General features: G+C 34.4%; 10 protein-coding genes, 2 long non-coding RNA genes and 3 pseudogenes across 20 annotated transcripts; 8 read left to right on the top strand and 7 right to left on the bottom strand.

Moving 5' to 3' along the window:
- The first annotated feature begins 1,442 nt into the window (after nucleotides 1-1,442).
- On the top strand, nucleotides 1,443-4,699 carry LOC148935381 (uncharacterized; annotated as a pseudogene).
- A 3,830-nt stretch (nucleotides 4,700-8,529) lies between these two features.
- Nucleotides 8,530-9,129, top strand: LOC148935380 (uncharacterized). The gene has a single exon (XM_089081656.1). It carries the CDS (start codon nucleotides 8,541-8,543, stop codon nucleotides 9,108-9,110), a length of 570 nt encoding a protein of 189 aa, XP_088937782.1. The 5' UTR covers nucleotides 8,530-8,540; the 3' UTR covers nucleotides 9,111-9,129.
- Nucleotides 9,130-17,210: 8,081 nt separating this feature from the next.
- LOC148935379 (uncharacterized) lies at nucleotides 17,211-19,908 on the top strand (annotated as a pseudogene).
- A 5,957-nt stretch (nucleotides 19,909-25,865) lies between these two features.
- LOC148935378 (uncharacterized) lies at nucleotides 25,866-27,593 on the bottom strand (annotated as a pseudogene).
- A 42,016-nt stretch (nucleotides 27,594-69,609) lies between these two features.
- On the bottom strand, nucleotides 69,610-70,440 carry LOC105423688 (uncharacterized). The gene is made up of 3 exons (XR_016140328.1): nucleotides 70,213-70,440; nucleotides 69,819-69,940; nucleotides 69,610-69,747 (listed from the first exon to the last, which is right to left on the bottom strand). It is a non-coding gene; the product is annotated as an uncharacterized LOC105423688 (long non-coding RNA).
- Nucleotides 70,441-70,618: 178 nt separating this feature from the next.
- Nucleotides 70,619-74,481, top strand: GlnRS (Glutaminyl-tRNA synthetase). The gene is made up of 10 exons (XM_011633541.3): nucleotides 70,619-70,893; nucleotides 71,190-71,494; nucleotides 71,607-71,815; nucleotides 72,001-72,250; nucleotides 72,310-72,607; nucleotides 72,694-73,073; nucleotides 73,140-73,458; nucleotides 73,538-73,758; nucleotides 73,836-74,028; nucleotides 74,088-74,481. The coding sequence occupies exons 1-10, from the start codon at nucleotides 70,771-70,773 to the stop codon at nucleotides 74,136-74,138; spliced, it is 2,349 nt and encodes a 782-aa protein (XP_011631843.2). The 5' UTR covers nucleotides 70,619-70,770; the 3' UTR covers nucleotides 74,139-74,481.
- LOC105423686 (parkin coregulated gene protein homolog) lies at nucleotides 74,055-75,473 on the bottom strand. Its single transcript, XM_011633540.3, has 4 exons — nucleotides 75,339-75,473; nucleotides 74,949-75,267; nucleotides 74,740-74,889; nucleotides 74,055-74,653 (listed from the first exon to the last, which is right to left on the bottom strand). The coding sequence occupies exons 1-4, from the start codon at nucleotides 75,441-75,443 to the stop codon at nucleotides 74,493-74,495; spliced, it is 735 nt and encodes a 244-aa protein (XP_011631842.1). The 5' UTR covers nucleotides 75,444-75,473; the 3' UTR covers nucleotides 74,055-74,492.
- Nucleotides 75,474-75,578: 105 nt separating this feature from the next.
- Nucleotides 75,579-84,561, bottom strand: LOC105423689 (RNA polymerase III subunit A). Of its 4 annotated transcripts, none has more exons than XM_011633543.3 (21): nucleotides 84,423-84,561; nucleotides 83,904-84,146; nucleotides 83,617-83,752; nucleotides 83,391-83,540; nucleotides 82,971-83,318; nucleotides 82,569-82,895; nucleotides 82,357-82,494; nucleotides 82,100-82,297; nucleotides 81,249-81,485; nucleotides 80,227-80,557; nucleotides 79,901-80,150; nucleotides 79,597-79,826; nucleotides 79,166-79,516; nucleotides 78,349-78,517; nucleotides 77,911-78,250; nucleotides 77,655-77,842; nucleotides 77,347-77,494; nucleotides 77,104-77,256; nucleotides 76,847-77,047; nucleotides 76,565-76,698; nucleotides 75,579-76,449 (listed from the first exon to the last, which is right to left on the bottom strand). In XM_011633543.3, the coding sequence occupies exons 2-21, from the start codon at nucleotides 83,945-83,947 to the stop codon at nucleotides 76,323-76,325; spliced, it is 4,200 nt and encodes a 1,399-aa protein (XP_011631845.2). In that variant the 5' UTR covers nucleotides 83,948-84,146; nucleotides 84,423-84,561; the 3' UTR covers nucleotides 75,579-76,322. The 4 variants fall into 4 exon arrangements, with proteins under 4 accessions (XP_011631845.2, XP_011631846.2, XP_011631847.2 ...); XM_011633544.3 differs by having other exon boundaries at nucleotides 84,285-84,423; XM_011633545.3 differs by lacking the exon at nucleotides 84,423-84,561 and having other exon boundaries at nucleotides 79,166-79,336; nucleotides 79,412-79,516; nucleotides 83,904-84,278.
- Nucleotides 84,562-89,883: 5,322 nt separating this feature from the next.
- Gnf1 (germ line transcription factor 1) lies at nucleotides 89,884-96,033 on the top strand. Of its 4 annotated transcripts, none has more exons than XM_089082145.1 (17): nucleotides 89,884-90,164; nucleotides 90,561-90,821; nucleotides 91,104-91,247; nucleotides 91,353-91,562; nucleotides 91,629-91,779; nucleotides 91,858-92,291; nucleotides 92,412-92,591; nucleotides 92,647-92,982; nucleotides 93,076-93,235; nucleotides 93,318-93,527; nucleotides 93,587-93,813; nucleotides 93,885-94,219; nucleotides 94,277-94,495; nucleotides 94,578-94,751; nucleotides 94,830-94,905; nucleotides 95,008-95,175; nucleotides 95,255-96,033. In XM_089082145.1, the coding sequence occupies exons 2-17, from the start codon at nucleotides 90,813-90,815 to the stop codon at nucleotides 95,357-95,359; spliced, it is 3,138 nt and encodes a 1,045-aa protein (XP_088938271.1). In that variant the 5' UTR covers nucleotides 89,884-90,164; nucleotides 90,561-90,812; the 3' UTR covers nucleotides 95,360-96,033. The 4 variants fall into 4 exon arrangements, with proteins under 4 accessions (XP_088938271.1, XP_088938270.1, XP_088938274.1 ...); XM_089082144.1 differs by having other exon boundaries at nucleotides 89,885-90,164; nucleotides 91,855-92,291; XM_089082148.1 differs by having other exon boundaries at nucleotides 89,886-90,164; nucleotides 92,659-92,982.
- LOC105423690 (angiotensin-converting enzyme-like) lies at nucleotides 95,369-100,308 on the bottom strand. The gene is made up of 8 exons (XM_011633547.3): nucleotides 100,148-100,308; nucleotides 98,782-99,151; nucleotides 98,225-98,543; nucleotides 97,047-97,271; nucleotides 96,412-96,937; nucleotides 96,025-96,279; nucleotides 95,791-95,966; nucleotides 95,369-95,657 (listed from the first exon to the last, which is right to left on the bottom strand). The coding sequence occupies exons 1-8, from the start codon at nucleotides 100,156-100,158 to the stop codon at nucleotides 95,605-95,607; spliced, it is 1,935 nt and encodes a 644-aa protein (XP_011631849.2). The 5' UTR covers nucleotides 100,159-100,308; the 3' UTR covers nucleotides 95,369-95,604.
- Nucleotides 100,309-105,041: 4,733 nt separating this feature from the next.
- Nucleotides 105,042-115,430, bottom strand: LOC105423693 (uncharacterized). Of its 2 annotated transcripts, XR_016140510.1 has the most exons (4): nucleotides 114,013-115,430; nucleotides 113,147-113,323; nucleotides 110,472-110,635; nucleotides 105,042-107,832 (listed from the first exon to the last, which is right to left on the bottom strand). XR_016140510.1 is itself a non-coding variant. In XM_089082151.1 (3 exons), exons 1-3 carry the CDS (start codon nucleotides 114,105-114,107, stop codon nucleotides 110,599-110,601), a joined length of 309 nt encoding a protein of 102 aa, XP_088938277.1. In that variant the 5' UTR covers nucleotides 114,108-115,430; the 3' UTR covers nucleotides 109,960-110,598. The 2 variants fall into 2 exon arrangements, 1 of the variants encoding a protein (XP_088938277.1); XM_089082151.1 differs by lacking the exon at nucleotides 105,042-107,832 and having other exon boundaries at nucleotides 109,960-110,635.
- LOC105423692 (actin-5, muscle-specific) lies at nucleotides 107,598-110,444 on the top strand. 2 transcript variants are annotated; one of them, XM_011633549.3, is made up of 2 exons: nucleotides 107,598-107,736; nucleotides 108,546-110,444. In XM_011633549.3, the coding sequence occupies exon 2, from the start codon at nucleotides 108,567-108,569 to the stop codon at nucleotides 109,695-109,697; it is 1,131 nt and encodes a 376-aa protein (XP_011631851.1). In that variant the 5' UTR covers nucleotides 107,598-107,736; nucleotides 108,546-108,566; the 3' UTR covers nucleotides 109,698-110,444. The 2 variants fall into 2 exon arrangements, with proteins under 2 accessions (XP_011631851.1, XP_088938275.1); XM_089082149.1 differs by lacking the exon at nucleotides 107,598-107,736 and adding an exon at nucleotides 107,760-107,855.
- Nucleotides 115,431-115,442: 12 nt separating the features above from the next.
- LOC105423694 (actin-5, muscle-specific) lies at nucleotides 115,443-116,823 on the top strand. The gene has a single exon (XM_011633550.2). It carries the CDS (start codon nucleotides 115,451-115,453, stop codon nucleotides 116,579-116,581), a length of 1,131 nt encoding a protein of 376 aa, XP_011631852.1. The 5' UTR covers nucleotides 115,443-115,450; the 3' UTR covers nucleotides 116,582-116,823.
- A 2,302-nt stretch (nucleotides 116,824-119,125) lies between these two features.
- LOC105423695 (actin, muscle) lies at nucleotides 119,126-121,842 on the top strand. Its single transcript, XM_011633551.2, has 3 exons — nucleotides 119,126-119,330; nucleotides 119,894-120,044; nucleotides 120,118-121,842. The coding sequence occupies exons 2-3, from the start codon at nucleotides 119,919-119,921 to the stop codon at nucleotides 121,120-121,122; spliced, it is 1,131 nt and encodes a 376-aa protein (XP_011631853.1). The 5' UTR covers nucleotides 119,126-119,330; nucleotides 119,894-119,918; the 3' UTR covers nucleotides 121,123-121,842.
- LOC148935377 (uncharacterized) lies at nucleotides 121,423-122,942 on the bottom strand. The gene is made up of 2 exons (XR_016140511.1): nucleotides 122,437-122,942; nucleotides 121,423-122,303 (listed from the first exon to the last, which is right to left on the bottom strand). It is a non-coding gene; the product is annotated as an uncharacterized LOC148935377 (long non-coding RNA).
- Nucleotides 122,943-144,179: the final 21,237 nt, after the last annotated feature.

The following is a 144,179-nucleotide window of genomic DNA, read 5'->3' as shown; positions in this document are numbered from 1 at the left end:
TTGTAAGTATTTGTAAATATGTGGATTATAAATTTGTAATATTTAAATTAATTTATTACTTGATGTACATATATATGTGTGTGTGTGTGTGTGTGTGTGTGTGTGTGTGTGTGTGTGTGTGTGTGTGTGTGTGTATGTAAAATTACTATATATATATATATATATATATATATATATATATATATATACTCAATCAGCAAAATGTTAGCAGAATGTTGGCAAACTGGCAACAGATTTAATCAGAAAATGTTAGCAGACTGATTTTTGATCTGAGGTTACATTCTGTTGACAAAACCTGTTAAGAAAAAAGAACGACATACAAAACTTGGCGCGCCTGGGTCGCATTAGTTAATATTAAAAAAGAAATAAGTTTAAAAATAAAAAATCTTAAAATATATTAAATTTTAATTCAAATTGTTTTCTATTTGTCTATACATAATTCATTATTATTAAAAGTAGTTTTAATGCGACCCGGGTGCGCCAAGTTTTGTATGTCGTTTTTTTTCTTACATATCAGATTTTCTTTTATATTTTATTTTTATATAAACACAAGTACAATAATTCAATAAAATTTTTTTGGCAACTACAAATTGACATTAATTTTGGATTAATAACATCTTTTTTCACCTTTGCAAGTTTCTTTTCTACTTCATATAATTAAAAGTTTGTGCCAATTTTTGATATCATGTTTTTTGTAGAAATAATGAAACGATTTTTCAAATAAAAATAAACTACAAAATAAAATGTATTTTAATATAAAGCTCTTTTTATTTTATTAAATTAGAAGTTGACGCCAATTTTCTTCATATCACATCTTTTGTACCAATATGAAATTTATTATTAAACAGATTTTTGTAGATGGAAATTTTTGTATAAAATTCTTTCTTTTACATAAATAAGAAAACGGGCGCGTGAACTTGGCGTTATTTTTTACCTTTTTTAAAAGATAATTTTATTAGGATATCACTCATTTTTTTTAGTAACAAATAGTATTTATTATTTAGCATATTTGAAACATTTTTTTACTTTATATAGACTATACTAGAAAAAACAATCAGTATTCAGTCATTATTTTTTAATAATCTTTTTAAAAAAAAAAGATTTTTAAACACATTTTTTGCTCCTCTTTCTTGGCTATTTTTTCTTGTTAATTTGCGTATCATCAATGTCTATCCATTCATTAGACATTTCATCTCTACATATACTTGTATAATGACCATCTTCAATAGATGATTCATGATGAAAAATGACATTTATTACTTTATAAAATTGTCCCCTTACTGATATTGTTGCTACTGCACGCAAATTAAATTGATCTATTTTTATTAATTTACCATTTTGTTCTGAAAATAATTGTAAATAAATGATAAGTATTTCTTAAGTGTTAATGTTAATTCTTTTTTAAATATTGTATCTTTCCCTGTACAATTTTTACATAAGTCATGAGAGTGATACCACCTCGAAAAAGTAATATTTAATAAATCATTAAGATTGTAACTGTCTTTCTTTAAATTAGTAATGGAAATTGAAATAAAAATATTAATAATCATTAGTAATAACAATTGTATCACAATTTTTGTATCATAGTGGTTTTGTACCGTATTTGATGTTTAACTAGATTTTTTTATATAATCATATTTTTCACAGATAGCTATGAGAAATTCAGAAGCATCTTGTTTTATACAACTAGAAAAATTATTTCCTAAATCTTATCGTACTGTAAATGTATTATTCAAATCAGATATTCCGTTTTCATATCGATTTATTAATATATCTAAAACTTTTAATTTATTATACTCAAAAATTTGTTTTTTAATAACATTTAAATGCAAAAGACATTGCAAAACTGCATTTGCGTAAGATGAAACTTTATCCTTATTTTGGAACCCATGTATTACCCAAACAGTATTTTTTTGAATCGTTTCATGTGACTTCTTGAACAGAAGAAATAACTTTTGGTAATGTCCATAAAGTATCTTTTATTTTAGTATATTTTTTTTTAAATAGTAATTAATTTCGCTTCTGATATGTTATGTTATATGTTATGTTATATGTTATTTATGTTGTTTTATGTTATATGTTATTAATTTATGTTTTATGTTATATATGTTATATATGTTTTTTTATGTTATTTATGTTTAATTAATTTATATTTAATGTAATTGTTAATAATTGTTAATAATTTGTTGTAAAAATCTAATACATTTGTTGTCAATAATCTAATAATATAATAAAAATCTAATAATTTAATTTGTTGTAAAAATCTAATGTAATTTGTTGTAAAAATCTAATTCTATTTCTATTTCTATTTCTATTTCTTATTCTATTTCTTCAATGTATTATATATTATTACAATATTACTTACTATTATATGTGACACGTAATATCTTCTTTTTATTAATCAATACGTACAATTTCACAGGAGGGACATCTGTCAAAGACATATCAAATAAAAAAAATGAGCGCTGCAAGAGCTGTCATTACAGAGACATTAGCGCCTCTTGCGACAGAAAAAGGAGAATCATGACGACAACCAGGACGTTTTTTAAATTTATCAATTTGAACTTTGCATCACGATTAAGTCGCGATATCTCAGTTTGTAGAACAGAGAAAAAAAATAAAAACACTTTTTTTATATAATTTGATACTCAGCTATCGATTAAACATAATTAAAACTTAATCAATGCAGTCATTGCTGAGATATGAAAATGTAAACCGAGTTCATCCCGGGGTCTCACGTGAATAGAGCCACGGGCGTCTCGCCGCCGTTCTACGCGAACTTCGCTGCGCGTGAACTTGGCGTCGAGATACCACCTGTGTCTCTTGATTATAAATGTATTTTATATATATATATATATATATATATATATATATATATAAAATAAAAACAACATATATTGTATATAATTACTATATATATATATATATATATATATATATATATATATATATACATATATATAGTAATTATATACTATATATATATATATATATATATATATAGTAATTATATACAATATATGTTGTTTTAGATTTCCCAAAAATATGAACAGACGCAAAAAATGACTTGAAGCTTTACAATTAAAAAATTATAAACTGACAAAATCGGCAGCGGCAATTTGTTCTGTTTATTTTAAAAATACAGATTATGAGTTCATGTAAATCATGTAAATCGCAAATTAAAAAAGGATGCTGTTCCATATATATATATATATTTACATTATATTCATATATATCTCACACACACACACACACACACACACACACGCGCGCGCGCGCGCGCGCGCGCGCGCGTGTGTGTGATATATATATGAATATAATGTAAATATATATACATATGGAACAGCATACACATGGACAACCGATTGGACATTTTTAAGTTTCCTATTGAAAACTATTGTATGCTCAACATTTTAGTATTAGAATTTTCGTCTCTAAATGACTTAAAAAATCTGCCATTAGCAGGTGGTGCGTTAGGTCTGGGACATCTTCGAGTAACTAAAAAAGAAATTTGTTAATTCACAATATGTTACAATTATTATATTCAATAAGAGGAAATTCAACCTGTAGTTCAAATTTAAATGAACAAAATACTTTTATAGAAAAAAACATTAATAATGAAACTAGTTAGTACAAATACATATATTTGTTCATAAAATAATACTACAATACATTTATATTATTACAGGCAAAAATAATGAAAATACAGAAATCACAGAACAATCACAGAAGATAACAGGTTTATCATACAATAATGGACTAGTGAATCGTTCCATCAGTATATCTCCTGACAGAATCAAATTCACCAATTAAAGTTAAAATTCGAAAAATATACACACATGAAATTAAAGCTGTGAAAAGAAAGTTATCTGTAATTATGAACACACAAAAACACAGAAGAAGGATGTGTTAAAGGATCTACAGAAGCGGAATTTAACAGTAGAGGAAAGTGACATATTACAACATTTAAACAAAGGTACAAGGGAATAAAGCGTGAAATAAGAAAGCGGAAAAATTTGCCTATATCTAGTGTGTATCAACTTAATTTACGGCAATTTGTTATCATTGCATTATTACTCACCAAAAGCATATAATTATGTTCGGCGTAAATTTTACAATATCACATCCAATAACATTATCAAAATGGTCGTTCATTAGATGGAGAGCCTAGTATTAACAATAAGGCTTTAGAAGCTATTAAATCACGCATACAATCTGTTTCATATAAATTGATAGATGCATTAATGTTTGATGAGATGGCAATATGGCAGCATATCGATTATTATAAAAACAAATTTGTAGGATATGTAGATTATGGTACTTATGTGGAATGCGATACAACAAAAATTGCAAAAGAAGCATTTAGTTTTTTGTTATGTGTATAAATCAAACCTGGAAATTAGCTATTGCTTACTACCTAATAAATGTAACTACAAACCAAAAGCAAAATTTGATAACACAATGTTTAATAGCACTGCATGAAACTGGAATGTTAGTAATATCATTGACATGTGATTATCAACTAATTTAAAAATGTTACAGAGTAACGTAATCTTGATTGCAAATTTAATACGCAATCAAATAATCTTGACATAGTTTAAACATCCGTCTGACGACAGCAAAATCAATGTATTTCTTGATCCATGTCATATGTTAAAATTGGTACGGAATGTTCTTGATACTATAAAGGAACTTTTAGATAGTGGAATAAAATTCAATGGAAATATTTGGAAGATTTACAAGAAACAGAAGGTCTGCATCTTGATAATAAATTGAGGATAACTAAGCATACAGATTTTTATCAGAATAAGATGAAAGTTAAACTAGCGACTCAATTATTAAGTAAATCAATTGCGAATGCATTAGAATGTTGCAGAGATACGTTACAATTATCACAATTTAAAAGATTAAAGATTTAAAGATTAAAGATTGTTCGGCCACTATTAAATTTATCTTTACTTTTAATGATTTATTTGATATTTTTACTTCTAAAAATATAAGACAATGTGGTTTTAAAAAACCGATAGGTACTAATAATTATCTAGAAATTGTTAAAAAAAACTCGAAGAATGTGCAGATTAAAAGTTACATTAGTACTTGTTAAAGAACGAAAAAAAGTGTTTGATTCAAAACTTAAAACAAGTTTTCTCGGGTTTCTAATAAATATTGAAAGTTTACTACTATGCACAAATCAACTTGCGTTGATAATGATCTATTAAAATATATTCCAATGTATAAGATTAGCCAGGATCATTTAGAATTATTATTTAGTAATATACGTTCACATAGTGGATATAATAACACTCTTACAGTCAAACAATTTAAGTCTATTTTAAAAAAATTAATAGTACATACGGAAATAAAAGAACGGAAACTGGTAACTGTATACCTTTAGAAAACATTCCTATATTGCATATCAACACATAATCCGATTAATATTATAAATAATACAACAAATCAAAATCAAAATTGGCTTAATGTTTTTCACACAACTGATCATGATTATATTTCATATACACAATATCCGTTTTTTGCTATAGAATATAAAAATGAAGTTATTACTTATATAGCTGAATATATACTAAGAAAACTTATAAAAACTTTATGTTGCTCTAAATGTATTGAAACATTAATGAAGTATATTAACAAAGTATAAGATATTATTTGTGTAACGGTGCACCTTTGCCGACGTCGCGGATTAGCTCGCCGGTACCAGGATTCGGGAGATCCGAATTTACGAACAAAACAGCGATTAACCAAAATATAAAATTTATTGAGTGATTAATTGTAAGCATAGATACAGGGAGTAAGCGAATAAGTGTGTGCGTGCGTGCGTCGTGCGTGTGTGTGCGTGTGCGTGTGTGTGTGTGTGTGTGTGTGTGTGTGTGTGTGTGTGTATGTGTGTGTGTGTGTGTGTGTGTGTGTGTGTGTGTGTGGGCGCGCGCGCGCGCGCGTGCATATTCAGGCGCAATGTGATGTTCCGCACGAGGATAATATTCACAATGATCGGCGGAGACGTACAAGCTTGTAGAAGTGGAGTAGCGGTTAGTAATTAAGATACAAAACTTGCTGAAGTGGAATAGCAGTATTTAACGAGATCGCAGGAGCGGAGTAGCGATATGTATAGAGATCGCAGAAGCAGAATAGCGATAACGAGAGATACAGAGCTCGCAGAAGCGGAGTAACGGTCGATATATGGCGCAAGAGACTTACAAGCTAGCTATTTACATTATGACAAGCCCAGAGCGAGGACGGTCGCGCGCGCACAAGCACACTACCGACCGGGAGCTCCCGGCTTCGGAGAGGGAGCACCCTTCCCCGCGTCAGGAAGTCGGGAAGACCAACGCCGGTAACCCCTAACTTCGGAGAGGTAACATCTTTCTCCGTGGTGAAGAAAGGCAGGAAGTCAGGAAGGCAAGGAAATCTTGATCGAGACTCGGAAACACCCGGAGTGGTCTCGCTCGAAACGGAAACTGGTTTGGTGCCGACTCGTCAATTAAGCCGGTTTTTATACCGCTTTGGCTTCCCCTCTCTACGAATCTCCGTGGTAAGAGTAAGTCCTCATGGTGGAGAATTACACGGATAATAGCGCTCAATGGGCGCCGAGCGGATGGCCGGCCCTAAACTGTGATGGCACTAGCGTGTGCCGTTACAATTGTAATTTAATAAATATTAAAAATAGAGAATTATTATATTCATCAAAGATTTTAAACATATGTAAGACTATAGAAAAAGCATTAACTAACTTATATACATATACATAAAACGTTAGATCAATTTAATATGAGTAAATTTACAAATAATATTATGGTACATTTTATAGATAATAATATTTTTTCCGAATTAAAAAAACATATAAATGACCAAGATTTTTTTTCAAATCATTTAAATAATTTGTTACGTGCAATTATACAATTATATACAAAAACAAGATTGATGCATTATATACAAGAAGTTAAAATAAGCGATAGACATAAATTTAATAAATTTAATAAATTAATATTATTTAAAACACAATAAAAGAAATAAACATATATATAAGTATTTATTTTATTCAATCTTTTTGTAAAAATTTATATTATCTCTCTATATTAGGAAGAGTGTTTAATAAAAATAACAGGCAATACATAAGATTATATATTTATAAAAATATAATATAAAAAATATCAAATGATATAAATATAAAATTTGTTAAATGTATCAATAATATATTCAATATGTAAATATTAAATGAATAATGTGTTTTTTTTAAATATTTCCAATGCGAAATTATATCAGTGATTTTGAATTTTCTTCGTGTTAATATAATAAAATCCTTTACATTGTATTTTTCTAAGTTACAAAACTATTTCTTAAGAAACAACAGAAAATATTTTATATAAAATAATGAAAACAGCATGTTTCTTTATTAATTAGTTTAAAATATTATGTATTTAATATATGTATTAAAATTTATTATGTTCATCATAGTTAGATTAAGAATCACTAATTACAATATGACAATCACATGAAAAGCCGAATATATTCGAGAACTTACGAAAATAATCGAAGTCAGACCAGTGCCCGCAAATACAGTTACCTCTCGTACTAAGGCTTGGTCTATATATTTCATATGTCTATGGCGAAATCCGTGCGCTTACGCGCGCTCGACCAAGTTCGGCACGTCGAGAAAGAGAATGTCGTCCCTCCTTCTCGCTCTGATCGCTCGACTCTATCGCGATCGAGAATGCTAAATGCTTTCTCGGCGTGAATTTGAGTCGCGGACGCGCAATTATAATTGATACGATTTTTAGGAAACATTACATCTGAAAAAAGATAAACATATGAAATAAATTTTAATAGAGAATTATTTTATTTATTTAACAATTTTACAATTATTTTACACTATCCTGTAGCGATATGTTTGCCACATCTGGTAAAGTCAAACGCGTATTTAGAACGACACACGTATACACACATAGCCGGATCACTCGGAATCATTAGATATTTGGAATCGAGCGACAAATATAACGATCGGACTTTTGTTTCTTCTCGAATCGGAGATGTCGTTTAATTGTTTTGAGCAATGCGAATAATTGCGTGCATCCGTATAATTGTCGTAGCATGTAAATTTAGAGAGGATAATCAATTACTTACAGTCGTGGAATTTAATCACTAGTCGTTATTAAAATGAAATATTCAAATTGTAACGGAAGCGAAAATAATGACAGGACGAAAAATATGTTGACAATAAAAGAAACATCTCGAACAAATATGTGATCCGGACAATCGATTTGACAAAAAAAAAGACGGGGATTCGATCTCAAGATTTTGCGGAGTCAAGACGTGTCGCGAGAACATTATAATCCGAGATTTTTAATAAAGAAACCGATAACGTAATACTTCGTCTCATACTGATCAATGCTCCTGCAATCACCAACTGCTATCACTAAAGTGGTGACTCCGATGTGATCGCGAGTGTGGTGTAATTATAAAGACAATCGAGCGTGACTTTCGTGTGTTTTTAAAAAAAAAAAAAGTATAGTTAACCGAGAAGCGAGATGGTGCTAACGCGTGATGAGCCGAGCCAGCAATCGACGGAACAGCAGCAACATTTTTTAGAACAACAACTGCAATTAGAGCAAGAAAGAAGAGCGCTCGAACAGCAACGACTCCAACTGACGCAGCAGCAGCATCTATTGCCTGTGCAACATCTAGCGGCGGAGCAACCGCAGGATTTCGTCGCGCCGGGAGCTGAAGTGAATCGAGTAGGAATGAGAATGCCCGAGTTCACTCCAATTGACCCTGAACTGTGGTTCAGTATTGTTGACCGCAGTTTTTCGACCGCCGGTATCACAAAAGACGCCACAAAATTCGATTACGCTGTCACCGCGTTAAGTCCGTGTTATACGGTGAAGGTGCGCGACATTATTATGGACCCGTCCGCGGAAAATGCGTATGAGACTTTAAAAACGGAACTTATTAAACGTCCTAGTTTGTCTCAAGAACATAAGACTCGCAGACTTCTAGAGCATGAGGAGATAGGTGATCGCAAACCGTCGCAATTTTTGCGTCACTTACGTGGTCTTGCCGGTAACGTAATCGGGGAGAAAGTATTGCGCACGGTGTAGTTGAGCCGTTTACTCGCGTTCTTACAGCCACATTTAGCGGCTCGAACGGAGAGCACATTGGATCAGTTAGCGGACGTCGCGGATGCGATCATGGATGCAACGCGTGGGCCAGTATTTCAGGTCGCGGAAGCCACGCGACTATCATTTCGAGCCGCAGAATAGCGTTGGATAACACTATGACGATCGAAGCGAAATTCAACTTGGATGGATGCAACTGGAACAGATGCGTCTGTCGTTGTAACAAGAGATGACAGAACAGCTGACAGCCATACGGAAATCGATAGAATCCATCGGAATATGCGACAGAAATCGCAGTAGAGATCGGCGGCGATCGCGTTCGCGGCCGCGTTCGCGAGGGCGAAGTCATTCAAAAAATGGCCTGTGCTGGTGGTATTGGAAATTCGGGCCAAATGCAAGACGTTGCGGATCACCTTGCTCGGCAAACCAGCAGCAGGCGGGAAATGCAGCGGCTCATCGCTAATGGCGACTAGTGAAGAGGACCCGATGACGCGTCGTCTTTTTATAACCGATCGTCGTACGAGAATAAGTTTCCTGATCGACACGGGAGCTGATTTGTGTGTCTATCCGCGAAGAATGTTACGCGGTCCGTTGAAGAGATCGACGATACGAGCTTTCAATCGCGAATGGAACAATTATTCGCACGTACGGCGTGAAGTCGCTGTCATTGGACTTCGGTTTGCGACGTGTGGCGCTTCGTGATCGCGGACGTTTCGAGATCGATAATCAGAGCGGATTTTTTAGCTTATTACGGGCTGCTTGTGAATTTGCGAGATCGTCGACTAATAGACGGAGTGACAAGCCTGACTATCCAGGAGCGCTGTTTGCTGTGCACCCAGCATCAAGACGGTGACGGGTACATCGCCGTACCACGAATTGTTAATAAGGTTTCCTGACGTGACGAGACCAGAAGGACGACCAAAAGAACTGAAACATGATACGCGACATTTTATTAAAACGATCCCAGGTCCGCCTGTAGTGTGTAAGCCACGGAGACTCGCTCCGGAGCGTTTGACGGCTGCGAAAAAAGAATTTCAGCGAATGATTGAGCTGGGAGTCGCTCGACCTTCTAAGAGTTGTTGGTCGTCGCCCTTACACCTGGTGCCGAAAAAGGGTGAGGAATGGCGACCCTGCGGCGACTACCAGGCGCTCAACGCGAGAACAGTCCCAGACTGTTATCCTGTGCGCCATATCCAAGATTTCGCACAGACGCTTGAAGGAAAGAAAATCTTCACAATCATTGACCTTGTAAGAGCGTACCACCAAATCCCGGTTGCTGACGAAGACATTCCGAAAACGGCGATTACCACAAGTCCACAAGCCATTCGGCATGTATGAATTTCCATACATGTCCTTTAACTTGCGCAACGCAGCGCAGACGTTCCAGCGATTCATTGACGAGGTTTTGCACGGACTGGAATTTTGTCACGCGTACATTGACGACATCTTGGTCGCGTCAGAATCGGATGAAGAACATCAAAGGCACCTCGAAATTTTATTTGGGCGACTGCAAAAATACGGGGTAGGCATTAACCCTGGAAAGTGTGTGTTTGGCCAGCCAGAAGTGGAGTTTCTAGGTTATCTGATGGGAGAAGGAACTCGACCATTGCCTTAGCGAGTAGTACAAGCAATTCAGAAGTTTCAGCAGCCGAAATCAGCAAAAGAATTGAGGCGATATTTAGGCATACTGAATTTATATAGGAGATTTCTGCCTAACGCAGCCGAAATGCAAGCACCGCTCAATGATCTATTTCATAACAATATAAAAGGCAAGCAACCGATTATATGGACATCACAAGCACAGCAAGCATTCCAAGAGAGGACCAGAGAAAGTTTAGCCAACGCCGCTTTGTTAGCACATTCGAAGGATAACGCGGAACTAGCGTTATTTACAGACGCGTCGGATCGTAGTGTCGGCGCCGCGTTACAACAAAGCGGCAGCAGCGTTGGGAACCGCTAGCGTTCTTTTCGAAGAAGCTGAGTCCGACCGAGTCGAAATATAGTGCGTTTGACAGGGAATTGTTAGTGGTGTATCTCACGATTAAACATTTTCGGTGTTGGAAGCACGGACTTTTGCGGTGTATACAGATCACAAGCCGCTGACTTTCGCGTTTCGTCAAAAACCAGATGTTCCCCACATCAGTTTAGACTATGGGGGTTTTGTGGTGCACCAATGTGGTGTGTGTATGTACACCAATGTGGTGGTTCGTTTATCCCCCCACCAATATGTTGTCGTTCTGCTGAGTCTCCGACGCTGGTAGTCCGCTGTTTGAGTACGAGGCGGAATGGGCGACGGGGAATGGAAGGTTGTCGTGCTGGTTCCCAGAAATGTATGAATCTCATGCGTACATTTTATGCATATTTAATAAAGGCAAGAAAACGTCGTGTACATTAACGGCGTGGCGCGGGCGTTTGAGTTCCCCGCGTATAAGAGGAGTCGCTGGTGTTGGCCGGGGAGCGTGGTTCCTCCAGGAAACGTTGCGTGCGTCGCTCACCGGCTCCGCCGTGATGAGGCGTCCGGGCTCGTGTGGCCAGAGCGGCTTCGATAGGTGTCGAGGCCTCTGTTTGCGAGGCGGCGTGTAACGTAGGCTGCCGGTGGTCTCGGCGGGGCGTTCCCCGCGTGATGCTCCCCAAGTCGAGGGGCAGAAGGCGCCACGGAGTGATGGTGGGCTCCGGTCGCAGCCCTGTGAAGCTCGGGACGGATGGACGGCGATGTGCCGCGATCTGCGGCGAAAACCTCGCCCGTTGCGGGGTGACTGGTTCGCCACGTGCGTCCCTGCGGGCCGGAAAATGGAGGTTGCGGCCCGGCGTAGGCGGACAAGTCCGCGGAGCTGCTGCGTGCGGCCGCGGTGGCGTCCGCGACGTTGGGCCGGATGTGTGGCTGTCGGCCGACGAGGAGGAAGTCGAGAGGGCGCCAAATAGGTCGACCAGACGGTCTCGCTCGGAGGCCGTGGGGCGATGTTCGCTCCTCCGCGCTGGCGGCGCGGGCTCTGGTCGACGTGGTGTTCCCCGTGTCGGTGTCTGGCCGTTTCGTCGTCCTCCCAGCCGCGTGGTCCGCTCTGCGCTGGCGACGGGGGTAGTCCTCCCCGTTGAGATGGCGGCAGGCCGCTGGGGCACGGGCGGATGCGGCTGCGAGGTCGGCGGCTGTGTAGTGGTGGCTGCGACGTGGTGGCGGAATCTGGAGTCGTCTCTGCGGCGTGGTCCTCCTCCTCCGATGTCTGCGATGGTGGCTCGTTCCGGTGCCTCTCGGCAGGAGTGCCTAAAGTCCACTCAACGGCGTGAACGGCCGCTGAGAAGAAGTCGGCGAGAGGAGGCACGGAGTGAACGGCCGCGTCGAAAGGTGAGGAGCCCCTGGCGTGAACGGCCACCGAGGGGGGAGTACGACCTGTGTAGGGTCGGTAACGCCGGCAAAAAAGAGCTGTACAGCTGACCGCAAGCGGTCGGACCTCAGTGTCTCCTTAGCCGTGTACGGGCCCCAGAGCGCACTGAGGGGTAGTGTCGGTTGCTGGTGCTGGCCGCTCTTATATAGCGGCCGTGTGGTCTTCCGCGCACGAGTTGCTGATTGTCCGTGTGGCCATCTCGCGGCGAGCGCGCGGATCACTCTCGTGCGCGGGCGGGCCTTACGGCTTTTCACGCACGAGCGGACGGTCGGACGTCTGGCCATCTCGTGGCGAGCGTGTATCACTCCCGTGCGCGGGCCCACGGTGTCGGCGCGTGGCAGCGCGGCGGCGCGCGCCGGCGCGCTCGGTGCAGGGTCGGAGTGGCGGTGACCGCCACAAGACATTTGGATTTTATCGGCCAGTTCACAACGGATATTCGTTATATACCTGGATCAGATAACGTCGTGGCTGACACACTTTCAAGAATTGACGAACTGAAATTACCTTTGGACTACGCCGTATTGGCTGCATTTCAGAAATCTGACGAGGAATTAAAGAAACTGTTAGACCAAGAATCAAGCTTGGTAATGAGAGAGATGGAAATTCATTCGGGAACAGGAATAGCGGTGTATTGCGACACGTCAACGAAAACGTCGTGTCCATTCCTGACGAAACCGTTTCGTCGATTTGCGTTTGACAGTGTCCATAATTTGGCATCCGGGAGTGAGGGCGACGGGCAAGCTCATGGCTCAACGCTATGTCTGGCTGTTGATGAAGACTCTCGGGATTGGACTCGTGCATGCATACCGTGCCAACGAGCCAAGGTATTACGTCATGTCGCGACGCCCGTGAGATCATTTGCTGTGCTATCCAGGAGGTTTGAGCACATTCACCTGAATCATAATAATGCCAATTTCAGAGGGAAAGAGATACTGCCTCACCTGCGTCGATCGCTTTACGCGATGGCCAGAAGCATTCCCTCTAGAAGACCAAAAGGCGGGATCAGTGGCGAGAGCTTTCTATGACGGATGGATCTGCCGATTTGGTGCGCCTCTGCGAATTACCACCGATCAGGGACATCAGTTCGAGTCTCATCTTTTCCGTCAGCTGAGTGAGTTGACGGGAACGTCGCATCTGAGAACTGCAGCATATTATCCGCAAGTGAATGATATGGTGGAGCGGTTCCATCAAAGCGGCTATTAAATGTCATGAGAGCAGTAATTGGACCCGGGCTGTCGACGGTGCTACTGGGAGTTCGGATGGCTTGGCGAGAAGAAAAAGTTGCCCTTTTGCGGGCAACAGCGGCCGAATTCGTACACGGAGAAACACTTCGATTACCGGGGCGGTTTCTACAGCGGCAAATAACAGAGGACTCGGGGAATATAACTTGACTACGTCAAGGAGCTGTTTCGTCGTTTCGATGATTTGCGCCCGATCGCGGGCACTCGCCACGGAGGACAGCATCCGTTTGTTTTCGAGAGATTTGGCGACCGAGCGATCGAGAGATTTGGCGACCACGGACTATGTATTCATCCGTCACGATGGACCGAAAGAGATGCTGCGGCCACTTTACGATGACTCTTTCGCAGTAACAAGCCGCGGCGACAAAAATTTTACCGTGCGCGTGCACGGTAAAAATATTATGGTATCAATAGACCGATTAAAACAAGCGTATATGATTTCAGATCTTATCACAGATGATAGATCACAGCTACCAGGGTCAATGGAACATGGCAAATCCGATGTAAATGCGGGCTTGAGAGAGTCGGAAAACACGCCGTACCAGGACGACCGGATATCGTGACGAAGTCAGGAAGGAGAATGTGATTCCCAGACCATTTCCAGGCTGGATCGACATAAATCTAAATTTTAAATAACATGTAAGTAGGTATACTAGGCCGGTTCTAACTCAGGTCCTCCGAGGGGGGTGCGGGTGTGCGGGGGGAACGGAAGGCGCGGGGAAGAGGGGAGGGGGAAGTCCGAGGCGGCGATCCTTTGAACTGAGCCGCGGGGGGGGGGATAGATAAGATAGTAGGTGAAGGGGATATAAACAAATAGATAAACAAATAGATAAACAAGAAGATAAATATATAGATAAATAAATTGTGACTCGAAGGACATGACGTCACGAGGGGGGGGGGTAGTGAAGAAAGACGAGGTGAGATAAACAAATAGGATAAGATAGCAAGACGATATAAACAAAATGGGCGGCGAAGATGATATAAAAAATTGACATGACGTCAGAGGGGGAGGGGGCCGCCGCCGCCGCCGCCGCCGCCGCCGCCGAGTAAAAAATAAATATCTCTCTCTCTCGTATTATCTCTTCCGTTGCGGCTCCCTCTCTCTTATGGCGAATGTTATTTTTTCTAATTATTTTATGGTGGGGGAGAAAGAAATGAAAGAAATATATGTTTTTTGCATATTATATATGTTTATATTTTTAAACAAATTGAATACATTTTTAAGTGTGAAATTTTTTTATTCACATGTTTTTTTCTTATACACTAAAAACTAAAGCTAACAGCTCGCAATCGACGAGTTGACGTCTATCGAATGTATCGCAATCGCGTATCGCGTTCGGCACTTCCTCGGGATCTGTTACAACAGACGCGATGTTGGAGAATCGCGTATACTTGGTATCGATCGTATCGACGAATCTAACGAGTCGATCGAACGTCACATCGATACATTCGTCCAGAGCAAACATTCGACGTAACGTCGATTCGATCATCGTTACGCGTACGTTCAAAGATTCAAGACGTACGAGTGTAACGTCGTTCATCAGACAAATTCTGACGGTTAACGGTCCGACGCTTATAAAATTGTCTTTGTAATCATTTCGCAGCAATTTATAGATATTCCATCGCTGCTCGTAGAGTCCCTTCCACGTTTCGAGAGACAGTATCAATTCCTGTCCCCGATGATCTCCCAGAGCGATCTCCACGTAGCTCGGTGGACCAACGTTGATTCCAGTTTCCAGAAATTTGTAACCCCTGGCCGTCAGAGTGTAACGTCTGCTCAGTAAGCGCACCGCGCGACGCTCCACCGAAATACTGTGGAAATTAAATATATAATATTGCACAATATTGGAAAAAAGAGAAAAAAATAAAAAAAATGCAGGTGAAACTTACGCGTTACATTCTTTCTTTTGTTTTTCGCCATTGTACGGTGCGCTGCTTCCTTTGGCGGAATACATTGCGTCTTGTTCGAACGATGGAGGAGCGGAGTACCTTTTTTGTCAGATCGTTCGATGGAGGAGGACTGATCGCGTAAATTTTTTTGACATGGCAAACCGTTAATCCCCCCCCCTCCTTTTTTTTTCTAAGAATTTCATTGTTGCAATCAAACATGTAGCGACATGTTCGCAAAGGAGCGCGATGGCGTTCAAATTTTGTTTTCTAGGAAGAGCCCGTGAAAAGATAGCTCTTCGTAGAAATCGACGTACGTGTCGCGGCGTGTCAAGAGAGAAGCGCCGATACTCCGGTTACTATAAACAAATCGGGGAGACTTATGATGGTTGTTTTTCGCCGAAGTCGGCGTACGTGTCGCGGCGTGTCAAGAGAAGCGCCGATAGTCCGGCTGCTATAAACAAATTAGAGAGAGACCTATGATGATGCTCCGACAAGGGACAAAGAAATTGTCGATGATATATAATGGGTCATGCGGTGTGCAGAATCACAGTAGATGGAAGTCTAATGTGAAAAAAAAAAATAGTTGACGGTGAAAATGGATAATGTGTTAAATATAGAAAATGTGTTTAATATGGATGAGGAAGACTTTGTGGATATAGTGGACGAAGTGTTTGAAAATGAAGAAGAAATAGAGATTGACAATATTGACAATATTGACATTGATATTGAAGACGAAGAGCACGCATTGTCTGACGATAGCAATTACGTAAGTGATCAAAGTGATGACCTTACGGATTATGCAGAAAAAATTGTTACCCGTTCGGAACTCCTTGCGTTGAATAATAATAAAAAGTATTGTTCAATACAATTTTATTATTCAACGGGTGGTGCACTAACTCTGTGTGCCGAATGCATGGTTCGTCTGGCGGACACTGACATTGGAGTATTGTATGCCGTTAGGAAGCACGAGATAGATACTCTCAATGCGCTAAACAGCCGATTTTGCTCCAATTGCCAACAGTCCGTCTGTGTGATAATGCCATGCAACATGTGCCCAATTTGCACAAATTGAAAAAAGACAACATTGTGAACGAGGCATATGCAAGTGGAAGAGTGTGATGTGATATAAAAACAATATGGAAAGGTCATTGGAAGAATTAACAAGTTCTTCGTTATGGGATTCAATCTCTCATCTATCAGTGAACGTGGCGGTGTATTTTATAAAGAGACATTATACCTCAACTCCCCATTTCCCAATTTCTCGTCCAAGAGTTAAGGGACGCTACAATTCGACTCTCTGCTTCTCCGCTCCTTCTGAGAGAGCGGAAATAATTCTGGAAGCGTGCACATATTATCATTATAGAGGACACGCATACAATATATTACTACCTCTCTCGCGGCAAAAAGTAGCAGAGATAATTCCAAGAAGCGAGGATAATCATATATGGTTGTTCTATTCCCATCAATCTCCGGACATGGCGGAAATACAACGCTTTGTATACTGGCTTCGAGTTAAAGCAGCTATAGAAAAAAGAAAAAAAGAAAGTAAAAAAATGTAAAATTGTTTTTTGATGAGACAGTACAACAATTTAAAAGAATCACGATTTTGCAATATGGAACACCTAGAGCGAGTGGAACGCGAGCTGCTGGAGCAATGCAGCAAATCGCTACCTTGGTGGAATGTTTCGCGTAGTTGCAACGATGTGACGAGTGCGTTGAACAACTCGAGGAATTTAGCTGTGTTAAACGTCCTCGACTCACCGTTGCAAATAGACAATCTGCGGTGGCGAGGATCGCGCGACTCGCGGATGCAAAGGTACAACTAGAAAGACGTTTCGTGCACGTTGGTGGTGAGTACGCGAGCACCAGTAGAGACAATATACGGCTTTCAAATGCCGTATCGATCTCTCGTTTGGCGAGAAATCGATACGGCATTTGAAAGCCGTATATTGACTGGTGCGGTGATCAATGTGGACTATATCGAGCCGCGACAATTTTTAGAAGACGCTGGTGGTGTAGTGCTCGAGCGAGTGCGAGACATTATAGAAAGACACGATAGTGTGAAAGTGAACACTGCATTTAACGGCGAGTTTGTGACGGGCGATAAACGCGCGAACAAAAGTATAAACACTAAAAATAGTGAACTCTTTCGAGTGTCAAATTTGGACGAGTGGTACGAGCAGCACGTCATCGAACCCACGTTGGCGTCGCTCGAAGAATTCCAAGAACGCGACAGTGGATGGGCGTTGTCGCGAATTCTAAATTTGACTATAAACGTGAACAAATATAATCCAATGCACGCGGGATGTTACATCGAATTACCGCGGGAAATTATGTTAAAGCGAGCGGTGATCAATGTACGATCCAATGACAATGCGTGTTTCGCGTGGTCGGTGGTCGCGGCTCTGCATCCGGTCGAAAGGCATACAAATCGGGAATCATCGTATCCATATTATACGACGGTGTTAAATCTCCAAGACATTACGTTTCCGATGACGTTGAATCAAATTAAGAAGTTCGAACATCTCAACGACATCTCAATCAACGTCTACGGTATCAAGGAAAAGGAGATTCTCCCAATACATCTGACAACAAAGAAAATGGAGAAACATGCAAATTTGTTGTACGTGCAGGATCCGCGCGACGACAACGCGGGGCACTTTGCGTACATCAAAAACTTATCCCGTCTTGTGAGCTCGCAACTAAGTAAAAAAGAACACAAAAAATACTTTTGTGATCGGATGACGTATGCACATTTTTTAACAAAATATGTAAAATATTTTATAATTGTTAATTTAAATGCTAAAAATACTAAAAAATTATGTTTTCCGTTTGCAGATGTTTACATTATTTTAAGTCATCCGAGAAATTGGAATCGCATACGGTGGATTGCGAACGGATGAACGATTGCGCCATCCGACTGCCGAATGAGGACGACAAGTGGCTCGACTTCAAGAACTACTGCAACAAAGAACGACTTTCATTCTTCGTCTACGCAGATCTTGAGTGCATACTGCGAAGGATGGAGCCGCAAAGAGAAAACACGTGGTACACATATCAACAGCAACACAAGGTATTTAGCGTAGGATATTATATGCGATGCTCGTACGACAATTGTCGGCGTATCAATTTCGTCGCGGCGAAGACTGCGTTGCATGGTTCGTTCAACAACTCGAAAATTTGGCGCATCAAATAAAAATTTTGTTATCCGCGAATGTCCCCATGGAAACATTATCGAGAGATCAGTGGGAGACATATCGTAGCGCAACGCGTTGTCACATTTGCGAGAAATCATTTGCGTCAGACGACACGCGGGTACGCGATCATTGCCATCTTACCGGTCGTTACCGTGGTCCCGCGCACTTAAATTGTAATCTAAATTATAAAGATTCGTATTGCATTCCCATAGTATTTCACAACTTATCCGGTTATGACGCGCACTTTATCATCACGGAAATAGCTACGGCGTTCGAAGGCAGGATCGACGTGCTGCCGATAACAAAAGAAAAATATATTTCGTTTACAAAACACGTTCAAGATACCACCGAGAGATCAGATTCGCGAAATTGCGTACGCTTGCGGTTCATAGATTCGTACAAGTTTTTAAATACCAGCCTTGATAAATTAGCATCTTTTCTAACGAAAGAAAAATTAAAAATTTTACGTTCCGAATTTTTCACGGTCTCAAACGAAGATTTTGATTTGTTGACGCGCAAAGGTGTCTTTCCGTACGAATACGTGGATCGCGCGGACAAGCTGCAGGACACGCACCTACCACCGCGCGAATCGTTCTATAGCTCGTTGACCGGTGACACGGTGTCAGAGAACGACTACGCGCACGCCGCGAACGTCTGGCAGCGGTTCTCCATCCGAACGCTCGGCGAATACAGCGATCTATATCTCAAGACCGATGTCTTGTTATTGGCCGACGTTTTCGAAAATTTCCGCGAAAGTTGCGTCGCGAGTTATGGACTCGATCCCGCGCATTACTACACATTGCCAGGTTTCACGTGGGACGCCATGTTGAAACATACGCGCGTAAAATTTGAGTTGCTCACCGACATCGATATGGTTATGTTTATCGAACGCGGTATACGCGGCGGTCTCAGTCAATGTTCCGGCAGATACGCGCAGGCCAATAACAAGTACATGCGTTCGTACGACCCGTCGAAACCGTCATCATACCTTATGTACTTTGACGTAAATAATCTGTACGGATGGGCGATGTGTCAACCGCTGCCCTATGCCGAATTTCGATGAATGGAAGACGTTGAGAACTTTGACGCGAGCGCGATCGCTCCGGATTCGTCTACGGGGTATATTCTCGAGGTCGATCTCGAGTATCCGCATCATTTACACGATCGACACACTGACCTACCTTTCTGTCCGGCGCGCGATAAACCACCCGGCACGCGGCAGGATAAACTTCTCGCGACGTTATACGATAAGAAGCGGTACGTCATCCATTATCGCAACCTGCAGCAATGTACGCGCCATGGTCTTCGTATCGCAAAGATACATCGCGTACTACAATTTGCTCAATCCGCCTGGCTCCGCGATTACATCGAACTCAATACACACTTTAGAACGTACGCGAAAAACGATTTTGAGAAAAATTTGTACAAATTAATGAACAACGCGGTATTCGGTAAAACAATGGAAAATGTGCGCAATCACGTCGACGTTAAACTTTTGACCAAATGGGACGGACGGTATGGCGCGGAGGCAATGATCGCGAAACCACATTTCCACAGCCGCAGCGTCTTTGCGGAAAACTTAATCGCCGTCGAAATGCGTAAACTCGAGGTAAAATTCAACAAGCCGATTTACGTGGGTATGTGTATACTCGACATATCGAAAATCTGCTTGTACGAATTTCACCACGAATACATGTCACCGCTGTATCGCGAGAAATGTAAGATCATGTACACCGACACGGACAGTCTCGTATACCACATCGAGTGCGATGATGTGTACGAGGCGATGAAACGCGATATCGCTAGATTCGATACGAGCGATTATCCGACGGACAACGCGTACGGGATGCCTCTCGCGAATAAAAAAGTACCCGGTCTAATGAAGGATGAGAATAACGGTGCGATAATGACGGAATTCGTCGGACTCAGAGCGAAGATGTACGCGGTGAGGGTGGGCGGCAGAAAAGACATTAAAAAGGCGAAAGGTGTAAAGAATAACGTCGTAACGCGAACAATAACGTTCGACGATTATACGCGGTGCTTGAACGAAGAGATCGAAATGACTCGTCGCCAGTCGTGTATAAGATCCAAGCTACACCAAGTATACACGGTGTCCGAGTCGAAAATCGCTCTGAGTCCGTACGACGACAAACGATACATCGTACCGGATTCGACGGAGACGTTACCGTGGGGACATTGGCGGATTCCATTGTAATATATATACATGTTTATACAATGTACATATATTTTTATATTTTTTATATAGTTTATATGTATGCATATATGCACGTATGTATGTATGTATGTACATACCTATGTATCATATCTATGTATGTATGTATGAACGTATGTATTCTTGTAATTTTATACGATACTGTTTTATATGTAGTATAGATATATGTATTTTTTGTAGTTTTTATATGTAGTTTTTATAATAAAATTTAGTTGTTCAAATTTATTTTATATATACTTTATAATAGCAACCGAGATCCTGCTTGCTGAGGAATTAGCTTTAATTCTCTCTTCGATTTATTTAATGTATACTTGGCTTAATACATATAGTTTTACATATGTTCTCGTAAGTTACATACATGTATAGTTTAAAAAAAAATGTAATGGAAGAAAAAAATAATAAAAACTCTTTGTATACATGTATACAGTGTATATTTATTTTTTTTAATACATTATAAAAATGAATTAAATCACACTGCTTTTGTTTATCCATGAGTTATGCGATCTATCGAATCCCAGCCACTTGACGTAAACCTTGTCTCCCTTCCTGCGTCAACCATCAAACAGAGTCTGCAAACGCAACAAGGTCGAGAAGCGTTGCATAATCAGCTGGGACCATTAGGGCAAAAGTATGTAAGCCCTCTTCTCGATGATAATGGAAAAAACGATACATTTGATCGCGTATACGGTGTTTATTTCGATAAAGACAGTGGTGCGATGCTTGGTGACAAGAAATTTGACGTTGACAAAAATGACTCCATAATCATAGACAATGTGAGATACAATGGTACACCAGGATTGTACGAATTGATCTTCAAGAGACTTCCCGATGACGCGATTTTTACCGAGGATGATAAACAAACGTATAAAAGTATATTGTTAACAACAAATGCTCACAGACGTAGTCACAGCGCCCATAATCCCATCAAGGGCAATAGGGGATCGAAGTATATTAACATCATCGCTCCGCTCGTATCTACGTATGGAAGTAGCGGGCGTAAAAAGGGTGCAGGCGTGAGCAATATACCAGCCGCCATGAAGTTAAACGACAACAAGATCGATTACGTGCATTGGGACGATCCCAACGAACTGGTGGATCGACTCCGATTGCTCGATGCTTCGCACCGAGCTGGTAACAACGCTCACGACAACGAGATGCTGTCGATCATCGAGGAACTTCGCGAAGCCGGCATTATTATAAATTAATCGCGTATCGATGAAACGAGCCAGTCGATTAACGTCAGTGAGGAAAAAAACAATTTTAAATTGTATATCTTATCTTTACTATTAAACATCGTTGAAACATGCGATCCGATGGACGTGAAAAAAATATTAGCTCCGAGAGGCGACGACTCGTTGAGGAATTGCACGCTCCGGCGAGGAGAAATTTTCCACGAAGACGTGTCATAATGCGGGGATACGACGATCTGTGGCAGGCTGACATCGTCGAGATGCGTCCGTACTCGAGTTTCAACAGAGGTCATCACTACATACTCACCGTCATCGATGCGTTGAGCAAGTACGCCTGGGCCGTACCGCTCAAGAGCAAGATCGGAAGCGAGACGGCTAACGCTATCGCCGAGATAATTCGAGAGAGCGGAAGATGCCCGAGAAACTTGCAAACGGATATGGGAAAGGAATTTTACAATGCCGGTGCAAAAACTCTTGAAAAAACACAACGTTAATCATTATTCCACGTATACGGTGTTGAAGGCATCGATCGTCGAGCGATTCAATCGCACGCTTAAGAACGACATGTGGAAGATGTTTACGCTCAACGGCACTTACAAGTGGGTCGACGCGCTACCGCGTCTCGTGTCAGATTACAACGCGCGCAAGCATCGCACTATCGGCATACGACCCGTTGACGTAACTCCCGCGATCGCCAAAAGACTCTTGGATACGGTATACAGCGCGATAAAGATCGCAGGTCCAGCAAAATTCAAAGTAGGCGAATCGGTACGCGTGAGCAAGTACAAGACACTTTTCGAAAAAGGTTACACGCCAAATTGGACCACCGAGGTGTTTAAGATCGTTAAAGTGCAACGTACTAATCCCGTAACTTATCTGCTCGAGGATTATCGCGGAAAATCGGTCGCGGGCGCGTTCTACGAGCACGAATTGCATCGCGCGACTCATCCGGACGTGTATCTCGTGGAGAAAGTACTACGCAGGAAGGGAGACAAGGTTTACGTCAAGTGGCTGGGATTCGATAGATCGCATAACTCATGGATAAACAAAAGCAGTGTGATTTAATTCATTTTTATAATGTATTAAAAAAAATAAATATACACTGTATACATGTATACAAAGAGTTTTTATTATTTTTTTCTTCCATTACATTTTTTTTTAAACTATACATGTATGTAACTTACGAGAACATATGTAAAACTATATGTATTAAGCCAAGTATACATTAAATAAATCGAAGAGAGAATTAAAGCTAATTCCTCAGCAAGCAGGATCTCGGTTGCTATTATAAAGTATATATAAAATAAATTTGAACAACTAAATTTTATTATAAAAACTACATATAAAAACTACAAAAAATACATATATCTATACTACATATAAAACAGTATCGTATAAAATTACAAGAATACATACGTTCATACATACATACATAGATATGATACATAGGTATGTACATACATACATACATACGTGCATATATGCATACATATAAACTATATAAAAAATATAAAAATATATGTACATTGTATAAACATGTATATATATTACAATGGAATCCGCCAATGTCCCCACGGTAACGTCTCCGTCGAATCCGGTACGATGTATCGTTTGTCGTCGTACGGACTCAGAGCGATTTTCGACTCGGACACCGTGTATACTTGGTGTAGCTTGGATCTTATACACGACTGGCGACGAGTCATTTCGATCTCTTCGTTCAAGCACCGCGTATAATCGTCGAACGTTATTGTTCGCGTTACGACGTTATTCTTTACACCTTTCGCCTTTTTAATGTCTTTTCTGCCGCCCACCCTCACCGCGTACATCTTCGCTCTGAGTCCGACGAATTCCGTCATTATCGCACCGTTATTCTCATCCTTCATTAGACCGGGTACTTTTTTATTCGCGAGAGGCATCCCGTACGCGTTGTCCGTCGGATAATCGCTCGTATCGAATCTAGCGATATCGCGTTTCATCGCCTCGTACACATCATCGCACTCGATGTGGTATACGAGACTGTCCGTGTCGGTGTACATGATCTTACATTTCTCGCGATACAGCGGTGACATGTATTCGTGGTGAAATTCGTACAAGCAGATTTTCGATATGTCGAGTATACACATACCCACGTAAATCGGCTTGTTGAATTTTACCTCGAGTTTACGCATTTCGACGGCGATTAAGTTTTCCGCAAAGACGCTGCGGCTGTGGAAATGTGGTTTCGCGATCATTGCCTCCGCGCCATACCGTCCGTCCCATTTGGTCAAAAGTTTAACGTCGACGTGATTGCGCACATTTTCCATTGTTTTACCGAATACCGCGTTGTTCATTAATTTGTACAAATTTTTCTCAAAATCGTTTTTCGCGTACGTTCTAAAGTGTGTATTGAGTTCGATGTAATCGCGGAGCCAGGCGGATTGAGCAAATTGTAGTACGCGATGTATCTTTGCGATACGAAGACCATGGCGCGTACATTGCTGCAGGTTGCGATAATGGATGACGTACCGCTTCTTATCGTATAACGTCGCGAGAAGTTTATCCTGCCGCGTGCCGGGTGGTTTATCGCGCGCCGGACAGAAAGGTAGGTCAGTGTGTCGATCGTGTAAATGATGCGGATACTCGAGATCGACCTCGAGAATATACCCCGTAGACGAATCCGGAGCGATCGCGCTCGCGTCAAAGTTCTCAACGTCTTCCATTCATCGAAATTCGGCATAGGGCAGCGGTTGACACATCGCCCATCCGTACAGATTATTTACGTCAAAGTACATAAGGTATGATGACGGTTTCGACGGGTCGTACGAACGCATGTACTTGTTATTGGCCTGCGCGTATCTGCCGGAACATTGACTGAGACCGCCGCGTATACCGCGTTCGATAAACATAACCATATCGATGTCGGTGAGCAACTCAAATTTTACGCGCGTATGTTTCAACATGGCGTCCCACGTGAAACCTGGCAATGTGTAGTAATGCGCGGGATCGAGTCCATAACTCGCGACGCAACTTTCGCGGAAATTTTCGAAAACGTCGGCCAATAACAAGACATCGGTCTTGAGATATAGATCGCTGTATTCGCCGAGCGTTCGGATGGAGAACCGCTGCCAGACGTTCGCGGCGTGCGCGTAGTCGTTCTCTGACACCGTGTCACCGGTCAACGAGCTATAGAACGATTCGCGCGGTGGTAGGTGCGTGTCCTGCAGCTTGTCCGCGCGATCCACGTATTCGTACGGAAAGACACCTTTGCGCGTCAACAAATCAAAATCTTCGTTTGAGACCGTGAAAAATTCGGAACGTAAAATTTTTAATTTTTCTTTCGTTAGAAAAGATGCTAATTTATCAAGGCTGGTATTTAAAAACTTGTACGAATCTATGAACCGCAAGCGTACGCAATTTCGCGAATCTGATCTCTCGATGGTCTTGAACGTGTTTTGTAAACGAAATATATTTTTCTTTTGTTATCGGCAGCACGTCGATCCTGCCTTCGAACGCCGTAGCTATTTCCGTGATGATAAAGTGCGCGTCATAACCGGATAAGTTGTGAAATACTATGGGAATGCAATACGAATCTTTATAATTTAGATTACAATTTAAGTGCGCGGGACCACGATAACGACCGGTAAGATGGCAATGATCGCGTACCCGCGTGTCGTCCGACGCAAATGATTTCTCGCAAATGTGACAACGCGTCGCGCTACGATATGCCTCCCACTGCTCTCTCGACAACGTTTCCATGGGTACATTCGCGGATAATAGAATTTTTATTTGATGCGCCAAATCTTCGAGTTGCCGAACGAACCACGCAACGCAATCTTCGTCGCGACGAAATCGATATACCGACAACGCGTCGTCGTACGAGCATCGCACGTAGTATCCGATGCTAAATACCTCGTGCTGCTGGTAGATGTACGATGCGTCTTCCCTCTCTGCCGGTTCCGTTCGCCGTAGTACGCACTCCAAGTCCGCGTAAACGATGAATGGAAGTCGTTCCTTATTCGTGTGGTTCTTAAATTCGAGCCACTTGTCGTCCTCGCTCGGCAGTCGGATGGCGCAATCGTTCATCTTTTCGCAGTCCGTTGTATGTGACTGCAATCTTTCAGACGAACTGAAGTAATGTAGACATCTGCAAACGGAAAATATGATTTTTTAATAAACAATTTTATTAAGAGAAATAATAAAATTTGTTAAAATACATACCGGTCGCAAAAGTATTTTTTGTGTTCTTTTTTGCTCAGTTGCGAGCTCACAAGACGGGACAGATCTTTGATATACGCAAAGTGCCCCGCGTTGTCGTCGCGCGGATCCTGCACGTACAATAGATTTGCGTGCTTCTCCATCTTCCTTGATGTCAGTCGTATCGGGAGAATCTCCTTTTCCTTGATACCGTAGACGTTGATTGAGATGTTCGAACTTCTTAATTTGGTTCAACGTCATCGGAAACGTAATGTCTTGCAAATTTAACACTGTCGTATAATGCGGGTACGACAATTCCCGATTTGTATTCCTTTCGACCGGATGCAAGGCCGCGACCACTGACCATGCGAAACACGCATTATCCGTTGACTGCACGTTAATTACCGCTCGCTTTAACATAATTTCCCGCGGTAATTCGATGTAACATCCCGCGTGCATTGGATTATATTTGTTCACGTTTATAGTCAAATTTAGAATTCGCGACAACGCCCATCCACTGTCGCGTTCTTGGAATTCTTCGAGCGACGCCAACGTGGGTTCGATGACGTGCTGCTCGTACCACTCGTCCAAATTTGACACTCGAAAGAGTTCACTATTTTTAGTGTTTATACTTTTGTTCGCGCGTTTATCGCCCGTCACAAACTCGCCGTTAAATGCAGTGTTCACTTTCACATTATCGTGTCTTTCTATAATGTCTCGCACTCGCTCGAGCACTACACCACCAGCGTCTTCTAAAAATTGTCGCGGCTCGATATAGTCCACATTGATCACCGCACCAGTCAATATACGGCTTTCAAATGCCGTATCGATTTCTCGCCAAACGAGAGATCCATTGTCTCTACTGGTGCTCGCGTACTCACCACCAACGTGCACGAAACGTCTTTCTAGTTGTACCTTTGCACCCGCGAGTCGCGCGATCCTCGCCACCGCAGATTGTCTATTTGCAACGGTGAGTCGAGGACGCTTAACACGGCTAAGTTCTTCGAGTTGTTCGATGCACTCCTCACATCGTTGCAACCACGCGAAACACTCCACCAAGGTAGCGACTTGGCTGCACTGCTCCAGCAGCTCGCGTTCCACTCGCTCTAGGTGTTCCATATTGCAAAATCGTGATTCTTTTAAATTGTTGTACTGTCTCATCAAAAAACAATTTTACATTTTTTTACTTTCTTTTTTTCTTTTTTCTATAGCTGCTTTAACTCGAAGCCAGTATACAAAGCGTTGTATTTCCGCCATGTCCGGAGATTGATGGGAATAGAACAACCATATATGATTATCCTCGCTTCTTGGAATTATCTCTGCTACTTTTTGCCGCGAGAGAGGTAGTAATATATTGTATGCGTGTCCTCTATAATGATAATATGTGCACGCTTCCAGAATTATTTCCGCTCTCTCAGAAGGAGCGGAGAAGCAGAGAGTCGAATTGTAGCGTCCCTTAACTCTTGGACGAGAAATCGGGAAATGGGGAGTTGAGGTATAGTGTCTCTTTATAAAATACACCGCCACGTTCACTGATAGATGAGAGATTGAATCCCATAACGAAGAACTTGTTAATTCTTCCAATGACCTTTCCATATTGTTTTTATATCACATCACACTCTTCCACTTGCATATGCCTCGTTCACAATGTTGTCTTTTTTCAATTTGTGCAAATTGGGCACATGTTGCATGGCATTATCACACAGACGGACTGTTGGCAATTTGAGCAAAATCGGCTGTTTAGCGCATTGAGAGTATCTATCTCGTGCTTCCTAACGGCATACAATACTCCAATGTCAGTGTCCGCCAGACGAACCATGCATTCGGCACACAGAGTTAGTGCACCACCCGTTGAATAATAAAATTGTATTGAACAATACTTTTTATTATTATTCAACGCAAGGAGTTCCGAACGGGTAACAATTTTTTCTGCATAATCCGTAAGGTCATCACTTTGATCACTTACGTAATTGCTATCGTCAGACAATGCGTGCTCTTCATCTTCAATATCAATGTCAATATTGTCAATATTGTCAATCTCTATTTCTTCTTCATTTTCAAACACTTCGTCCACTATATCCACAAAGTCTTCCTCATCCATATTAAACACATTTTCTATATTTAACACATTATCCATTTTCACCGTCAACTATTTTTTTTTTTCACATTAGACTTCCATCTACTGTGATCCTGCACACCGCATGACCCATTATATATCATCGACAATTTCTTTGTCCCTTGTCGGAGCATCATCATAGGTCTCTCTCTAATTTGTTTATAGCAGCCGGACTATCGGCGCTTCTCTTGACACGCCGCGACACGTATGCCGACTTCGGCGAAAAAAAACCATCATAAGTCTCCCCGATTTGTTTATAGTAACCGGAGTATCGGCGCTTCTCTCTTGACACGCCGCGACACGTACGTCGATTTCTACGAAGAGCTATCTTTTCACGGGCTCTTCCTAGAAAACAAAATTTGAACGCCATCGCGCTCCTTTGCGAACATGTCGCTACATGTTTGATTGCAACAATGAAATTCTTAGAAAACAAGGGGGGGGGATTAACGGTTTGCCATGTCAAACAAATTTACGCGATCAGTCCTCCTCCTCCATCGAACGATCTGCACGACAAAAAAAGGTACTCCGCTCCTCCGTCGTTCGAACAACACGTAATGTATTCCGCCAAAGGAAGCAGCGCACCGTACAATGGCGAAAAACAAAAGAAAGAATGTAACGCGTAAGTTTCACCTGCATTTTTTTATTTTTTTCTCTTTTTTCCAATATTGTGCAATATTATATATTTAATTTTCACAGTATTTCGGTGGAGCGTCGCGCGGTGCGCTTACTGAGCAGACGTTACGCTCTGACGGCCACGGGTTACAAATTTCTGGAAATTGGAATCAACGTTGGTCCACCGAGCTACGTGGAGATCGCTCTGGGAGATCATCGGGGACAGGAATTGATACTGTCTCTCGAAACGTGGAAGGGACTCTACGAGCAGCGATGGAATATCTATAAATTGCTGCGAAATGATTACAAAGACAATTTTATAAGCGTCGGACCGTTAACCGTCAGAATTTGTCTGATGAACGACGTTACACTCGTACGTCTTGAATCTTTGAACGTACGCGTAACGATGATCGAATCGACGTTACGTCGAATGTTTGCTCTGGACGAATGTATCGATGTGACGTTCGATCGACTCGTCAGATTCGTCGATACGATCGATACCAAGTATACGCGATTCTCCAACATCGCGTCTGTTGTAACAGATCCCGAGGAAGTGCCGAACGCGATACGCGATTGTGATACATTCGATAGACGTCAACTCGTCGATTGCGAGCTGTTAGCTTTAGTTTTTAGTGTATAAGAAAAAAACATGTGAATAAAAAAATTTCACACTTAAAAATGTATTCAATTTGTTTAACACTATAAACATATATAATATGCAAAAAAACATGTATTTCTTTCATTTCTTTCTTCCCCACCATAAAATAATTAGAAAAATAACATTCGCCATAAGAGAGAGAGAGCCGCAACGGAAGAGATAATACGAGAGAGAGAGATATTTATTTTTTACTCGGCGGCGGCGGCGGCGGCGGCGGCGGCGACCCCCCCCCTACCCCCTCCCCCTCTGACGTCATGTCAATTTTTTATATCATCTTCACCGCCCATTTTGTTTATATCGCCTTGCTATCTTATCCTACTATTTATTTATCTCACCTCGTCTTTTTTCACTACACCCCCCCCCCCCCTCGTGACGTCATGTCCTTCGAGTCACAATTTATTTATCTATATATTTATCTTCTTGTTTATCTATTTGTTTATCTATTTGTTTATATCCCCTTCACCTACTATCTTATCTATCCCCCCCCCCCCGCGGCTCAGTTCAAAGGATCGCCGCCTCGGACTTCCCCCTCCCCTCTTCCCCGCGCCTTCCGTTCCCCCCGCACACCCGCACCCCCCTCGGAGGACCTGAGTTAGAACCGGCCTAGTATACCTACTCATGTATCCGTATCAGAATCGAATTGACTCCGGTGTCCGTAATTAGGTCGTAATATTTTATTTTAGTGTATTTTATTTTATTTTTATTTCATGTATCTTTATTTCTTTTATTTTATTGTATTTATTTATTTATTTATTTATTTATTTAGTCAGTAATGTATTTATCTATTGTTTTATTCCACGATATGTCTTCTTATTTTGTTTTATTTAGGTTGCGAGATTTCGTCTTATCTTATTCTCTGTATTCACATGTTTATTTCTTCATTCGAATAATTAAAGATATCGGTAACTTGATTGGCCAGTATTAACGAAATTCAGATAGCAAGCTTTATATTTTATAGATTCACATGTTCCATTTATTATTTATTATATTGTATGTTGTACATTATTAATACGGATATGTTATCAGCATTATTGTAACACGTTTTCGACAACATATCGTGAGTAAATCACTGGCAGGGGGGTATTGTGGCGATATGTTTGCCACATCTGATAAAGTCAAACACGCGTATATAGAAAGACACACGTATACACACACATATAGCCGGGTCATTCGGGATCATTAGATATTTGGAATCGAGCGACAAATATAACGATCGGACTTTTGTTTCTCCTCGAATCGGAGATGCCGTTTAATTGTTTTGAGCAATGCGAATAATTGCATGCATCCGTATAATTGTCGTAACATGTAAATTTAGAGAGAGTAATCAATTACTTACAGTCGTGAAATTTAATCACTAGTCGTTATTAAAATGAAATATTTAAATTGTAATGCAAGCGAAAATAATGACAGGACGAAAAATATGTTGACAATAAAAGAAACATCTCGAACAAATATGTGACCCGGACAATCGATTTGACAAAGAAAAGACGGGGATTCAATCTCGAGATTTTGCGGAGTCCAGACCTGTCGCGAGAACATTATAATCCGAGATTTTTAATAAAGAAACCGATAACGTAATATTTCGTCTCATATTGATCGATGCTCCTGCAATCAACCGCTATCACTAAAACCCAGTAAAAATTTTTTATATAAAATTATTTTTGTTTAATATATTTATATATATAAATATATATAAATATAATAAATGTTTATGGTTAAATACGAAATACATTCATATATGTTCATATTTGTTTCTTTTTTTATAAAATTCTTGTTTGATATAAGAAAAATAATAGTAATAATGAAAATGATTGAACAAGAAAAATGAAAAGATAATTTTCACATTGTTTGTTCTTTTACCGAAAGTTAAATTTGAAGAAATAAAAAAATTTATATCTATATATAATTGTGTGTGTGTGTGTGTGTGTGTGTGTGTGTGTGTGTGTGTGTGTGTGTGTGTGTGTGTGTGTGAGCGCGCGCGCGTGTGTATCATACATACATGTGTTTGTATGTATATATGGTATTTTTTTACATTAGAGGACACAATTCTGATAAACTTGACTTTATCATATATAGAGGTGAGGGTACTGATCAATTTTTTTCTTCTAAATTAATTGGCGGTCTCGTTTAATTTTCGAGATATATTTACATAAATCTTAATTTTGAAATGTTATTATTCTGTTTATATGACACTTTGTATATGATGGATAGTGTACGTACATACATATATGTTTATATATATTATTTCAAGGTAGTATTTATATTTTGGTGGTATCTTTCAGTTTATTTATTAGATATTAGTCGTGCGTCATTTGTATTGTCACGTGCGTCTTCACGAGTTTCTCAGCGTTATCGATGATAAAGATAAATTGCTAAATTATTATTATTATTTTAATTATCACTGTGATAAGGATTGGGTTAGATCTTTCAGTAGTGGAGCCCTCCCGTAGGAGAGACAGAACATATTGTCTCTAAGCATACACTTTAATGCGAAGAGAGATATTCCACATGGGTTTACAATTTTCTGTACGAAGTTTAATTCAAATCTATGTTGATACACTGATAAAAATTAAATTTCAAACCATATAAAAAAAATATATATATAAGTTTGAATACCAAACTATTTTTTGTTTTAAAAACACAAATTTTCTACTTTAAAATACAAATTCTCTGTTTTAAATTATAAATTTCTTATTTTATATAAGAAAATGATTTTTTGTTTTTAAAACAGAATTTGTATTTTTGTCCAAAGTATACACATAGCGCAACACACAGTGGCTAACGAAAATATTCGAACGCTTACATTTATGATTTTTACATCAAATTTAGTACATCATATTTATGTTAAACAGAAATTTTTTAAATAATTTGGCATTTATGGCAAGAGAGAAGTTCAGAGATTGTGTTAGTAAAATTAAAAAATAATTCAACCATATATAAGTATAATCCCCAAATAATATAATCTCTAAAAAGAAGGGAAGGTGTGCGTCACGTATTCTCTCGAATCCCCAACCATATATAGTATTTACAAGATATTTATTACAAGTGTCATAAACGGATAACAAAAGTATTCGAACGCCGCAAATATTTTTACATATTTACTATTTTGTTATACCTTTTTTAGTATTAATAACCTATCTGAGCCGATGTTCCGTACTGTATACTAACAGTTTTTGATACAGTTATGTCTATAGAATTTCATATTTCTATTATTTTTTCCTTTAATATCCATTTCGATATAATTTGATGTTTATTTAATTTTTTATCAATTTTTGCCCTCTGATTGGTTAGCCCCCCACCATGTTTTCTTTCCGTTACTATTCCGTTTCGATATTTCTTTCCTCATGGGAACGTACCCTCACGCGAACAATTTCACGTGAGATGAAAATGCGAAAAGTGAATGATCTAATTTGAATTATAGAATTGATACTCTGTTCTTTTTAGTTGAACTGGTTGTACTAATTCACAATTTATCTTTCTTTCTTATGCCCGTTTCTATCATTTTGGCCTTAATCTCCAGATTAATAAAACTTCCGTTTAATTAAACTAGGATTTAATGCTGGTTTCTACAAACGTTATGTGATAAACGTTTAGCTAAACTTATAACTTATATGTCATAATTCCGTGAACTTACTACAGCTTGAACATTGATTGGTCCAATATTGTCTCTAATGGTATGTATATTGCAGGATAAGGTCCAATCGGACACATTGTTGATTGGTTGATTAAATAAAAAAAATTTTTGATAGGTGACTCACTAGAAAATTCTTAGATATTGGCTGATGTGAGTGGTATATCCGATTGAAACTGTGCGCATTTGGGACACTCCCGTATTGTAAATGCATAAAAAATAGAATATTGAAAAGAGATAATATAAAAATTAAGTTAAAAATGAATACAGAAAACATAACAAACATGAATTTTTTATATAAAGAATTGAAATAATATTTTTATAACAAAAAATAATAATTGTATGATTGTTATATTTAAGTAAAAATGTTTTTACAATAATATAAGAAATATTTTTCTTTGTGATAAATAACTGACAATAATGACTGATTATGTTTTTGTTTGAAGTAGAAATGTTTTTACAATAATATAAGAAATGTTTTTCTTTTGCGATATATAACTGTGAGAATGGTTATGTTTTAGTTTGAAGTATAAGTTTTTCTACAAAAATGTTTTTGTTTTTGTAATAATAACTATGATGGAAATTTCATTTTAAAGTATAAATGTTTTTTTAAAATATAAGAAAGATATAAAAAATGTTTGCAGTTTTATCATAATTGTAATAACTTTAGTATAAAATATATAACGAAAAATATTTATGTTAATATAAAGGTTAATATAAATAATAGTATAAGAATCATTTCAGGTTAATAGATTTTATTCTATGTTTATGTTTCATAATTTTGTATAAGAGTTGTTTTTGAAAATTAAAAAAAATAACATGAATAAATATGCCTATTTTTTTTATAATTATACACATTACTAAAAATTGAACAATAAATTAATGAATGTATAATAGATACGAATAACAGAATTAAATTATGAAAAATGATAAAGGAACAATGTTAAAAAATAGAAAAATGTTGAAAAATATCTATTTAGTTCTATTTAATTCTATTGTACAGATGCTTCATACTGTAATATTCCTTTCTTGCTACAAAAATAAAATACTTTTTTGTTTTTACATGTATATTTTAGCTTTATTAGTTCATACTAGAATGATCTTCGTATTATTTTTCGTTTTGAGGTCTTTTTGCTTTTTTATAAAATATATATACATAATACAATACAAATATATATACATAATACATAATATAATAATACATTTTATATTTTTGTTATATTAATTTAAATATAGTAAGACATAATAGTTTATTAATTTATCACAAAAAATCACAAAAAATTGAAAAAGGAATAAATAATTTATCACAAAAAATCACAAAAAATTGAAAAAGGAATAAAAAGATTTTTTAATATAATAAATAATTTATAATTATAAATTAAAATGTATTTTGCAATAATATGACTAATATTGATGTAATTCAAATTACATATTAATCTAGACTAAAAAAATATTAAATAAAAATGTTCAGATAAAAACTTTACATACTTGACAAAGTAATTATAAATCATTTTTGTTCGAACTGCCACATCAACAATTTCATTGTTATGATTTGTATGCTGATTAATTCTCTTCTGTTTAATAATATCTTCATCATCCGAGGACGATAACGCTATAATGTGCCATATCAAATTATTAGTTATATTTTTTAACCACTTCTAAACGGCCAAAATCGGCCGTTTAAATTGAAGTTTACATAAGTTTAAACTTGAACAAATCATTGATTGAAATCAATATTTCGTTAAACTTTGGTTAATCGAATGTCACTAGGGATTAACTCTTTAAACTGCGTTGGTAGAAACAGGCATTATGCTTTGTGTCCACAAATTGCGTTTGAATAATTCGGCCAATTAATCATTGCGATTGGTCAATTCTTTTTCCAGCCGAGATCTCGGACCGATTTTTAGCATCGTGGACACAAAGTATTACACTGGAAGAAGAAAGATAAATTCTGAACTAGTGCAGTCAGTTCAGCTAAAAAGAACAGACCCATTGAAAGGAATGACAGATTAATGCCCGTTTCCTCCAATGTGATTCAAAATTTGAACCGAATTTAAACTCCGATCAATGACATTTTGCGTTCCATCAAGTTTTTTGTACAAGTTCAAGTCAGTTAAACGACGTTCATTCTGAACGCTCATTTTTTAGCCGGTTAACAAATTTGAACGGCATTTAAGCAGAAGACAACGCAAAACGTATGTGCATATATTAGTATTTGAGGGTATATTCAGTATATTATTTTATTAAATAAACCATATTCATCGTTAAATAATTAAAAGCTAGTATAGTAAATAAGTAAAATAACATTTATGATAAATTAATTTATTATTTATTTATAATAAATAAATAAAACTTCCTTTTGATCATATTTCTATCGCAAAATAAATAAAAATTAAAACTTTTATTTGATAATTATATATAAGGCTATGAGTACAACAGTAGTTTATAATAAATGCAAGTAATAGTAGTTTATAATAAATGTACATAATCCTGGTTTTATCTTTGGTCAAAAATATACCTATGATAATAGAAAAATTAAAATAAACACATTTTTTGAAAATAAATAAAAATAACTGTAAATAAAATTAAATTTTGCTTTAATTTATGAAAATAATAAAAATTTAAGAATTTTTTATTTATAAAAAAAGTATTATATATATATATATATAAATATATATACATATATATATTTATAACATCTTTAATCTTCGCTGTTCTTTTTCTAAAATAACTATAACGTTTTAACTCTTAATTCTTTCTGTAATATTTCAACTTGCAACTTTTTTTTTGCATTTTTAAAATTTCAATTTCAAGTTCATTTTTTCTTTTACATTATTCATCATTATATTTATTAACTCTATTTTTATTATCCACTAACAAATTAATCAATGTTTTTTTTATATTTTTCCGAGTTTCGTCATGAAGTTGAAGATTATTTGAAGTTTTTTTTGCTTGATCATCTCGATACTTTTATCGTCAAATTTTTCATCCTTTCTGTTATGTTCATTATGTATCAATCACATTACTTGATACAATTTAGTTGAAATTAGCAGACATTGATATACATTCAGTTCATTCGGAATCAAGATAAAGTTGAAGGAAAACAAATTAAGTTGATCGAAGATTAAATTGCGTTCAAAATTGAATGCAGTTTACAGGAACTATGTTGGAGGAAATGAGCATAAGGCCATTGCACGTGAAAAAATATTAGTGATAATCGTAAGGTCGTAAGCTAATTGATCAATTACAATCAAATATTTTTAGACCGTAAGGAGAATAATTGATTCTGATTGGTCAATTTGCTTATGATTAAAATTTTTTCACGATGACCTTGAGGACCTCTCACCAATCTTTGATTAAGCTAACCGACGGTTAACTCGACCATCATGTTTGTGAACAAGTTTGAGAACTAAATTGTTTATTGTAGATGAATGTTAAAATTTTTGTTTAAGCGAATGATTGTTTAATAATTTTTATTTACATTAATTATCGAATATTACTTACAATTTCATCTAGCTATCAACATAGTTACAACGCGAAAAGAATATTAGATCAAAGAACACATACTACTCTCTGAGCATTGAATTAGAGTTGGTACTCTTGCGGATTAATCGTCGGTTAACTTAACCAAAGATTGGTGAAAGAGATTTTTAAGGCCATATTAGATTAGTGGTTGCGCGTAAAATATTTCCTATATATCTTTAAAATTAATAGTGTCTGGAAGCATCTTAACTTTCTAAAGGCCATATCAGATTATCGGTTGCCCGGCTACGGTTGCCGATTGACGACTCTATTTCAGCCACACAATGTAGCAAGTCCTGGTTACGGTCAATGTGATTGGTAATAGAATCGTCAATCGGCAACCGTAGCCGGGCAACCGATAATCTGATATGGCCTTTAGAAAGTTAAGATGCTTCCAGACACTATTAATTTTAAAGATATATAGGAAATCTTTTACTCTCGAAACTTTGAACTTTGGCTGTGATTCGCAGGATCCCATGGAGCGTATAGCGCGTATTGCGGATCACACATATCGAAAATCTGATCAATCGCGAATTTTCCGCTGTTTTCAGTACGCGAGAACATCGTTTCTACAGTACTTCGCGATTGTGTATCAAATCGAATTGTGTATCAAAAAGTTAAAAATATTATAGTGTAACAGTAGTATAATTATATTAATTCTTGCTCTTGAAAAAGATAAATAGTGAAAAAAAAAGATAAATAAAAAATAAATAAATAAATAAATAGTAATAAATTTAAAATTGTTAAAATTAAAAGAAATATATTAATAAATTGGTAATATAATTATGTAAAATAAAATTTTATAAATATACACATTTTATTACCTTTAAAACGCTTATGTTTTTAAAATATAATATTACAATTTAAGATTAATGTAGTTAATGTAGTTAATGTATTTGAAAATAAGTGAGAATAGCCAAAAGATGGCGGACCAATGGCGAATCAAAAGTTGCTTTTTCGTGACTAGTCTCTAATAGTGTCTTGACAATTAATCTAGTACGCTTAGCCTGACTCCTCATACAGACATCGGCGTTTTGACGGCAAATAATAAAGATTTAGGCTGGTTCTCCATGCATAATTTGGATAAGCGTAAATTGCGTCATCCAACCAAATTATCTCAGCTACTCTACACAAATCTGTCTAGACTCTTATTAGATGATTTGATTGATTGACGCAGTTTACGTTACGAAAATTACGCTGCATCGGGAATCACTCTTAGGGTGCCGTCACATGCGTCATAACTTGCATAAGCGTAATCTAGTAAGCGTATTCTAGTATTTTACTAAAACACACTACGTTTCTAAAAGCCTTTTTTCACATAGCTCGTCACAGAATGTGAGTGTGTCCAATATTTGCAGAAAGACAAAAATTATTGCAGGGTGACAGTGGCAATCTGAAAAGAAATAAAATTTGAAGATTACGAAATGTTCTACAATTATTGTAGAGGATCCATAGAAATGTTTAATCAGTTGTTAGATATTGTTGGGTCACGCATTGAAAAACATTATAAATTAATTTATATATATATATATATATATATATATATATATATATATATATACAGGGTGTTTCATTTTAAGTGATATGGTCGATTATCTCGCGAATCGATGATTTTATTGAAAAATTTTTCGAACGAAAGTTGCAGGGAGCTTGAAAAGGGGCACATGATGAAAATGTGAACTTGACCTTGAGTGACCTTGTCAAAATCAGGTTGTCACTTTTCGTTAAATACTTGTTAAGTTATAAGGTAAGACCGATCACTGATCCGGCCAACTAAAGCGCATGCATACATGGATAACGCCGGCGGTACTGTAACTTTCAAGTTCCATAACTCGGAAAGTACTCAATGAAACGTAACTTTATTATAATGTTTTGGAGCTCTCGAGATAAGCTACAAGAATATGTAATAAAAAATAGGGGTTTTCATTAAAAAAAAAAACATTAATGACCTTGATCTGATTTTGATAAGGTCACTCAAGGTCAAGTCCACATTCCATTATGTGTCCCCCTTCAAGCCATGTAATTTTCGTTCGAAAAATTTTTCAATAAAATCATCGATTTGCGAGATAATCGACTATATCATTTAAAATAAAATACCTGTATATATATATATATATATAAAATGCCCTATATATATATTTATTATTAATTAATTTGATATGATGATTTAATTAATCATTATTATTCAATTTAATTAATTTAATTAATCATTATTAATTAATTAACTTATTCTGATTTGATCTTTATTTATTTTGCCGAAAAGCTTTGATTATTCTAATTATTCACTATGTTTCTTCCGCAAAAAAATTAGATTCAGTGTAACAATAATAGCGTAAACAGCATAAAGTAACTAGGAATTTGATGTTTAAGTGAAAGATCGATGTGAGTGAAAGGTCATGTGATTGGTCAATGCAAGTTACGCCGCATGTGATGGCATCCTTATTCGCCGTTTTATCCCACTATTCATTTATCACCAATCAGCATCTGTCAAAGTTTTAGTGCTGCATGAGGATCCAGGCTTAGAGATTCTATAAGAAGAGACTCGCCAATTCGTCACGTGACGTTATAGAGTCTGATCTGGGGTAAGCAATATATGTAGTTATAAATAAACTTTAAATTAATAAATGTAAATATATATATTGCTTATGTATTGCATATATTGCTATTGTTACATATATTGTTTTCTTTCATAATTATAAAGATATGATAAATTAACTTATGTATAATGTATAATTATGACACAGTACTATAACAGTACATAACATGTATCTGTCAAAATAGGTTATTGAAACATCTGTTTTGTTTCATGGAGCATAGATGTGCAATTCATACCCCAGTCAATTTTTACCAGCCAAGAGTTTACTAACGTCACGTGACGAGTTAACGAATCTCTTCTTATAGGGTCTCTATCCAGGCTTATAGCCGATTATTCGATTGGATGCACCAGTGCGTACTGAGTGTCGTCTGTCTCACTTTTACCAATGTCAGTAGAAGCGAGAAAGGGAGCACTCAGTGCGCACTGGTCGAATTCGCTATTTGAGATCTTGGCGGAACCAAGATATTTTTATATGCTCGTAGGTTTATTTTTTATTTCTGAACTTCCTGAACTAGTGCAAGAAGTGTACACTAAAGCGTTTTCTATTTCTGGGAGTCAATCATGTAACTTTTCCCCTAGGGCGGAAATGTGAAAAGTTTCACGTGAACTTATGATCATGTTCGATTTTGCGGGATCATGTAACTCTCTCAAATGTGAAAATGTGAAATTTTTCACGTGAACTTTTTCGCCATGTACCTTGGTGGCGGAAAGGCGGAAATCTAAGGAATTAATAAATATGCTTCGGAATTAGAAAAGATTAGGGCTGCGTTAGGATTAAGTGTACGTAGTATATACAGGGTGATTCAGAACAAACCCGTGTCCTTGCAAGGACGTACTCCTGAATTAATTCTGAGACGATTTTTCCTCTACGAAAATTTTGTCCGACGCTTACATTTTAAATTATAAAAGAAAAAAGTTAGCGAATAACGAGACGCGTACGAAAGGTAGGCAGGGACGGCACAACTCACTATCCGATGCAAGCGATTACTGCAAGGCGTTCGCTGCGTCGACGTGTTTACCATACGCGATAGTATGCACCTATGCGATTTCTCACTTACTTTCTCTCTCTCTCTCTCTCTCTCTCTCTCTCTCTTTTATTCACTTATCTTGTAGAGATCTCTATGATATTTTTATACCGTTGCAGCTTAACGGATGAATTTCATCGTGATGAACGATGCCCCATGTGACAGGTTTACACACACACACACACACACACACACACACACACACACACACACACACAGAGAGAGAGAGAGAGAGAGAGAGAGAGAGAGAGAGAGAGAGAGAGAGAGAGAGAGAGAGAGAGAGAGAGAGAGAGAGAGAGAGAGAGTAAGTGAGAAATCGCATAGGTGCATACTATTGCGTATGGTAAACACGTCGACGTAGCGAACGCCCTGCAGTAATCGCCTGCGTCGGACGGTGAGTTGTGCCGTCCCTGCCTATCTTTCGTACGCGTCTTGTTATTCGCTAACTTTTTTCTTTTATAATTTAAAATGTAAGCGTCGGATAAAATTTTCGTAGAGGAAAAATCATCTCAGAATTAATTCAGGAGTACGTCTTTACAAGGACACGGGGTTGTTCTGAATCACCTTGTATACAATTGATTATTAAAAGATGTATATAATACTATACCAATAAAATAATTTTTATTAGCTATAAAACCTATGTTTCATGATTTCACTTTCCATGCATCCAAGCTACATACATAATCGCTGTACGTGAAAAATTTCACGTGAAATATCAAAGTGAAAAATGAAAAGTAAAAAGTGAAAAATGGAAAGTGAAAAATTTCATGTAAAGTTGTAACGGCAGGGCCGTTACGAATATACATATATATATATATATACACATACACATACATAAATATATACATACAGAGAAACGCTTGGCTTACTACCCCGCACTATCCATCCCGCTTGCACGTACACTACTCGCGCTATCGCATTCGCTTGCCTGTAGGGCGCACGCGCCGTCTCGCTCACGCTATCTCGCTCGCGATGTCCCCACGCGATACCGACTCCCCGCCACCGGACCGACGGCGCGCAGTGGGGAACGTCGGCCGGGTATATAAGCCCGGCCGGCCGAGACATCGAGACCAGATCCCATCCTGCGATCCGACTCCTGATACCTAACCAGTACCTACTACTTCTCGGGGCCAAGGTTTCGCTTGGCTCTGCCGGGTTTCACCGGCTTTCTCTACCTATGGGCTGAGGTTTCACTCAGCTCTGTCGGGTTTCACCGACTCCTGTCACCGCTCCACGGGCTGAGGTTTCACTCAGCTCTGTCGGGTTTCACCGACTCCTGTCACCGCTCCACGGGCTGAGGTTTCACTCAGCTCTGTCGGGTTTCGCCGACTCCTGCCACCGCTCCTCGGGCTGAGGTTTCACTCAGCTCCACCGGGTGTCACCGGTTTCCGTTGCGAAGGCAGGGCTCGACGTGGCACTCGACCCTGCCCGCAATACCTAACCGTCCCGCCTGACATTAGCTCGTAAGTGCATGCGATAGAGATTAAGGCCGCTAGTTATAAGTCAGTAATCCTAAGACCCCTAGTGGTAACCACGCCGTGTAAATCGACCGTTGTCGACCGCACACCGCACCTGTCCTGCGCACCTCATCGCCTGGCGCCAACCGGTTGCGTCTCCGCTTTGCTACCAGCGACACTGCGACATCTCTTGGCCCTGCACGCTGTATCTCTCTTTCGCTAAATAAACTATCTTTTTCACGCCGCCACTTGTGTTCGCGTACGCTTGAGTCTCCCCTCCTCTCGAACCCGGATACCGACGAGCCGATCCGAGCGTCGAGCGAGGTGACCGCGTTACAAAGTTACATGATTGACCCCCTAAAATGACGGAAATGGTACTGTTTCGTTATTCCAGTGCAACAGAACTTAGTGCACGAGTTCACTGAACTGGCTGCACTGGATTTACAGTCAGTGCAAGGCAAACAAAATTTAATCAGGGCATCGATCACGTATCTTTCAGTGACATAGTTCACTTTTATAGTTTCACTTTTAGATTTTCATCGATGGCCATTTCACAGTTTCGTCATTTTCATTGCGATCATACAGCGAAAGAAATTATTAGTGACATAACTAGAAGTAATAAAGACCTATTTACATCAAAATATTCCAAAAACTACATTGAAGGCATCTTCATGACTGTAAATATAACCTTAATAGTTAGTAAAATAAGGAGGTACGAACTTATTTAGGAATAGATATTCCTAAGATTTTTAGGAATAGATATTCCTATCCGTGTAAAGAAGATAAATACATCAACGGCAATAAGGAAGACAATTACTAATAATTGTAAGTTGTGTAAGCATATTTTAAATGCACTGTCCATACCTGTGAGTACATCGAAGAGAGCGAGAATAATTATGGTTGCGATACAAAATTCCGATTATCGAAGCAGGCTCGGAGCAGAGACGAGCGCGCGACGTTTCGAGAGTAATGGCGCATGTATATATTGGAGCACGCGGTGCTCCTCATCGTCGTTCGTCGTTCTCAGCGATTCACCACAGTCGCCGTCTTATTCGTTCGTTGTCGTCGTACAGTCAAATAGTCGTCGTGATCTTTTGTAACGGTACTCGTTGCTCGACGATAGTTCGTGCTTCGAGAAGCGCAGTTAATAGAAATGTTACATCCTGATTGTCCGTTTTTAGGTCAATACATTTAAGTATTTTACCCTGGGATTGGACTGGTTTGTGAATTAATCAACCCCAAATAGAAAACGAATTTTATAAATTTTGTATCGAGGATCCTTCTTATTAATTTGATTATAATTTACATTGAAATCAATTTTTCTTAATTTATATTTAGGAATTTGCTTAGTTATTTTAATTTTAGTTTGTCTTTCTAAATTTTTAAGTTTTAGGAACAATGAGAGGGGATTCTTATTTAAAATTATCGTTTGATTTAACTGAAATCTTAATCTTTTAATTTGAACTTTGCGTCCTCCTCTTTTGGGCATGAATACGTTTGAAAATAATTATTTATTATTAAGATTCTAAATTCAAATTATTCAGTCGCAACACCATTGGTTGCGACTAAATGGTACGCTACGCTATTGTTAGCGACCGGTTTTGGATTTAGAATTATGATCTTGATTTTAATTAAGAAGAATTTAAGATTTCAGTTTTCCCAATTATTTTAATTTAAAATTACCTTTATTTAGTCGAGGAGGCTTTTAAATTCTCCTAATAGAAATATTACAGAAATTGATTATAAATTTAAGAATTTAACCCTAAGGTTGATCACGCGTCACAAACTAATGTCACCGCCTAGTTAGTACCGAAGAAAGCCCGCGGCCGCTTTTTCCGCACGCATATTTATAGGTGGAAATGGTCAGAATCCCCGCGCGAGCTTCTCACCACTTCCTTCTTTCAAACCCATAATTAAGAGAGGGAAGGTTCTTTCTCAGAGGTGTCATCTGAATCTTCGTTGGTAACAATCGAAGCCTGGCAAGAATTCAATCAATAAATCAATATTTTATCATATTACGCGCATTCCTTCATTTAAAATTATAAGATGTAGATAGCCGTGACAGAAATTTTTGAATAAAGATATTCAATGTGTGGTAACAGTGTTTTATTCACTTGACCTTACATATCTTTTCCTCTCCTAACAATTTTTGAACTTAATTAAAAATAGCTTACAGTTGCAACAATTTATTAATTTATTTGAAATATATAAACTTTTATTTAAAAAATTTCTCTATTTCAGTGTCTATATTTCAAACAAACAAGAGCATAAGAGATAAATCTTTGAGAGCTAAGCTCGCTTGAAGACATCCAAAGTAATGAGTTGTAATTCATCGAAGAGTATGAGTCGTTAAATGATTCTGCATCTAACGAAGGAGTCTACACATCAAATTTTGCGGGAAAAAAACGTTCTTTAATCATAGAAACTACAAATCACAATTCAAGCAATGAAGCTGATAAAGAGAATATAAATGGCAGAAATGGTAACTAAATGGTATTTTAAATGTGTATTAAATAAGCTTTCTGAAAATTTTATAATTGATTAAATGACGTTTATGGCAAGTTTAATAAATAATAACAAATGTAATTACAATATTTTGTTTCCTTTCTGATTCACTCTATTTTTTAAGTATTACATCTTCTCAGTTTACATCTTGACAATAATGTTATATACCCTAATAGCACGCGTACGTTCTGAGTATGTTCTGAGAAGATCGCAATGCGTATATTGCGATCATCTCAGAATATTCTCATACATATTGCGATCGATTAAGTACGTTTTAAGTACGTTCTTATGTCCGAGGTAACACCTTCCATGGGATTTTGCCGCGAATATTCGCAGCGAATGATAACAGTATTAGAAAAGGATGAAAACAGGAAATTTTCAGTAGATTATGGTTGTGTTCCGATATTGATTGCTAGCACTGAAAATCTATAATATACGTGAAATCACTTACGGAAAATAAGTAAAAAAATGAAAACTTAAAAAAAATAAGAGAAGTGATAGAACATCTTTTATCTTGATAGCATTGCATGTTTCTAACAACGATCACCTATTCAACTTGGGATCCTGGCTCGATGCTGCTTTACTTCTATGAAACCTGCTATTGAAATGATGATATAAGTGAATACGCAATTTTGACATAAAATATGATAAATCTTTAATGAATGTTACTATATTGTTGTATAAACAGTCTCAATTTTAAAATCTCGATTATGTAATTCTTGTAGATAATTTAATTACATATATAAAGCCGTGAATATATTATGTTTAATCCCATACGGAACATGACGTCCATTGGAAGTCCACATAACTTTCCACAGCCATATGTGACATCTATCTCCATGGTGGAAGTCAGATGGACCTCTAATGGAGATCCATGATAAAGCTTCAACATCGCTCTGGAGTACTGGTCGTGGGGATTCGAGAAAGATATACATATACATGTATATATATTGTGATATGTGTGTGTGTGTGTGTGTGTGTGTGTGTGTGTGTGTGTATCATTGTATTATTGATGTGTTACTCTAAACACGTTATTTGCGATAAATATCATCACATGCCTCGGTAGTCGAAAGGATAAGATGCCTGCCCGGTAAGCAGGAGATCCAGGTTCGATTCTTGGTTGAGGTGGTATTTTTTCGCAAAATGATTACGAGTTTTTCACGACTGGTTCGTGGTCGGGCTCCGCCGTGACGCACACCCTCCCTTCTTATATAATGGAGTTCTATTAGATATCCATGTAGATGGTTTTATGGAGGTTGTATGGATGAATTACGGATGTTTTATGAAACTTTTATGGATCATATATAATGCTTAATTAGAGATTTTAGATCCTTTGTAAATGATTATTTTATGATAAAAATTAAGAATGATTAAAATTAGGATTAAAATTAAGAATACTTATAAATAAATTAAAAATTTATTTATAAATATATATTCTTAATTTTAGCTATTGCATATGTCTTATTTAATTGTGTATAAATGATTATACCAAACATAAAAAACATATTTTGAACAAGATAAATATCTCATGTATTTAATACGATTAACAAATATATAAACGAACAATAAAATATATAAATTTATAAACATTTCTCACATAAAACATGAAAATAAAAATTCATATAACATGTAACCTTCACAACTTTATATGTATAATTAAATTGTCTACAAGAATTGCATATCAATCAATTGCGTAATCAGGATATTGATGTTGAAACTATTTAAAGCATATGACAATGTGATAACATTTACTAATCCGAGATCTGTTATATTTTTATATCAAAATCGCAAGTTTAATTCCCCGATAGCAAAACTGCAGAAACAGATTTTGAACAGAATCTGCTATCAATATTTGATGGCAAAAAAGCAACAAATTGCACAGAGTCTGTAATATCTGACGTTATGAGCAAACTCTCTTCAAATATGACAAAGCTTGCTGACATGCTATGCTAGCAGATTGCTAGCAAAAACCGAGCAAAGCTTGTCATTACGCATATTTAAATAATAATTAAAACTACCATTAAATGGCGTCCGTTTCTCGCATGCAAAATTTATCAAACTTTCTATATAAGCGAAATCAAAATTTAAACATGCATTTATTATTTACGTATTTTTATCTATATGTTTGATGTAAGACGTAATTGTCCAACAAGGAAGTTAGGGCAAACTCTGTTCTATTTTTGCCGCCAATCTGTTCGCATAACATGTCAACAGACTCTGTTCGGTTTTTGTCGCCAATCTGCTGGCATAGCATGTCAATAGACTTTGCTCGGTTTCTGCCGCCAATCTGTTCGCATAGCATGTCAGCAAACTTTACTCGATTTTTGCCGCCAATCTGCTGGCATAGCATGTCAGCAGACTCTGCTCGATTTCTGTCACCAATCTATTCGTATAGTATGCCAACAGGCTCTGCTCGGTTTCTGCCGTCAATCTGCTAGCATAGCATGTCAGCAGGCTTTGTCGATAAATCCCGAGTCTAATGCGGACACAGATGGCTGTGGATTTGCAGTCAATATTTAATCGAATTTGTTGCCAATTTGCTAGCAAATTGCTAGCATTTTGCTTGCTGGGATAATACATAAAAGTACAACATAATACATAAAAGTAACATTAATATAAAAGTCATAATTTATTGAATAAGTAATTAATAAGTAATTTGTAACAAATTCGTCTTCATTAGAAGATGAATCTAATATTTCCATACAGATAATATCAGACGCCATTTCTTTCTTGCACTAAATCGTTTTCTATTCCTTAAATGCACGCTTACACTCGTCAGTTCAGGGGGTCAATCATGTAATTTTACGTGAAATTTTTCACTTTTCATTTTTCACTTTTTACTTTTCATTTTTCACACCTTGACATTTCACGTGAAACTTTTCACGTACAGCGATTATGTATGTAGCTTGGATGTGTGGAAAGTGAAATCATGAAACATAGTTTCATAGGTTTTATATCTAATGAAAATTATTTTATTGGTACAGTATTATATACATCTTTTAAAAACCAATTGTATATGTACTACGTACACTTAATCCTAACACAGTCCTAATCTTCTCTAATTCCGAAGCATATTTATTAATTCTCTAGATTTCCGCCTTTCCGCCACCAAGGTACATGGCGAAAAAGTTCACGTAAAAAATTTCACATTTTCACGTTTGAGAGAGTTACATGATCCCGCAAAATCGTATATGATCGTAAGTTCACGTGAAACTTTTCACTTTTCACGTTTCTGCTCTAGGGGAAAAGTTACATGATCGACCTCCTGACTTGCACTAGTTCAGTTTAGTTCAGTTCTAGTGCAGCCCTAGTATAGGAATAAAAAACAAATCCCGTGTCTCCTCTCGACGGTCTGACAAACCACGAGAATTGTTCTTATCCACAAACTTCTTCAAAAAAATTTGCTGTTCGAAACTGACGTTTATAATGTTAGCCCATATGCCTGCATCACCTATGTGTGCATCATATACTACATTTATATAGCGATTGTAGTGTTACGTCGTGACGACTGCACGATTCTTCTCTTTCGGATATCGGTTATTAAAATTTAGTTAAGCAGATAAACGGATGACACATGTTCTGTTACGCTATTAGATCGCGACGGTTACGCAACTAATCTCTTCCGAGGGTCGATTACTAGAATTTGGCTAAGCGGATAATTCCTATCATTCTAATTGCGGAAGAACAACATGTGTACAGATGTTTTCCTCAACGAAATTATATATATATAGTGCCCTTAAAGGCACGGAGCGCGCACTGCTACTTCCTTTTTTCACGCGGTCAGAAGTTTCAGTCCGTCAGTTGTCAGTAATTCAATCAGTCGGTGTCAGTCGAAATAAATCAATAATTTCACCAAGTACAAGTGACCAAGTTTCCTGGCGACACCGCTTCCACCTTCATCATCTCGCAGATCCCAAGTCTCCGGCATTCCAGAGTAACAGTAAATTCAATTACACATAGTAAAATTCTCTAATAATAGTTTTTGGGTCTCTTCTCCTTATATTTTCTCATTTCTCTCTTACATCCTTTCTATCCTCTGTCGTTCTCCTTATACTTCTATTCCCTTTTTTTTTCTTTTCTCTTTTTTTCTTTGCTTGGGCCGTCGAACCTCACTGACTCCCTATGCGTTGTGGAACACTCAGCAGGTTCATGGCCACCGAATAATTCGAGAAATCTATTCTTTTTTTCTCTCTCCTTTTACAATTTTCTCTTTTCCTTCTTAATTTCTCTCCTCTGTCGGATCTCTCGGTTTCCTGAAATATTTCAGAGATAGCCTTAAGGTTTACGATCAATGACATTTCCTTCATATTCCAAATCCATTTCTTCTAATGAAATCTGCATCATCCTCTCTTTTCGAGACGGAGGCGAGCCCTGAAGAGCCCTCCGTCGCAACAAGCGAGCTCGTCGATCAGCCAACTATCCCTCGCCTAGGACATCCGAGATTTTTATACATGCTGAAGAAACCACGAGTTGTTCCAGCAGGAGACCTTATTATTTGTGCATATCTTCTCCGTCCTATTCCCCGATTAGACCATCCGAATCTGGGTCATCCCCAGATTTCAGCGCACTTTTCCCAGAGCGCCATGACATTAATTTCCAATATCCAGATTTCCGCACCAAGAAATCCTTGGATGAGTTCTGCGAACTCCGGACTCCTTTCCTTCCTCCCCTAGACCTCACCATCAGAAATCCGACCTCCTCTCCGAAACAACGACACACAGATAATTAAATATAGATTTAAATAGATTAACAACGTAGAATAAAAATATCAAATATAGATTAAATATACTAAACTACTAAGATAAGAATAATTAGAATGTAGACAAACATACAAATATAATCGAATTTGTACACGGAAATTAAATAATACATCCGTCAATTTTTAGAACATTTATATTATATGAATTTCCATACGTAACACGTTTTTTTATTTTATCAAATGTAAATATATCTTCAGTAAATGTACTTCAACACAAGAAATAATGACACGGATCTTGTAGTTAGTTAAACTTGTAATCGTTTTTAAAATTATTAATTACATGTAAAATTTAAATTATTTATCGTTTTAATTATTTTCTCCCTCTTTCATTCCCCGTTATCCCAAGATTCGCGCATGGTCCTGTCCCCAAAAGAGATTAAATTCTCTTGCCTAAATTACGGACCGACGGACGCACGTCACGCAGTCGAAGTCATAGCGTCTTTTTCAAGACATTGACTCGCACTCGTGACTCTGCACAGTGTGTCCGACTCGTAGGGACGCCTCAGCACGCCCACCTGCGAGAGAGTATTTGGAGCGTCTTCCTAGCCTATCCATTTTCCAAAAAAAATATTTACTTCGGACTGGACGTAACAGTAGTAACAACTACAAGTTAGTGATTTCTTGCATTTAATATTTTTTTAGATTTAAAAGAACACATATCAATCAAATGCAAACTCTCACTTACTACGATTATTATTAACGGAACCTATTTCTGATATCTATTAAATATTTAATATCCTTGTCTATTCGATGATCATTCTTCGGAGGCTCGAGTCATATGTTTCATGCAATCTCTTCTACTGTGCTCCAGGAGAATTTTTAATATATTTGTCAGTGATCGGTATCACCGCTGCAGTCCGATTTGCATCCATCGAGAGAAAGATCTCTCTGGAGTACCGGTCGTAAGGTATTGTTACCAATTCGAATATAATATCGAACAAAGGGATAATAATATTAAATTTAATTTAATTAAAAATATCAAAAATAGGCTTGCGCACCCTAATGTTAAATTAAATCGTATTAACTTTTTGCGTGAAATAAATATATTTAATCAATTTTAGGATGGACAATCAAAGGGATGTATTGAACGATTGTATCAACTTTTAAAATGTAATCTGTTCGAAGATCTTAATAAGATTCTTAATAAGAAATAGGAGAGATTAGCAGAATTTCAATAAAGTAGAAACTATATGTTTAACATGTTGTCTTAACATTTAAACATGTTAAACTCTTAACGCGACATATTACGAATCATCCCATTTTCGTACTGCTTGCACTGTGATTATCTGTAACGTATTGAGATCTACGCTAGAACATCACTGACAATATCATTTGGTTTTCTTTCGCGCATATATTCTTACGTTATACTCAGAGATACAGAAATGATACATACGCCTTTTTATCGCATGCGTATAATCTATAGACGTAATATTTGTCACGAAATGTTCATGATAAATATATCGTCATTTAATCGTTATTTTTAAACCATTTTTAATAAATAAATAATGAAATAACATTATTAATTACTATTTTTTTTTAATTAACTAATTGACTATAACATATAAATAAGAAAAATATTTCGCATATTTAATACAATTATTAACAAATTCATAAACAAGTAAACAAAATATATATAATAATTTATAAATAATTTTCATAAGAAAAATGATTCTCATTAAACATAATATATTCACGGCTGTATATATGTAATTAAATTATCTACAAGAATTATGCAATCGAGATTTTAAAATTGAGACTGTTTATACGACAATATAGTAACATTCATTAACCAGATCTATCATATTTTATGCCGAAATTCTGAATTCATTTATATTATCATTTCAGCAGCAGGTTTCATCCCAACATAGAAATGAAGCAGCATCGAGCCAGGATCCCAAGTTGGATGAGTGGTCGTTTTAGAAACATGTGATGGTACCAAGATAAAAGATGTTTCATCACTTTTTCTTATTTTTTTAAAATTTTTTTCATTTTTTTTACTTATTTTCCGTAAGGAGTCACGTATATTATAGATTTTCAGTACTAGCAATCAATATCGGAACGTAACCATAATCTACTGAAAACTTCCCGTTTTCATCATTTCCTAATACTGTCATCATTCGCTGCAAATATTCGCGGCGAAATTTCATGGAAGGTGTTACTTCGGACATAGGAACGTACTAAGTACGCTAGAACGTACTTAGTCGAGCGCAGTACATATGAGAATATTCTGAGATGATCACAATATACGCATTGCGATCTTCTCAAAACATATTCAGAACGTATGCATGCTAGAGCACGTTATTGCGATAAATATCACCACATGCCTCAAGAGTCAATCATGTAACTTCACGTAAAATTTTTCACTTTTCATTTTTTATTTTTCACTTTTTATTTTTCACGCATTGACATTTTACATGAAAATTTTCACGTATAGTGATTATGTATGTAGCTTAGATGCATGGAAAGTGAAATTATGAAACATAGTTTCATAGGTTTTATAGCTAAGGAAAATTATTTTATTGATATAGTATTATGTATATTTTTTAATAATCGATTGTATATGGGTGACATTCGTTTGATCACGTCTCGATTGATCACTAGCCACTCACAGGGACCAGTGATCCCTAGATCTAGAATTTTTTTTCACTGTTCAAGTGGGTCAAACGGGTGTCACCCATTGTATATATACTACCCAGCAAAATGTTTTAAATTTGCTGTTATATAGCCGAAAGTTGCAACAACTAATTTAAACAAATTCGGGACAAGGTGAGACAGTATTATGTCTGTCGCATTGAACTCAATGGAATGATAATTTTAATAATGACAAATCGACGGCAATATGTCAGCATCAATCTACTCACAACTTAACTCGTGTTGTCAATTTGTTATCTGCAATTACCAACATGTTGATAGCAAATTGGCGACAACTTGAAAGCAACTCGTCATCATCGGTATGCTATCCACATTCAACAGCATGTTAACAACAACATGACGGCAACATATGCCAAATAACAAATGCTGCATATGCTGATAATATGCCAACTAAATGTTCTATGCCAGTTTCTCTGGTAAAATTGACAGAATCGGACAGAAACAGACAAGATTTCTTCGGTTTCTGTCTATACAGATAAAAAATAAATTTACAATTTAGTCGATCAGAAATCATATCCATTTCTGTCCGTAATTTTTATTAGAGTTGTGCATTGTATATATTTCAAAACACCGACAATGTTTAAGAGATAATAGATAATATATAAACTTATTATTTTTGAAACAATAACGTGTGTCCAGAAATATCGCATTTTTTAACAAAAAGGCAATAAAATTATATCAGAAGAAATTTTTAAACAGATTTCAAAACAACAATCTGTTTCAAAAACGCTTCTAACTATATTACTATTTAATCAAAGTTGTATTAATTAATCAGGGAATGTTATTAATTTTTATTTATATTTCTATTTTATTTTCTTATTTTATTTTATATTATGTGTAATATGATTAATATAAAGTTGCAATGTACATCAGTTGCTTAGGATAATCTATGTATATGTGTAAGTGTAATTAGAAATGAATATTTACAACTTGTATATAAATCTCGAAAACTATATGTCTTTTTGCTGAAAAGTTGTAAACGTATAACATTTCATATTATTAACATGTTGTTAGCATTGAACTACAATTAAAAATCTTCATGTTTGAAAACATATATGTGACAACGGATGGAAATCATTATATATGTTTTGTTGCCGTCATGTTTTCATCATGATGCTCAAGATGAAACGATTAATCATTTGTTGGTGACATGTTGTTGATATATTGCTGATAACATAACATACTATCGCTGACTGTTTACTCTTAAAATTTCGTCAACTAATTGTATCCATAAGCAGGCATATTGTTGTATTCGTTACGTGTCCTATTTCGATGTCAGCAAATATATGACAAATATATAGCAACACGTGCATTAGTTCGCTTAATATGCTATATCATACTTGGCTATCTGAGTATGTACATTTAATCCTAACGCAGTCCTAATCTTCTAATTTCGAAGCATATTTATTAATTCCCTAGATTTCCGCCTTTTCGCCACCAAGATACATGGCGAAAAAGTTCACGTGAAAAATTTCACATTTTCACGTTTGAGAGAGTTATATATCACAATATAAGTAGATACAGTAAGTTAACTCTGCTCAATATCCGTGAAATGATTGTCATTCGCGCATGACAGAAATGCATACTCAACAATATGATGGTTCAAAAAAATTGTACATGCCATAACCACAGTTGGTATTGTTGTACGGGTCGTTTCGGAGGATCGGTCAAGGAGTCGGCGGGGAGAAAGCACTCACTACTTCGTTTTAATTTCGATAAATTTTATTAACACTTGATACAGTTTGTCCTTTTTAATTCGGACCGCGACAGACGTGACGGCACGCGGATCTCGACGAGTCCTCTCCTAGTATCGGTCTTCCGTTTTTATCCTGTTTCAGGCGGCCGATCCTTGCCGTGTCATCAACATGTTCGTCAACGTTCGCGGTATATTTCTGGGTCGCGCGGTGGTTTTCCGCGTAAGGGTCGCGCAACCCGGTTAACAGTTGCTTCACGTGGAACGATTACACAATATTTGCGCGATTAGCACGGTAGCGTTGGTAATCGCTATCGCTTGGTAAAATAATAATTCGTCGGATAAAGTATCGCTTGCCGCAATCCGCTTTGTCAGCAGTGAGCGTGATTGCGTTCTCGGCGCTCGCGACAGTATAAAGTACTGTGGTATAAAGTTGCAAAGTGGTGTATATAAATTTGTCAAAGACCAACACAACAATTTAAATACTCTATAGTGTGATGAATTTAGTATGTAAAATTTATATAAACATAAATAAAAAATTATAAATTTGTCAAAGACCAACACAACAATTTAAATACTCTATAGTGTGATGAATTTAGTATGCAAAATTTATATAAACATAAATAAAAAATTATAAATTTGTCAAAGACCAACACAACAATTTAAATACTCTATAGTGTGATGAATTTAGTATGCAAAATTTATATAAACATAAATAAAAAAATGGATCGAACTGAATATTCGTTATATTCTGTTTTAGATATTATATATAGCGTATCTTCGCTTAGACTCTAATAAAAGAAGGAAAATTAAGTAGAGAAAGAATTATTGAAAAGTGAATTCAAAATTAACACACATCAATAACATAGGAGTCAATGAAAAGAACAAACTTTAAAAAATTTTAACCTTATTTCTTTTGTACGTACGCACGCACGCACGCACACACATACATACACACACACACACACGCGCGCGCGCGCGCGCGCGCGCGCGCACGCACGCACGCACGCACGCACATGCACATATCATAAATGATCTTATTCAATTAATAGATCTTTTTGAACTTTTATCTAAAATTTTATTTTTTAATATGTACAGTAATATATATACCATATATCGTAAATATACATTTTTTATATTTAATAATTGTGTTTTTCATATTTGTATGTACATACATATATTGGCAAAGGAAATAAACTTATATATGAATTAAATGCAAATTAAAAAATTTTGAATCTTTTTCTTATTGTATTTGTTAATTTGCATAAATTATTGTTTCTCTTTAATTACATAATTTTATAATTTTATAATTTTATAATTTTATTTTATTTTATGCTTATTACTTTAAAGTGTCCGCGCTGCACACTCAACATTAGCCATATTCCAAAATTAACTGGAAGTACTGTCGCTGCTGTTATTGAAATGACTGACTTTTACCGTTCCGAAATTTAAATTTTTACTGCCTAGTACTGGATTTCGGAAAAGCAGTGTAAAGCAGTCAAAAAGTGTACATAAAAAATCAAAACATAACCAATATGGATCGACATATGTTATTCAATGCTATTAGAATAATAACCGAAAACGATTCAAGTGCTGATGATATAATGTTATAACTAATAAGATTGATAGTAAACGCGGACCACGCGTACAAAATTATATTCAAAACAATAGTTTCTGTATTAACAGATGTAGACTTTAAATCACATTTTCGGCAAGAAAAAAACTTCACATAAACAAAAAATTTAAACAAAACAAACATTAATTGTGTCGATCTATATTAAAAATAAAATTAAAGAAAAAAAAGATATATGTAACAATAAACAAAATCTTACTAATTCTTTTTATTTGATACTTTTGTTTTTTGTACTTTGTCAATTATTAATTTTGTCATTATTAACTTCTTAATATTTATGATCTATTACAATATTACATATATATATATATATATATATATATGTGTGTATTTATTTTATAATATATTTTCTAATATATATATATATATATATTAGAAAATATATTATAAAATAAAATATGATTATCTGAACGAAAACAAAGAAAATAAAAAATGTGTGAAACCAGACAAAAATGAGTTATATAAATATATTTTATATCTATTTTTACTTTTTTTGTAAAATCATCAGATTTTAAGTAAATTGTAAATAAAAATTTGCCGAATTGTTTTTAACGAAAACATTCGTTATTGAGATAAAAAAACAGCACATCGATAGACATTAATTTTTGTTTTCAATTTACTTAAAATATAAGTATGTAAAATGAATAAACGTTGATTATTCGAACGATATATAAAAAGTATTTAGTAAGTCATTGATCTGGTACTGGCATATCGGACAATAAAATAAGTTTGCACTAATCACAATACTAATTTCTATTTTCGTTTTGTGAAATTTTCCAGCAATTCGTTCTTTTTCCACCTTTTCATTTTAGTTTTATGACATTCTTTCTTTTCTTTTCTTGCAATTGTTCTTTCTTCCATGATCTGTTGCAAATATTTATCAGATAATTTATCAAATTTAGCAGATGACACTTTCATTTGTTTAGAAGCTACAATTAGTATTAAAAAATTATTATACGTTATAATTTGAATATTAAATTACTTAGCATTACACAGTGTTAAAAATTACGTATTGAAAAGTTTTCATGACTATTTGAAGCTTCAGACGACAAATTATCGTCAATTAGCGTTAAGCTCAGGGTCGATAACGGTTTTATCCACAGTTTTTACTGAAAATCTCGTGCATTTGCTAATGCTATTGATTCATAAATAAAAGTGAGATATTATTATTTGTACATTCTTATTTTCATTACATTTACTATTGTTGTACCCCGGATGGGTTACAACGTTAATATTAGGGATAGTTGGGTTCGTTAAGCCTAAGGAGTTGGGACTTCGAGCAGGATCAAAAGAATGTAGGGATCTTCTTAAATTCATTTACACACACTTTCTTTATTTTAATTGATTTATTCTCACAAGTGCACAGATGCTTGATATATTAACGATTATATTTTACACACGGTTAAACGTCGTCGGATGACTCGGTGCGTATCGCGTTACTCTGGCGGCCGAATATGTCACCTGAGATGCTGATAATACGGTTCGCGGGAACTTCGCTACGAGATTCGGTAATATCTCGTGCGATTATTATAAATCTGATTCCGGACGACACATAGTATTTGACTCTCTCCACTCTTGTATGATTAATTATATAGACTGGTTGATGCCCGATCAGCATTCTGATCGGTTGCGTCGATGATCGCGTGATATTGATTGCTCAATATCACGCCTGGTTCGATCAGCAAATTGAGGAATTTGATAGACTTTTCGCAATATTCTCGCGCGATGCATTTCTGCGGTCTTTCGAAAGACTGATCGCAATTTTGACGATCACGCATTTGTGTCGTCTTTCGAAAGACTTTTTCCGAATTTCATGCGGACTAATTTTGTTGCCATGCGGACTACTTTTATTATTAGTTGTAGATCTGGCTACAATATCCCCCCCCGTTAGTAAAAGAAAACGGAGATACGAAGTTTTCGCTTTTTTACATAATTTTTCTTCCGATACATTTTTTTTTTGTTATAATATAATCGTTTGCTTAGAATCGAGTACTTTCGCTTATTCTAACGGCGCGACATTGCGTGAGTCATTATTTCAGTTTGTTTTTTTCTTTCTTATTACAATTATTATTGTTACGATAGCGATGATTATCATTATTAATGAGCTGCTAATTAATACAGGATATACAAAGTATTATTGTGAAAAAAGGGGTATCTCGTTATTGTTTATTTCGTTCTTCATATTATTTAATTTCTTTGTTAATTCTATCAGGTCTGTTGCGTCCTGTATAACTTTTAATTTAATTTTTTCTGTCTTATTTACCTTGAGAGTTTCGCTTAGTAATGTAATATTATATTCTGGTAAATAAGTTTTTATTTCTTTTCCCTTGTTGGTACTTGTTGATTTTATTGTCGCGTCTGATGTAACTATTTTACAGTTACTTGATAACGTTATTTTTCCTGTATTTGTAATAGTTCTACGCATTTCTTTATTATTTTTACATAAAATTGTAATAGTTTGTTTCGCTGGTGTGGAATATAACCAAGAATATGAATTACTTAAAGCTATCCATATACTATTTTTTATTGTTATGTATTTAATTTTACAATTGTTATAACAGTTGTCGTTTTCTACATATATGTCTATTTCGCATAGCGGGTTTTTACATTTCTAATTGGAAAGATTTGTTCACACAAGTAGTTTGTATTTATTTGCTTGCTTTATCTTAACTTTTCGTGAGTCAGTTTTGCGTACGTGTCTGTCAATATCCAAAGCTATTAATGGATTGTTCGTTTCAATTAATGCGGATATGTTTTGCTTGTATGGTACCGGTAGCGGTATTATGTTTAATATTTCGTATAGTGGAAGTAAAATTAGCGGGAATTGTAGGATTGTATAGACATTTGTTCTGTCACAGTGCGCGCTCATTTTCGTTACTTTTTCTATTGTAGGCCAATCCTCTTCCCTTATTTTAAATGGAAAATATGATCCTTGCGGTATTTGTGTGATTGCTTTCTTAAGATTCTTCATTATTTCTTCTAACGGTATTAGTCGCGGGTGTAGTATTCCATTTTTTATCGCAATTAGATATTCTAGTGTCCTCCGCGTTTTATGTCACTGCGGCAAGTATTGCGTTGGTGATTATAAAGTGTTCTTTTACGTTTTCGCTACTTATTTCCGTTGTTAGTGCCATTTCTAACTTTTGATTGCGTTAGCTAAAATGTTTTCAGTATTTTGGATTATTTTCTCGTGATTATATGCGCTATCGTTGCGTTTATAATTTTGATTTGATTTTTTATTATATGCTCTGTTGTTTGTTATGTAAGATATTTAATTGTTCATTGATTAATTTCCTCATTGTCCATTGTTCCGAATAATGTTTTGGCAATACTTTCTATTCCATCTATTAGCCCTCGTTTCGTTTTTGTATCTTGTGTTTTATACAGAGAGTTTATTCTTTTTATTAAATGTTTTAACCGCTGGTAATTGTGTTCAATTATGGTATTATATAGGTGTAAAAAAGTTCTGAGCTTTTTTTTGTAAAATTCAATCTTTATTCAAAAACAAAAAAATATTAATCAGTGAAATATTCCCCGTTTGCATCAATGACCTTTTGCCATCTTTCGGATAGTTTGCGAATTCCTTGATAGAAGCTCACCGGCTTCGAAGCGATAAAGTCATCAATGCATTTTCGTATCTCTTCAAATCTCACGAAATGTGTATCAGCCAAATGATGCTGCAGCGACCGGAATAGATAGTAATCGGAAGGCGCCATGTCTGGGCTATACGCCGCGTGCGGGAGAAGTTTCCAGCCTAACGCAAAGATATGATCCTGAGTCGCTTTCGCAACATGTGATCGAGCATTGTCATGAAGCAAGATCACTTTACGACATCCTTGGCCAGTAAATGGCCTCTTTTCTTCTAATGCATCGCTCAAATTGGTCAATTGTTGTTGGTAGTGGTCTGCCGTGATTGTTTCACCCAGTTGTAACAATTCGTAATACAATACACCTTTCCAATCCCACCAGATACAGAGCAAAACCTTTTTGGCGTGGATATTGGGCTTTGGCGTCGATGTCGAAGGTTGACCAGGGTCAACCCATGATTTTCTACGTTTAGGGTTATCATAAAAAACTTTTCATCGCCTATAATGATTTTGTGCAGAAAATCTTTTTTTCGGAACTTTGAAAGCAAAGTGAGTGCAGTGTCACGCCGACGATTTTTGTTGTCTTCGGACAATTCATGCGGAACCCATCTGCCTTCCTTCTGAACCTTTCCCATCGTACCATACGGAAATGGTTTGCTGCGTAACGCCAAGCTGTTCTGCAAGCTCCTTTTAGTTTTTAGAGTTTATATCCAGCAGTGCTTGCAATTCGTCCGTTTCAATCTTTTGAAGGCGTCCAGCACGCAGTTCATCTTCAAGACTGAAACCTCCTTGACGAAATTTTTGATACCATCTTTTACATGTAGTATGACTTACAGCGTTCTCTCCATACGCAGCACAAATCATTGCAGTGGCTTCAGCAGTATTTTTCTTCAGATGAAACGCGAAGTGGATGGAAACTCGAATATGCTCTTTTGTTATTGCCATCGTGAACACTACTGATTTTTGAAGTTATGTGCATCAAACGCCAAACCGTATGGCATTTTAGAAGGCCAAATGTCAACGCTTTAAAACCGCAAAAGGGCGGGAAGATATATAAAATTTAAATTGTTATTTCGGTTGTATGAAATCTAAAGCTCAGAACTTTTTTGTACACCTAATAGTTATGGCATGACCCTTTGTTTTAAATTGTAACATAGTGCATATGTTTTGCGCTTTTAGAATGTATTCTTCTATTTGCTCTGCTTGTTTTTCGATTGGTGAGATATCTATTTTTATAACTATTTTCCAGAATGACTCGATTATGTTTAGTTTTCCTATTTCCTCGAAGTATATTCTGGGGTGTTTGAAGCTCTCTACTTCAAATGGTAGTTTTTCTTCTCCTTCTCCATTGATTATCCATATCTGTATTCTGCAATGTTAAAATAAAAATTCTTATTTCTCATGAAGAGTTTGCGGTGCTCGAATTCAGTGTTTCTTTTTTATCATATTCTTCAGGCGTAATGTTACTTTATTCTTATTTCGTTATCTTAGTTAAAAAGATTCTCGTGTGAATCTGTTGAGCTTGCTTTTTATAACGTTTATCATTTCTCTTGGTGTCCTATTTATTACATCGGTGTTAGATATTCCGTATGACCCTTCTAATATTTCATTCTTTTGCGATGAGCCTACTGCCTGCATCTCAGTTGTCGAAACATCCTTCTCGTAACACCATGAGCTCTCGGGAAAATTTTAAGCGCGATGCGTCGCCGCCGGTGTTCGATGATAATTCCGCCGCGGCGGAAGCATCGTCTGATGACGAAGGCTTCGACATTGAAATAGACAATACTGAAGTAAACGAGTTTATGGATAGTCCTGCCGCTCAGGTGCACTTCCGTCGCGTGCGAGAGTGGCTATCCATCGTGAATCGGTTTTATAGTAACGGTGTGTTTCACGTTACGTTTCACGTTTGTGAGGACTGCATTTGGTTTGCTGGCAATGATGCTCCTGGTAGAGTCATCGAATTGCCATGGTCGGTGGAACTGTACAAGTCCATTGCTTGTGTCCATGCCTGAGGCCGTTTTGGCTGGCGTGGAAGTGAATTCGGGAGATGACTTGGATGATCCGTTGAAAGATTTTCCAGCCGATGTGGACAAGGTCGATGTGGGGGATGACCCAGCGGTCAATCCCGCAGAGGCGAGGAGCCGCTCTCCTGGGGCCTAGTCATGACTCGTGTGTAGTGTAGTGTAGTTTATAGTATACTTATTTACTAGTGTAGTTGTTAGTTTGTAGTGATTTTTTATAGTGTAACTTTGGATTATTGGTGATTGGATTATTCTCTGGACATGCTGGGATTCTTCTTCGGTAAGTCCCAATGTTTTTATTTTTATTTTTCTATATTTTTATTTTGTATTATGTGCTTTTATCTTATCTCTTTTTAATTTTCGACGAACGGTTTAATTCGGTTCGCGTGCACGTTTATCGTTCGGCGGCCCATTTTTATTTTATAATTTAGATCGTCTATTTTTTCTAAAATTGTATAGGGTCCGATCCATAACGCGTCTAGTTTTTTCGATCTCCCTCACCGAACTGTTTCGTCATGTAATAGGACTTTATCTCCTTTCGAATGTGCGTATTTTTGTTTTTCTGTCGTAGATTTCCTTCGCTTTTTGTTCTTCCTCTTTTACGTTTTCTTTCGCTATCTGATTCGCGACTCGTATTCTTTCACGGAGTTCTTGCGCATAATCATCGTATGTGTACGATGGTTTCGGTGAGCTAGTTAGGGCCGTAAGTAGTGATGCCTGGTGCCCGTAGACCAGTTCGAACGGCGTGAAATTCGTAGCGGTGTGCGGTGTTGTATTATATGCGAACATCGCATACATCCATTCGTCCCAATTTGTCTGATCATTATTAATATAATGTCGTAAATATTCGGTTAATGTCCGATGTGATCTTTCGAGTGCTCCGTTTGTTTCTGGATGATAGGTTCGTTTGCAATTTTTGTATTTTTAATAATTTGCACGTATTTTTAAATAATTCGCTGGTAAAGTTTGTTCCTTGATCGGTCAGGATTTTGTCTGGAATTCCATATTCTAGAATGAATTTTGTCACTAATTCTTTTGCTATTGTTGTTGCCTCTTGATTTTGTACTGGTATTCCTTTGCTAAATTTTGTTAAATTATCTTGAAATGTTAATATATATTTGTTTCCCATCGTCGTTACAGGCAATGGTCCTACGATATCTAACGCGCATTTCTCAAATGGTTTTGTTGGCGTATCTGTTATCATTAACGGTGCTTTAGCGCGTCGTTGCAATTTATTTTTCTGACAAAGTTCACATTTTGAGATGTATTGCTCAACATCTCGTTTTAATCCTGGCCAGTTGTGGTGTAATCGTATTCTATTTATTGTTTGTTCAACGTCCTGGTGTCCTCCTATAGGTGCGTTATGGTATTCGTATAATATTTGTTTCTTTTCTTCTTCTTCATATTGCTTTTCTGACGCGACATCGTCACAGTTTGTTGCTCTTCTGTTATTACTGCCACGTTACGGCTTAATGCGTCAGCATTAGCGTTTGCTTTCCCAGCTTTATGTATTATTTCGTAATCGAATTCTTCCAATTTTAATCTCCATTTGATTAAACGTAATTCGGGTCTGTTACGTTAAAGGTCGATCTGTTACGTTAAATAACCATATTAATAGTTTATGGTCGGTAATTATTTTAAATTTTGTCCCGTATAAATAAGGTCTGAAATGTTTTACTGCCCATACTATTGCGAGTAATTCCTTTTCAGTCATTATAATTCTGTTCTGCTCGTGATAGTATACGGCTGGTATACGCGACGGATTGGTCTTGACCTACCTCGCCTTGCGATAAGACGGCTCCTATTGCATAGTCCGATGCATCTGTGGTTAGGAGGAATTCTCTCGAAGTCGGGATATTTTAATATCGGCGCCGTCGTTAATTTATTTTTTAGCATGTCAAATGCATTTTGCTGTGTTTCGGTCCACTCAAATTTCTCTCCTTTTTTTGTGAGTTTTGTTAATGGTTTTGCTATTCGTGAGAAATTTTCGATAAATTTTCGATAGTATTCGGCTAATCCGATGAATGATTGCACATCTTTTACCTTTTTGGGCATAGGAAAATTTTTTACGGCGTGCAATTTTGATGGATCTGGCGAAATTCCATTTTCTGTAATTATATGTCCTAAATAAACTACTTCTTTTCGTAAGAATTCGCACTTGTCCGGTTGGAGTTTTAGATTATTCTCTCTTAATCTTTGAAGGACTAATTTTAATTTTTTATTATGTTCTGTTACGTCGTGACGACTGCACGATTCTTCTCTTTCGGGTATCTGTTATTAGAATTTAATTAAGCGGATAAACGAGTGACGCATGTTCTGTTACTCTGTTGGATCGCGACGGTCACACAACTGATCTCTTCCGGAGGTCGGTTTCTAGAATTCGGCTAAGCGGATAATCCCTATTATCTTAATCGCTGAAGTACACCGACGTTACATCTTGATGACTGCGCGACTCTTCTCTTTTGGATATCAGTTATTAGAATTTAGTTAAGCAGATAAACGAATGACACATGTTGTGTTACGATCGCGACGGCTACGCCGCTAATCTCTTCCGAGAGTCGATTACTAAGAATTTGGCTAAGCGGATAATCCCTATTATCCTAATCACGGAAAAACAATACGTGTACAGATGTTTTCCTCAACGAAATCATATATATATAGTGCCCTTAAAGGCATGGAACTTACTCTCTCTGCTACGTCCCATTTCTTTACACGGTCGGAACCGTTCAGTTTACCAGTTTGTCGATAATTCAGGTTATCAATAATTTAGTCGGTGTCAGTTGAAAACAATCAACAAGAACAAGCGATCAAGTTTCCTGACACTATTACCGCCTTCATCTCGCAGATCTCAACTCTACAGAATAAAAGTAAGTTTAATTACACATAAAAAATTCCTTTAATAATTTTCGGGTCTCTTCTCCTTATACTTTCTCATTCACCCTTTCTATCCTCTGCCGTTCTCCTTACACGTCTACTCCCTTTTCTTTTTCTTTTCTCTTTCTTTCTTGGCTTCAGCTGTCGAACCTCTCGGGCTCCCTATGCGTTGCGGAGCACTCAGCAGGTTCATGGCTGCCGAATAGTTTGGCAAAAATCTGCTTCTTCCCTGTTGGCTTCAGCCGTCGAACCTCTCGGGCTCTCTATGCGTTGCGGAGCTCTCAGCAGGTTCATGGCTGTCGGGTAACTCTATTCTTTTGGCTTTTCTCTCCTCTCTTACAATTTTCTTTTTCCTTTTTTTTCATTTCTCTCCTCTCGGATCTCTCGGTTTCCTGAAATATTTCAGAGATAGCCTTAAGGTTTGCGACTAATGACATTTCCTTCATATTCCAAATCCATTCCTTTTAGTGAAAGCTGCATCATCCACACTCTCCGACGCTCAAAGACGGAGGCGAGCCCTGAAGAGGCTCCGTTACCGTCGGAACAAGCGAGCTCGCCAGACGGGAAGCTATCCTTTGCCTGGGACATCCGAGGTTTTAATACATCAAGAAACCACGAGTTGTTCCAGCAGGAGACCCCATTATTTACACCTTTCTCCTCCATCCTATTCCCCGATCAAACCAGCTGAATCTGGATCACCCCCAGATTTCAGTGTACTCTTCCCAGAGCGCCATGACCTCCAGACATACTCAGATTTCCGTACCCAGAAATCCTTGGACGAGTTCTGTGAACTACGGACTCCTTCCCCTCCTCTCCTAGACCTCACTAGCGAAAACCCGACCTCCTCTCAGGACAACCCCACACACACACACAGTCAACAACATACAATTTAAAATAGATTAATAACAAATTAAAAATACTAAACCTAACGATACATCCGTTAATTTTGGGAACGCCCGAATTTCTGTACGTAACACCCTTCTTATTTTATAAATATATCGTCAATGAATATATTCCAACGTAAAAATAAAATATAATGATACAATATAATGATACGATCTTGTAGCTAATGTACGATCTTGTATACGATCTTGATACGTAACTAACCTTGTATCGTTTTAAAATTATTAATTATATGTAAAATTTAAATTATTTATCGTTTAGTTATTCGCTCCCTCTTTCATTCCTCGTTATCCCAAGATTCGCGCATGGTCCTGTCCCTGGCAAAAGAGATTAAATTCTCTTGCCTAAATTACGGACCGACGGACGCACGTCACGCAGTCGAAGTCATAGCGTCTTTTTCAAGACGTTGACTCGCACTCGTGGCTCTGCACAGTGTGTCCGACTCGTAGGGACGCCTCAGCGCGGCCACCTGCGAGAGGGTATTTGGAGCGTCCTTCCAAGCCCCATCCATTTAAAAAAAAAAAAAAATATATAAAAATATATTTACCTCGGGTTGGACATAACAGTTCTATAAGGCTAGGACCGTATATTACAAGATACAGTAGTCGTCAAGATACACTAGACATTTAATTCCTTGCAAACTCGTTAAAATTGAATTCATTAGTCGTTGGAAAGTTGCAGGTGCGTTTTTTAAACCAAATGGCATTCTATTAAATTCATAATGACCGTGTGGTGTAGAGAATGCCATTTTATTTTTATCTCGCTCCGTCATATCTGATGGTAACCTGATGCAAGATCCAGTGTTGTGAAGTATTTCGCGTTGCCCAGCTGATCAAGTATATCTGTTATGTTGGGCAACGGGAATGAATCTCCGATTGTGAGATCATTTAATTTTCTGAAATCTACTACAATTCGTAATTTTGTTTTTCCTGACGTGTCTGTCTTTTTTGGGCACGACTAATAGTGATGCGTTCCATTAGCTGACGCTCGGTCTGATAATTTCTTGTTTCAACATTTCTTGAATTTGTTTATTTACCTCGTCTTTATGTTTTTCCGGTAAACGATAAAGTCGTACGTTTACTGGTGATGAATCTGTTCGTACTGATATGTCATGCTTAATTTTTGTTGTGCACGTTAATGTATCTCTTAGGTGGAACACGTCATTATATTCGTGACATAATTTTAATACAGATTTTCGTTCTTCCTCATTTAAATGTTCTGTGCGCAAGGAATTGTTTATGTACTCTTCTCAAGATATTAATTTTGTATCTTTATTTTTTTATCTGCATTGCGTTCACAGATTCCTGTGTTATTTTTTCTTATATGTTTATTTCTTCTAATATTACTTGCGGTACCTGAACGATTTTTTCTTCTTCCGTAATATTTATTATACTGATTGGACATGTATAATTTCGCGGTTCGACTAGGCAACATCCAATAAAAATTCCAGGTATCATTTCCTCTAGTTTCGTCAATCCAATTATGTGTTGGTTAGTCGTGACTTGCACGATTGTTTCGCTGCGCGGCCCTAAAGTTACGCGCCTGTATGGGTAAAGTTTGAATTTCGTATTTTTAAATTGTACTGAATTTGTTTTTGGATTGAACGCAGTTATGTATTTTCAAATGAACTCTGCTCCTAGGGTCGCATCGTATTTCATTGGCGTGTTATCTCGCACTATGTATACGGGGTGTCATATCTTTTTTCACGACAGTTGAATCGTAACATGTGTTTTGCCCAATGTTATTATTTCATGTCCTGTTATGCCTGTTAGCTTAGTTTTTTCCTCATAGATTAGGACGTGTAGTACATGTTTCACAACTAGTACATATTTTAGTTTTATTATTGTTGCTGATGCGCCCGTATCAAACAAGAAGTTTATTTTTCTATCTTTGGCTTCTGCAATCGGTAATATGATCGCATTTAATCCAGTGTTGACGAACGATGTCCCCTTGACGTGTGCCACGCGATACTTTGACGCGGGGCGCGAGACGGTTTATCTTTGCCGGTTTCGCTCTTTTTATTTTTAAAGTTCTTTGCGGGATTTTCTCTTCGCGAATTCGAAAAAATTTTTCCGGAATTTTTGCTGTTTTCTGATTTTCCGTTCAATGTCCAACATTCGTGCCGCAAATGTCCTATCTTTTTACAATAGCTACACTGTTTTTCAATTGTATTTATTCGTGATTGTCCTTCTGGCTTAGGCAGGGTACATCTATTTGAGAAACGGCTAGTCCTACAATCGCGCCCGTAACGACCGATTTTTCCGCATTTCTCGCAACGCGGACTCGGCGGATGCGAGATTTTAACTATTGGCCGGTTTCGATAAGTTTGTGTTCGAGTGCTAGGTTCTCGCGTTTTTTCTTCTGCGGTTGCTTCTGCGATCGCTTCCTGTATCGTTTGATATCGCTGCGATCGTACAATCAATTTAATTTTTTCATGTAAACCGTTCTGGTAATTGTAGAGCGCCTGCTTTTTTATACTTTCTAAAATCGCGCGTTGCTGTTCGACCGTGATTTTTTCCTTCTTCCATGGATTCGTATAATTCCATGGCTATATTGTCTGTTCGTCTGCCGCATTCTTGTGCATTCTCGTTTAGTTTTTGTTTAAGCGAGTTAAATTCGAGTAAATGTGTGGTACTTCGTTTGCTTAAATATTCCTTTTCTAGTTCTCGTTTAACTGTTCGAAGTTTATTATATCTCGCGTACGGAAATCCATCATGGCCTTGCCTTTGAATTTAATGCAAAGAGTGGCTTCTAATAGAGAATGTTCATTTGCGGGATGTATATTTTTTATCGCGTACGTACTTGCATTTAAAAATTCATACACGCGTTCTCGTGACGTGTCGTCGATCTCTGGGACTCATGTTACGCGCGTCAATGTGAGGAATATCAGTGCATTTCCCGGCTGGTTTCGTATATCTTGATACGAACTTCCGTAAGTTAGATCTAGCTGGTGCGGCAGAAAATCCTGAGATATTCTCGTTCGCCCATAGGCAATTGTGTTTGTCGGTTTAATCCGTTGACTTGCACACGGAGATCGCGTATTTCATCCATTAATTCTCAAAGGAGACTGTTATCGGGCGGTGCATCGATTGTGACGCGGCGGTTCGTTCGATTTTCTTGCGGTCCATGTCTCTCGACCGAATGTCGTAGTTGCAAAATTTCGTTGTCGATTTCGTTCTGTTGTTCGACAGATGAGTGAGCCATTTCGTTTATTAGCGATTGGTATATATTGAAAGAATTAAATATACTTCCATCTCGTAAGTTCGTATGTATGTGTTTGCGCGCTTGTATGTATGTGTCAGTGGGAGAGTCGGTGTCGTTCGGTTCGAGCAAGCTATAATCCTTCTCGGCGTACGGGAATTCGCATTCGATTATTACGTGGACGTCTTCGTCACTATCGTATCATAATATATAGTGCACGTTATCGCGTATTTCTTTTAGCGCGTTTCTCGCGGTATTTAATGCGGAGATAATGTGCGGAAATTTTACGGGGTTGTTTGTTGGCCGCGATTTTGGCCAAGTTGCATTCGCTAAGTTATCCTTCGCTGCGGACATTCGCTTTACAAAATATGGTTTTCTCTGACTTACATTAGAAGACAGATCGAATACGCTCGCATGATCGCTGTTTGTGCTGGCGTGTCAGTTGGTTGCATGTAGTAGTGCGTGTCGGTGAAGCGTCCTTGCTGCCTGGTATCGTTGTACACGGTCAGTGCTGGCTGGCTCTCGGTGCTCATGGACTCTCTGGTCGTTGCTCTGCTGCCACTCGTTGTCGTAGGTCGGCACTATTAATGTTGCACTATACACTTGACACAATTTCGTGGGCGGCTTATTTTTTGACGGGGCCTTTTCCGTCCGCCTGTTTTCTACAGGTCTTGTATTTTCGGCTTATCGGGAATTTGATTCTTCTGCCTGCTTGTAATCTATTACTGCAGGTCTTATCTTGTTTTTTTTTTCAAGAAAAAATTTTTTCTTCTGCTCGTAATACAATGCGTCGGGGCTTACTCGTTTGATTCTGCTGGCTTGATTAACGATGATTCTCTCAAGTTGTTGTTCTTAGGGATGGTTTTGACAATCCCACCGCTGCCACCAAAATGTTGTACCCTGGATGGTCTACAACGTTAATATTAGGGATAGTCGGGTTCGTTAAGCCTAAGGAGTTGGGACTCCGAGCAGGATCAAAAGAATGTAGGGATCTTCTTGAATTCATTTATATACACTTTCTTTATTTTAATTGATTTATTCTCACAAGTGCACAGATGCTTGATATATTAATATTAATTATATTTTACACACAGTTAAACGTCGTCGGGTGACTCGGTGCGTATCGCGTTATTGTGGCAGCCGACGACCGAATTTGTCACCTGAGATGCTGATAGTAGATGCGGCTCGTGGGAACTTCGCTACGAGATTCGGTAATATCTCGTGCGATTATTATAAGTCCGATTCCGGACGATACGTAGTATTTGACTCTTTCCACTCTGTCTTGTATGATTGATTATATAGACTGCCCGGTCGATGCCCGATCAGCATTCTGATCGGTTGCATCAATTGATCGCGTGATATTGATTGTTCAATATCACGCCTGGTTCGATCAGCAAATTGAGGAATTTGCTGATAGACTTTTCGCAATATTCTCGCGCGATGCATTTCTGCGGTCTTTCGAAAGACTGATCGCAATTTTGGCGATCACGCATTTGTGTCGTCTTTCGAAAGACTTTTTCCGAATTTCATGCGGACTAATTTTGTTGCCATGCGGACTACTTTTATTATTAATTGTAGATCTGGCTACAACACTATGTATATGGAATAAATGTGATAATGCTTACATCATAGTATTGCCATGTTTGTCTATCATTACCAGATGTATTATTATGATCCTTAATCTTCTTGTATATCCGTTTTAAGGCTATTAATTTTGATGCACATTGTTTTGCAGAAAACATATAGCTATTTTCAGCAAGTCATTGAGATATTTTTTCAAAAATATTCTTTTGCTTCAGTTTGCCACTTACAATTGCTGGTTCATAATCCATATTGTATAAACATTTGAGTACTGTTCTTAGCCCATGAACTTAAAAGCAGAATTTTTATATGGAATATTACAAAAAAATACATATAATAATTAAAAAATATACTTCATACCGCCATCAAGACTCTCGCATTCTTCCAAAATCGTTTCGAAACTTTTGTTTTCTTTTGATGTATATTGGAAGATATGCCGGCAATTTTTGCATTTTCCAAAATTCTACGTGCGACTTCTGGTTCTGTCGAAATATTAAATTTATCAATATTTAAGTTTATGATTAAATATATATATATAAAATACACACATTTGAGGTTAGGTTAGGTTTATATCCAATAAGCACAAAATAACAAAAAAAAATCGTAAAGAATTTCAAAAAGCTTATTATGTAACAAGAGTAGAGTAAGAATTTGATTATTCTTTGAGAATACACTATTTAATAATATTAATTAGAAGTTCTTGAAGAATTCTTAAAACAATTCTTTATCCTAGCTGATGTAATTCATATATTACCATTTCTGGCCTTTAGAAATTCTTCTGAAGATAGAAGCACCGTGTATTTATTATTAGTATCATCTATAATTTCGTATGGTATTAATCGATGTGCATCATCCATAATTCTTAACAAATTTGATTTATTTTTTAATACAAAATCAAAAATACATCCATACCTTGCGAAGATCCGAAACCGACTTACTACTTTTACTGTATGTACCTCACCTCTTACTACTTTTACTGTATGTACCTCACCTCTTGGGATAAAGTAAAAACAACCGGAAGTCAGCAATCCCCTAGGGTTAATTTACGCAGAATGGATAATAATTTTCAGTAACTGACAGCACAAAAAATTCTATTTCAGAACGAAACACAGCTACAGTGTCGCCTGTGTATGTTGTTGGAAAGCACCCATGTTATGATGATGACGCGAATATAAAAGCACGCTTTTCTGCCGGCCTCAGTCACGATCCAAACCGGCGGTGTGGATTGCGTTGCATCCATTCAGCCATATGGTCAACTCACGGATACACGTGCTTTTCTTTGTGGTGTGCCAATTACATTTTCTCAAATAAAATGCCGGCGGGAAACGAGGATGATGTGAAGCTGTTCCAGTCAATCGGTTTGAGTGAGCAGAAGGCCAGGGAAACCTTAAAAAATGCGAACGTTACGAAGAATCTCAAACTGGCAATAAACGAGGTTGGTGTAGACTAACTGGTGAAATCGATGATTTCTTTAAAAATTCATAAAGATTGTTAGGTGCCGAATTTTGTTCTCAAAACTAATAAATTACAGTATAATAAGATATATAATTGGAATATATATATATATATATTCCAATGTTACATCATCTTAAAATTGTTGCTTTGTTTTGCAATTGCATCATACATTCAACACATTTATATAATTATTTCTTTAAGTTTGTCAAGATGTACATTAGTAAGATTTATTTATTTATTTATGTATATTTAAAATTTTTAATTTAATTTTTGTAGGCAGTTAAACATGGCTCTATTACTCAAGATACTGGTGTCTTGCTATATCATTTGGCTTCCAAAATTAAAAATCAGATTGCAGACAAAATATCATTTATTACTAATTACATAGTTGAAAAGAAGTTAGATAATATACAGAGGTTAGATGTTGCATTGATTTATCTGTTGGCCAATGTGAATGATGATTTGGATATAACAAAATTTGAAGAATCCTGTGGTATAGGGATAATAATTTCACCTGAACAGATAGAAGAGGAAGTAGAGAAGATAATAAAGGCACATAAAGATGAGATATTAGAGAAGAGGTAAATAAAATTGTTTTAATTTTTAAGATTTGTTTTTCAAAACTAATAATTTAAATATGGAAAAAAATGTTATTTTATAATAACTACAATTTATATTATATCACACAAATAGGTATCGCTTTAATTCTGGTCCGTTAATGCAACAAGTACGCAATGTTTTAAAATGGGCAGATGGTAAAGCAATAAAGAATGAATTTGATATTCAACTTCTTGATTTACTGGGTCCAAAAGTTGAATCTGATCTTGCCTCAGTGCCTAAACAAGCAAAGCAATTAAAAGACAAACAGATGAAAACAAAGAAGACTGAAATTACAAAAGATGGTGAGTTATATTATTTATAGAAAATATTTTATATATTTATATATATATATATATGTATATAATATATATATTTTATATATAAATAATATATATATAATACATATATATTTTATATATATATATATATATATATATATATATATATATATATATTTGTGTTCAATGAAACGTTGCTAAATTTTTAGAACAAAAAGAAATGTCAAATAATGAAAAAGTAGGAGTGCAAACCATAAGTGAACTCATGAAGACTAAAGTTAATTTTCACAAACCTGGGGAAAATTATAAAACCGATGGCTATATTGTGACACCATATACACATCATTTACTACAAAAACATTTGGAAGCTACTGGAGGCAAAGTGATAACAAGATTCCCACCGGAACCCAATGGGATTTTGCATATTGGACATGCAAAGGCTATCAACATCAACTTTGGGTATGCATTTCCTTGATTTTGAAAGCTGAATGTATCATTAAAAGGACTTACTTTTGCAGATATGCTACTGCTTACGATGGCATATGCTATTTGCGATATGATGATACAAACCCAGAAAAGGAAGAGGAAAAATTCTTTGTTGGTATACAAGAAATGGTGGAATGGCTCGGTTACAAACCAGCTGCTATTACACACTCGTCAGATTATTTCCAACAGTTATATGACTGGGCCATAGAACTTATAAAAAAAGATTTAGCCTATGTTTGTCATCAATCTAGTGAGGAAATGAAAGGTTTTAATCCTCCTCTGAGTCCTTGGCGCGACAGGCCAATTGAGGAAAGCTTGCAATTGTTTAATGTAATGTGAACAAATTTTTATTCAAAACACATTCTCGCTGTCTTCCAGTTATTTTAAATTTATTTATTTTACTATTTGAAAAATAGGATATGAAAGATGGTTTATTAGAGGAAGGTGAAGCGACTTTACGCTTGAAAGTGACTTTAGAAGAAGGCAAGCAAGATCCTGTTGCATACAGGATAAAATACTCGCCACATCACCGAACCAGTGACAAATGGTGCATCTATCCTACTTATGATTATACCCATTGTTTGTGTGATAGTATCGAAAATATCACTCATTCCCTCTGCACAAAAGAATTTCAATCACGAAGATCATCCTATTATTGGCTTTGCAACTCCTTGAACATTTATTGTCCTGTACAATGGGAATATGGCCGATTGAACGTCAATTATACAGTAGTTTCCAAAAGGAAAATTGCTAAATTAATACAAGAAGGAATAGTGTCCGATTGGGATGATCCTAGGTATACATAACAGATAATATTATCTTTATGTTTTATTAATGATGTTTTACTAATGTATTATTACAGATTATTTACATTAACGGCGCTACGTAGACGTGGATTTCCGCCAGAAGCTATAAACAATTTTTGTGCTCAAATGGGTGTAACTGGTGCACAAGCGACTGTTGATCCGGCAGCTTTAGAAGCAGCTGTTAGGGATATTCTAAATTTCACTGCTCCTCGACATATGGTGGTTCTAGAACCTATTAAATTAACTATTAGAAATTTCTCTTACGAGAAAGCCATAAAGCTTAACGTCTCAGATTTTCCTAATGAGCCCGAAAAGAAACATCATGAAATTACATTTGATGAAATTGTATATATTGAAGCTATGGACTTCAAAGAAGTACGGAATATACATTTTTGCCTTTTTCACTCAAGATCTTTTGTATTCAGTAGTTTTACTTGTATATCGATATTTGTAGATTGAAGAAAAAGATTTTAGACGTTTGACACCAAAACAACCTGTAGGTTTGAAACATGCAGGCGTTGTAATAACATTTGAGAATATCGAAAAAGATGCCAGTGGTAACATTACGAACATCGTTGTTAGACAAGATCCTGTTTCAAAAAAAAATAAACCAAAAGCATTTATACACTGGGTATCCAACCCAGCATTAGCATCTGTCAGGCTATATGAGCGTTTGTGAGTAATACTTTCCTAATAATCAATTAAGAGAATTTTACATTTGTGTGGAGTAATTAAAGTTTTCAATTTCTCAGATTCAAACATAAAAATCCAGAAGACACAAACGAAGTACCGAATGGATTTTTGAGCGATATTAATCCATCCAGTAAAAAGGAGATCGTTGCTTATATTGATGGTAGTCTAGCTAAAACAGCGGAAGTAAACGATAAATTTCAATTTGAACGTATAGGCTTTTTCTCTGTTGATCTTGACACCAAACCTGGCAAGGTAAATGATAAAAATATCAACAAATGTATACATTGTATTAACATTCCTTTTTATTTTAGCTTGTCTTTAATCGTACTGTAACATTGAAAGAAGATGCAGGAAAGGTGTAAATATATTTTTCGAGTTAATTATATCGCCAAAAAATATATTACTACTATTTTTAATATACTTTTTTATGCCGAGACAAAGTGCATGCTTCATTATGCAACAAACAATTTTATTTCAAAGATTTATTATTTTTTTATGAAAAACTAAGATAAATACATAAAGTATTTATATGTAATTATCTTAAAGCGATTAAACATGGTTTATATTTTTATAAGATATATCTTTTTCCATTATATTATGCTTTTATATATTTCATATAACGTGTTTAATTAAATTAAACTTTGCATGCATCTTTGTGGTAATTTTATTGAATAATGAATAAATTTATTAAAAGAGTCAATGTCATTTCCTGTCTATTAATTCATCATACAGGATTCGTAGGTGGGAACCATGTATTTAATATTTATGAAAGCATCCTCACCGCCATATCTTTCCAAAATTTCGAGAGTTTCTTGTATAATATCCGCTGTGTTCTCACCTCTTTGCTGAGAATAATCGATACCTTCTCCAAGATTTACTAAAGTCCAAAAGATTTTAATTTTATTTTAATTGCATATATTTTATTTGCATTGCATTTTAATTGCTTCAAAGATAAATACTTACCGTTTTTGTCTTTGAGTAAATTTGGAATAGGCAAGATTTGCCTGAAATACGGGACTAGAGCTTCACCAACGCAATCGGCTGATCGCACTAAACGTTGAAGTGCTTTCATAGTAGTACAGATTATCTCAGGCATTCTTGTATTCAACGCATCTAACAAAGTCTTTAGATTAACATGAATGTTTTTTCTTATAGTAAATTGTAAGACTTACTTTTGATAGGAATAATCAATTGAGGAACAACGGGCAATATCTTTGAGCCACCATGTTCTAGCATGTCCGATATTCCTTCTTCTACCAGAAATTTATATGGTTGTTCTGTTTCCGTTAATCCATCGAAGAACATTGGCAAATAATGATGGAAATCCAAGTCCTCTATATTCACTTTCCAATTAATTTTCTGATTGTACCCATCGTTCTCCAAAGAAATGGGGAATACACCGCGTTTATAAAACTTTCTAAAAGTCGAAGGTTTCGGTGGACGAGGTTGATACAATCTACATTGTGGAGGTTTTGCAACGACTGTGTTTTCCTATCAAGACAAGGACTATATCATTCCATTATCATTTATCATAACATTGTCGTTCTATTAATGCGTGTTACCTGCAAAGCTTGAATAGTGAATGCAGGAACTACTCGCGGCTTCCTCTTTTTATATCGCGGTATATCTTTCCGAACTTCTGTCCAGAATTCTTTTTCACTTACCATCCCGATGTTCGGATTTTTGTTAATATCAAATTCACACAAATTACACGTTAAACATTCTATTCGAGTATAGTAAGAAATTATATTATGCAGAAGTATAGGTAGGTGTAGGAAACGAATTTAGGTCAAACAATCCTGTTTCTTAGCAACAAAATTTCTATTGACATGCGTATCAAATATTAACAAAGAGAGAAAAAAAGAAGTTATTTTATAAAAGTATATAATTATATGATCGTAAGAATTAACAATATCATGATTGTATAATGAAAAAATATACAAACGGTACTATCCAGAATGTAGTTTTGTTTGGATACCGATATATATCAGTATTCGTATCTATCATTTCTCCTATCACTTCATAGTTATTTCTTCATAGCGTACAACGATAGATATCAGGAACATTATATCATAGATCAAAGAACAAGATCATTAGAAGTTTTTGACATGTAACAATCTTATTTAGAAATATAGGCGAGTTTTTTAATTCATCGATTAATAAATCGCATTATGCGCAAATTCAACTTTGCTCTATAAAAATAGCATTTGCACATTATGCGATTAATTAATCGATGAATTAAAAAACTTATATTATTACTATTATTACGAAATACTCTAGCGTTTTTAATATTTTATAATTATAAAAAAAATATATAATAGTATATATGTAATACATATTAAAATTTATACATATTTTAAATACACATATATACATATCAAAAACCGATTCAGACTAAGATTGATCACTATTCATTATAAAGAGAATTACAAAGTGAAAAAGACAATATTGTGACTATCGAGACATGTCAATGCTAAGCCTAAAACTACAAATAGATAGTATACACAGCAAATGTGTCATAGTCATTAAACATAAAAAATATTTTCTTAAGGCGATGTTTGTAGTGTTAGACGCGGTCGTACTCGTTGAAGTCGTCTTCCGGAACGAAGTGGCTTATGGTATTGTGGATTGTCAAAAAGAAGTTCCCTTTTAGATGGTTCATCTTTATCTGCCGTATTTCATTATTAAGGAAAATAATATGATATTAAATATGCAGTTATGTCATTTCTTTCTCCTAAAAAATATAATATTTAACTTTTCATACGTAAATGTAATATAAAAAGGATATTTATGAAGCAGCTTGAAAATTCCTGTGCCTAATGGAACTGGAATACCCATTATGATTGATTCTGATACGCCGCATATAATATCTTTTTGTCCATAATAAGCCGCATCAAATAGATGATCCGCCGTTTTTTCAAACTATAACAAATTGGTAAATAATAAATAACAAATTGGTTTGTGAGAAGCACTTCCAATTCTTTTTAAAGAAATTTAAAAGTTAAAAAAAAAATAATTCCATATTATATTTAAAAAAATTAACAAAATAATGAAGAATGGAAAATCTCACCGATGCTAAATTTAAGACAGATTCTTTCATCTTTGCTAAACCTTGTCTTGTTATACCAAGAACTTCTCCTCTACTAGTCATCAAATCTGCCAAGAGCATTAAATGTCGACGATCAATATTGATTCCATGATTTTCCATTACCGATTTAATTTCTGACATGATGGTTGTTCTCGCTGCTTCTATCCCGAGTGTTTTAAAAACCTAAAATGAATCATAAATAAGTATTTTATCCATATTCATATATTTTTTCAATTTACCTCTATCGTATTATTCGATTTTGTTTTCTCGCCAAGGATGCCAGGTGTTGCCATAACTTCTCTAAAATTATCTCCTTCAACAAATAACGTAAATTTCGTTTTACCACCAAGATTTTCATTATGTACAATCACTCTGTTGATTGATGACAAGCCCTACAAAATACAAACACACCTATCAGATATTTTTCATATTATAAAAATTTACATTTTATAAAAATTATATAGTGTATTATATGGTTTTACCTTCACTATGATATTTGGAAGAGCTTCCGTCAATTGACGAAATGGAAAATTCGAATTATCCTTCTGTCGGTTTGGTCGAATAATAATTATTGAATCGCCTACTATCTCTAGATTCTTTGATGTTAATTTCAATTTTGAAGTACAGAGACTATAGAATTATAAATCACATTTGTTAGTATTGCTTGAAGGTATTAAAAAAGAATTTTAAAGTATATCAAAACTATTAAAATTTTTGTTTTCTCAGCTATATTGCGAATTATGACATTAGATAAAAGAAATCGTGAATTTTCTTTTCTTGCTTTACTTACGTATAGGATACAGAATTAACATCAATTTCCAATTTTAACAATTTAATTCTATCGATATCTAATTTTATTACAAGGAAGTGATCATCACGCATATATATTTCCTCGATATATTCAGCCACATCTCCTAGAGTCGTTTTCTCGATTCTTGCCTTCACTCGCTCGGCAAACTCAGAATCTGTGTCATTGACCTGCAAAATATAAAAAATTAATTAAGTTTGTATTCCACATAGAACATGTATGTGTGCGATATATTTACCAATGCTGCTGTTATAATGGGAGTACTGATTTTCGGACTTGCGTTAATAATTTCTTTGATACGTGGCACACCCTGTGTGATATTCATAGCGGCTACACCGGCGAAGTGAAACGTCTTGAGTGTCATTTGAGTCCCTGGTTCGCCGATACTTTGCGCGGCGAGTGCGCCTACAGCCGTGCCTGGTTCTATCTTGGCTCCCATATATTTTTCCTTGCACGTATGAATGAATTCAACTAATTGTGACACAGTGAGACGTTCCAATTCTGAGACTACCGACGAATTCGATTTGATGTTCTGCCGATAACGTGCTATTTTCCATGCAATAGATTTTAGAAATGTGCTACGAGAAACATGACATTCAATTCATTAAAATGGTACTGAACGCAGTTCAAACGATTTGTATAACACATTTATATTGTATATCGTATATTATCTTACGTCAGTTCCTGTTTAAATTCGTTACTCAGACAATCGTACTCCTCGGAGGAGAGCATTTCGTTCGTGGCATTAATTACACTAGCAGCGTCTAACGGTTCTTCTGTTCTGTAAGGCATTTTCGCTCTTACGTGATCATACACTCTTTTATAATCTACAGGACAATCTTTACCTATGGATAGAAAAATATGTATCACTCGCCTTACATCAGGGTTGAGTAGTAACTAAATAGTAACTAGTAGTTAAAAAGTTAAAAGGCGATTAATAAAATTAAAAAATTAAAAACTTAATTTTAACTAACTTTTAGTCAATTTTAAATTATTAATTAATTTATAACTTTTTATAACTATTTATTTTTAAAACACATAAATTTTAACTTATTAATTTTTTTCCTAAGTTAAAAATTCACTTATATAGAAGAAAAAATTGTAAAAGAGAAAATGTATTGCCAAATAAAAAAAACATTATTTCTTTGTTATTTCATATAAATTTAATTTACAAATAAAATGTTAAATTTATTTGATGATCCATATTGCAATTGTATTGTTTTATTTAGAATATTTTAAATTTAAAAAATTATGACATTCTAATTTAATAGAAATAATGCTAAAATTAATTTTTAACTTAATTTAATTTTAACTGAGTTTATACAATTTTTAACTGAGTTTTTTGTTCACTTTTAACTAAATTAATTTGTAACTTTTAACATAACATAACTAAATTAATTTTATAAGCCATTAACTTTAACTTAATTTAGTTAAAAAATAATATTAACCTATCCAACTCTGTTTTATATGAAATTCATAATACATTTACATACCTTCCATATACGTAGGATCTAATCCATCTCCGCCATATGGAATCTGAATAATATTACACATCGCATTGCGTACTGTCATATCGTAATGGATACATAGATCCTCTAAACTTTTGATTAATCGTCTCTGCATGTAACCAGTTTCTGCAGTTTTCACAGCAGTATCCGTAAGACCTTCTCTACCACCCATTGCATGAAAATAGAATTCTTTAGATACGAGCCCGGAGTAAAATGAATTTTCTACAAAACCTTTTGCATCCGGAGTCCGTAAACGCGCTGGAACATGAGGTAATGCACGATTTTCGAATCCGTTCGGTACTCTGCGACCATTAATAGCCTGTTGACCTACGCAGGCTAAAGAAAGGAATTATATTAAATAATATTAAAACGATTAAACGTAGTAATATATTTATAAAATAATTATTTAAACGTACCAATCATTTGAGAGATGTTGATAAAACTACCCTTACTCCCACAAAGCGCCATAATTAAAGGAGTATTACTAGGATGTAGTTCTTTCAAACACGCTTTACCAACGTTGTCACGAATCACTGATAATTCATTCAATATCTTTGTTTCCAATGTTTCTTCTTCTGAACATCCAGGTTGACAAACAAGGCGACCTTTCTCCATTAGTTGTATGTACTCGTTACATGTGGAATAACTAAATAAATGCAAATCGGATTAGTTATTTATTCAAGAGCAGCCTGTCGAATTTAGACTTGTAATTATTCGTACTGAGTGTTTAACACTTTTTCTTTGGCTCGAAGAAGACCCTGACTAGGTATGAGATCACCGATACCGAGAGAAATTCCTCTATCAAAATTATAATGATTCGTTAGTCTGGTTAAACGCCACATAGCTGTGGCCGCAACATCCTCTCCCCAGTCACGCAACAAAACATAAAATATATTTTGTTTTGATCCCGAGCCCAATACAGACTTATCCATTGTTCCCGCTAGAAGCTCGGAGTTGCGAATAATAACATCTGTGGATTTAATTTGTTCATTAAACAAAAATATATAAAATATATAAAAACAATAAGGATATAATTTACAACTTACAGGAATCATTAATACATAATTCTTCTCCGGTGGTGTATGCCTTGCCCTTTGCCTTCAGATTTGCTTTGACAGGACAGTCTGCATTCGGTCGCATAATCAAACTAAATATTTGTTTGCCTGTCCACAATCTTGTTGGTTTTAGGATTGCAGGTAGAGGAAGAGTTACAATTATAGAAGCGTCTGGACCTGCTAAGAGACAAAGAGCTAATTTAACCTGTTCTATTTGAAGAAATGTGTCCTTCTGAGTCAAGAGATAAGCGCCCGTAATGAAATCTTGCGTTGCTGCTATCAACAAGTCACCATTGCGAGGTGTAACCAAATTAGATTTGTTCTATAAATGTAAAATAATATGTCTTAGTATACTCGTATGCAATTTTCAATAATACTAGTAGTTAAAATAAGAACCAATAAAAGTCAACACTAGGTATGTATGTATGTATAAAATAATTTAAAAAACAAAATTTATTACTATGTTGATATGTTGTTTATATTCACTTGATACTAGTTATTGTTCTCACAAGATTCTTAGTCTTAGTCTTGAAGGTTTATCACAAATTTACATCTGATTAGTAATTACAAGTTTTATCACTTTGATTTATTAGAATTCATACTTTACATAAATAGCCCATGTTTTAAATTGTTTTTTTTTTTTTACTTTACATTATGACTTTAGAACATAATTTATATATTTTTGACAATTTTCATGTTTCATCTTTAAGCACACTCAATTCAATGTTTTACCTTTCTATTTAAATTACAGACATCCGATTTTTATTTAGTTCTGATTTATCTATATTCATTTTATTGGCATTTATTATTACTTTGTACCCAAGAAAATTCAAACCAAGAATCAAAATGTTTATGAATTTGTTTTTTAAATATATGCATTTTACATAGAGATATCCAATGTTGATTCTTACTGGCATTATTTAATTGATTTTATCTGAAAAGCCTTTAAATCTTTCTTATTTGTTTAATAATTCTATAAGAATATATATTAATTAATAAGTGTTATAATTTACTGCTAGTAAAACCAACGCTTCAGCTCTAGCCTCCTCAGTTTGTGGTACGTGCAGGTTCATTTCATCACCGTCAAAATCAGAATTATATGGTGTACAGACGCACTCGTTGAATCTAAATGTTCTATGTTCCAATACCTTAGTTCTGTGTGTCATAATGCTTAATTTATGCAACGACGGTTGTCGATTAAACAGCACTAAATCATCATCTTTGAGATGTCTCTCAACAATGTCACCATACTACAAAGAACAATATAATGAAATATATTAAACTGCTAATATATATATTTTAAAATTAAATCTCTATTATTATTTAAATTAGCAACTTCTCTCCGCCCACAAAAAAAAACTGAAAAAAATACCTAGATATAAAGGTATTAGGTGGCTTTTATATACTAATTATGAATTATAATCTTGATTTTTGTACTTGAACGATTTAGTAGAAAATAGTAATTGAAAATGGGGATACTGGCTTAAAGTAAGATAGTATCCCTCTTATCAAAATTATTCGAAAAACAAAAAGTTAGTAGATCAGAATTATAAGCTTTTGTGCTTTCAAAAACATTTAACAGAATTGATCTGTCTTTAATAGTTTAAAAAATATAGACAAATTCTGTTAAATATTTTTTAAAGCACATAATTTTGATCTTGATTAATTTTCTAGTTTTTCATGTAATTTTGATAAAATACTAATTTATATTAAACGATCTTTCAATTGCCATTTTCTGCTAAATTACTCAAGCACAAAAATCAGAACTAAGGTATATAAAAGCTTTTGATTTGCATAAATGTTTTTTCGATTTTTTATGAAAAGCGATGCTAACTTAAAGATCTTAAAATCATATTAATGCTACCTGCAGCTCTTGAGCAACTTTCTTTCGATCGCCATATCTGAGATATCGCCTGTCTTGGGAGTTCTTATATTGTATAAAGTTTGCTCCAGGATGTATATCCGGACCATTTCTAACCAATTTTCGCATTAGTTCTATATTTGAAGGAGTGACTCTTTCAGGATATGTTAAAGTCATCGCAACATACATGGGTACACCAACCTATATAAAAATCCAATTTCATATATTGCAGGCAGTTTAAGTTTGTCATTTATACTCACTTGATCTATCCTGAGATTTGGATCAGGCGAAATTACTGTACGAGAAGTAAAGTCAACACGTTTACCAGATAAATTACCTCGGAAACGACCTTGTTTTCCCTTTAATCTTTGTACTATACCTCTACCAAATTTTTTAGGCTGGAAGTATCAATGTGTATTATTTGAGAAAAAAAGATAAATTAGAAAAATGAGATGTTTATTAAACAACTTACTTGCATGTGTAAGGGTATTCCAGACATTTCACTATTAATGTAAAGACCACAATGCAATTGTAGAAAATCCCAATGTTCCATGTACGTTTGTATAGTAACACCTTTTTGCCTACGAATAACGTCATTGATAAGTGCTAATTCTGACAATTTCGTTGTCAGATAATCTTCATTTGTACCAGCCTTTAGGTCAGATAAAACGCTAGGTCTAATACAAATTGGTGGAACAGGTATTCTTGTTAATATCAAATCTACTGGTGTTGAACATTCAGGATTCATTAGTAAGAGGTACATATCGCCTGTTGGGATTCTATTAAAGAGTTCTTGAACCTTAAAAAAAATATTCCTATAAAATTAAGCATGCAAGAACATATTCCATAAAATGTTCTCTTTTTAAATCCATACCACATTTGGATATAAATATTGATCAAATACACATCTGTAGTTTTGTTCTACTATATTCTTATATTCTTTGTCACGTTTTGTCGCTGGACTCAATTCAGCCAATTTCTCTTGGATAAAAGGATCAGTTTCCTTTAAATTCTTGTACTGCTCATGTACAATTTTGAGAAAACCACCCTTTTTCACAGGACCATTGTTTGCTTTGCAATTTGGACATTCTGTTTTTTTCTTTGCTTTTTCCCAGATTTGTTTACGTAATGTTTTACATGCCAGATATTCTAAATTCGGATTCTGTAGTTTGCGTGAATAAAATCTTCTTTCATCTAGTGTTAACAAGACGTGAGCGCATCTCTATAGAAATTAATATGTTAGTACAAAATACAATTACCAAAATTATTAAATTTCAATAAAGTTATATATTACTTTGCAAATAGTCTGTAAAATCTGAATAATTGATCTAAAATAGCCAATGTGAAAAACTGGAAGTTGTAGATCCAGATATCCAAAGTGTCCCACACACTCATTCAACTTTTTATTGCACGTTTCACATTCATTTCCCATAGAGCTCACTCCCTATAGATAAAAATATTAGTTTTAACAATTCAAAAAGTATTGAAGTTAAAAAAATATTAATATCATTTTTAAATACCATGCGTCTGTCAAGTGCTCCATGCACAGCTGGAGTATGTTTCGCATCCTCGTTATATAAGTTTTTGGAGATCACCTCTACACTAGCCTGCATATGCATGTCATGCATGCTGTCCACACCGAAAGAAATGTGAGAGCTATATAAAAAGAATATCAATTCGATATCACGTCGACGAGTTACGTCTTGCATCATCAAAAGTCACAAAAAGTATCGCATATAAATTATTTGCTATGCTTGAAAAAACTCTACAAGCAAGTCTGCAAGACTTTACAAACGAGTTTACGTACACTTTGCTGGCGACATTCGTCTCCCTGAACTGTTCTTTCACCATGTTTAATATTATTAACTTATTGCAATCTCAATTATCAATTCTTCCTGCCTTTTTCGATCGAAATTCAACGCGATCGACGAGCAACTTTATTCACGTATTCAAGAGATACTGTCCCTTTCGTAAACATATGTCTTAACCTACATATGCTACTAACAGAAGCTGTTGATTGTTTCCTCCACATGTACGTCCGTGACAATCACTGCGAAACAAAGACATCATATACATTACAATTAAAACCGTGCAACAAAATCGTGCAAAATGGTATAATTGTTTCAAATTTCTTAAAGGAATGGAATCCACTCCCATGAAGGAAAACGTGATCACTCCCGAAATTTACCGCCTCGCTCGAACGGAAGTGACACTTAAGTTGCTTTTTCATGCAGCGAAGCAAAGCTAGCTTTTACCCTCTCTATCGATTTTCGATGGATACAGCGAACTAGTGAAGGCATGCTGAAAAGTTCGATCGTATATTTACCGTTCCACTACCTTGCGGGCGCTGTGGGTGAAATCTTAAACAACTGCGCCGACCCATCTACGAATCGTGAGCGTCGTGGGCTCGATGAGGTCGCGATTCATGACGTCATCTATGACGTTCTGATTGCGATCACATGATCTCGATCGTTATGTGAAACGGGGTTGCGAACGCTGCGGACGTTAAGTGGAACGCACCCCAAGTCGAACTTATAGCGAAGTAACATTAAAAAAATGTTGCCGGTGAAGTGAAAGAGAAATTATAAAAAAAAATATACAGATATTTATTATAGAATTTTAAAATTATAGAAGGAACATCTTTGGCAGCGTCAGAAATATGTACAAAATAAATAAATAAGTAATAAATAAATGTATAAATAACAAAATAAATAATAAATAAATAAAAATAATAATAAATGTAAAAATAAATGTAATGTAATGTAATAATAAATGTATCATCGTAGCCAGTGCAGCGATTATGTGTCGTCTCCTAATCTCTATTGCAACTGTACCACTATACTATATTGCTCCATCTATATTGCTCTATTATTCGATGTATTGACAATTATAATTCAATGGATATCGGAGCACAGCCAGTCTTATGCTGCTTTGCATTGAGGGGATAAAACGCTTAAAACTTTTCTTCGCTCTATGAAAAAGAAGGAGGTGATAAGCAATAGCGTTTCAACACTACTTTTCATTGACGTAGAGTGGGGTAAAAGTTAGCTTCGCTGCATGAAATTACAGCTTTAAATATTTCGTATGTATGTATTGAAAGATATCTATTAGATTCGGAAAAAATTAACGGAGACCGACTGGATTTGAACTCGGGATCCCTCGTCTACCAATCCGACACTTAGTCTGCACGACCACGACGGCTCCTCTCTGTTAGCTGTTTATATTCCGAATCTCTTTCATGACCGCTTACGGTCGTCTAATTCTTACAGTTCGGCCATTCTGGTATTACATTCGTCCCGAATGTACCGAGTCTTCCTCTATCGGACTTTTATCCGAAACTTGGAGCTTCTGCTCCCGACTTTCGATCACTTTCTTGAACGACCGACACGACTCCTTTGGAGTACTACTCCGCGACTTTTTTTCCCGTTCATTTCTCTTGAACGACCGACACGACTTTGGAGTACTACCCCCGACTTTTTCCGTTCACTCCTGAACGATCGACTTGTCAGGTAACATAGGCTGAATCTTCTCTGAGGTAACATAGGCTGAATCCCACTTCTGAGATTGAAAGATATCTATTAGATTCGGAAAAAATTAACGGAGACCGACTGGATTTGAACTCGGGATCCCTCGTCTACCAATCCGACACTTAGTCTGCACGACCACGACGGCTCCTCTCTGTTAGCTGTTTATATTCCGAATCTCTTTCATGACCGCTTACGGTCGTCTAATTCTTACAGTATAATGAGGAGCATAAATGAGCTTCTTTTTCTGTGTAGCTAGAAATAGAAACTCTTTAGTAAGAATCTGGTCATCATATCTTTTTAATATCTCGATTTTGAAACGTTTTGATTGGTCCGCCATTTTTTCTCTAATGACGTATTAATGTCACGTGACATCGATCACAGCATCTAGCGAAGCCTGTTTTCAGCATTTTTTTCTTTTATTTTTATTATAAAAAGAAAAAGATAAGGAGAAATTATATATTCTACAAGGTTTTTTGAATGTAATTGCCGAATATAAATCTTCATAAACATTGCAATCATTCTTGGAATTTCCTACTCAGTCAAATGTTAATATGTCATACATATCTCAAAAAGTATAACAATTAAATTATATAGAAAATAGCGTTTTATATAGGGTGCGTTCCTTTATTCACTCCGAGTACTCATGCTATGACGTAATGGAAGTGTACTGCGGCTATCGTTCCGTTTTAATTTCGTGCGCTTTCTAACTGCTTCAAGATTATAAAATGGAACGCAGTTGCAGTATGTTTTCAAATTCCAACTGAAATGGCTGGCATATGTAATATTAAAAAAAAATATAATTTTATTATATATATTAAATATAATATAGATAAATATAATATATATAAAATAATTAATAATAATAATAAAATAAATAATAAATAATAAAAAAATTAATAATATTAATATTAATAATAATAATAATAAAAAATAAATAATAAATAATTTCATAATATTATATAATATCATAATAATTTCATTATATTATATTGAAAGATATTTATTAGATTCGGAAAAATAAACGGAGACCGACTTTGAACTCGAGATCTCTCGTTTACTAATCCGACATTTAGTCTGCACGACCACGACGGCTCCTCTTTGTTAACTGTTTTCCGAATCTCTTTCATGACCACTTACGGTCTAATTCTTACAGCTCAGCCATTCTGGCATTACATTCGTCCCGAATGTACCGAGTCTTCATCTACCGGAATTTTATCCGAACCTTGGAGCTTCTGCTCCCGAATTCGTTCATTTTTTTGAACGATCGACACGACATTGGAATACTTTTACTCTCCGATTTTTTCGTCCACTTTTTTTTTTTTTTTTGAACGATCGACACGACATTGGAGTACTTTTACTCCCCGACTTTTTTCGTCCACTTTTGAACGATCGACAACGACATTGGAGTATTTTAACTTCCCGAATTGATTCATTTTGAACAACATACAAACGACACACACAAAATCGACTGAATTTTCTCTGTCAGGTAACATGGGCTGAATCCCACTTCTGAGATGAAAGATATTTATTAGATTCGGAAAAATAAACGGAGACCGACTGGATTTAAACTTGGGATCCCTCGTTTACTAATCTGACACTTAGTCTGCACGACCACGACGGCTCCTCTCTGTTAGCTGTTTATATTTCGAATCTCTTTCATGACCACTTACCGTCGTCTAATTCTTACAATATTATTATATCATGTTATACGCTTTATTTTTTTTCAGCATCAATCAAGATTATTTCAGTCTCTATGGAAGCAGCCATCTTTGTGCTCTAATTGCTTTACTTCGCTGGTGCAATAGCTGCAACAGGAAGTACGTCAAATCAATGACGTCATAAAATTCAAGGCAGTACTTTCGGAGTGCACTACTCTATATCGAAACGCTATTCGTAATACTGACAGTACTCGGAGAATAAAGGAACGCACCCATAGTATTGCTAGTTACATAATGAGTATTAAAAAAAATACACAACTTTGTGAGCAATGTATTAATAGTAGATTCTATAAATTGAAATTTTTTATGACATGCAAAATTAGTACAATTAAGAAGTTACAAAGATAACATTTTATTTTTTGTTAATAATCAAACATTTAAAAAACTGGAATATATATTCAGAAAATACCAAAAATTTATTTGCAATAATAAGAAATTTTTAAGTTTCTTAATATTTTAAGTAATAGTCACGTCTTGCAATGTCTTAATTTAAATACAAAAATAACAAACAAATTTGCAGTTTATAGAGGATTAAGGATATCTAGGATTTTAAGGAAAAGGATTTTAAGGATATCTAATAAAAAAAGAATTATTAAATATAAATATTGTGACAGTAAGTCAATGGCAATGCATAATGCAATAAAATAAATTAAAATAAACTGTTAAACTTTATTCATTTAATTTCTTCCTTGTTCATCCAATAGTAAAAATATCATTTTGCACTTATCATTGATTACATGTTACATCACTGTTACAAAAATGTAATTACTGGCCAATATAATATTAGAAATTATTTATTTTGAATATTAAAAGCAATATTATTTAGTGATTATTAGTGATTAAATATAGATATTATTTATTTAGAAATTGAGTAATCAATCACTATCTTTCAGCATTCGATTTTTATAAAGACATACGTTACATATCTAAAAATAATTTTATTAAGATTTTATTAAAGAAAAAGAATTGTGTCATAATCTACGAAAAATAAAATCTGTCTGAATAATATTCGATATATGTTTCGTAAGTTTTTCTGAGGTTCTGTATGTTCCATGTTCATTTCATACGCTTGTGCTGGGGGTCGATCATGTAACTTTTCCCCTAAGGCAGAAACGTGAAAAGTTTCACGTGAACTTACGATCATGTGTTGATTTTGCGGGATCATGTAACTCTCTTAAACGTGAAAATGTGAAATTTTTTACGTGAACTTTTTCAGCATGTACCTTGGTGACGGAAAGAAGGAAATCTAGGGAATTAATAAATATACTTTGGAATTAGAAAAGATTAAGGTTGTATTAGGAAGTGTACGTAATACATATACAATTGATTATTAAAAGATGTATATAATACTGTACCAATAAAATAATTTTCATTAGCTATAAAACTATGAAACTATGTTTCATGATTTCACTTTCCACGCATCAAAGCTACATACATAATCGCTGTACGTGAAAAGTTTCATGTGAAATGTCAAGGTGTGAAAAGTAAAAAGTGAAAAATGAAAAGTGAAAAATTTCACGTAAGTGTCGGTCCACAATAAGTGATTTAAGCTTTAAGACGTAAGAAATTGACCAATTATAATCGAATATGCAAAGAATAATCGACTATGATTGGTCAATTTTTTACGGCTTAAAGATTAAATACTTATTGTGGACCGACACTAAAGTTACATGATTGACTCTCTGAGGATCTAGGTTCTCCGCGGCCAACATCTTTTTCGTCATCAAACTCAGCACATCGAGGACACCGTTCCTCTAAACGCCATAAGGAGTAGATGAGCGCGCCATCTGTGGGTTGTCGTCGCACCTACTCTCTGAGGACTAATGTCAAAAACCGAACGCAGCTCAGTTTTTGCATATACTTTTTCGCATATATTTGCCCGCATAAAAGATTTTTTAATACAATTTGATACAATTAACATTTGTTTCATACAATACAATAATTATATTTTAATTATAATTATTATATACTATACATCTGTATTATTATTCTCATATTATTATTCCGATAAATATAAACTATAACAGTAATATTTCAAACATTTACCAAATAATAGATATAAAAAAATTTTAGCGACTTCGTTAATTTTTTATTAAAAAATTTTTATTAAAAAGGTAATAAAATAAATTTCATAAATTTTTTGCAACTTCTGGATATTTAATAGAACGTATTCTTAGCAGATTTATTTATTTACCGATAATTATTTATTTATTACCATAAATACCGTGAAAACCGAATGTGTTGCTACAGCTTTTTCTTCGCTCCGGCCTTAACAAGTAAAATCTTGTTATAAATATTTTTCCATTGCGTTCTCACGCGCTTGTGCCTGGTGCTCAACATTTCGATTTATGTAACTGGTTGCGACCGCAGGACATATATATATATATATATATATAGCGGCCAAAATTTGTGACTGCTGCCTTGTTCTACGATCGGCGATCTCGCGATCGGCAACAACCACAGATGGCGCGCTCATCTACTCCTAGCTACACCGAAAAAGAAGCTCATTTATGCTCCTCATTGTACACTTTTTCTATCAGCATGCTCACAACGCAATATTTTGGATGCGTTCCGTTGCACGCATGATGCGTATGGATAAAATTTATGTCAAACAGACGAGCAAGATCGTGACATCCAATAATCAGATGATTTGACAACGATTGACAGAAAAATAAGAAGGGAAGGTGTGCGTCACGGCGGGGCCCGACCACGAACCAGTCGTGAAAACTCGTAATTATTTTGCGAAAAAATACCACCTCAGCCAGGAATCGAACCTCGATCTCCTGCTTACCGGGCAGGCATCTTATCCTTTCGACTACCGAGGCATGTGATGATATTTATCGCAAATAACATATTTAGAATAACACGTCACAATACAATGATACATATATATATATATATATATATATATATATATTATAATATACATATATACATGTATTCTTTCGAATCCCCACGACCGGTACTCCAGAGAGATGATGGTCCTACGCGCCTCTGGTTTATCGAGAACTTTAAAGAAAACATTCGCTAATAATTTAGTTTCATTTTGCTTGCGAGTCGTGTTAGGTTAGGATGACTAATTAGTAATTAACTTATCAAATAATGTTCATGTTTATTTTGTATTTAATAGTAAAAAATTAATAGATTTATCAATATTTGATTTAATCATTGAAAAAAAGAGAAAATTGATTATGAAAGTAAATTATAGGGTTTTACTAGGTTTTCAGAAATTCTCTATCAACCAACCAATCAACGCATCGATGAACATTTCGTGCAACGAATAAAATAGTGTTCTCGTTCACGCTGTTTCACATGCAACGCGCGATTCGTTTCGAGGGAAAGACGGAAAGTTGATTGCTGCTGGTGCTACTGTTGCATGAAAATAAAACTTTGCCGATTGCCGCCGATTATGCCGGCGTGACAACTACGAATGATACGCACGGACTGAATCTCGGGCGAGATATTGCCAAAATGTCACGGGTATGTAATGAAAATGTAGTTAGATGCCCTTCGATTTATTGCATTTGCCTTTACTTCGATTCCCGCTCATTTCTATCAATGTAGATTAATACATTATAATAAAATCTATTAATTGTAATCTTAATTTAACTTGTCATCTTTTTAGTTAAAGAAATGAAAAGTAAATTTAAAAAATTTTTTGAGATTAAAGTTAATTGACATTGGTAGAAGTAGACATGTTGCAGCGAGAGCTAAATCTTGGAGATCACATTCATCGGTTTTTTTTTTTTTTTTTTTTCCCAGGATATTAGATCTTACTTTGCATCAGTCTCAACTTCTCAGAAGAAGAATAACAGCGTGTCTGTTACTCCAAAACGTCAAAAACGATGCATAATCTCATCAGAAGAGGATGAAGAAAAGCCAAAGCCATCTACGAAACGTTCTAAGGTGTTACTTCTAGTCGTATTTTGTGCACTTTATTTTACTTGTTATTATTATTATAATTTTCTTTATTACTTTCAACAATATAAATTTGGATAATTAATTATACAGGTTATACGAAAGACAAAAAAGGTTTCTGCTTTGTCAGATTCTGATGACGATGTAATAATAAAAAATGATAAAGATTCTAATTATTCTAAAACAAGTAATAAAAGCAAGAGTGAGAAGCTACGGAAAGAAATCTCTTTTAATGAATTATTTGAGAAGAAGCCAATATCAAGGATAGAAGAGACAAAAGTCAATCGAAAGTTGCAGAAAATGGTAAATATTATATATGGATATGAATGATGACTAATAAATATTCTATAATGATATTGGAATTTATAGGAATCTGAATTTCACAATGATGAGGATTTTGACGCTGTGCTTAAACAGTTAGATACTTCTCAATGTACCAGGGTGGAGGATATGAAGAAAGATAAAAGTTCCAAAAATGCAAATATTTCCAAAAAATCAGAAAAAGTTGAAATTAAAATAGGTACATTTAATTTATAAGTGTGAAAATAAATATTATAGACAAACTTGACATAATAAAATATTAAATTATTTACAGAAGATTCTAATAAGGATAAAGATATTTCGAAAGATACTCATAATAAAATTAATAAAACAAATAAATTACAAACTGAGGAGGTGAAAATATTTCCTAACAAAAATGATATACATTCGAAAGTTGTTATAAGTTCTCCTTCAAAACAGAAATTACAAAAAAGACAAAAAGATAATTTTGATGAAGTCTTAGATACAAAGAATAAATATAATAATAAGCCTTCTAAACAATTAAACTTTGACAAAATGAAATTGAAAAATAATTCAGCTTCTGTATCATCAAAGGATAAAAATGTAGAAAAATCATTAGATAAAAAGAAAATCGAAACAAAAGATATATTTGAAGAAAGGATAGAAAAGAAGAAACAGCGTGCTACAATGTATGGAAAATATCTTCAGAGAGGCGGCGCCAGAAATCCTGGCTCAAAAGAGATTCCTGTTGTAAGAAACTTTATATACAATGATTAATTGATTATATATAATGAATAATTTTAGAACTGAAGGAATTATTTTTTAATAAAAGTAGAAAAGAGTTTTAATAGTATTTGATTTATTTCATAGGGGGCTAAGAACTGTTTAGCTGGAGTGAGTTTCTTAATTACTGGTGTTTTGGATTCCTTAGAAAGAGAGGAAGCTGAAGATTTAATACGGAGTTATGGTGGCCGAACTGTGAACGCTGTATCAGGCAAAGTAAATTATATTATAGTAGGAGATGAGGCTGGTCCAGCTAAATTGACAAAAGTGTGTGTTTATATAATTCTACATGCAAGTATCTTTTGTTTCCTATTTACATAAGACAAGTTTTCAGGCCAATAGTTTAGGCATCAAACAAATATCAGAGGATGATTTGCTAGAAATGATTTGTACAAGACCGGAAGGTAAGCCTAAAGACATCAAGCCAGCTACAATAAGAAAGACAATTTCGAATAAATCTGAAAGCGATAAATCATCATCACCGAAGAAAGAAAAAGCACCATCACCGAAGAAAGAAGAAATACTATCACTGAAGAAAGAAAAAGCATCATCAGATTTTTATCAAAAGGTAAAAACGCCATCATCTTCACCGATGAAAGTAAAGACATCCTCACCAATATCAAAACAGATTTCCAATATAAGCAATGATATACAGGAGGTAAATTTAGATTTTAATTTAATATTTATGCGCTTACGAACGATAAAATAAAATTTAAACCATAATTTTTTATATATCATTATATTTTTGTAGATTACAGACATTGGATCAGAACCGTTGGTTGAGAAATATAGACCTAAAATGATGAAACAGATTATAGGTCAACAAGGAGATAAAAGCTGCGCGCACAATTTGTATGTATGGCTGCGCGATTGGCATAAAAATCGCCAAGATCCCAAATTCAAAAATGGCAGTATGCTATCTTTTATTGTTTTAAAATCATAATTAAAATAAAATAAGAAAATTCAATTAATTACATTTTTGTTCTAACGTAGTCGGCAAGCAGACACATGGACAAAATTTCAAAGCTGCATTGCTGTCCGGTCCGCCAGGAGTCGGTAAAACGACAACCGTACATGTTGTTTGTAAGGACTTAGAATACGATCTTGTAGAATTTAATGCTTCTGATACGAGAAATAAGATGCTTCTAAAAGAAGAAATCTCAGGATTATTATCCAATACTACAATGAAGGATTACGTCACAGGTAAACACATAATACAAAATCTTGAAATAATTATATTATTCTTTTGTTTTACATTGCAGGTGCCAAACAAAAAATTACAAGCAAGCATGTGTTATTGATGGATGAAGTCGATGGTATGGCTGGCAACGAAGATCGTGGTGGCTTACAGGAATTAGTTAGTTTAATCAAACATACTGAAGTACCAATTATCTGTATATGCAATGATCGATTTAACACAAAAGTGAAAACCATTTCTACGCACAGTTATGAACTGAAATTTTCAAAACTCAGAGTGGAACAGATCAGGGTACAATTTACAGAATCTAATTCGAATTACGTTTCTTACCTAATATAATTAGATTTTGTTCTTTTTTGCAGAGCTCCATGAAATCTCTATGTTTTAAAGAAAATATCAAAATCTCAACGGAAGATCTTGATTGTTTAATCGAGTCGACGAATTATGATATTCGACAAGTAATAAATCATCTAGAATTTCTTAGAAGTCAAACAGCTCACGTGGAAGCGGATGGCAAAAAACATTCAAACAAGAATTTCAAACTCGGTCCATTTGATGTCGCAAAAATAGCATTCAACGCGGAAGAGCAAAAGACTATGAATTTGAACGATAGAATTGGTTTATATTTCCACGACTACAATATAGCGCCTCTTTTTATACAAGAAAATTATCTAGGAGTCAGATCTCAAATGCCACCGTGAGTATCATCATGTTTATATACGAAAACCAAAAATTAAGAATTTTATTTTCGTAGTCGTCAGAGGCTAGAAAGAATTGCCAATGCGGCCGACAGTATATCTCAGGGAGATCTCATCGAGAAGGTAATGAGAGGCAATATGATGTGGAGTCTGCTTCCGTTACATGCTTGTTTCTCATTTATTATACCAACGAGCGAAATGTCGGGAAGTCTTGATACGTTGATACGATTTCCTAATTGGTTTGGGCGAAATTCAAAGGCAATGAGATTTAATCGGTACCAATTAGATTTTTATTAAAATGTAATTTATTGTGATTATACAGAACTTCAGTGACTCCTTGCTATGTATTGCTTCTAGATTAATGCAAGAATTAACGGTGCATACGCGATTAGCCACGGGTGCGAGCAAGGACGCCCTCAATCTGGATTATTTGGTCCACATTCGAAACGCTATTATAAAACCTCTAATAGAAAATGGTGTAGATGGCATAGAAGCAGCATTAAATATTATGGGAAAATATCATTTAACCAGGTCCATATATTTCATTTACGTTGAAAGTATTAAAAGATACTGTATATTAACATGTTAATATTTAAATTTTTGTTTTAGAGAGGATTTGGATTCAGCGATAGAGATTTCTCTTTGGCCAGGAATTCACGATCTTACGAATAAGCTTGATAGTAAAGTATGTACAACTATTTTGACATGTAAACTAGAAAATTAATAGACTAATTGTACTAAATTACTATAATCTCTCTCTCTCTCTCTCTCTCTCTCTCTCTTTCAGGTGAAAACAGCGTTTACGAGGGCATATCAAAAGAATCCTTCTATGCTGCCGTACATAATTAACAATACTGCTACTGGGAAGAAAAGATCTATGCAGGATAATGATATTATAGAAGAGGAAGATGATGAAGAAGAATCTGACGATATTGATTCCGATAAAATGATCAAGGTAATATGAAATATTATTTTCGCGATTTCATTATTAAGTACAATTTTTCGAAAAAATATGATTATTTAATGTATTTTAGGCAAAGAAACCTACCACTGCTAGTAATAGTAAAACTGCTGTGCCGACGAAAAGAGGTGGTGAACCTGCTAAGAAACGTGGAAGAGGACGCGGTAAAGCAAAATAGAAGACAATATGAAGGATGGAATGCACATTTTATTTAGAAAACTTGAGACAAAATTAATTATAAACATTATAAACGTTTGTTTACCGTTTGATTGAATTGTTCAAAATAGCGTTTTATGATCGTGAAATGATATTTATATATATTGCTTGCTAGATTTATTGCATCAAAACGCAATGACTTGGCGTTTATGTTTCAAAAAAAAATACATATATTTTCTATTCTTTCTTATTAATGGAAAATTTATATTATTCTGAAGGTTCAGTGACTGTTCTAAGTTCTTCTCTCGTTTGTACACATTCTAAAATGAAAAAAAGAACAATTAGTATAAATTATCTTGCAATTATCATAAAAACATCTGACAAAATATACATAATTTATATAAAATATGAATTATAAAACTTAATGAAATATTTTCTACTTATAATACATACGTCTCTTAGTGGGCTTCCATCCAATGTACTCATTAGTTTTCTTGTTTTCTTCAGTCAGCCAATCAGTCAGGGGCTTAAAGTATTCCAAAAGTCCAGCCGAATCCATCTGTTGTTGACCTGAGATTTTCTCCATCGCATCTGGCCATGGTTTTGAGGAACCCAATTCCAGCATAGATCTAACGCAATCGTTGCTTATATTGTATTCTTATAATATTATGATAATATTAAACTTACTTCAGCAGATTTCCAGCATCCTTGTTATCATAAATATCACATTGATGCAATGGTTTGGCTTCTGGATTGTTTGGATCGTATTGCTTAGCTTTAGTACACAATGCCTTATGGAATTGGAATTGAATTACGAAGCTTACATAATATCTTATGTACTCGACATCTGCGATTATGTGGTACTTCGAACCAGGATCGAAGTCTTCTTCCGATCTATCTATGGGAGGTTCGATACCTTGATATTCCTCCGCAAGTGACCACCTTAAAGTAAAAGATCTTAATTTGCTTAAAATATATTTTAAACTTAATTCTTTTTCTGATTTATTAAATTTTTATTCAAAGAAGAATATTGATAAAAAAGGTAATAACATTTTCATTTTCCAAAACACTGACCAGTGACAGTTGTAATTGTCGGGTGTAACTTTTCCCTGGAATACATTCCAACGCCACCGATCCATCATATAAGCAAATGGCAGAAAGGCGATCTTATCAAGACTCTTCACATAAAGGTGATTAAGAAGTGCCTCCCGGTCAGTTGAGTCGTCTTTTAGTAGACCGATCTTCTTGAGATGACTAGGAGTGGACGCACTAAGAGATATAACATCACCAACCGCCTCATGAAAGCCTGGATTCGCGCCCTCTTTGAAGACTGTAGGTTGATCCTTGTACTGTAGATAATACTCAATATGACCCATCTCGTGATGAGCTGTCAACAAGTCCTCCATATTAACACGCGTACACTGCTTGATCCTGAAATCCTTGCCGTCATAGAAGTCCCATGCACTCGCGTGGCAGATCATATCTACACCTTTCTGCTTCATCAAGATCGAATTCTCCCAGAATGTATCCGGCATGGCAGTCAAGTTGATTGACGTGAAGAAATCCTCAGCGAGGCGGAACATGCTCGTCGCATTGTATCCTGCTCAACGTGTTACAAGGCATTACAACATATACAGAAGATTAGAGGTGAAAGATTAACTCGAAATAATCTCCATTCAGCAGTAATGCCTTGAAAGACTTAAACCTGCCTTGTTCTACTAAAGCGGCGCTAACGTCCGGCAGCTGCTTGCCCGGGAATGGCACAGTGAAGTCGGCGATATTCGCCCAAGTCTGCGCCCACGTGTTGCCCAACAGATGCGCCGGAATCGGGCCGTCCTTAGAGATGATGTCCTCGCCATATTTCTTCCTGAGCTCGCGCCGTACATAGGCATGCAGTTGTACATACAACGGCTTCAATTGTTGCCATTGATTTTCTATGGAAATTTTGTCATTTTATCAATGCTTTATTGTACTTTTAAGGCTTACACGATTACTATTTTCAAAAAAATTAATATATTTACGGATATTATCCGTGTCATTATACATTGTTGAATGCCAACGTTTTGTGAACATTGCAGTTCATCAGGGCGAGGAGCAGCCTGATACTTATACAGTGATGAAATGAACTGCAATGTTTACGAAATATATATATATATATATATATATATATATATATATATCGAAAATATATATATATATATCGAATATATATATATATACACACACACACACATTGTACAATGTTACGAAATTACACACACACACACACACACACACACACACACACACACACACACACACACACACACACACACACACACACACACACACAGAGTATCTGGCATCGGTCATATCACCTCTCGTGTGCAAGTAGAGCTAGTAAAACTGAGTAGAAAAGTCCTCTATCATTTTGTAATTTTCGCAATAATTATCGAGTTATTTATTCTTAAAAATCACCGTCTTATCTCAGCCGGTCCATCGGCAAATACAAGCGATAAGATACTCCCGCCCGGCGATCATCGTTGATAGGCGCGTGAAGAATTGTTTACTTTAAGCGGCAATAGTTATAGCTAATATATTGAAGAAAATAATTCTTCACGCGTTTATCAACGATGATCGCCAGGCGGGAGTATCTTACCACTTGCATTTGTCGGTGGGCCGAGCTAATATCGTGATTTTTAATAATTAATAACTCGATAATTACCGCGAAAATTGCAAAATGATAGAGGACTTTAATATTCAGTTTTACCAGCTCTACCTGCACACGAGAGGTGATATGACTGATACCGGACACCCTGTATATTATAATGACACGGATAATACCCATAAATACATTAACTTTCTTGAACACTTTATTGTATTTAGATGGTACCGCAAATGATCTTACCGATTTGATCAGGGAAATCATCAGCTTCATAATCCTTCATCCAATATGCCGCGTAATCGGAGAAGTTGTTGAGTCTCGCCGCAGTGTTGGCTAGCTCGACATACTTGGGGTACAGAGACTTGACTTTCTCGCCCGACGCCTTCCGCCATTCCACCCAGATATGTTTCAATTCCTCAGGATCTCGACTGCGCATCAGCAACTCGGTAATCTCTGGTTCGAGTGCAAGGTCGCACTTGCTCTTGTTATTGTAATCACAGATTTTCGCGGTGCTATAGATGTTCTCCATTTGACTAATCGTCGTCTCGAATTCCTTGTAACTCTGCAATTATATTTTCTTTGTTAATATCTTCATGATTTAACTTGTACTTCCGATTTTAATCAATTAGTAATTGTCTAAACATGCTAATTTCTAAAAATTAGTGAAAAAAACAGAAAATATTTTAAACTAAGATTTGAGTATTTTGTTATAAATTTCAGTTTATTCTTCCACTAATTTTTCGTAGAAAGCTTATTAATAAATGCAAGTAATTTGTATAGATTTCTTCGTATCTCTTTACGTCTTCAGGAAGAGCGGCGGTGCCAAGTACACCAAGTTTCTTGAATTGCCTCTTGAGGCTTTCGTCTTCCAAGTCTCTCCAAGAAAAGGAATTCACTTCCTGGGCTATTTGCTTAGAGACGCGCGCCGCTTCTGCAGACACCTTCAGCTTCTCTGCCAAGTTCGCATCCGTCAGATTTGACGCGTAATTCCATCCTGCGATGCTCTGTTTATTACTCCATTCAGCGTACTGTGCATCAAGGCGTTTCAGGATCTCTTGGGCGGATTTCAGAAGATCATCGTCTGCAGTCTGCAGATTTTTACTGATATTCACTGCATCCTCCGATGTTGGTTTGGCTATCACCAGAGTTATAACTGCTGCTATCAGGATTCTGATGATACAATTACATATACATCTTATTAGTTACGACAAAAAATGGAAAAATCTAATTATATTTTTAGTGAGATTAAATTAATTAATTAATTAATTAGTTAATAATTAAAGAAGATTTTTTAAAATATGGAAAAAATCAAAAAATTTATGAAAAAACAAACATGAAACGACAATTGATCGTTTTATTTTATTACTACATTGTAGTGATATGAAATGTTTGATAAGATATTTTTTTATGATACTATTTATAGTGTCATATTTTTATCGTAAAGTATTATGATTTCGCAATATTATGTTTCGCGAGACATATTAGTAGATGATAAAAATAAAAATCTCATTAATTCTTAATGTATCCAATTTTTTTTGAATAATTTAATTTTTTTTAAAATATATAAATTAAATTGCAAATTTTGAAAAATTCGATTGGATCGATAATAAATAATATCTTCGGCCGACATTGTTCGATAGAATACAACACGTTAAATAACATCGCGAGGTCGAACAATAATTTGAAAGTCTCGCCCAGGCGCGAAGTGCACTCGTCCGGCGTATTAACTCGTTAGATCATGAATGATCGTCATCGTGCATCCGGATATATTTGATGTGAATACCGACCACGGACATATAATATGATATATTGGGAAGAGAATAATCATTCTTCGCAAAACGATTAAACGACCTTAAATAAATGTTTTGCGACGAAAGAAAAGATTGACAGAAATTTATTCTTTACGGATAAAAAGAAATTATTTTTTTATTTTAATTCATATAGGCAATGCAAAAAAAATAAAGCGACATTGTAGCGACATTGTGATTTATCTTCTTATTGCAATATTTTTTTTAATTAATAATTTTTCAAAATTATTAATTGTAGAATCGTGTAATTATTTCTTTGCATTTCATTACGAGATTAATTTCTGGTTATCAGTAATTATCGACTTTACTCTTATAGCGACAAGAGTAAACGTATATAATGAATTAACGGGATACTCACAGGCGCAGCATACCGATTCACCAATCTTTTGCGAAATAATTTGATCTCTCAGCCCAGGTCTCGAACAACTTTCACGAAATGTTTTGCATCAGTTACAAACCGCCTCCCAATCATCGACTGACCTCCGCGTGCGAGACACGTTATCTTTTATGCAACTTCCCCTCTCACCGACAGCATCCCGCTCCTGTCGCTCGACTCCTAGACTCATCCTGTCGTTAGTTGTCAGGACGCGTTATCGAAAATTTATATTTCAACCTGAACCGATCGTGTTCTTTCGTACTCTTCGATATGTCGAATGTCGACTGTTTTAGAGAATATTAGTCTTTTTTTATTAATGCTTTATCAAACAATTATACTAAATTATTATACTATATTATTATTACTAAATAAATTATAATTTTCAAATATACACGGAGAAAATTTTATATTAAGTTTTAATCCAATTTTGAATCACATTTTACTATTTTTTTATTATCAATAGACCATCATGACTTTATAAACTAAATTACAGTACAACATAGCAAACTGAATTTGAAACGTTTACATAATTTTGATATAACTTTTACTGTGGCTACATTAATTTTTATCACATAAATAAAGTAATTTTTGTGAAATCAACGCTAAAGCCATATTCTAAAATGGAAAAAATTAATTTTACTGATATGAAGTAAAAATATATTCGATATATATTTTTTACTTGTTTTTACAATACTAACTTTTATCCAACAAGTTTTGCCTTTATAGTATAAAAATTTTTACTATAACAATTATAGTATAAAAATTATGTTGCATTATTGTTTTAAAAGTTAATGGCTATAGCATTTAAACTTATAATTATCTGATGGTCCGCAACTTCTATTACACTATAGTAATTTTGGGTATAAAATTTTCTTCGTGTAGAAAAAGTAATTTAACTTTGTTTAAATTTTACGTTGTTATATTCAATCTTTTTCACATTTATAATTATTACATTACAAGGACTTCCTCAATTTGAAAAGTTAAAATCAGAGCGTAGAGTAAGACATTTTGCCTGTCAGAATAATTTCTTGAACTTAGCACAACATTGTCGCGCAAGGTTGTCTTGCATTATTAAATCGTGGCCATGATGTAATGTCTTTGGGAAGTACAGAATAAGTTCCGGACACATAAATTCTGATTAACACACAATTTATTTGACAACAAAAAATCGACGAGTCTTGGAGAAAATGTATTGTCATAGAGCCACTTTTGTATTTTGCATTGTTTATTGCCGCGAATCGAAATTAATGATAGCTTAATGACATTAATAATGCCCAATATAAAAGTGTATATCTTTATCTAATCAATTTCACATTCTGGATTCGTGGGAACGAGCGTCCTCGCCGTTGTCCTCCGATTCTTTTCGCTTCACTGACGGTACTTCTATAGGCCGAGGTCACATCCTGAACTCGATATCGATCCAAGAGCTTCCGTTACGATCACGGAATAAAAAAATTGCTTATTATACGAAATTTCGAAGATATTATATCATATTCAGTATTTTATGTCAAACATTATAGGATCCGGACCTAAAAAACAAATAAGAAAATTTTAGAAAAATTAGAATATATATTGAAAATGTTTTTAAAATGTTTTTAAGTAAATACTGGGAAAAAAATTTATATCTAATTATGTATAATTATAATATATGTAGTAATTATATAATCATAATAATTATATAATTTATATATAATTATATATAAACTAATTATATATATATAATTATATATAATTAGATATAAACTTTTTTTTCAGTAAATGTTTTGAAAATATTTTTAATATATATTCCAATTTTTTAAAAATTTTCTTATTTGTTTTCTAGTGTAATTGTATATATAAATTTTATTCATATAAAAATAGATAAAATTATTTCTAGTCATATGTAATTAAATAGAATTATACATATTTTATATATACAGAAAAATATCATTCTATTTCATACTAAAAAAAGTGATCAGTTTACTTTTCTTTTTTAAATAATGATTCTTTACAATATCTTTAACAAGAAATATTTTCTCGATAATGACCTTAAAATATATTTATCAAAAATTTTAGAAAAATTTATTATCATATACTCAAAAAAAAGAATTTATTTTCATCTAAAGAATATTATCGAAAATTTTATCAAAGAATAGTCAGATTTAATTAATTTGAATATTTGATAAATATTTATTAAATAAATAGATTTTTTTAGTTTAATTTGATATTCTTTATTTATGTATACGCTTGTAGGATTCAAAATATGTTTTGAATAAATTTGATGCTTATGATAAACATAAGATTTTGTGTGTGTGTGTGTGTGTGTGTGTGTGTATGTGTGTGTGTGTGTGTGTGTGTGTGTGTGTGTGTGTGTCATGTGTATATAACTATTTTATATTATAAAAATAATATTTATATATGTTTGATTAAAAGGGAATTTTCATTTTTTAGGTGAAAAAAGTCGATTTTTGGGAATTTTTTTTTTGATAAAACTATAAAGTCAGTACATTTGAATTGTGGAATATCATTTCACTATTTTAATGTATATTTTAATGCAATTAGTTTTTTTTATTAAATTTAATAAAAAATGACGCCTATATTTTGAATCCTACAAGCGCATACATAAATAAAAAATATCAAATTAAATTAAAAAATCCATTTATTTATTAAATATTTATCAAATATTCAAATTAATTAAATTTGACTGTTCTTCGATAAAATTTTCAATAATATTCTTTAAATGAAAATAAATTCTTTTTTTTGAGTATATGATAATAAATTTTTCTAAAATTTTCTAAAATTGTAAAATCTCTTCTCAAATATGATGTCGCGCGGAGTATCTCCATCACTGATTGACAATCTTCCCTCTAGATCATCTAAGATAAAAAAGTTTAATAGCGTTTGATTTTATATATATGTAGTTATCGTTTGACGAACAGGCAAAAAAAATTGAGAAAACGGCGGCTTGTCAAATAAAAATCATCAATTTTGCTTAAAAAATTGACTAAGTTTTTTACAATAAAAATAAAAATATATAACAAATTGTTTTTCATTTTCATCAAGCGATAAAGAGAGATTTGCTTAACATATAGTTAAAACCGAAAGATGAGCGCTCCAAGATATCATGTCAATCAGTTACGAAAAAGCTTGTTTCGAGAAAAACGAGTTTAAAGTTTACAAAGGCATATCAAATACCTACAGTATTTTTCTGCTAATTAGCTATGTCAAGGCCATATAATATTTTTTCTACAGGTAAAACTGGTCCTTAAGAAATTCTCAACCTTTTGTTCTCTGTCTTCTTGGAGCAAAAATTCTATTCATGCCGAACAAGAGATCAAAGCGCGCGCTAAGATATACAGCTGTGCGCCTAGTTGATTTACTGCTTATAACTTCGCCATTTTTATGAATTTCGATTTGAAATTTGCTATACATATTTTTAACATTTCATACTATAATATTCCGTGAAAAAAATCGATTTTTTTGACCCAAAAAAATGAAAATCCTCCCCTTAAAATAAGAATATATTAGCAAATATATACATATCATACAATAATAAATAAATAATAAATAAATTTATAATATATCTAAGAAGAACTTTGTTTAAATGTTATTGATATGTATTTATTATTTAATTCTTTTTATATTTAAATTTGTATATAATTTATATAATAATACATAATTAAATATAAACCTTTTGTCTGTGATATTTTGTAATAATTTAAATCTTTTAATAAAAGTAATATAATCATTTTCAAAAATTATTAGAAACTGGTTATACCAAAAGAAATTCTTGGGTATTTCATTTATTTGAATATTTAAGTTTATATTTTTTAATATAATGTATTTGAAGCACGAAAGAAACGAATTTACGAAAATAATAAATAATACAGTATGTTTTCAATAACAAATAATATGACCACATACTATACAAAAGGAAACTAAAAAACAAATTTATAAATAAATTTATATAAAAGAATACTGTTATTTTATGCGTTGCGTTAACGGTAAGAGATTTTTTTGATGTAGTAACTTAAAATATCTGATAAATTTATATTCGCATCGTCGATTATCATTGATACATTCTTAATAAAAAAAAAATTAATTAAAGCATCAGGTTCTATAACACAGCAGAAGAGCGTCTGTACAATGTTGGTGGCGCCGGAGACACCCAATGTCAAGAGTGTCGTAAAATAAATTAACTGTAGATTGCAGGTTGAATGTTTGTTCAGGTTGCAGGTTGTAAATATTCTCTCTTCGTCAGGGCACAGATAAGATCATGGAAAATTTTCATTCGTCGTTTATAAAAATACGAGACGTTGAAAAAACAAGCCATCTAAGAATATTTCGCTAGTTAGTTTTAGTTAATTAAAATGCTAGCCAGCAGAATTGTTGACAAAAGGGACTCTTATTATGTGAAAGCTTCCGTTTTCCTAATAATTTATGCAAATGAAACTCATACATAGTCTCAAGACTTGTACTGATATAGAAGAAATATTGGAAAATAAATTTATGCGATTGATAAGCAATAACTTACTTCTTGAATTTAAAAAAGTATAAATTATTAGATATGAAATTAATTTGGAGTCTTTACGTTTACCTGTTTCCATCAAAATCATCATTTTTTTTTGTCTTAAAATCCGACAATTGAACAAAAAGAGCGAATAAAAATTATAAATAATAAAATAATAAAGATTGTTTTAATAATTAAACTCATATTATTTATTCCATAAAATTTAATTTGATAAAAAAAAAATACCGAATTAATTTTAATTTACATATCTGACATGTATTTTTATTTATGTCATTTTTCTTTTTCTCTCTCTTTAAACTACATATACTCATACGTGTGTACGTGTGCGTGTATGATATGTGAAATTTAAAAAAGAGAGAGAAAATCCAAGATACATATATATTTTATTAGAATTACAAAAATTACATAATTATTTAAACGATTTATCTATTAGTTGTTAAATCCGTAAGATTATGCATGATTGATTATGCATGTCTCTCTGTAATTCCTGATGTTTTTGTTTTCTCTTTCATTGAACCTATTGTATTCGTTTGTTAAAGTTGCATAAGTTTGTTTTACAAGTAACAAGGCTGTACCAGATTGCACGAAGGTTCAAGATATAATATTTGTAAGACATTATATATAATGTGAGATTTTCTACAACGGTTCACTGATCCATTACTAGGTGATAAAACAAACAGTCTAATTGTTGAGAATTAAAAGAGAAATCGAGATACCTCGAAACTAAATAATTCGATATGTGCACTAAAATAATTCTTAGCTATTTATGATAAGAATTAGAAAGAATATTTATTTAGAATCTGTTTTCAGATTATCCAAAATTAACTCAAAAATTATTTTGATTAAATTACATAGAAAGAATGACAATTTTTTCAATATTTTCATGTAAGAAAGAAAATAAAATCAATAAATGATTCTTATCAGAATCAGAAATATAAAACTGTTTATGATGACTTTCATGATGACTTTTTTTGGAAATACAGTTTGGAAAAAACTTTTCTATCGAGAATTAAATCGAATGATGATGATTAACTGAGTCATCGTCAATGAGATTTATTCTTAGTTTCATCCGCTCTCTCCTCTCGATTTTACTTTTTCTTATCCAAACAATGAATTATTGCGTGCAACGTATTACGCGAATAAATTAAATGCCAATTGGCAATTTGTCCAAATACCTGAGGGCACAGTCATGGTGCCATCACGTAGGTGGTAAGATGACTGCGATATTCAAACGTTTTATCGATTGTTCAAAAAGAATGTAGTAAGAAATAGAGAAAATCTAGGAGGGGGGGAGGGAGGGAAGGTTTACAATCTGAACAAGTTGCAAAAAATGCTTTCGTTTTCTTCATAATAGATTTTTCGCGTATCGAAGTATATTTTATCTTCGGAGGAGTACATCGTCTCACGTTAATACCCTGATTTGGCCATGAGTGGATATTTTCAGGAGCGCCGCGAAACGTCGGGGATTTCCGACGTATGCCAAAAGCATCCTCGGCAACGAGAATGACCACACGAAGCGAAAATTGAAAAAGAAGAAAACGAATAAATATTAAATTTGTGTATGTCTGTAGGCATTATATCATGCCTACAGATATACACAATGATTCTTAATGATTTAATATTTTTTTTCTAAAAGGGAAACTTAATTGCTGAAAAAAAAAACAATTGAAAGATTCACGAAAAAAATATAATCTGAGATTTGTAAATCTATCTAAAATATAATTCTTATTTAAGGATATATTACATCTATTTATTTTTATTTACAATAAAAAAATTATGAAAAAATTATAGATTAGTCTGCATTGCATTTAAAAAAATATCTTAATACAAAAAAATTTTGCAACAAATCAGAATCCCTGAAACAAAAATTATTTAAATATAAAATGTTTTAATAAATATTAAATATAAAGTGTTTAATAGAAATGTAATTAAGAAAGAATAATAAAAATCTCATTTTTTTACATAAGCATTTTAGGTATTCAAGATGATTTATATAAAGTTTCATACGACAGAAATTAGTTGTTTTATAGAATTTTTCTATAAAAATCTAATTTTTATTAAGAATAAAAACGAAACAAATGATGGTACAAACAAAATTAATTTTTTATTTATAGAACAATTAATCTCTGCATTGCAATGAAGCTTTAAATAATGTAAATAACGTTGAATATTCATTTCCATTAAAGCACATTTCTACTTATTTATTTATAAATAATTTTTGATTCTAAACCGCTACTAAACTCTTTAAACTCTAAACTCTTTGTGTTATTTTTAATATAATTTAGAATATTTGTAAGTTTTTCATAATTTTTTTATTGTAAATATAAAAATTATAAAAATAGATATAATATATACTTATTAGACATTATGTTTTCATTACGTTTCTTTCATAGATTGTTTAATTTTTAATGTTAATTTTGCATTCTTTTCAACATTCTTCTTCATACAATCTATACAATTTAAAAGAATTGAATTCAATGCACAATAATGTGAATGTGATTGGAAAAGAATTCGTTGTTTTAAGCACTTTGACAAAATTGAATGTTTACGATTACGTAAATCTGCGTTACATCCAACGGAAGGTCTTTCCCAAAATATAATCGCGTCAATAAATTGACGAACTGCTATAAACAAAGAATAGATAACTACAACAATAGCAACAGCGTTAATGTCCAGATTAGGAGATACTGGCCGTTCCGCGGGGATTTCTATGAGAGTGCGAACACGAGAAAGATGAGGACGAAAGAAGAAAGAGGAAGAGAAGAGAAGGAGAGGAGAACGAAAATGACGACAATAACGAGGAGCGATACGTCGTGGCGCATGAACGGCGTCTCTCGAATCGAACGACGTTGTAATCATCCGGGTTTCCTGGTCCATGTACCACCACTCGCATGCCCAGACGTGAGGCGTGGGCAGCGTCGCTGGCTAGCCCTCGAGGCGTCCCGCGTGCCCATCTTCGGTAGCGTCGCATATCGCACCGCGGACGTTATATCTGGCGTCGCGACGCCCTCGAGCCTCAGCCGCTCCTCAGCCGCCCGTCAATTCACAACTTACCCTCACGGTTAGTAATAGGTCCGCGAGACGTTTCTCTCTGTACTCTGTTGCTCAGTCCCTCGAAAGTTTGCGCGTGGATTACCAGAAGTGTCTGCGAGAGATTCTAGAAAGAAAAAACGAAAACGTGTCAGTGTGTAAATTCGGAAGGATGACTTTAATTCTGCGGTCGACATTAGTTCAATGAGAGAGAGATTGGATTGATTCCGAAGTGAATTAAAGCAATGGCTAAAACAACGTTGTGTTATCATTTGATAAAATAGAAAAACTTTTGCGATATTTTTTATGTTTTATTGAGAAAACAGTGATCAATTACTCAAACATTACATTACATTAGTCAATAAAATTATTTTTTAACACAATAATTAGAATTTCATTATTTAATTATAAAAAATTTGAAAATAACGTTGTTTTTATCAATGCATTAATTATTTTGTAACGAGAAGAGATCTATTAAAGATCTTTTTAAAAATATATAAAATCTAAGACATGTTTAATTATTATTTCAATTATCTGTTTAATTATTACTTCAATAAATAATATCATCGTCCCACTGGAATTATTTCTTTTTCAAAAAAGTTTTGCGAAATTTTTTCAAAAATAAAACATACATAATTTAAATTTAGCTAAATTATTTTTAAATGAAGTCGATTATAATTAGATGTTTGCTTATAATTTCTGTGAATGTCTTTGAACAAATGTAAATGCGATTATGTGACACTGTGAAGACACTGTGAATTAAACTAAAATAGAATTATAGAAAAAAACTACTTTGTGACGTATTCAATTCTACTCCAATTAAACAAATTCTTTTTACAGAGAAACTAAAGCAGCAACAAAATGTGTGACGATGAAGTAGCAGCCCTCGTCGTAGACAATGGCTCCGGTATGTGCAAGGCCGGTTTCGCCGGAGACGACGCTCCTCGTGCCGTCTTTCCCTCGATTGTCGGTCGACCTCGTCATCAGGGAGTGATGGTCGGTATGGGTCAAAAAGACAGCTATGTGGGTGACGAGGCCCAGAGCAAAAGAGGTATCCTGACTCTAAAATATCCGATCGAACATGGTATCATCACGAATTGGGATGACATGGAGAAGATCTGGCATCACACTTTCTACAACGAATTGCGTGTCGCTCCGGAGGAACATCCCGTTCTTCTTACCGAGGCGCCCCTGAATCCTAAAGCTAACCGCGAGAAGATGACGCAGATCATGTTCGAAACATTCAACAGTCCGGCCATGTACGTCGCCATTCAGGCCGTCCTTTCCCTGTACGCTTCCGGTCGTACCACCGGTATCGTCTTGGACTCCGGTGACGGTGTCTCCCACACCGTACCAATTTATGAAGGTTATGCCCTTCCTCATGCTATTCTCCGTCTAGATTTGGCCGGTCGCGATCTTACCGACTATCTCATGAAGATCCTCACCGAGAGAGGTTATAGCTTCACCACCACGGCTGAGCGAGAAATCGTCCGTGATATCAAGGAAAAGCTCTGTTATGTCGCTCTGGACTTTGAACAGGAAATGGCCACCGCTGCGGCTAGCACCTCTCTCGAGAAGAGCTACGAGTTGCCCGATGGTCAAGTCATCACCATCGGTAACGAAAGGTTCCGTACACCCGAGGCTCTCTTCCAGCCTTCCTTCCTGGGTATGGAATCTTGCGGTATCCACGAGACCGTTTACAACTCCATCATGAAGTGCGACGTTGATATCCGTAAAGATCTTTATGCCAACAACGTCCTCTCCGGTGGTACCACCATGTACCCTGGTATTGCCGATCGTATGCAGAAGGAAATCACCGCTCTCGCACCCTCGACCATCAAGATCAAGATCATCGCTCCTCCAGAGAGGAAGTACTCCGTATGGATCGGTGGTTCTATCCTGGCTTCTCTGTCCACCTTCCAGCAGATGTGGATCTCCAAGCAGGAATACGACGAATCCGGTCCCGGCATTGTCCACCGCAAATGCTTCTAAGCGCGTCATTATACGATCATCGACGCAGCGAAGCAATTTTCAAAAGAACATCCTTATATCTCGGGAAGAATGCGCGAATTATTCGCAATTCTGGCCCGAGCGATCAAGCTGCTACGAGAAAACATCATCAGAGCATTATCATCACTCTCAATCCTCATCGGATCTCACCGAATCATTGTTGATGGTTGATTTGCAGCTTCGCTCGTCGTTGCGCAAACAACGATGGGCTGGCTAATCATTATCATTGCCGCAGCTTTTTATAAAGCTGCGCGCGATGATATTATTTATTTAACATCATCATCATGGCCGAGGTAGCGGTCGGCGAGATTGGCTCTCGTCACAGGTTCTCTCTCGTGGTAGCCTGGACGTTATCAAGCGTCGGAAAGGATTTTTGTATGGATAGACGTAACCAAATGTATCTTTTGATTCACGAAAGGGACATTCTGGGCAAACATGCAGGACATGCAGAGATCTCGCACAGATCATGCCTGACAACGAGCTTCGAGACTACTTCGAGAAGACTACGTTTTATTCACTGTCGCGCGAGCGTTCTCACCACTATTTGAGAAATCGATCCTCTCTTAATACGTATTACATATTGATTATGTCTAGTCTGCTAACCAAAGCAACTAAGCATCTACCGATGTATTTCTATACTTTAATTTATTTTGTAAATATTATACACTATGTTATATATTGTTATACGATGTCAAAGTCAATTCAAATACACATTATATCATATCACCATTATTATTAAATTAACTCTTACATTACCTTGCCCCATATTTGGTTCATGTCTACAGTATCTTCTTAGTGCGATGTTTTGTCGTATCTCTCTCTCTCTCTCTCTCTCTCTCTCTCTCTCTCTCTCTCTCTCTCTCTCTCTTCGTCAAACAGTTCCTTATAGCTCCATATTTCCACTTATTTGTTCTTTGTATCTATAAAATGAGACACTACATAATATAATAAATTTTTAACGCTTTTGAAAGTTCTAACATTTATATTAAAACTATGGTTAACTTTATAATGGTTAATTTTGTAAACAAGAGAATATATAAAATCTCTTCTGCTTTTTTATCCTCATTATTATTATTTTTTTTCTTAATCGACTGTACGCTGAGGCAAGCGAGAAGCCTGCTTATGCACTTTACAATCAATTTTATATTTTTACAAACACTTTCAAGTATTATTTAACAATCGCTATAATAGATGAATTTGAAGCTAAGGAATATAGCATTATATTAGTTTTCTTCGCATCGTTCTCGCATCCAAATTTGTCTTTGATCGCAGCGAAGTAGCGATTCACATTATTTTAAAATAACTGTTATCGTTAGGTATGTTTGTAGTCACGATGAATAACCTTGGGCTGATACAAGACTCACTCTATTTTTAATGAATTTTATATAACTATCTATATATTTTTAAACTAACTATTTATAAATTTTTTTGCTAATGTTTTATCACAAGAACTTTGTATATCGTTTTTAATTAATACGCTAGTCAACGCTAGAGATTATTTGCTTAGATAAAATAAAGAAGCATATAAATTTACTGTCACATGTTAATATTTCATGTTTATATTTCGTGCAGTTTTTCGTTATTTATCATGTCTTTGGTAAACGACTTATTGGTAAAAACGATTGGTTAAAACCTTATTTTATTTAAGAACGAGAATCTGTGCGATAAAAGCTTTCGCGAAGAAGTTTATTTTGGTCGCATCGTGTAATCTCAAAATACTTCTACTAACTCATAACATCTATAGGAACATGATTCCTGCCTCTATCTCTTTCAATCTCTTCCGTTTTCTATCCATTGATGTACGTTCGATATGTTTATTTAAACGAAACGATACTTCTATGAATTAGAAATCTACAATTTCAAAATAAATTTATTATATATAATAAAAAAATAATTAAAAAGATCAAAAATATAAATTTTGAATATTAATTCTGTATTTAAGGGACTTGTCACATTACCTATAAAAGCTGTATTTTGAAAAAGAAAATAAAAAAAGATCAGCTTGCGTGTGTATATTGTATGAATTTATTAAAAAATACTCCTCAAAATTTTTTTTAAAAAAGTGCTCTGATTAGATTTTTTAAATGCTTAAAATATTTTTATAGACGACATTTTTATCCAGAATGCTGAAATTGATGTAAAATTATATAAAATTATAAGATTAATTATGATAAGTCATAAATTATGTTATATATTATATAAAATATAATATATAACATAATTTATAACTTGTCATAATTAGTCTTAATTATTTAAGCATCAATATTGAAATGTCGATTTAAAAGTAAAATCTTCATTAAGCTCTCGTGATAAATATACCTTTTTGATCTCGAGCACTAGCTTCACGTTCAAATATATCTTTGAGTCAAGAATAATTAATTCCGAAATTTCAATCAACTTTAGTCAATATCTGCAAAGTAATGCACATGGATAAGGGAAGGAAATTAGCCAGCTCCGGGTCAATTCACGTTGAAGCGATCACGGCGTCACGCGGTGCAACGCGGGAAACGCGTGGTATGTATTTCCAAAGCGGTGAAGTATATTCCTCGGTCCGCTTAGGGGCTGCGGCCGCCTAGTTCGGCGAGCGTCGCGACGCCTCGCGAGGCGATGCCTTTTTCGTGCTCGCCCTGTCGGGCAAGCACCATCCCACGAAAATGCGGGGGCGTCCAGACGAGAGCATATAATCGACGTCGCGACGCCGCTGAGGCACAGACGCCGCTCCACCTCTGTCCCGTGCACGGTACGTAGACACAGTATCACGAATTTTTCCTTCACCGCCGGGTGCACATCTCCTCCTCTCGAAAACTACGATTGCTTTCTGCTTGCTCTCGCAAACAGATTTTACCTTATCAAGGCATTCGCGTGTTGTATAGTGATTAGCGAACTAAAGTGATAAACTGCTATACCAGTAGGATTGTTCGAGAAAACCAGCAAAACGAAGTAATAGCTTCATTACTATTTTAATTGATGTTTAATCGAATTACTAAATAAAATTTAAAGTTTTTCGAGTTTTTTGATATTCTACATTACTTTAATAATTTATACAATATTTTAATATACTTTTAATGCTTCGGCATTTCATTCTCTTATAATTATTTTATTATTAAAATTGTCTAAATTGAATGGTATTTAAAATAGAGAGAAATTTTACTTTTTGCTTTTAATAAGCAAATTGAATTTATATTTATCTAAACCTAAAGATTCAAAATTGTTATCAAAATTATATGAATTAAATATTTTATATTTTTATATTTTTTATTTTTTATTATATCTCTTTAATTTTTTTATTTTTCATTATTTCCTTTTAATTTTGTTCGCTAAATTAAATCTAAATTAAATTTTTAAGAGTATTTACAAGTATTATTTAAAAATTTTAATTTGTTACAAAAATATTGCAGAAATCCTGTCTGATTATTTAATATATTACTTGCCTTAAAAAATTTTTCTTTATTGATGAATCTTTGGAATTCTCTGGAAGCAGTTCAAGTTTGCAGCGTATTACTATATTCATTGAGATTGTTTCTTGGCGTATTGTCAAGCCACTTGCATAATTGTTGCATCCAATTGTATATCCGCCTTCCATTTCGACAACAGGCAGAAAGTGAGTTCTATACCAAACAAACTAATCTTAATTAGCTGTTTAACATTATCTGCTTATTATATAACATTTGAAAATATAATAATAAAAATAAATTTAAAGGTACCTAAGAGTTCTCTCTCTCTCTCTCCTCTCTCTCTCTCTCTCTCTCTCTCTCTCTCTCTTTCTCTCTAATTTGATTATAATATTTATATTTCCATTCCAATAATATTAAATAATATCTAACAGAATAATTGCTATTTAAGTTAATAAAACATTTTTTGAGAGAGATTACTATGCAATTAGTATAATTGACGTTTACTAAATATATTTTTCTAAGATTTTAAAAATAGAAAATTTGTACAAAAATGTAAACAAAATTAAGTTTGTCAAATGAGAGACGATTAAAAAATAAATCATTTTATAGACCTCTACGATTTAGTTTTGCGCAATTGACAATAAATTATTTTAAAATTATTTTAAAATATTATTTTAGTATATTATTTTATTATTTTAAATATTTAGCCAAAAATGCTATAAAATTTATAAAAGAGTATCAAGAGTATCAAGTAATTAAGTTGCAAAAATGTAGAAACCATTTTACTAACGTTAAAATACTTTTACTTATGTTTATGACACTCTCTTATCTACTTATGTTAAAAGAATATTAAGCAAGTCAATAAAATTGAGAATATTAAGTTTACGCATATATTAAGTTACGTGTATATTAAGTTTACGCATCTCTCGATGACCATAAAAGGGCTCATCTTCTGGATCGTACCTCTCGTGCTTTCTCGATTCCTAAAATTACTCATTTCTCTAAAGGATCCGTTTCCCCCAACATCGGTTAACTTTAAACATAATTGGCCTCTTTGGCTGGGCTCTTTTTAGGATTACAGCCAGCGCGTTAACATTACCGATACCATTAATTGGTAACGTTAACATTACCGATACCATTCGATCCAAAAGCCATATACTCTCAAATGTGGGGCGAAGGGATGCTTCTTCGTAGTCGTATTCACAGTCGCGTAGTCGAGGTCGTCGGCCGTGCCAGTAGTGTTGGTCCTTCTCTGCGAGCAAGCATAATTTTGGCATGCTCGCCATTGTCTCGCGGCGGGGCGTTATGTTTTATCCGTCGGCGTCATCGTTGTCGTCGTCGGCTACGGCGGTGGCAGCGTCGGCCACCATAATCGTCGCTTGAACTTATTAGGGAGCGTCCGACGACCATACGTCTAAAGTTAGCGACGCGTCGGGCGAAAATAGCGCCGCGACGCTGGGGGCACTTTGCCTATCGCTTTATAGGCAACTAGGTCAATTCTGGCTTCGCGCAACGCTCACCGGGAACCAGCTTTATCGGGAAGCCCTCAAAATTTGCCGGCTATCATCGGATGTGTGAAATAATATTTCTTCTTGAATAACTTCGATAACTTTATCTATTTGAATTTCGCCTTTGAAATAAAGGACTACCGCTTCTGAAGAAGTATGCAAACTTCTTTGGGAAAAACTTGAAGAACCTGTAATTAAAAAACTGCAATTAGATATATTTTAATACTTACGTTATTATATTAATTTTGAATACTACTTTTTTCTAATTAAACATTTTTATTTTTACAGAATTATTCAGTCAATTGACACAATTGATTTTAATTATGCGTGTGTAATTAACTTTCTTTTTTAATTTATTAACTTTATTTTTTAATTAACTTTATTTTTTAATTTATAAAAAATATTAAGAAAGAAAAATACATTAGGCATATTATTTTTAGTTTTTAATTTCATTTCGTTCTTCATAAAATCATTGATTAATTATATAACAAAAATAAAATCATTAGTTAATTATATAACATAATAATGATGCATGTATAATATTACAGATTTTATAACTTGTTCTTAATAAAACTCTGATTGTTATATCTCTTATAATTGATAAAACTCTCTATTGCTAAAGAACTAAAAAAAGTTATTAAAAAAGATGATATGGATGATATAAGATGTGACTACAGAAAAAGTGAAAATAGTCTATACTCTATATTAATATTAAAATTATGAATAATAATAATCAATTCTAAACAATTATCATAGAACTGACACGAAAATAATCAGCTTAACGGATACCGTAATTCTTATTACAGAGCGTTGAAATCGAAGAAAAATCACAATGTGTGACGACGAAGTAGCTGCTCTAGTCGTAGACAATGGCTCTGGCATGTGCAAGGCCGGTTTTGCCGGCGACGACGCTCCTCGTGCCGTCTTTCCCTCGATTGTCGGTCGACCTCGTCATCAGGGAGTGATGGTCGGTATGGGTCAAAAGGACAGCTACGTGGGTGACGAGGCCCAGAGCAAGAGAGGTATCCTGACTCTGAAATACCCGATCGAGCACGGTATTATCACCAATTGGGATGACATGGAGAAGATCTGGCATCACACCTTCTACAACGAATTGCGTGTCGCTCCGGAGGAACATCCCGTTCTTCTTACCGAGGCGCCCCTGAATCCTAAAGCTAACCGCGAGAAGATGACGCAGATCATGTTCGAAACATTCAACAGTCCGGCCATGTACGTCGCCATTCAGGCCGTCCTTTCCCTGTACGCTTCCGGTCGTACCACCGGTATCGTCTTGGACTCCGGTGACGGTGTCTCTCACACCGTACCAATTTATGAAGGTTATGCCCTTCCTCATGCTATTCTCCGTCTGGATTTGGCTGGTCGCGATCTTACCGACTATCTCATGAAGATCCTCACCGAGAGAGGCTATAGCTTCACCACCACGGCTGAGCGAGAAATCGTTCGCGATATCAAGGAAAAGCTCTGTTATGTCGCTCTGGACTTTGAACAGGAAATGGCCACCGCTGCGGCTAGCACCTCTCTCGAGAAGAGCTACGAGTTGCCCGATGGGCAAGTCATCACCATTGGTAACGAGAGGTTCCGTACACCCGAGGCTCTCTTCCAGCCTTCCTTCCTGGGTATGGAATCTTGCGGTATCCACGAGACCGTTTATAACTCCATCATGAAGTGCGACGTTGATATCCGTAAGGATCTTTATGCCAACAACGTCCTCTCCGGTGGTACCACCATGTACCCTGGTATTGCCGACCGTATGCAGAAGGAAATCACCGCTCTCGCACCCTCGACCATCAAGATCAAGATTATCGCTCCTCCAGAGAGAAAGTACTCCGTATGGATCGGTGGTTCCATCCTGGCTTCCCTGTCCACCTTCCAGCAGATGTGGATCTCCAAGCAGGAATATGACGAATCTGGCCCTGGCATCGTCCACCGCAAGTGCTTCTAAGCAATTACGCTCGATGCTATTTACTATTATTGTTATTATTGCTACACTTTTCCCTAAGATGTACCGTTCACTGCCGCATCGCTTCGTCTAGTTGGGTCTCCGTTAGTCGAATACTATTGTCATTGCTATTGGTCCATGGCGGCGAGTCTTTTACCGACAATCATACGAGCATATACGTCATCTTTTGTATATAAGTTTACGTCTATGGAATAAATCAATCTTATATTTCTCTCTTACAACAATTCATAATTTTTCATTCTTCAATACCCTTATATTTATGCGAATACTAATAGTAATATTTAATGGATTACATCAATCGAATTACGTTAATTGATTTTGCTAAATATATTACTAATATATTACTAAATAAAATAATTGGTAATATATTACTAAATATATTACTAATTAAAATAGTTTTGCCTTAAAATATTTTTTCTAATTTATTTCATAATTAAATTAATTAACTTAACAACAAATTTATTTATTTAATATCCTGATTCAAATGAATAATCTCCATGATAGACGTTAGAAATTGAAAGTATATAACTGAAATATATGCACACACTTATTTTCATACACATATTTTCTAAATCGTAAAGTTAGAATTTATATGTAGGATTTTATCAAACTTTCTTTAATCTACTTAGTAATGTTTTAAATGAGATAAAATTATGATAAGCATAAAAGCTTTGTAAAATTTGAAACTTGAAAATAGTTGAAATTATTAAAAAAATTTATTATAATTATAATTTGTGCAAGTGCATTCTGCATATTGTATTATCTAAATTGTATTATATATGTCTGGTATTTATTAACATATTAACAATTTGATTTAAAAACATAAAATTACAAATTAAATATAGCAGTAATCATATGTTTTTCAAGTTCACCTTTCAGCAAACTTGTAATTTTGCAATAAGTGTGCATTGTCCGTTAATGAACATATAAGCGTGACATATTACATAAAACGTAAAGCATAACCGAGATTACATAAAATATGACCGGGGATGTCTGATATATCTGGCAACATTCCAGATGTTCAAAATCTAAAGTACAATTTCGCTATATTACATATTCTGTCGACAGAAATGACATAAAGCTATACTTTATTATATGGTTACAACTAGGGAAAGGTAGCTTACATTAAGTAAATCAAATCAACAATATATTTGTTATGCAAAAGTCATAAATAATAATGTGTTAATTCCGTGCATAAGCGTTTTATTTGTTTTACGGCTATGGCAATTGTGGAGTTTCTCTTACGTGCTTTTGAAATTCAATAAATTAACAATGGATACGCAATTAAAATTTTGCAAATAAACATACAGGATTCTAAATTTTTTGTATTTCTAAAATTTGACCATTTTTCTAGCTAAATTATGATAATTTTTCTAGCTAATTAAATTCTTCTGAGGGGTTTCGTTCTTGTTTTTTGGAGCAAAATAAAAACGGAATAACATTCACCTTCGGTGTTTTGTCCGATGGAGATCTGATCATCGTTTCGCACTCGCTGAAGTTGTCCTGACGATTGTAACAGTTGAACGTAGCGAGGACGAGTGAGAGATGTTCGACAAAAGATGCGCCCTTTCGGGGTTGAACTCGGCAATTGTGAATCGGCACCAGCATCGGCTTTGCCGGCTGTGCAAGAGATGGAAGAGGGGATCTTTGCGATGGCTCGAGTAAACGAGTTGCCCCGTGCACCTGCCAATTATAACAAATTGCAGTTGGTCACTTTATCTTTTAATCGCACCAATGACTCTCTTTTGCCGATATGTTTAAATGTCATATCATATCAACGAATCTTAAACGTGATGCGCTGCCAATGTTAATAACACGCGCCAAAAGTGCGAATATAATACGAATTATTATTTTTGGCAACGTAATCTCGATTATTTAATAAATATCTTTGTACTGTTAATGAGTGACAATTAAAAATGAAGTTTATTTTTCAAGTTAACGAGCCATTTAAATCTGTTATTGTAGTCCAAAGAAAGAGATTTATCTTCCGCATTGTGACTGTGCTCGAAGAATGCAGAACAAGACGCCTCAAGACTCTCGTTCATCATTGTACTTCGAAGTTTACTCTTTTGAGATCCAATTACTTCGAAGGCTCAATTCATCTGTTTAAAAATTTTGGCCTTTCGATATTTAATCGTCCAAAATTAAATATTTTAATTTCTATTTCTAAATCTATCTATATCTTTTGATCCTTCAAGGCGTGATCCTTGAAGAATTAGTTTTCCAAGTTTACTTCTTCGGATTGGAATCCTTTACGTCTCGTTTGGTTCTTCGCTGAATTTCTTTATATTTATTTTTTCAAGCTTTCCATCTTTCAAGATTCAACTTTTTGAGCTTCACCCTCGATCCTTTTGAATCCTTTATTTCGTGGTCGAGGCCCGTGACAAGAACAATCGACGGCCCTGTCGCGAAGCGAGTCCTTATTTGGATCCGAGAGTCGTCGGCCACCACTGTCGCGATGCCTGGTGTTTTCCTCCCTCTCCCTCCATTACTGCTCCTCTCTTTAGGGCAAACTAAGGACTAGCACTAATGGGCGGTGCGGCCCGACGTTAACGCGGACAGCCGATTTCTATGTAAGGGGCGGACCGCTATTTTCGGCCGCCGACCGATATGGATAAAGGGACCCTACGGAGCCGGTACTGCGCCACTTGCCAGCCTCTTGCACGACGTTACACGCGACCTTAAGCCGATCGAGCCGATCTCTCTCCCTCGATTCTCACATTAGTGAACGGTAAATCACTATTGTGTATTCCTAACGACCGTCGATTGCTTCGACTCTCTCGATTCGCGCGGATCTTCGGGATCTTCTTCTTCTTTCAATTTCCTCTGATTCGGTCTTCTTCGCTTTCCTAAAATTGATACTCATAAAATCGACAGTGATTTGACTAAATAGTGTTAATAAGTTAAAATTGAACTCTTGAGTACTACAAGCGCTCAGGGGTTGATCGCTAAGAAATCTCTAGGACCGATCGGACGACATTTTCCTTAGAATCCTTAAAAAAAGTGTGAAACGAACCAAGAGAGGTTTTCTAAGACGTGAAGTGATATTTGGTGAATGAGTTATTAATTAAAGCAGCAGTAGAATATTTTTTTATTAGAGATTTATTCTTAGAGACCGAATTTGACTTTTCTAATTCCCGTCTATCGACTTGTATATATTTATTGATGAGTCTTTTCCAATTCGATAAGTCTATATATTGATAAAAAAATATTAAATTATACCATTTCATTATTGTAATTAATAATAATGATTTATGTAAATATTTCTTTGTATTTCTCGGTGTGCATGCGCAGAAAGTAACAGTAACAGGTGATCAAGATGTGTGATGATGATGTTGCGGCATTAGTCGTGGACAATGGGTCCGGTATGTGCAAGGCAGGATTCGCAGGAGATGACGCACCACGTGCTGTATTTCCTAGTATAGTCGGCCGCCCTCGTCATCAGGTTGGTTAAATGTTCTTCTGATACAAATTAAAAAAAAAACGTGTTTATATTAGGTAATATTCGTTGTCTACAGGGCGTGATGGTCGGTATGGGCCAAAAAGACAGCTATGTTGGGGATGAGGCGCAAAGTAAAAGAGGTATATTGACATTAAAATATCCGATAGAACATGGTATCATCACCAATTGGGACGACATGGAGAAGATCTGGCATCACACCTTCTACAACGAATTACGTGTCGCTCCGGAAGAACACCCCGTTCTTCTTACCGAAGCGCCCTTGAATCCGAAAGCTAACCGCGAGAAGATGACGCAGATCATGTTCGAAACCTTCAATAGCCCGGCCATGTACGTCGCCATTCAGGCCGTCCTTTCCTTGTACGCCTCCGGTCGTACCACCGGTATCGTCTTGGATTCCGGTGATGGTGTCTCTCACACCGTACCAATTTATGAAGGTTATGCCCTTCCTCATGCTATTCTCCGTCTGGACTTGGCTGGTCGCGATCTTACCGATTACCTCATGAAAATCCTCACCGAGAGAGGCTACAGCTTCACCACCACGGCGGAGCGAGAAATTGTCCGTGATATCAAGGAAAAGCTTTGTTATGTCGCTCTGGATTTCGAACAGGAAATGGCCACCGCTGCGGCCAGCACGTCTCTTGAGAAGAGCTACGAGTTGCCTGATGGTCAAGTCATCACCATTGGTAACGAGAGATTCCGTTGTCCCGAAGCTCTCTTCCAACCTTCCTTCCTGGGTATGGAATCCTGCGGAATCCACGAAACTGTCTACAACTCCATCATGAAGTGTGACGTAGACATCCGCAAGGATCTCTATGCTAATACTGTCCTTTCTGGTGGTACCACTATGTATCCCGGTATTGCCGATCGTATGCAAAAAGAGATCACCGCCCTCGCACCTTCCACTATCAAGATCAAGATCATCGCTCCTCCAGAGAGGAAGTACTCCGTATGGATCGGCGGTTCCATCCTGGCTTCGTTGTCCACTTTCCAGCAGATGTGGATTTCCAAACAGGAATATGATGAATCTGGTCCGGGTATCGTCCATCGCAAATGCTTCTAAAAATTCATTATATCGTGAATCAATCATATTCACCAGTATCATCATCATCGTGCCTCTTCGTTTTTTTCTCTTTGTTTCCTTTTCAACACTCACAATCATACTTTATTATGTTATATTTATCACACTATATGAAGAAAAACAAGAAAAGAGAAAAAAGAGAAGCATGAGAGAGAGAGAGAGAGAGAGAGAGAGAGAGAGAGAGAGAGAGGAGGGAGAGAGAAAGAGAGAAAATTAGAATACGAAAGATAACGAAAAAATTAGATATGAGAGATAACAGCAAAATAAGACAATTCTTCAAATGCTTTTATCCATCTTTACTATACTTCAAGTGTCTACATATTTATCCATCTTTACTATACTTTATAGTTTATACGTTAACATGACTGTTTATGAATTATGTAAATTAATTTATCGTTAGTGTTTACAGTTACACTCCTAAGTAATAAGTTTTTCTCGACTCAACATGATCATCCATACACAACACACATATACATACACATATACAAACATGTTATACACAACATATTATATACAAAAATACATACTCGCTCGTTGTTGATTACGTTAATTTGCGACATCTGCGATTATCGACAAAAATGAGACACATACTTAACTATATCGATGTCGATTTATATCGTCATTCATTCATTGTCTGACGGATCGTTCTTATTGTACCTTACGATTATAATAATGATAATAAAATCATATATTATGTAATAATTACATTAAACTATATACGTGATCCTAATGTTATCCTCGTAATAATGATTTTCGATAATTTTGCTAAATTCGCCAAAATGAGAAAATCATCGTTTCGTGCAATCGTAGTTCAATTTCATTTTATGTATAAATAATTATTATCTCAAGTTTCTATGTTAATAATGATAATTTTTCGGGACAAAGAAATGTATCTAAACATCCTGAATATAAAATAACATTGATATTAACATATTCGGGATAATTAACGAACAAAATGATTCGCAAATCTATTTCTATTGGTAAGTAACTTGATCTACGATCGCATGAGGTGCCAAAAACTTATATAAACGTATTTATTTAACCAAAAACATATTTATTTAATCTTTCAAATTTCTTTTAAAATTTCTTTAAAATAAATGTCGCAAAAAATTTGTTCATCTTATATCATTATATATATATCTTCTTCACGCTTTTGTTTCTTCCTGAAAAAATACGCTAATAAAAGATACATAATATAAATACGCATATAAAAGATATATAAATAAAATAAAATAAGTTCACGATTATTGTGCGGACGATTCGCACAAAAAATGCTGCAAAATGATATCTACATACATATACGTGCTTTCGTCGTTTTCGGACTGCGTTCAGCCGTAAATGGTCAACGCATCTCGCTTCGCTGTATTTGTTATATTTGGCATGCACCATATGCCAGCCACGTGGAGTCGCCGTGCGGCCGAAGAGATGCACGTAATTCAATAGGAGCGGACGAAAGTGCATGCATGCGCGCGATACGAATTAAGAAATAGCAAAAATAGAGCCGGTGCTCGTAGAATCGGGTAGTTGCGCGCGTCCCGCAGTCGACTGTCCTCAAATCACTCGGTCGCTAAAATTAATGATCGCTCTTGCGCACGATGCGCTAAAAGGATGCTTTTCGAAGGATACTCTCGGCTTTTTGAATGCCATGTAGTTTGCCTACTAGCATTGCACACTCCCGGTGTTAATATCTTCAATGCTCTAACAAAACATTTATCTGTTGACACTCTTTCTTCTACACTTCTATTAATATTCGTTTCAATCTTTTTCGACATTTTCTATAACAAAATGAATGAATAATTGATATGAATATAATTTGAGCGAGAAAGCGAAAAATAAAAATATATTCTAAAATTATAATGTTTAATTTTTATTTATGTCATATTTTATTTAAATCAGTCATGACTATATTTATATCAATTTTTTTAAGCTATTGAATTTTTTAGATTTACTATAATTATTGACATAATTCTTAATGTTAGTCATTAACGTTAGTTGATACAGTTACAGATTTAAAATATCTATATTATCCACTAAACATAATTTATGTGATTAAATTTATATAAATTTATATAATTCTAATTTTATTTTATTATAATTTTTATTTCATTCTGATATTTTTTTGATTTTTAAATATTAATCTATGCAATTTTTTAATGCGACTTAAAATTATTAAATACTAAAAATTATTAAATAGAGCAACCAGTGCAATTTTTTGACAATTAAAAGTTGCCGTTAGTTATTGGTATCAAATTTTTTATGTTGTTCAATAATACTATTTTTTTACATTAGATTTTTTTATACTTCATATAAATACAAGTATAATATAATTCTATTAAATTTTATTGATAACTACAAACTGACGTTAATTTTTGATTGGAAAAATTTTGTTCAACCTTGTTTTTTTTACTTTATGGAATTTATTTTATGGACTAAGTTAGTGTCACTTTTTGATATCATATCTTTTTATAATAATAAAATTGTTTATTCTTTAATATAAAAATTTTTTCATAAATAAAACCTGTTTAATTTTTCTGTAAACTGTGTTTTTTTTTATTTTATGAAGTTAAAAATTGATACTTTTTGATATTACATTTTTTGTATTAATTAAAAAATATGTTTTGTATTAATAAAAAAAAAATTTATTCTTTAATACGAAAATTTTTTTAAGTAGTTTTCTTATATAAGAAAATTTTTCTTTCTATATATGTAAAAAATGAAATTCTAATATAGCTTCAAATAAAAACAGTTAATTTATTAAAAATAATCTCGGAAAAACTTAGTTATGTACAGATTCATTTGAATATTTGATTTTTTTTATTCTCGACCCGGGAAAAAAGTTTATGTCTAATTATATATAATTATATCAGATATAATTATATATAATTATATATAATGAGATCTATTAATATTACAAATTATATGCAATTATATCAAAATATTTATAACTCCATATTAAATTATATAAAATTATACTGAAATTTTTTTCGGGTAAAAACTTTATATCTAATTATATGCAATTATATCAAATATTAATAATTCTATGTACAATTGTATTGAAATTTTTTTTAAAGAAAAAGTTTATATTTATGATGTGATAAACAGGCAAATGAGAATTAATATTGTTCACAGTGCGCAATTGACATTCTTTATTAAAACTTAAATATATAATACTGTATTATATGTTTAAGTTTTAATAAAGAATGTTAATTACGTGAACAGCGCTGATTCTCACTTCCTATTTACTATCATATTTTTTTAATAGAGAATCATTTCATTAATATTTAGTTTATATGTAATTAGAAATAATTATATTAAAATGCTTACAACGTCACATTGGATTATACAAAACTATATTTCTTTTTCAAATAGAAAGATATACATTAAATTAAATTAAATAGATATACATTAAATTTTATAAAAATTTATAATATATTATGATGCATCAAACGAGGTATAAATAATAATTAAATCTAAATGAGAGATATTTCCGAGAGATATTACGAGTTTAGCTTGTTAAGAACTTGTTAATGAATTTGTTAATAATTGTATTAAATATGGGAAATATTTTTCTTATTTAGTTATATTATAGTTATATTTTCTTATTTAGTTATATTATAGTTATATTACAGTTATATTATAATTAATTAAGAAAGATAATTAATAATGTTATTTCGTTATTTATTCATTAAAAATGACGATTAAATGAGGATATATTTATGACGGTAATATTGTGTGTTAAATGTTACATTTATTTTACATCATTATTTAATACACTGATGTCGAATGACGAGAAATGATCCTTAAATCATCGTCATAATGACGTCATCTTGCTACTTGGGTATATATATATATATATATATATATATATATATATATATATATATAATTAGATTAATTATACATATTTTTAAATACAATTAGATCAAGTTTTTTAATGGGTTTATTTTTGTGGTAAATATGAAAAACTAATATATTTTTATAAATATATTGATTTATAAATATATTGATTTATTTATACTTATGTGTTCGTAAATTGTGTATAATCGTGTATATGTATATACAGGGTGTTGCATCAACATTTTATTGGGCAGTACGTCGAGTTGCGTGACAGATTTTGCAAGGGCAGACGCGGTTCAATAGGTAATGATAGCACATACCATCATAACTTATCGAGCGAGTGGATCGCCTTTATATCAATAAAATTTGCAATTATGATGGACTTGAATAATAATTGCTGTGATTATTATAAGAGAAGCCGAAATGACAATTAAAGATGGAAAATTGAATTTTAAGTTACTATGATATGATATTTAAGTTAACATGATTAAATTTAAAGTTAACGTGATGAAAAATAAAAACATGACGACAAATTCTCTTTATCTTTTTACTTTTCGTATTCGCGTTATATGTTTAAATAGAATTTTCAGATTCAGAAGAAGAGAAAGAAAAAGAATATGTTTATCGCAACTCTATATTGTATCACTTTTGAATCAGTTCCTGAAAGAAATCGAGTCGATCTGAAATATAAAGTAATTGTAATGTAATCGATGATGGTCGATGAGTGCTACGAATAATACAGCCAATGTAAAAAATTGCAGCAAAATTAATTCAATATTTAATTTTTAATTTCGATTGAATTTATTTGATCTGAGACTCAGTCACAAAATATTTTTCGACAAGACAAATCTTGGAGAAACGCGGCTTCTGCGTATTGTGTCTTTTGAAAGAATGCCATTTCATTTGTTGATTGTTTTTCATTTCTTTCCTCGACGTTCTTCTCTTTTCGCATATAGCGCAAATCTGACAAAAGACAATTGATATGTGGAGCGGTTGCTAGTTAACGAAAAATAAGTCAGTAGTGCGATCAACAATGCCGCGTCCTCGTTATACTAACGAAGAGTTAATAAATATGTTGCTTATTTATAGCGAATGTCATAAAAATATAAAGATGGCAGCAATTCTATATGCTAATCGTTTCCCCGATAAGCGACACCCGACACACGCATTATTCAGTTTTTTGTACCGTCGACTTTGTCAATTTGGCACTCTTCACGCGTCAACACGTCCACGAAATGTATCTCAACGTGCAGGAGGAACAATTAACCAAGTAAGAGAGGTTGTTTTAGCAAATCAGCACACTAGCATTAGATGTATTGCACACGAGATCAATATAAGCTATACCAAGGTGCATAAAATAATTAAAAAAAATCTGGGATGACATTCTTTCAAAAGATACACAACGCAACAATGTTTCCGCAAGATTTACCTCGCCGAGAAAGATTTTGCGATTGGATCTTAGACCAAGTAAGTTTAACACTTTAATAATTTATTTTATAACCATTTTCAAAAGTTAACAATATATAGACTTGTGATAAATAAATATAGATAATCATGTGATAAATAAATATAACACATACACATTAGTAATAAATAAACTTTCGTTTGTCGCTGGTTGTTCCTTATTGGCGTTTATATCACGCAAGTGATCGTATTTCATGAAATTTATGCGATGAAACATTTACCTAAATAATAAAAAAACAATGATAATTTTATTTACAATTTGGAGAAAATAGGAAATACAAAAAAATTGACTTGCAATATAACACCTACTATGCTAAGTACAGTGCGACAAAATTATAATAGTGCAAAATCATACGATTAAAAGTTTCCGTCAGCTATTATAAACTTGAACAAATATGTGTTTTGTGTACGTGTGTGTGTGTGTGTGTGTGTGTGTGTGTGTGTGTGTGTGTGTGTGTGTGTGTGTGTGTGTGTGGTCGTAGTAGCAGTAGCAGTAGCAGTAGCAGTAGCAGTAGCAGTAGCAGTAGCAGTAGCAGTAGCAGTAGCAGTAGCAGTAGCAGTAGCAGTAGCAGTAGCAGTAGCAGTAGCAGTAGCAGTAGCAGTAGCAGTAGCAGTAGCAGTAGCAGTAGCAGTAGCAGTAGCAGTAGCAGTAGCAGTAGCAGTAGCAGTAGCAGTAGCAGTAGCAGTAGCAGTAGCAGTAGCAGTAGCAGTAGCAGTAGCAGTAGCAGTAGCAGTAGCAGTAGCAGTAGCAGTAGCAGTAGCAGTAGCAGTAGCAGTAGCAGTAGCAGTAGCAGTAGCAGTAGCAGTAGCAGTAGCAGTAGCAGTAGCAGTAGCAGTAGCAGTAGCAGTAGCAGTAGCAGTAGCAGTAGCAGTAGCAGTAGCAGTAGCAGTAGCAGTAGCAGTAGCAGTAGCAGTAGCAGTAGCAGTAGCAGTAGCAGTAGCAGTAGCAGTAGCAGTAGCAGTAGCAGTAGCAGTAGCAGTAGCAGTAGCAGTAGCAGTAGCAGTAGCAGTAGCAGTAGCAGTAGCAGTAGCAGTAGCAGTAGCAGTAGCAGTAGCAGTAGCAGTAGCAGTAGCAGTAGCAGTAGCAGTAGCAGTAGCAGTAGCAGTAGCAGTAGCAGTAGCAGTAGCAGTAGCAGTAGCAGTAGCAGTAGCAGTAGCAGTAGCAGTAGCAGTAGCAGTAGCAGTAGCAGTAGCAGTAGCAGTAGCAGTAGCAGTAGCAGTAGCAGTAGCAGTAGCAGTAGCAGTAGCAGTAGCAGTAGCAGTAGCAGTAGCAGTAGCAGTAGCAGTAGCAGTAGCAGTAGCAGTAGCAGTAGCAGTAGCAGTAGCAGTAGCAGTAGCAGTAGCAGTAGCAGTAGCAGTAGCAGTAGCAGTAGCAGTAGCAGTAGCAGTAGCAGTAGCAGTAGCAGTAGCAGTAGCAGTAGCAGTAGCAGTAGCAGTAGCAGTAGCAGTAGCAGTAGCAATAGTATAGTATGTTATGAATAAATATAGTTGGACGAGTTATAACATTTTAGACGTATTTATGACGTCTTTTGGTAAAGTCTTAAAGACATCTTTTATAAGACGTCTTTTAGATGTCTTTTAGACAGGCGTGCTATCTGGGTAAAATAATGTAAAAAATGTTATTATAAAAGTTAATATAAAAGTTGATTTAATAATATAAAATTTGTGCAAGAAAATAAATATATTTTGTAACAAGTACCTACTTACTACAAATAACTCGAGTCTATATATTGTTAATTTTTGAAAATGGCTATAAAATAAATTATTAAAGTGTTAAACTTACTTGGTCTAAGATCCAATCGCAAAATCTTTCTCAGCGAGGTAAATCTTGCGGAAACATTGTTGCGTTGTGTATCTTTTGAAAGGATGTCATCCCAGATTTTTTTTAATTATTTTATGCACCTTGATATAGCTTATATTGATCTCGTGTGCAATACATCTAATGCTAGTGTGTGTTTTGCTAAAACAACCTCTCTTACTTGGTTAATTGTTCCTCCTGCACGTTGAGATACATTTCGTGGACGTGTTGACGCGTGAAGAGTGCCAAATTGACAAAGTCGACGGTACAAAAAACTAAATAATGCGTGTGTCGGGTGTCGCTTATCGGGGAAACGATTAGCATATAGAATTGCTGCCATCTTTATATTTTTATGACATTCGCTATAAATAAGCAACTATTTATTAATTCTTTGTTAGTATAACAAGGACGCGGCATTGTTGATCGCACTACTGACTTATTTTTCGTTAACTAACAACCGCTCCACATATCAATTGCCTTCTGTCAGATTTGCGCTATATGCGAAAAGAGAAAAACGTCGAGCAAAGAAATGAAAAACAATCAACAAATAAAGTGGCATTCTTTCAAAAAACACAATACGCAGAAGCCGTTTCTCCAAGATTTGTCTTATTAAAAAACATTTTGTGACTGAGTCTCAGATCAAATAAATTCAATCGAAATTAAAAATTAAATATTGAATTAATTTTGCTGCAATTTTTTACATTGGCTGTATTATTCGTAGCACTCATCGACCATCATCGATTACATTACAATTACTCTATGTTTCAGATCGACTTGATTTCTTTCAGGAACTGATTCAAAAGTGATACAATATAGAGTTGCGATAAACATATTCTTTTTCTTTCTCTTCTTCTGAATCTGAAAATTCTATTTAAACATATAACGCGAATACGAAAAGTAAAAAGGTGACGAGAGTTTGTCGTCATGTTTGTATTTTTCATCACGTTAACTTTAAATTCAATCATGTTAATTTAAATCATATCATATTAACTTAAAATTCAATTTTCCATCTTTAATTGTCATTTCGGCTTCTCTTATAATAATCACAGCAATTATTATTCAAGTCCATCATAATTGCAAATTTTATTGATATAAAGGCGATCCACTCGCTCGATAAGTTATGATGGTACATGTATATGCTGTCATTACCTATTGAACCGCGTCTGCCCTTGCAAAATCTGTCACGCAACCCGACGTACTGCCCAATAAAATGTTGATGCAACACCCTGTACATACATATACACGATTATACACAATTTACGAACACATAAGTATTATAAATCAATATATTTATAAAAATATATTGATAGTTTTTCATATTTACCACAAAAATAAACCCATTAAAAACTTGATCTAATTGTATTTAAAAATATATATAATTAATCTAATTATATATATATATATATATATATATATATATATATATATATACCCAAGTAGCAAGATGACGTCATTATGACGATGATTTAAAGTCATTTCTTGTCATTTGACATCAGTGTATTAAATAATGACGTAAAATAAATGTAACATTTGTCACAAAATATTACCATCATAAATATATCGTTATTTAATCGTCATTCCCGGAAAAAAAGTTTATATCTAATTATATATAATTATATATAATTTTGTAGATCTAATTATATTATGGATTTTGACCTGATCTAATTATATATAAATAGATAAAATTATTTATGATTATATGTGAACAGAATAAATGATGCATACTTATGACGACAAAATTACGGTTGCGTTCCGATATTAACTGCCAGTACTAAAAATAATATATGTGACACTCCTTATAGAAAATAGGTAAAAAAAATGAAAAAATGAAAAAAAATGAGAGAAAGTGATATAAAACATTTTTTATCTCGTATCATCGCATGTTTCTAAAATCAGTTTTCCATCCCTTTGGAGATTCTGCTCGATGTCGCTTAATTTCGGTATGAAACCTGCTACTGAAATAACCAAATAAATAATTACGAGATCTCTTTTTAAAATATGATAGATCTAGTTAATGAATGTTACTACCCGGGAAAAAAAGTTTATATCTAATTATATATAATTATATATAATTTTGTAGATCTAATTATGTATGGATTTTGACCTGATCGAATTATATATAAATAGATAAAATTGTTTATGATTATATATCTACAATATATGTGACATAAAATACTCTTACAAAAAATAAGTAAAAAAAATGAAAAAATAAAAAAAAATGAGAGAAAGTAATGAAGCATTTTTATCTTGTATTATTGCATGTTTCTAAAATTGGTCACCCATCCAACTTGAAGATCGTGCTCGATGCTACTTAACCTCGGGATCTATGGGATGAAATTTGCTATTGAAATGACCCACTAAATAATTACGAGATCTCTACTTAAAATATGATAGCTCTGGTTAATGAAGTCTGGTTACTATATTGTATAAATATAGTCTCAATTTTCTCGATATGCATATGTAATTCTTGTAGATAATTTAATTACATATACAGAGCCGTGCATCTATATTATATTTAATAAGAATCAATATTCTTATGAAAATGTTTATAAATTGTTGTATATTTTATTTACTTGTTAATGAATTTGTTAATAATTGTATTAAATATGGGAAATATTTTTCTTATTTAGTTATATTATAGTTATATTACAGTTATATTATAATTAATTAAGAAAGATAATTAATAATGTTATTTCGTTATTTATTCATTAAAAATGACTTAAAAATGACGATCAAATGACGATATATTTATGAAATTTATAAATGACGATAATATTTCGTGACAAATGTTACATTTATTTTGTCATTATTTAGTACACTGACGTCGAATGACGAGAAATGACTTTAAATCATTGTCATAATGACGTCATTTTGCTACTTGGGTATATATATATATATATATATATATATATAATTAGATATAATTATACATTTTTTAAAACAATTAAATCAAGTTTTAATGGGTCCATTTTTGTGGTAAATATGAAAAACTAATATATTTTTATAAGTATATTTTTATTTATAATACTTGTATTTATATGAATAGTCTCATATATAAAATATTAAATTTTTCATAAAATAAACAAAGTAAACCAGTGTAATTATATTAAACTTAAAATTTTCCTTAAGGATCCTTTATCCTTTATTTGATTGAAATTATGTGTTCGTAAATTGTGTATATGTGTATGTACGTATAAATCATACAATATCAATTAAACTCGTAATATCTTGGAAATGTCTCTCGTTTAGATGTTATTATTATATTTAGTTTGATGTATCATAATATATTATGTATAAATTTTTATATAATTTAATATACATCTTTCTATTTAAAAAAGAAATATAGTTTTGTATAATTCAATTTGAAGTTATAAGCATTTTGATATCATTTCTAATTGAATCATTTCTAATTAGATATAAACTTTTTCTTAGAAAGAAATTTCAATATAAAACATAATTTTTACATAATTTTTTACATAATTTTACATAATTTTTTTTTTTAAGCTGTCGGGCAATTGAACCAGTCAGTGACCGTTTTACAATATATTTTTCATAAAGAGATGAGATAATAAGCTTCCTAGACATTTCAGAGATGTCATAGTTGTTTCTTTTGAAAATATCCAGCGCTTCAAATGGACAGATAATAGGTAGGATTCCTATAGATCTTTATGTTGGTTCGTTAAGTCGAAGGTTTAACTCTCTTTAAATGTCTAAAACTACCCTCAGAATGCAAAAGGTATGAGGTCAGTCGGTTAGAGTGATTGGCAAGACGTAATTTATGTCTGTTTGCTGCTATCTTCCTCTCTTCTGCAATAGTGTTTATTCTAAGGTCGCGATGAATATCTGTGTCTCGACAGTACCACGGCACTTTGATTATATCTCTAAGCACTTTACTTTAAAAGATTTGAATAATTTTAATATTCGCACTACATCTCCATAGCTGGATACCATATGATCACAGACTTGAGGATGATTTTATAGAGTAAAAGTTTATTATGCACTGATAAATTAGAATTTCTTCCAATCATCCACTTCATTTTAAAGCGTAGATTACACAGTTGCTTCCGTTTAATTTTGATGTACTCTTTTTAGCGTAGTTTGACATCAAGAGTCATAAGATGCAAGATATTTTGCAGTATTTGAGTATGGAACTACTTTTTGATTAATAATTATCGGAAGTGGAGTTTCCTTTTTCAAAGTGAAATTTATATATTGAGATTTACTTTCATTTAATTTTATGCGCCATCCACAATCCACAATCTTATTTATGACACATTGTAATTTTTTAGTTGCTGTTTATTCCAGTGGCCAGTATCGCTGTATCATCAGCACAAGTTGCCACATACTACTAAACTTCAGGAATTTTTGAAATATACAAAGTAGGTCCTACGCTGCCTTGAGGGACTCCTGCAGCAATATTATTTTCCTGCAGAAAGTTTGGGAATGAATCATCATTTCTCACTCTAATCTGCGATCTAGTAAGTAGGATTTTAGGAATTTGTTAAGTGATCCTGGAAGCATTTTTTGAGCTTAAACACAAGTCCCTCGTGCCAAATCCTGTCAAAGGCTTGGAAATATCCAGCAATAAAACTGCGCACACTTTTTTGTGCTCCAGAGCTGATTCAATTTTATCAATTAGATGATGGACTTAATTAATTGTGGAGTGTTTATTCCTAAATCCGAATTGATGGTCTGGAAGAAGATAATTGGATTCCACAATCGATTTCAGTCTTTTAGCTATTAGTTTTTCAAACACTTTAGCTATAATTGGGAGTAGTGAAAATGGTCTATAAGGAGTTTCTTCATTTAAAAGTTTACTAGGTTTCGGAATAGTAATAATTTCCGCAATTTTCCATGATTTGGGGAAGTATTTTAAGCAAATAGACGCATTAAACAAGTGGATCAGCTTCATAATTTCCTTATTTGGTAAATTTTTTAACATACTAACTGTGATGTGATTAAAGCCAGAAGCTTTTTTGATTTTAAACAATTTATCTCCTTTAGAATCTCCTTGGGAGAGATATGTTTAATTGGAATGTCTTTATCTGATTCTTCAGTACCTAAATCTAAATCGTCAATATGGTAGTCATGCGGTTGAAAAATGTTTTCAAGATGATCCGCGTGGAAATCTGCTTTTTTTTGGCTATTTCTAGCCCATGAGCTATCTCATTGTCTAATGGGCGGTGCGTTAATAATTGATCTTCTGATACACTTAATAGCACTCCAAAGAGAGTAATTTGTGTCCTCGTTGGCAGCCCCTGAAGATTGCTATTCCTTTATTTTTAATTACGTAAAGAAGTTTTTTTAACTTTTGATTTATCTCAAAGATTCTTTACGCTCGGGATTGCAAATTCGCTGCCAGTTTTCCTTTTTTTTCTGATCATTTCTTTATTTCAACAGAGTAATTCATGGTGGAATTTGATTTTTTAGTTTCTATATAATCTAATAGAATTAATATTACTTGTCATTTGTAGTTCAGAGTACAGTTCTACTTCTTTTTCCAATTGATCACATGTTTTAAGTGGGACATTAAGCATGATCTTTTCTTCAAGATAATCCAAGTAACCATTCCAGTCAGTTTTAATAAATGACGATGAAATCTTAGATATAAAAATATTGTTAAGAGTCAAATAACTGGGGAGTGATCAGAGCTGATATCAAAACATATATCAACTTCAATATAATTGGATGATAATCCTCTAGTGACGAAGAAATCAATCACATCGGGATGTTTAAATCAATGGTCCAATAACTAAGACTGGAGAGAAATTCGCACTTTAATAATTTTCCTGCATTAAAGAGTGCTTTGTCCTTGGTTGAGATAAATCTAATGTATCAATAGGTGTTTCGCGTTGAAATCTCCACCCACAATAAACGTATTTCCTAAGGGACGCAGGAATTTCGTATATTCTTCTTGCGTGATTTTATGCCTGGGTAGATTATAAATAGCAGATATTAATAAGTTATATCTTTTACATTGAATGTTTATCATGCAGGTTGATTTGACAGGTATATTCGAGAGTTTTAAATTCTTCATGATGATTAATGTTTGTTCGAATTACAACAGCAGCTTCTCTTCTAGCTTTGTTAGATAGATGAATAATATGATAGACTTTAAATCCATGTAGTTTGAAGTTAGATTCTCTGGTAAAATGAGTTTCAGAAATTAGACATATGTCAATTTTTTGTATTTCTAGAAAGACCTTTAATTCATTTTTATGTTGGCACAAGCCGTTCGCATTCCAGATTACTATTCTAATTGAACCCACTATTTTTATTTCTTCTTTTATTACTAAGTTGACTATCAATCATGTCAAATTTCTTTTTGTTAAACTTATCCTGTTGATCCAGGCGATAATAAGACTGTCCAGAGTTTCTTATTTAGAGTTATTTTTGCAATTTCTCTTTCAATCAAAGAAATTGTTTGATAGATTTTAGAATCCTGTTTAGCATAATCAACATAAGTAACTCCATCTTTTTTTACCAGAGTGGCTTGATTACTCTCAGTTAGTTCCTTCCTCAGTTCAGCTGGCCTTTCTTCTACTATTCGTTTAGATTGATTATTAGTCTTTTTCCTACCATTGGTAATGTCATTTCTGCGTTTTTGCAGTTCTTTCGCAATGATACATTTTCTTTTAGTTAGCAGTGTGAGTCTCCCTACAATTGGCACAAGTAGGTTTGGAATTTTTAGGTTTGAGACATACCTCAGAGAGGTGTTCCCCAGCACACTTGACACAATGGACTCTTCTGTGACAGCTACTTCGAATATGATTATAGCCTTGACAGTTTTTATATTGAACAATTCTGTTAGAGTTTTTACGAATTGCTTCAATTTTGATGACTTGAAAAGCAATAACCTTACTATTATATATCTTGTCAATTGACTCGGAGTTTTCGAATGTGAGCATAAAGAGTCTGAGTTTAATTTGAGTTTTTGTCATCTTTTTTTCGTTATTTATATCTTTTTTGTACTCATTCTTGAGGATATTTACTGCTGATAGAATTTTAAAGCCATTTGCCTTTAAATCATCAATGATGACAGCGGGATCAGTAACTGGATCAGATCCTCTAGCCACTCTGAACGGGTGAGAGTTTTTACAATATCTCCGAAAGTGTGTCATTCTATTTTATTTCCTGATTTTATTTCTTTATTTAGCATTTTTGTAATTGTTCAATACTCTTCTCTAGTAAGACAATTTATCTTAATGTCACTGGAAGGGCGAGCAATGATTTTTCCTTTAAACTCCATCTTTTTCAGTCTTCAATGGTTTTATTAATATCGTATTATTCCACTATATATTGGTTATATTCCAATATATATTGGTGGAGGTAATCGTATTATTCCACTATATATTGGTTATATTCCAATATATATTGGTGGAGGTGTGACTTTTTTTTTGTATTATTTTTAAATTTTGATTGCTGCAATTGTTGAAATTGTTGAGATAGATGATTGGAGTTTGGAGGAGTAATTTTTATTTTTGGTGAGTTTGTGGCTTTCTTCTTTTTATTCTTCCTTGACTTGATCATCTAATTATACTTAGATTTTGGAGTGTTATTTCTTTCCTTTTGTGAAGAAATAAATTCATCCTCGTCAGTATGATAGAATTCATTTTTTTCGTAGATGGCCAGATGATCCTCTAAGAATTTAATTCTATTAAATTCTTCTAATTCTTATTCTATTAAGAAGTTTTTTACTTGCTTCAGCAAGAAGCTCGTAGCTTTTTTTATAGAATTCCGCTTCATTCAGCGAGTTATTTACATGATGTAAGTCGGTAAGCAATGATTGGCCCCTCCTCCCTTCCCCAGAATCCATAGGGCTGACCTCCGGAGAGGGTGGATTTTCCAAATAATTAGGCTGCCACCTGAGATAATATTTCCTGAATTTGTTTTTTTCATTGCTCTCAATGCTGCCAGTTTTGGTCTACCCCGGGTATTTCCCCGGTACCCTCCGGCAAGCCGGCGAGCATTCCCCAATGCGCTACCAGGGGAAGTGCCCGATGGGGGATCTAGAACTAGCAACTCACTAGGAATTTTACATAATTGTACATAAAATTATTAGTATTTTGCTATAATTATATATAATCAAATATAAAATTTTTCTCGAAAAAAATTTCAATATAATTTCATATAATTTGACATGGAGTTATCCAAAAAGAATTTCAATATAATTTTATATAAAATTATAAATATTTTGATATAATTGCATATAATTAGATATAAACTTTTTACCCCAAAAAAATTTTAATATAATTTTTTATAATTTGATATGGAATTATAAATATTTTGATATAATTGCATATGCAATATAATTTGTAATATAAATAAATCTCATTATATATAATTATATATAATTATATCTGATATGATATAATTATATATAATTAGATATAAAACTTTTTTTCCCGGTTTTTAAATAATTTTTAATGAATAAATAATGAAATAACATTATTAATTATCTTTCTTAATTAACTATAATAATAATATAACTGTAATATATAACTATAATGTAACTAAATAAAAAAAATATTTCCCATATTTATTAACAAATTCATTAACAAGTAAATAAAATGTATACAACAATTTATAAACATTTTTATAAGAATAATGATTCTTATTAAACATAAATTCACGGCTCTATATATGTAATTAAATTATCTACAAGAATTACATATGCAATCGAGATTTTAAAATTTAGACGATAATACAGAACATTCATTAACCAGATCTATCATATTTTAAGCCGAAATCCTGTAATCACTCATTTGGTCATTTCAGTAGCAGGTTTTATCCCAATACAGAGGTTAAATGACATCGAGCAGCATCTCCAAGTGGAAGGGCAATCGATTTTAAAAATATGTGATGATCCTTTCTAAAAAAAGGCATGATACTCGCATCTTTCGAAATTATTGTTACCGCTTTTCCGCGATGCCGATTGGTTCTCTCGCTGCGTTAATTTCGTGAATAGCTGTTATTGTATTAATCTCACAGCGAGAATCGTTTTGACAATTGTATACTAAGAAGTTAAAAATATTATAGTGTAACAATAGTATAACATTATATTAATTTTTGTTCTTGTGTTGAAAAAGATAAATAGCGCGCGCGCAGCGCGCGTTTGTAATGTCTAGATAGACAAGATAAAAAAATATTTCATCACTTTCTCTCATTTTTTTTTTCATTTTTTCATTTTTTTCATTTTTTTTATTTATTTTCTGTAAGGGGTGTCACATATATTATAGATTTTCAGTACTAGCAGTCAATATCAGAACGCGACCGTAATTTTGTCGTCATAAATATGCATAATTTGATCTGTTCATATATAATCATAAACAATTTTATCTATTTATATATAATTAGATCAGGTCAAAATCCATAATTAGATCTACAAAATTATATATAATTATATCTATTGTGTATGGTATTCTATATTTTATTTTAGAGATCAAATAAGAAATATTTCTATTAAATGTCTTGATAACATGTTAGGGACATTACAATATTAGCTGTCACATAATATTTCAATATAATATTTCTGAAATTTTTCAATGATATTTTAAACATTACGTACGAAATATTTCTATAAAAATGTTTCAAAATATTTCTGAAATATTTCTATATTACATTTCAATATTAACTTCTGACTTATCTTTCCGAAAGATTTCTGTTGTGCTGTATGGGTTACATTGTAGAATATTGATGAAATATAATTAATATCAAATTAAATAATTTTTAAAGATAATAATTGAATAAAAAAGTGAAAATTGAAAGAGTATATTTCTAGTAAATATAATAAGAATGTGCATGCGTATATTTTTCCTTTACTATCAATTTTTCTGTGTGCGAATATACGTTATTCTTGCATTCAGTTAATTAATATTTAGAAGCTTTTGTACGTTTATCAAACGCTATATATGTGTTCAAACATTCCGATACACTTCAAAGAATGATTTGAATTTTAAATGCAAATCCATGATTGTAAAACAAGCTACAAAAATGCATGCGCATTGATGTAGATTAAAGCTTGTTGAACATTAAACTATCTAGATATAAAAATATAAGTCTTTATTGATATGATGCCCAATATAGATTTTCACTCAACAATATAATTAAGTGAGTGTTTCATGATCCAATCCGCTTATATATAATACGCCTCTAATTTTATATATAATATTTTATAATAATATTTTATATAATAATATTTTATATAATATAATATATTATATTAAAATAAAATTTTCTTCTTATCCACAAATATTTCATAAATATTTAAAGACTAATGCAATTTTTTAATTCTAAACAAAAACCCTTACAGAAATTTATTACTGTAAATTACTAAGAAATATGCAGTAATTAAGTACTACAATATTTTAGTAATTCTTTGGCCAATATTAAACTATTGGTAATTACTAATACAGAAATTTATTACTGTAAATTATTAAGAAATTTGTAGTAATTAAATATTGCAGTATTTCAATAATTTTTGAATAGGATTAAATTATTGGTAATTATTGATAATAGAAATAAAATACTAAATACATTATTATTACTAGTTGTATTTATTGTACAAAACAGATATAAGATTTACATTATTTTTATAATCTTAATAATTATTTTATACTCAAAGTTTCAAATAAAAAAAGGAACAATAAAACAATATTGCACACACAAAAGAAAAAAAAATAATTTCTGTTAGATTATTTTAATATCTTTTGTTTTTTTAACTTATCTTTTGTTTTTTTTTTAGTTTTAGTTATTTATATAATAAAAGTTAATGTAAAAGTTAATGTCCCAGAGAACATTATGATGTCTTAAAGATGTCTAAAAGATGTCTTAAATATTATAAGATGTCTTATTAAATTATAAAAAAGACGACTTTAAGACGTCTTTAAGACATCTTAGTGTCGGTCCACAATAGGTGATTTAAGCTTTAAGAATTAAGAAATTGACCAATTATAATCGAATATGAAAAGAATAATCGACTATGATTGGTCAATTTCTTACAGCTTAAAGATTAAATACTTATTGTGGACCAACACTTATGATCCAATTTATGATGTCTTTGGGATGTCTTAAAGACGTCTATTTTTCATAAATGACATTTTTAAGACGTCTTTCAGACAGAATTTTTTGGTCATTCTATAATGACATAAAAATTAATTATACGGAAAGTATTGGTTACGGAAGAATACGAGGCAGAATTTGGAATTACTTAATAAATTGGTACATCATTGATATACTGATTTATCAAATAATTCCAGCTTTTGTCTCGTATTCTTCCTCTTGTCAATACGTTTCCGAATAGTTTCATCTTAATTGCGTTCTTGTATATTATAATAATATAAAATATTGGAATATTAGATAAACTGACTGCCAATATTTTTATAGGTTACATTATATCGAAATTGGTCATGTCATTTATTCCAATCAATAAATTTGTAGTCGCTTCTCGATAAATGTCACAGTCGGTAATGTAAATAACTATGTTTGAAACTGTTATTTAGAACTTTTAGAGGTTATATTGATGACAAATTGAGGTTATGGAACATATGTCTTAGAAAAGATGTCTTTAAGATATCAGAAAGACGTTTTTCTGATATAATCTTAATCTTAACGTCTTTAAAAGGACATCTTTAAGACATTTTTCTCAAGATGTCTTTTGGTAAAGTCTTAAAGACGTCTCTTATAAGACGTCTTTTAGACATGCGTGCTGTCTGGGTATTTAAATATACGTACATGACTTACCGAATCGAAATACTGTAGTGTATATTTAAATATTGATATGAGTGTTTAACTTCAGTAATTTAATTCTGACCAATGATTCATGTTGAAATTTCATTACTACACCAGTATTAGCATTAGTGTTTAAGTATTCATGTAAATCAAAATATAATATGTCATTGTAGTCTTAAGTATTAAATTACTTAGAAACACTACAGGCTTCGTAATTGAATTATTAGGAATTACTAAAAACACTGCAATTAATACTCAAAATAAATAATTAATCACTGGCTAATTAGTAATAAATTTCTATAATAAAATAGTTTGACCATAATTTTAATAATAAAACAGTTTGACCATAATTTTAATAATCTAATGCAAATTGTATAATAATTTTATAATATCGCTTTTGAAATTATGGCTATTAAAATTATTTAAATAAATTTTATAATTTATTTAATAAATAAATTTTTATTTATTTATTAAAAATAAATACCCCCACATTATAATATAATCGTTGCCTTACGGACATAAACTGCAGTGCCTGCAGCATATCCTCAACTTTTATATCTATTGCATTGCAAAATAACTCTCATGGCATGGTTTTGAGCTACTTGAAGTTTGCTCAATTGCGTTTCTCCCATTCCAATTAATAGCGTAGCACAATACTCAAAGTGAGGTGCTATTATCGACTTATGTACAATACATCTAGTGTACGCTAATACGAAGTTACCTATTCTATTTAAAAAACTAGTCTTTTTTCCTATTTTCTTTAGCATATAATCATAGTGATCTTTAAATTGGAGCTTATCATCGATAATTACGCCAAGATATTTTATTTTTTCGACGCGTTCCAACTTAATTCCGTCCGATCATCTCAATATAATATTACCTTTTTGCTCCTTTCTTACACTTCTGATTATCATGTATTTTGTTTTATTTGCATTCATTTTCAACTTATTTACTCATCCACTCTTCTACTATGCTAAGTATCATGTTCATTTTCCTCTTTAATTCCGCACTACTTTCCCCACTTACATATACTAAAGTATCATCTGCAAACATTTTTATATTGCATTCTTCTGGACAAAATTCTACTAAATTGTTTATATAAATTATAAACAATAAAGGTCCTAGTACCGATCCTTGCAGAACTCCATATTCCGTTTTGATACACTTTGACCATTGATTATTAAATCTAATTTGTTGTGTTCTATTACTTATAGATATGATTTAAACCACTCTAATACCACCTCTCTCATTTCATATTAATCTAATTTTCCCAGTAATCTTTTTTTATCTGTCGCGAGCGCCGAGAATGCAATCACGCCCACCGCTGACAAAGCGGATTGCGGCAAGCGATACTTTACCCGACGAATTATTATTTTATCAAGCGATAGCGATTACCTACCGTGCTAATCGCGCATTTATTGTGTAACCGCACCACATGAAGCAACTGCTAACCGGGTTGCGCGGTCCTTACGCGGAAAGCCGCCGCGCGACCCAGAAATATACCGCGAACGCTGACGAACATTTTGATGACACGGCAAGGACCGGCCGCCTGGAACAGGATAAAAACGGGAGACCGATACTAGGAGAGGACTCGTCGAGATCCGCCGTGCCGTCACGTCTGTCGCGGTCCGAATTAAAAAGGACAACCTGTATCAAGTTTTTAATAAAGTTTATTTAGTACCGAACAAAGTGGTGAGCGCCGATTCTTTGATCAATCCCCGAAACGACCCGCGCAACATTTCTATCGTTTCAAATGCCCGTTTTAAGTCTAAGAATATTACTCCTATCATTTTTCCCTCACTAATTATCAACTTCCAATCATCAATGACACTTTGTATCGCTGTTTCACACGAATGATATTTTCTAAATCCTGACTGATGTTCTGTTATATTATTACTGTGCAAGTACTTTTCAATTTGTTCCTTTACAACTAATTCTAAAATCTTCTCATAAATTGGTAATATATTAATTGGTCTATATTCACAGGCTTTCTTTGGTTTTTCTATCTTAGGAATCGGTATTATCATAGATGTTTTCCATCCCTCCGGACATATACCATTTGTTAATGACTCATTTATTACTCTTAATAGTTCATCTTTTATCACTTGAAAACTTATTTTTAATATATCGCTAGATATCCCCTCATCTGTTCCCTTTTTCTGTGGCAACGCCATAACAATTTTTTCTAATTTCTGTACATTTATGCATTCAAAATTTTCAATTATGCCACTGCTTTCTGTAACAAAGATAGTTTTTGTACTTTTACTGTCATTTTTTCTTATAGATTCTATTATTTCCTTAATACTCTGTATATAAAATATATTAAATTTATTCGCTAAAGTACATTCTCCTACATTCTCTAATATTTCAAAATCTATATTATTAATTTCTCTTGAACCCATAGTCTCTCCTCTTACGACTTCTTTTAAGGTTTTTCACATTAGAACAGGATCATTTTTATTATCATCTATCATTTTTTCATAGTATTCTTTTTTTTATTTCTAATTAATTTAACTACCATATTTCTTTCAATTTTGAACTGCAGTCAATCTTGTTCATTGCACGTATATATCGCCCTCACATATGCTTCATCTCTTTTATTTGTAGCTAATCTTATATCATCCGAATACCATTTTTTCCCTTCCCATAACTTTGGAATTTTAAACTTTTTTTTTGGTGCTATGATATCTAATGCCGCTACCATATTCTGAACAAATTTCTCTGCTCTTTCATTTACCTCTAAATTACCTCTTTGTTTCAATCTCTTTCCTATTTCGTATAAAAATTAATTTATTTGAAATTTGCTGAAATTCCTACTAATAAATTCTCTATATTTTATCTTATTATTACTTATATTAATTTCAACGCTTATCCATGATCTGATGCTTTTAGCTTATCATATACTTTACAATTTATCTTATATTTGCGAAAACTAAATCTATCAAAGTTTGACTATTTTTTGTGATCCTCGTCGGCTTATCTACATATTGCTTCATGCCCAAGCATAACATTTCATTTATTAGTTTTTTCGCGTAAAACATATCCATCATTAAATCTATATTAAAGTCATAGCATAATACATTGACTTTTCGTTACTAGAAGATCCACTATATCCTCTAGAAATTTTATAAAATCGCCATCTGAAGCACTCGGTGAATAGTACATAACTATAATCACGCCTTTGTATATATTATCTCTCATCTCAACGCACCAGCAGTTAGATTCTATCTTCTTCTTCGCTATTATCTAATATTTGATATCCTTTCTTAATATTATCCTTATATAAATCACAACGCCTCCTGTGTTTCTGTTTTCCCCATCGCATCTAACTAAATCATATCCCGGCACATTTAATTTACTATTTTCGATTTCCGGGACGAGTCTGGTCTCCGATAACGCCATGATTGCCAGATTCATCCCCTTCATGTAATCTTGAATTTCGTCTTTGTGCGCCATAAGACTTTGTGTATTCGTGTATACAATTGATTCCTTCCGTGATTGCTATTTAGTAGACTCCCAGCCAGTTTTCTTCTTCTCCTCCTCCAGCGTTCTGATGAAAGTCGGACATTTTCTACTTAAAGCATCGTGTTCGTCATTTATCTTTAAATTGTATGTTTTATTCTTGTGCATACAATTTACACATCTCATCTTTTTTGCCTTACACTCGCCTGCTCTGTGATTCCTAGCATATTTATGACATGTTTCCTGCCGCTTACAATTTTTGGCAATATGGTAGTATTTAATAAGTTCACATGTAACCCCAGCATTTAAAACATCTTTTAACACTGTAATGATTGAATACACGACACTTCCTCCATCCGATATTTATTTTCTCTCTTCTTAACATTAGCTCATGAGTCATTTCATCTACTTCTAATAGTAAAAAATTGCCCTCAACAATTCTCTTTACAATTTTTATGCCAAATTCTTCATCTTCTCTGCCGTCGATTGTATTCTGCTTCTTGATCGTATCAATTAAGATTTCATCTTTCAGCTGTATTTCTTCTTCTCCAACATTTACAACTTTTATTTTCGGTCTTATTTTTTTCGGTTCTGTGATCTTGAAGTCTTCACCTAGCTTCTCGCGTATTATATCTTTCAGTTTTTCTATTTCTCCCTCGCTCTCACATCCCAGAATGACCGAACCTTTACTTCCTTTCCTCAGCATTGTTATTCCTACCTCCATCTTCTTTATATCTATTAGGTGTAC

This window comes from Pogonomyrmex barbatus, unplaced genomic scaffold (genome assembly GCF_055798465.1).
Source record: "Pogonomyrmex barbatus isolate J1 unplaced genomic scaffold, ASM5579846v1 scaffold5, whole genome shotgun sequence".
NCBI classification, from domain to species: domain Eukaryota; kingdom Metazoa; phylum Arthropoda; class Insecta; order Hymenoptera; family Formicidae; genus Pogonomyrmex; species Pogonomyrmex barbatus.
Note: the sequence above shows the minus strand (reverse complement) of the source record. Positions and strands in the feature narration are given on the sequence as shown.

Bases quoted from the DNA above. Each gene is read 5' to 3' on its own strand.
- LOC148935380 (XM_089081656.1), top strand. From the start codon at position 8,541: ATGGTGCTAACGCGTGATGAGCCGAGCCAGCAATCGACGGAACAGCAG.
- GlnRS (XM_011633541.3), top strand. From the start codon at position 70,771: ATGCCGGCGGGAAACGAGGATGATGTGAAGCTGTTCCAGTCAATCGGT. The intron at 70,894-71,189 runs GTTGGTGTAGAC...TAATTTTTGTAG, and splicing joins TCAAACTGGCAATAAACGAG to GCAGTTAAACATGGCTCTAT. The intron at 72,251-72,309 runs GTATGCATTTCC...TTACTTTTGCAG, and splicing joins GCTATCAACATCAACTTTGG to ATATGCTACTGCTTACGATG.
- LOC105423686 (XM_011633540.3), bottom strand. From the start codon at position 75,443: ATGGTAAGTGAAAAAGAATTCTGGACAGAAGTTCGGAAAGATATACCG. The intron at 75,268-75,338 runs GTAACACGCATT...TTGTCTTGATAG, and splicing joins TCACTATTCAAGCTTTGCAG to GAAAACACAGTCGTTGCAAA. The intron at 74,654-74,739 runs GTAAGTATTTAT...TTTGGACTTTAG, and splicing joins TTTACTCAAAGACAAAAACG to TAAATCTTGGAGAAGGTATC.
- LOC105423689 (XM_011633543.3), bottom strand. From the start codon at position 83,947: ATGGTGAAAGAACAGTTCAGGGAGACGAATGTCGCCAGCAAAGT. The intron at 83,319-83,390 runs GTAATATATAAC...TAATTTCTATAG, and splicing joins TTTTACAGACTATTTGCAAA to AGATGCGCTCACGTCTTGTT. The intron at 82,298-82,356 runs GTGAGTATAAAT...ATTTTTATATAG, and splicing joins CAAATCTCAGGATAGATCAA to GTTGGTGTACCCATGTATGT.
- Gnf1 (XM_089082144.1), top strand. The intron at 92,983-93,075 runs GTAAATTTAGAT...ATATTTTTGTAG, and splicing joins TAAGCAATGATATACAGGAG to ATTACAGACATTGGATCAGA. The intron at 94,220-94,276 runs GTGAGTATCATC...TTATTTTCGTAG, and splicing joins GTCAGATCTCAAATGCCACC to TCGTCAGAGGCTAGAAAGAA.
- LOC105423690 (XM_011633547.3), bottom strand. The intron at 95,967-96,024 runs GTAAGTTTAATA...CGATTGCGTTAG, and splicing joins GATGCTGGAAATCTGCTGAA to ATCTATGCTGGAATTGGGTT. The intron at 95,658-95,790 runs GTATGTATTATA...TTTTCATTTTAG, and splicing joins ATGGAAGCCCACTAAGAGAC to AATGTGTACAAACGAGAGAA.
- LOC105423692 (XM_011633549.3), top strand. From the start codon at position 108,567: ATGTGTGACGATGAAGTAGCAGCCCTCGTCGTAGACAATGGCTCCGGT.
- LOC105423693 (XM_089082151.1), bottom strand. From the start codon at position 114,107: ATGAGTAATTTTAGGAATCGAGAAAGCACGAGAGGTACGATCCAGAAG. The intron at 113,324-114,012 runs GTAACTTAATAT...TGTTTGGTATAG, and splicing joins TGCGTAAACTTAATATACAC to AACTCACTTTCTGCCTGTTG. The intron at 110,636-113,146 runs GCAAGTAATATA...CTCATTTTATAG, and splicing joins ATAAAGAAAAATTTTTTAAG to ATACAAAGAACAAATAAGTG.
- LOC105423694 (XM_011633550.2), top strand. From the start codon at position 115,451: ATGTGTGACGACGAAGTAGCTGCTCTAGTCGTAGACAATGGCTCTGGC.
- LOC105423695 (XM_011633551.2), top strand. From the start codon at position 119,919: ATGTGTGATGATGATGTTGCGGCATTAGTCGTGGACAATGGGTCCGGT. The intron at 120,045-120,117 runs GTTGGTTAAATG...CGTTGTCTACAG, and splicing joins TCGGCCGCCCTCGTCATCAG to GGCGTGATGGTCGGTATGGG.